General features: G+C 41.3%; 1 protein-coding gene and 1 long non-coding RNA gene across 2 annotated transcripts; both read left to right on the top strand.

Moving 5' to 3' along the window:
- The first annotated feature begins 40,971 nt into the window (after positions 1 to 40,971).
- LOC121488981 lies at positions 40,972 to 129,253 on the top strand. Its single transcript, XR_005987225.1, has 2 exons — positions 40,972 to 41,077; positions 129,053 to 129,253. It is a non-coding gene; the product is annotated as an uncharacterized LOC121488981 (long non-coding RNA).
- LOC121488980 (glyceraldehyde-3-phosphate dehydrogenase-like) lies at positions 105,783 to 106,142 on the top strand. Its single transcript, XM_041751354.1, has one exon. It carries the CDS (start codon positions 105,783 to 105,785, stop codon positions 106,098 to 106,100), a length of 318 nt encoding a protein of 105 aa, XP_041607288.1. The 3' UTR covers positions 106,101 to 106,142.
- Positions 129,254 to 144,179: the final 14,926 nt, after the last annotated feature.

Raw genomic sequence — 144,179 nt, 5'->3', positions numbered from 1 at the left:
CTCAAAAACACATATAGTGTGACCTCTGAATGTGGAGATCACATCCTGGAGTTGGAGGAGAGACATACATCTGGAAACACACTTAAGATTTACCAGAGTGGTATGAACTGGAGGTGATGAGAGCAGAGGGCCTGGGGTGGTAATATTTGGTCTAGGCAGCTGGGAAATGCTCCCATGTTGAAAGGACACTAAGGCTGGGATTTGTAGGAGGATCTGGCTTTTACCAGGTGTGGAAGGAGGAGCATAATAGGTTGAGAGAATACCCAGTAAATGAGAAGATACAAAGTACCATGAGTTTGGGTGACATGAGTGGGGAGGCAGGAAGAGCTGAAAGATGAAGTTGGCAAGGCATTGCCTTGGGGCCATATTGTCAGAGGTCTTGTCCTAGGAGATAGGATTTAGACCTGGTCTTTCAAGTCTCGGGGAGACACTGAACATGCTATCCAGGGAAGTACCAGGAGCACAGTACTTCAGACAGCCTGTGGTAACAAAGGGGTGGGGGCTCTGACTCAGGGCTGGGGCTGGGAATAAGAAATTTCTTTAGGAAGATACTTAACTTGTGATTAAATGTCAGTGTTGTGTAGTGGGAAAAGGATGAGCTCTGCCCCCTGACATCTTGAGTCTGAATCCTGGCTCTGCCAATTACTCTTCCCCTATTTTTTTTTTTAAGATTTTATTTATTCATGAGAGAGAGAGAGAGAGAGAGAGAGAGAGAGAGAGAGAGAGAGAGACAAAGACACAGGGAGAGGGAGAAGCAGGCCCCACGCAGGGAGTCCGAAGTGGACCTGATCCCGGAACTCCAGGATCACGCCTTGGGCCGAAGACAGGTGCCAAATCGCCGAGCCACCCAGGGATCCCTCTCTTCCCATATTCTTAATGCAGGTTATATCGTCTCTCTGCACCTTCGTTTCTTTATCTATAAAATGGGGACACTAGGACTTACTAGAGCAGAGCCGCTCAAACTGGAATACGAACACCCATAAGCTTATGACAATGCAGATCCTGACTTACTTGGCCTGGAGCGGGGCCTGAGATTCTGCAGCTTTAATTAGCTCCCAGACAATGGTGATGCTGCTGGTTCACAGACCACACTCTGAGTGATAAGGCCCTTAATGGTTGTTTTGAAGATGATATGAATCAACACAAGTAATAAACACCAAGTTTTCTAAAGACATGTACTGGGTACCTAAGCTCCCTTTCTGGACAGATAGATACCCACAAAGTAGATTAGTATGGCTTCGTTCTGGAGAGGGAACCCAAGCCACCCACAATGAGAGGCCTTATGATTCAGCCATGGGAAAAATAACCCCACGGTTGACAAAAGTATGACTACAGCTCTTCCAGGTCCCACATACAGGTGGAAGACAGGACTTAGCCTTTCTTTCCTGAGGACATGGAATATCCAGGTGCAAAGAGCTTCAGGAAGAGGTAGGTGGATGGTCGAAGACCCTTTCAAACCGTAGGATCTGGGCTCCACAGGTCCAGGACAACCTTGAACAGCTTCTACCCTTTTGTTTTTGCAGGAATTTTAGCTCCAGGTACCATTGGGTTTGGGATAGGCTACCCGTTGGCTTTGTCTTAGAATAGGGAAAAAGGAATAGGGAGCATAGTGAAAAAGCATGGGCTTGACTTCAGAGAAATTGGAAAAACGGGCATATGAGACTGGATAACAAAGAACAAATCAGTCAAACTTCGTTAAGTACTTGAGTTTTCTTTGCAAAAGTGAGATTCTAGCCAGAAAAAAGACCCTCAAGTCTCTCACACCCCCTCTGCCAGTCATCCCCATTCTTGTGTTCATTTGCTCTTGTTTCTGCTGTGGAGAGTAAGCTCCCTGTGGGGAAGCAAAGAGTGATTCTCCAGTAAAGAACTTCCAGCAAAAGGACATATCAAGAATTACTTTAAGCCATTATATATGAGAAGGAAAGATGTTTTAAGCAGAAATTCCACAATGTGTACACCTGATTCTTTGTGAAAAGCCATAGCTGCTGAAAAGAAAAGGAAACATTCTACTAAGAAATAAAGTGTGATTGGTTCTAGAGATCCAGGCCACAGGTCATTTCTCTACAGCATTTCTGATTATGTGTAAGAAAAAGGAAAATAGGAATGACCTGGGCTTGCAGTTTGGCTTATTTTCTGACACCTGACTAGAAAACCACGGGCACTTAACCATGTTACCTAGCCTTACTGTTAATGTCTGCACAACACAGATTAAATAAAAGACTCACTGTGAACATTACTAATGCTCCTTTATGCTGGTGAATTCTAGGCACTCCAAAAATGTTTGTTGAATGAATGAATGAATGAATGGATAGATGGATGGATGGATGGATGGATGGATGGATGGGTGACTGGGTGAATAGATGAAACTTCCTAAGGAGTACTTTGCTTAGGTAAAGCCCTGTGTATCTTTAAAGGTGAATTTTATCTTATTTTTCATTTTTATTTTTGAAAGGCTAATTTAAATTTCTACTTCTGCCAAGAAGCCCCTTGCATTTTTCCCTGCCCACCTTGCCAGATCTGGCATGAACTCCATTTTCACACTGTATCCATAGCGATAACAGCAACTCTTCATTCAGTATGTATGGCAGCCTCTGTGCCAGGGGCTTTGAATACGTTATTTCAGTGCTCACAAAAAAGTGAGAAAGTCATCCTGTATTATGGGCAAAGAAACAGGCCTCAAGGAATTAATGTCTCTTACTCAAGGTCAGCCGTCGGTGGGTTCAGTGCCCCCAGATTCAGGTCTGGATGATTCCCAGACTCAAGAAAACCTTGACACTTTTGCATGGAGGTGCAGAGGCCACACGTGTGCTGTGTTTTGGGGGGCAGGTGTTTTGTCATCCCCACCTGCCCCATCTCTCCTTGCTCAATTTCCTCTGAGAAATCTCTTGAGTGCATGGGAGGTGATCTTTGGGTCTGTAGATGCAGATTATGCTTGCGATGTGGGGAAGGCAAAGTTTTTCCATGTTTGCCTCTGGAAGAACCCACACTTCCTTGTGCTCTGTGCAGTGAGACATAGAGCCCAGGCGGGTGACAGGGTTCCAATTTGTCCTTTTGGGGAGTTTCCCTAATGTGAGTTTCTCCCTCTTGCCATTCTCCCACGATATAAGTGGCACACTTGAAAGAGAGGGGGCTGACCAAAGAGGAATTTAAAGAGGGCTTGGAAAACCTCAACTCCTTCTCTCCTGGTTAAAACTTGGTTACTAGAGTGTGGAAAAATCTGACTTTCCCCGTAAAAAGAAAAAAAACCAGAGAGCTGGCTAAGGCTCCCATGCTTGCTTTTTTTAATGAGAAATCTTCCTTGCTCCTCTTTTACTCATTGTATTATTACCATGCTTCGATTTATTTCCTCTCTCTTCTGCAGAATTTTACCACTGGCATCACCATTTCACTGGTGTTTTTTCTGCCCTTGGCCACATCTCTCTCAAAACCACTCTATAACCTATAACCCTGACTCAATATTCAGCCTTTTCTTCTTGAAACTCCCTCCTCCCTTTACTTCCATGATCCTTCTGGTTCTCCCTCTGCTTCTCTGCTCTGAGGCCAGCCTCCCTCCTCTAAGGGATGGGGCTTCTCCAGAACCACAGCCTCAGAGCCCCAGTCACCTTTCTCTCCTAGGCTCATCTCATATGGGCCCAGGGCACTTCGCCAATGCATCAGTTCCCCCAGACATCTTCCCAGCTGCTTGCCTGAGTGCTAGCCCCATCTCTGCAGGTGCTTTCACCTGGCTGGATGCCATTGGTTGGCACACCCATCTCAGTGGCACTGAGTCCACTGCCAGTCTTCACTCCTCACATCTTTTCTGTCTGTATCCCTTTAGTTCCGTGGTACCACTACTTCTCAAAGCCTGTTGCCTAATTAAAAATGTCTCAAATATTTAAGTCATCTCTTGAGGTCAGGTGTCTGAAAGTGTGTGTGCTTGTTGGAGGGAGAGAGGAAGACAGTGTCCCGCCCTCAAGGAGCTCACAGTCTAGCGGGGGCAGCAGACATGCCTGCTGTAGGGCCTGCCTGGGTGGTGGGTCTGAGCAGGTTGGGAACGGTGGGGTGCGGAGGGGTAAGGAGGGCAAACAATCATCCTGTCCAGGCAGGGCCTCTCTGAGGACAAGGGCATGCTGCCTTTGGACGGGGGCCTCCCAGCTGTTGTAAGGCCACGTTTTCAGTATTGGTCAAGGCTCTATGGGGTTTGAAACGCCCTCTCCCACACAGAGGTTTGCATGACCATGGAGGGCAGGACTCTGTGATTTGGCTCACTAAGACGGAGCCAGTCTCACTTCTGAATTTTTTTTCTTCTTCATAGACATCGCCTGCTCTGGGGTATTTTGTTTGTTTGTTTGTTTTGTTTTGTTTGTTTTTGTTTGTTTTTGACTATAATGCTACTCTGACCTCAGGTGGAGCTGTCTGGGGTCAACTTGACCACTTCTTGTCATCTAATGCACTTTTGAATCAGACATTTTCTGTGAGGGTAACTTTCTCATGTTTCTCAGTGTATTAAATCCAGAAGATGAGTCTGTTTCCTTAAAAAAAAAATCGGCTTCTTTTCTGAGAGAGGCCTTTAAGAGCGCTTGAAGGCCTGGAGTCCCATTTTACAGATAAGAACACTGAGGTCCACAGATATGCATTCTTTACTTACATGTGGCCAGGGACTGGACCGAAGCTGAGGCTCAGGAGGAGGTCCCCTCAGCTACTCATCTACATCACCTTCTAGGGATGGGCAGGGCACTAAGTGCCATATGCAGATGCATGGGTGCCTGGCCCTGTGTCACTCCCTGGGTGAGGGTGGGATGGCTGACAGGATGGGGCCTCCTGCCCTGGCCTGCTAGGTGGGGAGTTGAGAGAGCCTAGGGTGGTGTGTGTTAAGGTCTGAGAGAAAATCAGCGCGGATGATGTGTGTCCAGAGGAGGGAATCGCTTCTCCTCCCATGGGGGAAGCTTCCGGACTGTTAACAGGCCCCATTTATTGAACCCTTACCATGAAGCCAGCATAAGTCAAGCAAGGAATGTGTATGATCCTCATACCATCCCTGTGAAATATGGGCTGCTTTTGCTTTACAGAAGAGGAAACTGAGGCACAGAGTAGAACCTTAGAGTCAGCTGCAGGGCTGGGGTTCAAACCTAACACTCATCCCTCCTCTGGTGGACACTGCCCTCTGGGAAAGGGCTACACCTCCAGTCTTCATTTCCAACCCCTCCTTCTCCAGAAGGTCCTCACTCAGCCTCTTGGGTCACCTCTTCCATCCTGTCCTCTGCCCAGGTGGCTGGCTACTCTGTCTCCTTTCCCCTCTGCTGCCTCTGCTTGCAGACCAGTGGGACTTTGTTTGGGCCAAGAGTCTGAGACCTTTCTTGGGCACTCAGGCCTCTTGGTTTCTTGGAGGTAGTTCGTCCTGCAGGACCACTGCTTTCTGGAGCCCCACCTGTGACTTTGGTCATGCTACTCTAGTGGGGTGGGGTGCCGAGTCAGGCCTTAGGCGGGCGTGGTACGTACCACTTGACACGATACTGTCACCCCTGCCATACAGAGGTGTGTGCTCCCATCTCCCCCACCTCCCTTCTTGTTTCACCATTGGGACCACGTTCCTCCCAGGCGATCCTGTTCTCTTTTCCCTGAGGTACTGGTCTGGGGCAGGTCTTTGGTCCCTGGGTAGGCAGTGGGGGGTTGGGGAGGGGGAGGATAAGGAATCTGTTGGTGGCTCTCACTGGAGAATTTTATCTGAGAAATAGACAGTTGTGGGCCATTGCCATGCATGGCAACCTGGGGATCTCCCTTCTGCTGCCCATGTGCGAATATGCAGGCAGGAATCAACGCAGCTCCTCTGCCCAGAGGGGCCTCGGAGCAGACCCGCCAGTCTAGCAGGAGAGACATGGAGATGCTGAGACTGCTCTTCCAGTTTCTGTTCTCTGTTCTGTGATAGTCTCCTTTCTGCTTAAAAGGAAGCTCTCTTTCACTAGTGCTAGTCTGGCTGGATTTCGGGTTTCTCGTTCTATCACTGCATTAACCCTTCCCAAGGTGCCCTGTGACCTGGCCTCGTGGTCTGCCCGGGCACACAGTGGCATCCTCTATGTGCTCTGGGCTTGAGGTGGGATGTTCCCTGCTGGGGATCCTAAGGCATCTGTAGGTCCTCAGTGGGGCTTTTTGATTGGTGGCTGCCAGGGCTTCCCTGTGAGAGGGCTCCTCTGCCTGCGGATACCCAGTTTCATCAGGGAAGCGTCACCAGCCGATGGTTGCTTGGCCTGACCACTACTTGTCACCAAGAGCAGGCCACAGTGTCTCTGATGGGGTCTTCTTATTTCCCCTTCATTCTAGAAAGGTAAGGCCCGTGTACCAGACTCCTGTCGCGGGGTGCTGTCAGAAGGTCTTCCATTTGGTTGGCTGGACAGTGCTTTCCCAGAGTTTGTGTTGCTGAGCAAGAAGAGGGCTGGTTTGGGCCTTAGCCAGGCAGAGAGGGCTGCCAGAACACAGCTTGTCGGAGGGCCAGGGGGCCAGGCCAAGAAGACCCTGTTTTGTGTCATTTGGAAATGAAGATGGGGATGGTTTCCAGAAGCAGGTGCTTTGCATTTTTCATAAGACCCACTCTTGGGGCTCTGCCCCTGACTCAGGGATGCCTGGGGAAAGGCCCCTGGAACCCAGGCTGGGGAAGGGTTGACATAGGAGACTGAGCGGGTAGCAGAGGTGGCGGCACACCAGGCTCCTGGTTGTCAGATCCGGTTGAGGGGGAGGATAGCAGGACGACGACCCTGGGAAAGATGATCAAGGCAGCCAGGACAGTGAATTGGGAAGAAGTTCTGAGTGGAAGACATCCCTAGGAAGGACTGGAAACCAACATCACTGTCCCAGTGAGGAGGGCAGAACCCTGAAGCTCCTTGGAGGCTCTGATGGAGCAGATCAGAGGGAATTCCTAAGGGGGAATTGGAAAGTTGGAGACCATGTGAGAGAGAGAGAGAGAGAGAGAGAGAGAGGGAGAGGGAGCATGAGTGCAGCATGTGGGGTTGGGTGGGCAAGGGGGAGGCTCGGTGAACTCTCTAGTTCTACTTTCAGGATTCTGAAATATACTTAAGTCCAACTAATGCCTTCATTTGATGATTCTGAATAAAAAGAAAAAAAAAACCTAGCAAAAACATTAAGAACCCTTAAGGTCTATGATTCCTGCTCTGATAAGCATCCTTGAACGTTGGGCAGAAACCACCACCCGTGCTGGAATTGTGTGTATGAATTTACTTCCTAAGCCCTGTTTTCAGAGCTCAGGGCAAATTCCTTATAGGTTTCTGCATAAACCATGTTGCTCCTGTTTCAACAGTGCTTCAGTGAGCTGGTTCCAATAAAACCTGCGCCACCCAAGCTTCGTGTTGTCTTCTCCGTGGTGCAAAGGGACAATTGCTGATTGTAAATAGTTTTGTACCCCAGGAAAAGCAAAAGAGTCGAGGCCAGCTATGCAAACTTCTTTCCCTATTAAATCTAAATTCTCTTTCTCTTTGCTGAAAATATTCTAATCAGCCAAAACTGTCACACTAGAAGATACACCTTTATATGGCTCATAGCAAATAGCAAAGACATTTATGGAAGGAATGGTCATTCCTATGACCCCTGTCCTTCATGGCAACTTCTGTCCCCTGCTAATTCAAAGGTGGCGGTGTAGGTCCCTGGCTTAGGTTAGCCCCTCCGAGATGGATCCATTTGCCATAGACCCTCCTGCTCCTGCATCTTCACAATTAGACTGTGAGCTGCTCAAGGGCAGAGACTGTTGGTAAGACCACTCTCCATCCTTGCACGTGGTCCATATGGGGTATGCAGTAAGTGTTGGCGGAATGAAAATGCTTTGCGAATTCCACAAGTGTTGGATTTGAAGCTCTGACTTCTTGCTTCAAAGTATACACATTTTTAAACGAAGTTTGATTACAAAAAACAGCATTAGGCCTTGACCTTGCCATATGGTGTTGTCATGTTCTGCCCCCAGAGGTATTTCTGAGAATGGGGGAATGGAGGGCCACTGAGGTCCCCACAGGGCAGTTTTCTTGTTCTGAGTATTGAATTGCAGGGGAACTTGGAGACCATCGAGAACTCCCCCACCTCCCATCCTTCTAATTTACGTGAGAGGAAAAAGGACCTATGGCTTCTGTGATTTTTTTTTCTCAGCTAGTCTGACAATAATGCAACTCCCAGCATAGCCGGAGTATTTGCACCCTAATCTGTACATATTGTGCAAAGGAATATCCAGGCTGGGGACTTCTTTGCTTCTCAAAGTCAACCATGGACACCCATGATTTCATCCCCTTTCTTCCTTCAGAGGGTGATAAGAGGCATGGGATCTTGGCACCAGCAGTAGTTGAGTCCATCCAGATATAAAAACAATTCTGAGAGATTTATATGGTGGGGTGCTTGGGGAAAGGTAGCCTGAGTTATTTTCTAGAAAGGCAGCTGCAGGTGCCTGACTCAAGAGGACCAAGAATCTGAGGGCTGGACCTCCTCCCCCAGGGCTCAACATGGGACACTTCAGCCCATTCAGGCTCGATACGAGGACCAACACATCATCAAAGTCAAGTTCATTAGAAAAGACACAAAAGGCCCCACTCTCAAGATACTTTGCCTTGGAAAGAGCAGCTCATGAACAGAAGACTAGGGGCTGCTGTGGCTCCCTGGGGGTTAGGGACTCATCCAAAGGTATCTTCTTCCAGGTCATTTCATTTGGCTGGACCTCTTCCCTCAGTGCTCAACATGCGCATCAGCCCATCCAGGCCTGATATGAAGACCAACGTATCATCAGAGTCAAGTTCATTAGGAAAATGTTAACATTTAGATATGTAAGAAATTATACGACAGACTCCATTCTGATTGCTAAAATTCTGTGCCCTGGGTTGTAAACATATACATGGGTTTGGAAAAAGACTGAGAAGAAGGGAATGTCAAGAGCAAGGACCCAAAGCCTTCTAGAAAAGGCGGCTATAGTCTAGGCTGTGGCCCTGGCAGGAAATGCCATGATGCCCAATGCTGAGGATTTCATGGGGCAATGAAGCCTGGGGTGGGATGTGTGGATGTATGCCAAGGAAAATAAGAGCAATGAACAGGATCAATATCATTCTTTGTTTAGTTCCTGGCATCTCATAAAGGCAGAGGAAAAGGGAGTTGTTGGAGAAGGAAGGGGAAGATATTCACCCAACAACAGAACATGCAACTGCATAGGCAGGATTCTAGGTCATTGTTGGTTGGAGAAGGAAACTCAAAGGATTGGTGGTGAGGATGCAGGTTTGTGGGTGATAACCCAGCCTCCTCTGGACTCTCAGGGTCACGGATGGCCTCTGTTATGGAAGGGATCGTCTGGGTGCAGAAAAGGGGTTGGGATCTGAAAGATGAGGTCCTCTGCCCGGCGGGAAGCCAGGGGTGCTAAGCCTGGTCCCCAGGCTGCCGTGCCTACAGCTGTCCTGGGGCTGGGGTGGCACCTTCTCTTCCTCCAGCTCATGCCTGCCTCTCCCTGCCCGCTCCCCTCCCACCAGAGCTGCGGGGACCCCAGCTCAGCTGCCGTTCACGCCAGCAAATCATAAATGGTGGGAAGAGAGGCAGGTGGGGAGGTTCAGGGAACAAAGCCATGAGAGGGATGCGGGTCGAGCCCTCCCACGCCCAGCCTGGCCCCTCTGACACTTTGCTGGGAGCCCAGCTCCCTACACTGGAGAGCAGCAGGAAGCCTCCCAGCCTCTGTGGGGGATGTGGAAGGGGTAGAAGGGTCTCTCCAATCAATTGAGACTCTCTATTCCTTAAAAGAAGTCAGGTTGACATGCTTCATTTCCTTGAGCATCACAGCTGAGTCCTGCTCATTTTGGAGTAAAACAGAGTGGGGCCACTCCCAGTTTGGGAAGGGGTCAGGACAGAGGAACAGAGCACCTGTCTCCTCCTGGAACAGCTTAGCTGTTTTGGGCCTGTAGGTCCTCTTGCTCACACTTTCTAAGACCCAGAAAGCCTGGGTTGGGAAGGGCCATGCCCTGGTTGCTTTAGGGGACCTTGTAGTTTAGCTGTGAGTGCACATGTGACCCACGGTGTCTGTTTCCATGGGGTATTGTAGCTTCTGGTATGTGTAAGCTGGACGAAGTGAGCCGCGTGCTTGAAGGGAGTAGGTGCAACTGGTTGGATTTGGGGGAAGATGAGGTGAGGCTCTCAAAATCTGAGGGATGTGTATAACCCTGGGCTGTGTGGGGCTGGTGGCTGGGAGCCACCGGGGAGCTTGTCATGAGGAGCACTGGCAGGTGACAGCGTGGGCATATTTTCGGGGATGTCAGAGCCGACAGGTAAGTAGGAACGGGCAGGAGGGCCGGGGGCTGGGGGTAGAGGGCTCTGTCTAGCAGCACCTGCTCTCATCCACAGGCTGTCATGCCTGCATTTCTCAGACTCTCTTTTTCAGACCATTGCCAATCCCCTCCCTGTCCCTCATCAACCCATTTAAATATGGCTTGAATGGTGGTCATGTTCATGGTTCCTATTCTACAACCTGGAGTGGCTAGAACATCTGTTCTCTGGTAGATGTGACAACTTTGCCTTCCAGATGAATCTCACCAGGAAGTTTTCAAGTTCTATAATGGACAAGGCTGCGTATTAATTAGTACTACCACCCCAGGCATATTTAGCTGAATTTACATCATTATAATTTACCCCATTTAGCTTTCCAGTTATCCCGGGTTCTTTTGTTTTTCCCTTTTATCATTTTTGAGGATGTCTTTAAGCAAATCACTTTACTTTGAAGATGGGCAAATTAGTCAGTAGTTAGCAACCTTAGTTACAAACTTAGGAGTGGAACTTCGTCAATATATATTATCCAACTGTTTCATAAGCATCTAGGAATGCAATTATTTTTGTGGAAACAAATTTATCTTACTTTCTTCTTGACTATCAGTTCTCAGCATTGTTGGGAGTGCTTAGAAAATGCCTGTTATGAGATGAGTGAGAAAATGATCTCTCGTCTTTATTCTGTCCCTTTCTCTGTAAATTTTGGCAAGCCATTTAAGTGGTCTAAGCTTTAGTTCTTTATTTGAAAATGAGATGGTAACCAGACTTTCTACCTTGATATGTAGATTTGGGTTGGAGAATTATGCACACATATATACACATACACAACAAAGCTGCTGTGCTCGAGATGCCTGGCATATTTTCCTCCATAACTGATGCCAAGGGAAAGAACGGGGATTCCTTAATACTGGTGGATTATGGTGTGTGACCCCCTTGCTTATGAGTATACATACACTCATCTTTTCCTAGGATGTGCACTATTGGCCCTTCTGTATTTGGCTCCTGCCACAGTCTTGCCTTTGGCTGCCTGGACTTTTGCCTTCAGCATCAAGACCAGGATAATTCAAGATGCACTCCAAACACAGGCATTTCACCTGATCTTTAAGAGTGCCCATGGTTTGTCCCATGTCTGCCCCCTGCCCCCAGCATCATTTCCCCCAGGCCTCTCAGAGCTCCTGACCTCTGGCCCACTGTGGGCATCCTAAGTCTGCCATGTTTTCTTCTCAGGTATCACTCCTGCCAATTCCTTCTACCTAGAACACTGTTCCTCTCTCTTCCCATTTCACCTAGGCAATTCTTACTCATCTTTCAGATTCTAGCTCCATTGTTCATGGAGAAGCCTTACAGCTAGATTAGGGCTTTAAGCTCTCCCAGGGCTATGAACTGCTCCTTTAAAAACACCTACCACAGAGAAGTATTAGTTACTTGTCATCTCCATGGGCTGTCCTTCTGCTCACTATTATATTCCTAATGTCCAGCCCACAATAGGTGCACAATAAGTATTTGTTGAAAGAATGAATAAGTGGGTTTAGTATTTGAAACTAGTGTTTGTGTCTATAGAGATGATGCATCTGGACTTGTTGTTCTGATTCTCAACAAACACCCTTAGCAAAACTCTAGAGACAAAGGCAGCCATGGTTTCTGCCTGTTGAGCAGAGTCTGTTAGTAACTCAATGGCTGGGGAAGAGGCTGAGCCTTTTTCTTTTCCATGATAGGCCCCCAGCAGAGCCATAGAGGGGTCAGTTTGCCTTCTGGGCCCTCAGCCCCTCTAGGTCCTCACCCCCTCAAGTGCCCTGGACCCTCAGATATTCTTTCATATCCTGGCAGGTTCCTTGCCTGCATCTTTGTTCTTTTCTTTCTCCAGCAATCTTTTCCAGCCCTGGCTGCAGGGCTTCCAGGGGCCTCCCCCTTACTGAGCTCCTCTTTGAAGGATCTGTGTCCTCCCCTGGACTATAATTTCTGTCCTGCCCTGGACCTTGGCCGCAACTGTTGCCTTCAACTGCCATCAGAATGTTCTATCCTTAAAATTCTCAGGGGTTGGTGCCTGGGCTCTATAGCTGGGTAGACTACAAGATCTTGGGCACAAGGTCCCGGCTTTCACCTTCTGAGTTGGCTCAGCCTTCAGTATGCAGTAACCACACAGCAAAGCATGGTGATTCGATTTTCTCATCAAATCCTTACTCAACTTTTCAAGGCAGTCATGGCTGCCTGCCTGACCCCTTTGGCATGGTGTCACAACCTCACTGGACTCTCCCCGCTTTAGATGAGAAGAACCGTCCGGTTCATCAGTAGACCCAGCTGAGGGAAACTAGGGGCCAAAGTCCTTCCTGCCACCTCACTCAGCCCAGGCCCCAAGGCAACTCAGGCCTTTGGCTGCAGCTGCTCATGGTGGCAACTGCCCCAAAGCCACTCTGGCTTTAAGCCTATAACTACTTCTGCTTCTCTGCCCTAAGGCTAGGGCTAGGCCTTGATGGGGAGGGCAGACCATGCTCATGGCTCAAAGAGACAGTGCAAAAGTGTCACAGTGGCTTCCCCTTGGTCACAAATGTGTTTATCTTTAAGAAGTATGAACTAGTGCCCCTTACCCCCTCCTCCTGAAATCACTTAGGCTTAACCAGCTCTCTTCTGGGCTTGTGTCGTAACTGGGAAAGTTGGGGCTTCCTTTATTTGGTTGTGTCTTTAATAAAACTCTGATGGTTAATACCTGGGAGCTAAGGGCCCATCCAGTACAAGCTGGATTAAGGCTTTAGCTCTAGGTGCTTCTGGGACTGGGCATAGTTTGCTCTTCTCTCATTCATTTATCCATTCATTTGTTCATTTAATATATGTTGAACACCTACATGACAGGCATTAGGTAGGGGCTGAGGCTGGGGATGCTCAAAGTGTCAGGCAAACAGAAATGGATGCTCACCCTTAAGAGAACGTCCAGTCTAATGGGCCTCCTGTGTGAAGGGGACACTTGGCCACAGGGAGGTATGTGAGCTAATGGTGTGTAAGCTGAGCATGGAGACAAAAGCCAAGGTGCCATGAGAACTTGCATACCAGGCTTAGAATCCCCTAGAGAAGTCTTGGGGAGCCACAAAATGTTTTCAGCAGAGGAGAGGCATGGCACATTTGGGGCTTTTTGAAAAGGACATGAGAAGCTGTGTGGAACACCACTTAGAAGAAGGGAAGTAGAGATTGGTCAGGAAGCCCATTGGGTGGCTAGGATTGGAGGGGCTTGGGGAGAAGTGATTGAAATGTGACCCACGTGGAGGGGGGTGGCAGACCATGGCCATAGATTGAGGAATCCGGAATGCAGACACTGGAGGAGGGACACAAATGTAAGTAGGTTTGGGGAATATTGAGTTGAGGTGCCTTTGAAGGGAGGAGATGTTTGGGTAGGGACCTCCTGGGAGAGGTGTGGCCTGTAGATAGCCATTGGTGAATGATCTGCTTTATGGAGTTACTCCCTAGGAGTGATGGAGCTCACCAGGGGGAAAGACCACAAAAGAAAGGGCACCTTGAGGGGCAGATCTCACAAAGGAGGCTAAAGAGGAATAGCCAGAGAAGTAGGGAAGAAGTCGGGGAGTTGTGGCATCACTAGAACCTTGAGAGAGTATCTCTGTTTCCCGCCATAACCATTTGCCTTCATGACAAACATATCTCCTTCCTCCTGAATGTGAGATGTAGGAAACAGAGTGGGAAACTAGTGTGAATGCCCTCTGGGAAAGGTATTCAGGCACTCAAAGTCTGGACAGGAGGGTCAAGGAAGGCCCTGGTAAACTCCATTAGAGTTGGTGGCAGGGACAGGTATATCTGAGAATCGAGAACTGGTGCGAAGAAGCTCATGGAAGTTCAAGCCTGGGTGGGAGCATTTTCTCTGTCTACAGGTCCATGGGCTGTGAGTTTAAGGACATTATAAAGAAAAGGAACAAGAAGACCAAGGTACAGGAGATGAGTCTCCTTGGATGTTATGGGGATTAAGAAGCCTGATTTGGGGGAGGTGGTCAGAAGTGAGAGAAAGGCCAGCTCTGACCACTGGCCTCCAAGAAGTCCAGCTTCCATGGCCCATTGGGTCTTGAGAGAGGAAGAAGTGTTTTTTTTCTTCCCCCCTAGCTTAGGTATGTTTCTTAGGCAAGAAGCAGAAGGAGTTTGTCACTGTCAAAAGTAAGAGAACAGTTAGAGGGGAGGAGAAGGAGAGCCAGTGAGGCTCTGGAGGTCCCTGAGGAGATCAGGTCAAGGATAAGGACTGTTATTCCAAAATTATGCAGACTCCAAGAAAATCTCTAAAGTCCATCCAGACTTTTTAGAGCTGCTCAGAGCACATAGGCCATACATAGGGCCTAGAGTAAGGGGGAATGGGGAGGCAGGCTGAGAGAAGCTGGGAGGGTCAATGAGGGCAACAAGTTAAGACAACCTCAGCAGATAGATGGGCTTTATCAGATCCCCTCCACCACTCTCTGGGCCAGGATGCCACAGCTAGGGCAGGCGGGCTCCTTCACTCCCTGCCAAGGCACTGGGTCTGGCTGCTGTTTTGTGCCCGTCTTTTCCAGACAGCCCCCAACCGGAGTCCCTGATGGTAAAGCTCTACTGCATAGAGTCAGGGGCCATCCTACCAAGGTGCAGGCTTGAGGTCATGGGGAGAACGTGGAGGGTGGGTGCAGGGCAGAAAGTGCACTTTCAGACCCCCTTAAATGTGATGTATGGCTTCAACCTGCCTTCCAAGGAAAGACATAGGCTTTCAGGGGGAAGCAGGACACTCAGTGTGGGTACCAGAGGTGGCCACCATGACACTGAAGGGATAATTTTGTAATGGTTCTCCCAAGGATGGGGGGTGGACAGCATTGTACCTCCAGGCCTCGATTAACCCATTTATAAAGTGGGGATAATAGAATAGTCTTTATTCCAGAAGATTGTTGAGGGTTCTAGGAGTTAAATTTTGTATAGAATGCTTAGAACAGCCAGACACATCACAAATGCTGATAAATACAATCACGATTTCATGAGGCATTGTCAATTTACATGAGACTCTTGGACTTTGTGGGCACAAACTCCATCTCCTATTGATATGATTATATTCTGCTCAAAAATTAGGCATTCTAATTTAATGATTAAATAGTAAGGATGATAAGATTCAAGTTTAGGATTACATATTGGGATCAGTTTGAAGTTTTCCATGAATGCTTATTAGAGTGGAAAGGGTAGAGAATTAAGTGTCAGGAGACCATAAATGTTTGTTCTAGCATCTTCCATATATGCTAGACTTCAGCAACCATCATGATGGCACTTGAATTAACAGAGCTAATTATTCTGTTGGGGAGACAGACACAAGTCTAAAAAATAATTACAAATTATGATTAATGCTATGAAGGAGAAAAATCCCAATGGGAATAAGAGGATGGAGGGTACCCAACTTTAGGTTATGAAAACCTTCTCTGATAAGTTGACATGAAACCAATGATTGGCCACTCAAAAGTGGTTATGGAGGTGTTTGGGAAGTGAGGAGAGCATTCTGGATTAGAAGGTGATTTCCTTTCCCGGTTAGGTGATCTCAGGCAACTCTGTGAGCACTTATTTCTACATTTGTAAAATAAGGATAAGCCTGCCTATCCAACTGACCACAACAGAGCTGACAAAATGAAAGTAATCTGTTAACCACAGACAGATGTACAGACAAGGAATCCATGAGGAAAGAACTCACCGATAATTTCCTTTCGCCTTTTCTATTCCTTACATTTGGTTCCTGTGTATAACATGACTGTAATACAGAGAGGTTTCTCTAGGAAGGACAGTGTCTAAAGGTCATGTTGAGAAGACATGACCTTGATGTTATGAATAGCAGTGCAAGGAGAGAGGGGTGTGGAAGGGAGGCAAAGGTGATTCTCTGGACAGGAGATGGCTGAACTGAGATGTTGGGAGAGTCTAGGTTTTTCATAAAGCTGAAAATCTGGAGAAAATTTTAGTGGAGTATGGTGGTACATATTTCTGTGTTCCAGTAGATACAAACCTTCTGGTACTGTCCTGGAGGAAGGTCATAGTTAATGTTACTTAATCTTCATCAAGCTGCCATTAAGTTACAGAAACAGAGAGGCAGAGGTGCTTCTCCTGGATACTTAGAAATGTGACTTCCATTCACTGATCTACCACAGGGTAGATCATCACCAAATGTTTGATGCATTGAAGGATAGTCCAAAATGGGAAGTATCAGAGGAGAGCACCTCTAGGCTGGCATGGAATTTCTGGGATATAAAGGAGTCCATGAGAGCTGGATCAATACTTTCTATGGATTTGCAAAAATATTTTATTTCACATGCACAGTGAAGCAGGACAAGTGCTACAAATGAATAAATCCAGGAAGCGCTCTGCTCTGGGAAGAAAAATCTCCCTGATTTGGACAATGAGGCATCAACCATTGCCATGTTTCCCCCTTCAATCTGAAACCCATGGACTATGCCACAAGGCTCATTATGTCATAGTGTGACTGCAGACATTGGTGACCAGCCAGCTGCTCTGTCTATAGCTTCTGAATGGAATTTTCTGATTGTTACTATATTGGTGGTTTCGAGAAAATTTAAGGAGGAACATCAACCAGTTGAGCAGGACATAGCAAGCTCACATCCTGATAAAGACATTTTCTAAGCCACACTTTTCATCTTGAAAGAACAGAAGTGCTCAAGCAGACATTCTAGTGGAAGGGCTGTCAGATGGTCTTCAGGTGAGGGGGTGAGATAGGAATCCTCTGGGAAGGAAAGAGGTAGGGACAAAAGGGTCTGTTTCATCCAGGAGGGGAAAGTCAAATGGAGAAGGGAAAGACTCTTCTGATGCCATGATGTTCAGGTTTTCTATGGCCTGTTTGGGGCTATTCTCTGCTGAGTTTGGACCCCATGTTCAAGAGCACTTCCAAAAATGGTCCCTGGGAAACACCTTCTCAAGCTAGGAGAGACTGACTTTTGAAATCATAAATGCTAATTTTTATGAATGGCCTTGTATAGGTAAAAAGGAGAGATAAAGGAAGGCATTTTGGAATAGAAAAGCATAGAAGGGGCCAAAAGAAACTCAGGGCTTTGAACAAGAGGGGGAATTGGGTCAAGACAGATCAAGAGTCTTGATGAGCAGATTCCTAACATCTCAAGGAAATAAGCCAAACTCGTTCAGTGTTAGCAGAAATGACAGACTGGCAGTGGTAATCAGGAGGAGGTTTAGGTATGAGCTTCTCTCTACTTCCTGCAGGGGTGAGGAGAAGCCAGGAGGTCAGCTCAGAGCTGCTTGGGCTTCTAGAGGAGTGTGTGCAGGGACAAGGGGCCCAGATGCGAAGGGTTTGACCATTTCCTGTCTTCCATGTGTCTCTTTTTCCACTAACAGCCACCTGTCGGCAGTTTATGGTCAAGCTCCAGATTCAGCAGGAATTAAGGCAACTCACCGCATCTCATGGAGAGAAGACTTCACGCTGCCAGGTGAAGACTTCACGCTCCCCGAGTGGATCCCTACATTTGACACAGTTCCGATCAAAATAGCACTGGGAGTTTATTGAATTTGGAATAATATTTCTAATATTTATTTGGAAGAATTTATTTTGGAAGAACAAGTGAAACTCCACCCACACACAAAATAAGTAGCAAGTAAAAGCTTGTATCATTAGAGTTTGAAACATATTGCAAATCTGAAATAGTTTGAACAGTATGAAGCTGGTGGCCAAATAGGTCAGTGACAAAGAATAAAAAGTTCAGATACAGGGCAGCCCGGGTGGCTCAAGGGGTTTAGCGCCGCCTTTGGCCCAGGGCCTGATCCTGGAGACCCGGGACCCAGTCCCACGTCAGACTCCTTGCATGGCGCCTGCTTCTCCCTCTGCCTGTGTCTCTGCTTCTCTTTCTCCTCTCTGTGTATTCTCAGAAATAAATAAAATTAAAAAAAAAAAAAAAAAGCTCAGATACGGGTTTCTCTTTGCCTTATCTGCTTTTTAGAGGAGTGGTATTTCCATTTAGATCTTTGAGTAATATAGATGCATCGCAGTTTGGGGAAAAGCAAAGTAAGTGTCCCATTCATTGCCATCATGGTGCAAAGACTGGAACGAGGGTGTCACTGGCCGCAAGATCCCCATTGATTTGTGTCATGTCACATCATGTTAAGCTGCTTAGCCATTTTCCTTTTGGTATTTCATGCTTTTTATAGCCAGAACCCTGAGATCTGCCAGAGTTCTGTACATGTTGGTTTGGTGCTCTTGATTTTCTTTAAAGATATGAAGACAAAGGTGAAGGAGGGCGGTGTAAAGCCTCTGACATCCAGCAGTGCCTGGGGAGCTGATGCGGTATCTCCAAATGTACTTGCAGCTACTGCAAATGCTTTTCCTGCTGAAATTCATCCACTCGCTCTCTACCCCATCACCAACATGGTTACCCTCTAGATTATAAATGCAGGCTTGTATCCTTGAGCATCTCTAGTGGTGATTTCACTGAATAAATGTGGCATTCCAAATCAGTAAAATGTAAGTCATGCAATAGCTGACCCAGAAATCACTGAATTATCATTTTTCACTGAGTAATGATCAAGTGCCTGCTTGGGGGCAGGCCCAGGCATTGTTCTGGGTGCTGAAAGCCAGCGTGTGAACAAATAAGTCTCTGCTGTCCCACGGAGCAATGAGTTTCTAGGGAAGGAGAGACTCAATGAACTAAGAACCAATCAGGTTCTTATAGGTGGCTGGTAAAATGAAGAAAAGTAAATCTAGTTGGAGAGACAAACTGCTGGATGGTCAATGAAGGCTTCTTGGATAAGGTAGTATTTGGGAAGAGGCCTGAAGACTCATGAAGGTCCATACCACGGAGCTCTCTGGGGGAGAATGTTTCAGGAAGTGGGTGCAGCAAATACAAAGGAGTGGCAGGTGGATTGGCTACCTGAAGTGGATCAGTGTTTACACCTCTTCCTCTATACAGTGGTTATTGCCAGTATAATCATGCAACAACCAGAAATCATTTTGATTCCCTCTTTCATTTTAAAGTGATTTAAAGAACATTTTCAATATTAAATTTCAGTAATATATTGCACAATGACCTTAATTGTGTATATTTACCCTTAACATCCCCCCCCCCAAAAAGAACCCCTACATCTTACAGAATCACTATGTTCACTGTTTAAACTTTAAACACAAATAAGCCCTCAGATGGAATGACGCTGGAAGTCAAATTTTGTTCTTTGTGTAATCATTGTACTATGATTGGGTCTTTTGAGTATACACTTAAACTCAAACTCAGGGAAATGTGGTGCTGGGGAGTGGAGACACAAACTATACTCAAAGCAATTTCTAATTAATTCTGAACCCTTATCAACTAAACTGCAAAATGCCTGTCAGTGAATCTGTGTTTACATAGATCTAACCTTTATCTTTATGCCTACGTGAGTGTGTGAGCATGTGTGCCCTCCTCCCAGCTCCTCAACTCTCCAAAATGTGCTCAGTCACAGCATTTGCAACTTATGGAGTGTGCAGATTGTCCATGGTCACATCTATGGCTGAAATTAGGTTAGGTCAGGTAACTCCACTGGCAGGTTCTTTGAACCTGTGTTTCTATTGCTCAGATTGGAAGAATGAAAAATTAGTATTCATTGAGCTCAGCCCTCTGAGTCTTTTGTGTTTCTGAGTCTCCCACAGAATTTTACTGTCAGGGAGTCTATTTCCATATCACATCCTCTAACTTCTTACCTTGTCCTGGCTTACCTGGCTTACCTCCCTTACCTGGCTTACCCGGGCTATCTGTGTTCCTGTTTGCTGGGAGTTTTAGTACTCTACTGGAACAGCCAGATGAACAGAGGTTGGGGGTGAAAGTACCACTCTGGCCACCTTAAGGACATCCATTGTGCAGTAGAGAGGCAGCCATCTAATGTTTTGTTTGGGTGGATCCCAGCCCTGATTGGGTAGTCCTGCAGGGGATGGGATTAAGTTGTTTCTACCTTTTTTTTTTTATTTTTTTAAGAAGATAAGGCAGCATTATTTCATATGGTTGTAAAATGCCAGCTTTGGTCATTTTCATTTAAGTTTGCTGAAATTTCTACATGCCACTCAATTTACCAAAAGACTACCTCTTGGTCATATTGTATGTGTGTCTGCGTGTTCAGCTTTTACTTTCTTGGGAATTTAGTAGAACAAGAGTGAGTGTTTTTGCCATTTAAAAAGATTTTATTTATTCAACAGAGAGATGGAGCCAGAGAGCACAGACAGGAGGAATGGCAGAGGGAGAAGGAGAAGCAGGCTCTTCTGAGCAGGGAGCCAATATGAGACTTGATCCCAGGACTCCGGGATCATGACCTGATCTGAAAGCAGGCGCTCAACTGACTGAGCCACCCACGTGCCCCTTTTGCCATTTTTTAAAAGAAGTTCTGGGTACCTAATCAAATCATTTTCTTGAGCCATAATTTATGTGAGTGCCTCTGCTGGGGAGAAGCCAGAAGGGGTGAGGTTGAGAGGGACTTTATATCTCTTCATGGCTTTGCTGGTGACAGAGGAGATGCCCCCCCCCCCCCCAGGAATGTTACTTCTTTGTTTGCTCCCAGGCTGGGTAGTCAATGCCTTTAATGGAGGGGTTTCCCCACAACATGACTGATAGGGGTATCCTTAGGGATGCTGTGATTGCTCTATTTCTAAAATGTCGAATTGTTGTTGGCTTTAAGATGAAGGGCTTATGTATAGGGGTCTGCTTACTTAGAAGCTGAATGTTGCATGATTTGAGATAAGCCAAATGGGCTGATAGAACTTGCCTCAACCTCTAGATGGATCCTGGAGTTACCAGGTATAATGAGTATACTGGGAAAATAGCCCCAGGTTTCTTGGCTCTCTGACCACAGGGTTTGAAGGAAACTCAGGCTAAAAAAAAAATTTTTTTTTTCTCAGAAAAATATGTTTACAAACGTGCGCTCTGAAAAAGGAGACTTTGGTAGCCAGTGGAGGCCACTCTTTCCGTGCCTCAGTTGGCCTGCAGCATGAAGTAGGCCTGAGGTGAAGAGCTTCACTTCCGCCCAGCCAGGACCCCCTTGGCTTCTCTGTCCATTGTGGGGAAGGCAGTGTTGTTTAGTGTTCTTTATTTTTCACTCACAGCCTCTTGTCCATTGGGTGACAGGAAAAACACCAACTTGGGTTTTGTGTTATTTACATTTTAAGATCCTAATTAAGCTCCATCTGGTGCTGTTTATGTAAAGGGAAGAGGCCTCTGATAAGCACAGCTGGGGAGCAGATTTTCCAGTGCTGCTGTGCCTGTTGTTTTGCTCACTTTCTCCCAGCACAGAGGACCCTCTACAAATGATCAGAAAAGTGTAAGAAGTCTGAAGACAAAAATGTATCTTCGGAATTTCACCAAGTCTTCGGATTTGAATGGAGATAGATGAATGGCATGAGACGGAACTTGACACCCCAGAAGATTCTGGAGAGTCTAGAACTCACTGCCTCTCCTTTAAATGCCCCCTGTCCTTCCCTTTCAGCTCCATGCCAAAGTTCATTTGTGACCCAGCTGAAGAGAAGAAAGGAAAATTGAAGTATCTGTGATCAGAATGCTGGGTCTTTAGATTACGGAGGAACCTGAGAAGACATTCCACCCAATATCCTACTTTTTACAGAAAAATCTGGGGTTTATTTACTCCCATGACACAGCTGTATCTTCTTCTTCTTCTTCTTTTTTTTTTTAAAGAGAGAGAAGGAGAGAGAGATCATGTAGGAGCAGGGTGAGGGGCAGAGAAAGAGAGAGAGGAAGCAGACACCCTGCTGAGCAGGAAGCTCCATGTGGGGCTCAATCCCAGGACCCTGAGATCATGACCCGAGCCCAAGGCATGTGCCTAACTGAACCACCCAGGTGCCCCACAGTTGTGTCTTCTAAGTGACCAACACTGGTCTACAGATAACGTGTCAGAAATGCATGTTGTTGCAAAGGGCTATGGTTTTTAATGGCCAGAGACATGTGGGGCAACGATCAGAATTCTCTGGCTCTTTAGTATCCTATATATTTTTAAAAAACATGGATTGGGTTAAAAATTAGAAATAAACCAGAGTCCTTATTTACCCTGTGGGTGAGTTCTCCTCCGTGGGCCTGGAGGCTGAGTCTGTGCCATAACCATATTTTCTGCTCATCTCAGGGTCCATGGAACTGCATTCCATGGCACAGGAGGTCATATATCCATAGAAGTCCAGGCAGCCATTCAGATAACTGTGACACTTGATGGGATGTGGTCATGAGTGTTCCCTGCAGAAGAGGATACTTATCTGATGTGGAAGGAGGGCACCATTGGAAAGGTCATTTGATGATGAAGCTGAATATCCCTTTCCAGTCATAAGAGACTTATAAAATGCTTAGGAGGAGCCTCTTTTATGAGGAATGCAGGAGTTCCAGAGGCAGGGTCACCTGCCAGTCATAAATAGGAGGGTGAGTGGGAAATAGTGGGTGAAAATGGAAGTTGGTGGTGGGGAGAGGGGGCATAGGAAGGATATAATACGGTATACTTGGGAAGTGTGGAAGGACAGCAGGTGCTATGGTCAGGAGGCTTCTGAGGGGGGATACTGGAAATAATTAAGAGCCTAGGGATTCTTGGAGCAGGTGTAGTTACAATTTTAAGTGCTATGAGCCTCTGTTTGCGTATCAAACCCATCATCTTCAAAGTGCCTGTATAACACGTTCACTCCTTGCCTCACTTCCTGACCTGGCCCAATACTATCTCCAAAGGGAACTCTTCTTATTTCTGGTTGAGGTATGAAGGCAATAGGTACTTCACTCTGGAACACAGGCTTTTTTGTGTGTGAGGTTTTCTTTTTTTTTTTTTAAATTCATGAGAGACACACAGAAAGGTAGAGACCTAGGCAGAGGGAGAAGCAGACTTGTGTTTTGAAGCTAAAATGTTATCAATCCAAACTGGATTGTTATAAATTTAGAAGATCAATTGTAATCTGCATGACATTTAAAAAATAACTAAATATCTAAAATAAATATATAAGTATATATTCAAAAATATGAAGTAGAGAATCAAAAAAGTTCACAATAACAAAAATCAAGGAAGCTCCAAAGAATATGATACTGGAGTAGACAAATATAAGGTATGTAGAAATCAAAGAGAAAAATGGCAGAAATCCTTATCGGTAATTACATGTAATGGGGAAAACTCTCCAAAATGCAGTGACTGACAGAATGGAGGGGAAAACCAAGATCTAACCTTATCCTATCTACATAAAACGTGCTTCATGTGTAATGTTGAAAAAGATGAAAATGAAAGTATGAAAAAAAGTTATTTTATAAGTAGTAACAAAAGAGGCATGGAGTCTATATTTAAAAAAACTGGAGTTTAAGTCAAAAACTCTTAAAATAGACAAGGGCATTATATATCGATAAAGGTGAATTTAACAAATACATATAATTTGAAAGCATATATCAAAAATATTCCCCAAATGGGTGCACCCGGCTGGCTCAGTGGGAGGAGCATGGGACTCTTGATCTCAGGGTCATGAGTTTGAGTCCCACGTTGGGTGTAGAGGTTACTTAAAAATAAATAAAAATTTATAGAGTGAGGTGTGTGTGTGTGTGTGGTGATCACTTCAGGTTAACAAAAACCCGTACAAAACTTCATACATGTCACTTTAAGTAAGAACTACAGTGGCTGCCACCTGACTCTTTCCTGTTTGAGTGAAGGGTGAGAAATGTACCAGTCAGGTGTGGGTGGGTAAGCTAAGGCAAGGTGGCTGCTTTGTAAGCATGCACTTCCAGAGTGTGTTGGGGCAAAGAAAACATTTCTGTGGACCATAAGTGGGTCCTGTTGAAATCAGATGTGAGGTTATCTAAGCACTCGTTTGAAAGGACTCACTGCATGACATTTGGAACTCTTCGGAGAGAGGTTGAAAGGAATGCTAACTTCTGGGGGACAACAGAAGGAGGAAGTGGGCATCTGGAAAAGCCAAGCATATGAACCCATAAAAGAAAGTGAGAGAACCCTGCCGATGGTCCAGAGATGGATTCTAAAGGATCACAGAAGTGTCCCACCAGAGTATGAATCAGGTCAAAACATCAGCCATGCCCAGAACAAAAGGCCAGCTTCTCACAGTGCCAGGTCAGTAACAACTTTCCTTATTTCTCCCTTCGTTTCTTCTAACCAATACTGGAGGGGTCAGTATTGCATGTATTTCCCGGGAAGAGAGAAGGAGCAGAACACACACCATTGTCCTGTCTATGGTTTCTGCCTCTCTGCAGGCAGGGTGGCTAGGGGTAACAGCAGACAGGTGTTAATATGGATGAAGACTGAAATGTAAGGTATTATGGAACAACATTTTAACTTCTGGAATGGGACTGTTTATGACAAACTGACCATATGACTCTGTGTTACTTAAGAGTGACCACAAAAGCATGCCTGGGTGGCTCAGTGGTTGAGTGTCTGCCTTTGGCTCAGGTTGTCATCCCGGGGTCCTGGGACTGAGTCCCGCAATAGGCTCCCTGTGGGGACCCTTCTCCCTCTGCCTGTGTCTCTGCCTCTCTCTCTCGGCATCTCCCATGAATAAATAAATAGTCTCTTAAAAAAAAAAAAAGAGTGACCACAAAAGTCATGGGACAACTGACTTTTCTTCATGGGATAGTGAAAAATGACACCTAATGAGAAGACTAGTATAAGAATTTAATAGAGTTCTTTTGTGATGGCATCCAACATCAGATCTTGACAAATGAACTTACACATTTTGATGACTTCTCAGTCTAAATCTTGCTGTGAGCTTAGAAATACCATTACAAAGTTCATTAAAGAAGAAAGAAAAATTGTAGTAATGAATAAAGAGGTGAAGCTTACCCTGCTAGAGGGTATGTAAACAACCTAAATATTTACAGAAACTGACAGTACTGTTGCAATAATTGATCCAAGGATGGATCAAGAAACCAATACGGATAGTGCAAGAACAGATAACAGCTTATATGACAATTAAGGATATACAGACAATAGCACAAACCAGAAACATCTTTTGGCATTGTAAAGTGCCAAGATGAATGGTTAACTATTTTGACAAACATAAATTTGGATCATTCAGAAAATAGACTCCAAATGATTAAATAGTTAAATATAAGTAATGAAACTAAAAAAGTATTACACAAACAAGTAATGATTTTTTTCCCCCCTGGATCACTTAATATGAAGCAATGATAGCAGATATAAAGGAAAGGGATGCTAAAATGGACTTTGTTGAAATACTTTTGTCAAACACACTACAGTCAAAATTAAGAATATGGTGATACTTAGGTTTCTGCCAGTATGATGAATGAGGCACCTAGACAGGCTCTGTTGCTGAAAACAGCTAGAAATATTGGAACAAATATATTTTTTAAAATTCCCAAATGCATACATGATGACACAAAATATAAAGAATATAAAGCAAAAATAAAATGACCATGGTATCTTTGAAAAATAAGTAGAACTCATTATCTGGCTTTTGATTTAGGTGTTGGCTTAGGTCACCACTTGCATGGTTTCCAATGTCATGGGTAGGACTCATGTGCCCAACATCTATGCAAGTTGGAGTTTTGAGTAGGAGATACCATCCATAGAGCTGGGATTCTAAAGAAATGTATCATTTTAAGGGCAAAACTCACCTCCCACATCTGCAGGGGAGTGCAACAACATAACTATTTGACATAAAACTTGGAGTTTTATGAGGAGATGGGAATATTTCCTGAGAAATTGTAACAGACTAGACCTTTTGCCTATTTGCTGCCTCCTAAACCTGCCACCTGAGAAGCCTACAAAAATCTCAGTTTGAGAATTTAGCTTAAGTAAGTCTGGCAATTTCCATAAATGCCTGGCAGAAGCAAACACTGGTTCCATCTGGAAGAATTTATTCTAATTCTCAATTAAATTCTGGGAAAAAAAAATCAATGCACAGTAAACAAAATTGCAAAGTCACAAGGAAACGAACTACCTTGAGTGAAAGCCAGCAGACACACCAAAACATCAGATTCTTAAAGATTTCAGATTGAAATTATCAGATATAGAAAAAAATCTGTTAAATAAACTTCAAAATATAAAAGGGCAACCTAAAACTGAATACAGAACAAAAAGATTCATAAAAGAATAAAATATTCTAGAATTAAAAATAATTGAAATTTGAAACTCAAGGGTTAGATATTTCTTCTTTTAGTCAAAATTGAATGAAATGTACCAGATTTTTATACTTTTGCCTTAAACAACTAGAAAACCAGGCAAAACACATGAAACAACAATTTTTAGACATTGAATAATAGGCAGACAGGGACTTCCAGCACTCAACAAGGTTTGGAATAATTTGATTCCCACCACGTGGAGTGAAAAGCACTCATGATACATGAGACATCAGATAAATCCTCAAAAGGGATCCTTAATAATGGATATAAATTAATGTTAGACTAAATGCTACCCTGAACCTACTCTAACAAAGCGTGAAAATAAGTTTTGAAAAGATACAATTGATTCCAAGCAACCTAACTGTAAACCAGAATACAACCCACATTTTTTATTATTTTTATAACTATTCATTTATTTTAGAGCAAGAGTAGAGAGGGGAGGCTTGGGAGAGTCAGAAGGAGAGAGAGAATCTCAATCAGACTCTGCAATGAGTGCATGGAGCCCAACATGGGCCTTGATCCCATGACCCTGAGATCATGACCTGAGCCAAAATCAAGAGTCTTGTCGTTTACCAACTGAGCCGACCCCATGTGTCCCATACTATCCACATAATTTAAAGGGGGAAAAAAATCCAGGAACCCAACAATTTAAATTTTCTAATGTCTGGCAACCTATATATTTTTTAAAAACATGGATTGGGTTAAAAATTAGAAATAAACCAGAGTCCTTATTTACCCTGTGGGTGAGTTCTCCTCCGTGGGCCTGGAGGCTGAGTCTGTGCCATAACCATATTTTCTGCTCATCTCAGGGTCCATGGAACTGCATTCCATGGCACAGGAGGTCATATATCCATAGAAGTCCAGGCAGCCATTCAGATAACTGTGACACTTGATGGGATGTGGTCATGAGTGTTCCCTGCAGAAGAGGATACTTATCTGATGTGGAAGGAGGGCACCATTGGAAAGGTCATTTGATGATGAAGCTGAATATCCCTTTCCAGTCATAAGAGACTTATAAAATGCTTAGGAGGAGCCTCTTTTATGAGGAATGCAGGAGTTCCAGAGGCAGGGTCACCTGCCAGTCATAAATAGGAGGGTGAGTGGGAAATAGTGGGTGAAAATGGAAGTTGGTGGTGGGGAGAGGGGGCATAGGAAGGATATAATACGGTATACTTGGGAAGTGTGGAAGGACAGCAGGTGCTATGGTCAGGAGGCTTCTGAGGGGGGATACTGGAAATAATTAAGAGCCTAGGGATTCTTGGAGCAGGTGTAGTTACAATTTTAAGTGCTATGAGCCTCTGTTTGCGTATCAAACCCATCATCTTCAAAGTGCCTGTATAACACGTTCACTCCTTGCCTCACTTCCTGACCTGGCCCAATACTATCTCCAAAGGGAACTCTTCTTATTTCTGGTTGAGGTATGAAGGCAATAGGTACTTCACTCTGGAACACAGGCTTTTTTGTGTGTGAGGTTTTCTTTTTTTTTTTTTAAATTCATGAGAGACACACAGAAAGGTAGAGACCTAGGCAGAGGGAGAAGCAGACTTGTGTTTTGAAGCTAAAATGTTATCAATCCAAACTGGATTGTTATAAATTTAGAAGATCAATTGTAATCTGCATGACATTTAAAAAATAACTAAATATCTAAAATAAATATATAAGTATATATTAAAAAATATGAAGTAGAGAATCAAAAAAGTTCACAATAACAAAAATCAAGGAAGCTCCAAAGAATATGATACTGGAGTAGACAAATATAAGGTATGTAGAAATCAAAGAGAAAAATGGCAGAAATCCTTATCGGTAATTACATGTAATGGGGAAAACTCTCCAAAATGCAGTGACTGACAGAATGGAGGGGAAAACCAAGATCTAACCTTATCCTATCTACATAAAACGTGCTTCATGTGTAATGTTGAAAAAGATGAAAATGAAAGTATGAAAAAAAGTTATTTTATAAGTAGTAACAAAAGAGGCATGGAGTCTATATTTAAAAAAACTGGAGTTTAAGTCAAAAACTCTTAAAATAGACAAGGGCATTATATATCGATAAAGGTGAATTTAACAAATACATATAATTTGAAAGCATATATCAAAAATATTCCCCAAATGGGTGCACCCGGCTGGCTCAGTGGGAGGAGCATGGGACTCTTGATCTCAGGGTCATGAGTTTGAGTCCCACGTTGGGTGTAGAGGTTACTTAAAAATAAATAAAAATTTATAGAGTGAGGTGTGTGTGTGTGTGTGGTGATCACTTCAGGTTAACAAAAACCCGTACAAAACTTCATACATGTCACTTTAAGTAAGAACTACAGTGGCTGCCACCTGACTCTTTCCTGTTTGAGTGAAGGGTGAGAAATGTACCAGTCAGGTGTGGGTGGGTAAGCTAAGGCAAGGTGGCTGCTTTGTAAGCATGCACTTCCAGAGTGTGTTGGGGCAAAGAAAACATTTCTGTGGACCATAAGTGGGTCCTGTTGAAATCAGATGTGAGGTTATCTAAGCACTCGTTTGAAAGGACTCACTGCATGACATTTGGAACTCTTCGGAGAGAGGTTGAAAGGAATGCTAACTTCTGGGGGACAACAGAAGGAGGAAGTGGGCATCTGGAAAAGCCAAGCATATGAACCCATAAAAGAAAGTGAGAGAACCCTGCCGATGGTCCAGAGATGGATTCTAAAGGATCACAGAAGTGTCCCACCAGAGTATGAATCAGGTCAAAACATCAGCCATGCCCAGAACAAAAGGCCAGCTTCTCACAGTGCCAGGTCAGTAACAACTTTCCTTATTTCTCCCTTCGTTTCTTCTAACCAATACTGGAGGGGTCAGTATTGCATGTATTTCCCGGGAAGAGAGAAGGAGCAGAACACACACCATTGTCCTGTCTATGGTTTCTGCCTCTCTGCAGGCAGGGTGGCTAGGGGTAACAGCAGACAGGTGTTAATATGGATGAAGACTGAAATGTAAGGTATTATGGAACAACATTTTAACTTCTGGAATGGGACTGTTTATGACAAACTGACCATATGACTCTGTGTTACTTAAGAGTGACCACAAAAGCATGCCTGGGTGGCTCAGTGGTTGAGTGTCTGCCTTTGGCTCAGGTTGTCATCCCGGGGTCCTGGGACTGAGTCCCGCAATAGGCTCCCTGTGGGGACCCTTCTCCCTCTGCCTGTGTCTCTGCCTCTCTCTCTCGGCATCTCCCATGAATAAATAGTGTCTTAAAAAAAAAAAAGAGTGACCACAAAAGTCATGGGACAACTGACTTTTCTTCATGGGATAGTGAAAAATGACACCTAATGAGAAGACTAGTATAAGAATTTAATAGAGTTCTTTTGTGATGGCATCCAACATCAGATCTTGACAAATGAACTTACACATTTTGATGACTTCTCAGTCTAAATCTTGCTGTGAGCTTAGAAATACCATTACAAAGTTCATTAAAGAAGAAAGAAAAATTGTAGTAATGAATAAAGAGGTGAAGCTTACCCTGCTAGAGGGTATGTAAACAACCTAAATATTTACAGAAACTGACAGTACTGTTGCAATAATTGATCCAAGGATGGATCAAGAAACCAATACGGATAGTGCAAGAACAGATAACAGCTTATATGACAATTAAGGATATACAGACAATAGCACAAACCAGAAACATCTTTTGGCATTGTAAAGTGCCAAGATGAATGGTTAACTATTTTGACAAACATAAATTTGGATCATTCAGAAAATAGACTCCAAATGATTAAATAGTTAAATATAAGTAATGAAACTAAAAAAGTATTACACAAACAAGTAATGATTTTTTTCCCCCCTGGATCACTTAATATGAAGCAATGATAGCAGATATAAAGGAAAGGGATGCTAAAATGGACTTTGTTGAAATACTTTTGTCAAACACACTACAGTCAAAATTAAGAATATGGTGATACTTAGGTTTCTGCCAGTATGATGAATGAGGCACCTAGACAGGCTCTGTTGCTGAAAACAGCTAGAAATATTGGAACAAATATATTTTTTAAAATTCCCAAATGCATACATGATGACAAAAAATATAAAGAATATAAAGCAAAAATAAAACGACCATGGTATCTTTGAAAAATAAGTAGAACTCATTATCTGGCTTTTGATTTAGGTGTTGGCTTAGGTCACCACTTGCATGGTTTCCAATGTCATGGGTAGGACTCATGTGCCCAACATCTATGCAAGTTGGAGTTTTGAGTAGGAGATACCATCCATAGAGCTGGGATTCTAAAGAAATGTATCATTTTAAGGGCAAAACTCACCTCCCACATCTGCAGGGGAGTGCAACAACATAACTATTTGACATAAAACTTGGAGTTTTATGAGGAGATGGGAATATTTCCTGAGAAATTGTAACAGACTAGACCTTTTGCCTATTTGCTGCCTCCTAAACCTGCCACCTGAGAAGCCTACAAAAATCTCAGTTTGAGAATTTAGCTTAAGTAAGTCTGGCAATTTCCATAAATGCCTGGCAGAAGCAAACACTGGTTCCATCTGGAAGAATTTATTCTAATTCTCAATTAAATTCTGGGAAAAAAAAATCAATGCACAGTAAACAAAATTGCAAAGTCACAAGGAAACGAACTACCTTGAGTGAAAGCCAGCAGACACACCAAAACATCAGATTCTTAAAGATTTCAGATTGAAATTATCAGATATAGAAAAAAATCTGTTAAATAAACTTCAAAATATAAAAGGGCAACCTAAAACTGAATACAGAACAAAAAGATTCATAAAAGAATAAAATATTCTAGAATTAAAAATAATTGAAATTTGAAACTCAAGGGTTAGATATTTCTTCTTTTAGTCAAAATTGAATGAAATGTACCAGATTTTTATACTTTTGCCTTAAACAACTAGAAAACCAGGCAAAACACATGAAACAACAATTTTTAGACATTGAATAATAGGCAGACAGGGACTTCCAGCACTCAACAAGGTTTGGAATAATTTGATTCCCACCACGTGGAGTGAAAAGCACTCATGATACATGAGACATCAGATAAATCCTCAAAAGGGATCCTTAATAATGGATATAAATTAATGTTAGACTAAATGCTACCCTGAACCTACTCTAACAAAGCGTGAAAATAAGTTTTGAAAAGATACAATTGATTCCAAGCAACCTAACTGTAAACCAGAATACAACCCACATTTTTTATTATTTTTATAACTATTCATTTATTTTAGAGCAAGAGTAGAGAGGGGAGGCTTGGGAGAGTCAGAAGGAGAGAGAGAATCTCAATCAGACTCTGCAATGAGTGCATGGAGCCCAACATGGGCCTTGATCCCATGACCCTGAGATCATGACCTGAGCCAAAATCAAGAGTCTGTCGCTTAACCGACTGAGCCGCCCAGGTGTCCCCATACAATCCACAGTATTTAAAGGGGAAAAAAAATCCAGGAACCAACAATTTAAATTTTCTAATGTCTGGCATCCCCTCAAATTTAATGTGCATGTAAGAAACTAGAAAATATGCACCACAGCTAAGATAAAAGTCATTGAGTAGAAACACATCCCCAAATGACAGAGATGACAGAAATAGCAAAGGTCACCGAAAAAAGTGATGACACTCCATGAGTTCAAGAAGGTAGAGGAAAACATCAGCATGGTGAGGGGAGAAATGGGAGATAGAAAAAAAGACTCATATGAAACTTTAAGGAATGAGAAATCTCTGAAAGGAAAAATGATACACTAGGTGGGATTAATAAAAGATTAGATACTGTGAAAGAAAAGAACAGTGAACCTGAATACATGGCGTTAGAAACTATTCAAACTGAAATGCATGGAGAAAAAAATAAAAGATACTCTCTACTTAAAAAGGGAACAGAGAATTAATGATATGTGGGAAGATGCCAACTGGTTTCAAATAAGTAGAACTAAAATCCCAGAAAAAGAGCCAAGATGATGGGAAAACTATATATATATATATAAAAAAAGGTAAAAAGATATCTCTCATTTTTAATTACTTAAAAGAATAATTATTTTTTAAAAAATAATAATCCATTGATAGGCTTACAGTATATGTTTAAAGAGGTGACAGCCATCGCAGAAAGGATAGGAGAGGCAGAAAGGATAGGAGAGGCAGAAAGGATACTGTTGTACATGCATGATAAGTTATGTGTTATATCATTATTTAAAGATGATCAATGCTAAGCTAGAGATAGATGTTGTAAACCCTACAGCAACCCCCCAAAAAAGTAAAATCAAGGAGGCAAAGCAGAGACAAATGGCATAAAAATAGCAAAAGGAGAGAATAAAAGTAGAAACAAAATGCAGTCAGAATAAATAGGAAACAAATATCAAGATGACAGATTTAATAATAATTTATAATTATTTAATTATAATTATTTAAATATATTTAATAATAATTGATAACTATATGAGGTGAAATGATGTAAACACTCCAATCAAAAGGATAGTCATGGAATAGCAAAAACAATGCCTGATTATATGCCGTCTGTGAGAAACACACTTTAAATATGATACAGCTAGTTTAAAAGGAAAAGGATAGAATAAGATATCCTGTACCAACACTAATCAAACTACTAGGATTGGTATATTAATATCAGACAAAGTAAAATTCAGAACAAGGAATATTACCAATGATAAAAAGGCCCATTTTCATATTAATTAAGCAGTCGTCTCATCAGGATGATCTAACATCCCAAATGTGCATGCTCATAAGAACAGAGCTTCAAAATACATTACAAATGTAATGTACAAATGTATCGTATTGTACATTACAAAATATATTAGAACTGAAAGAATAAATAGACAAATCCATGATTATGGTTGGAGAGTTTAACACTAATATTTCAGGAATTGAATGAACAAATAGACAAGACATCAATAAGGATATGGAAGACTTGAAAAATACCATCAACCAATGTGCTCCAACTGACACTTATAGATTGCCAAAACCAGAAAGACACACATTCATTTCAAGTGTAGGAGGAACATTCACCAAGATGTACCACAATACTGACCAAAACACCTCAATAAAGTTAAGGTATTAAAATCATACAAAGTGCATTTTCTGCCTGTAGAGCATGAAACTATGAATAAGAAATGGAAAGATATCTGAAAAAATTTCTTCAAATATTTGGAAAGTAAACAAAATTGCTCTAACTAAACCATGGGTCAAGGACAAAGTCACAAGGGAAATTTGAATTTGCTTTGAATGCAATTAAAAAAAACAGAACATATCAAAAGTTGAGATATGTAGCTAAAACAACATTTGGAAAGAAATGTGTAGCATTGCCTACTTACTGCTGTGGGCTGAATTGTGTCTTCTCCCCACTTTCCCTTCCAGTTCATATGTTGAAGTCCTAATTTCCTGTACCTCAGAATTTGATCATATTTGAGACAGTATCTTTAAAGAGGTAATTAAGTTAAAATGAAGCTCTTAGAGTCGGCCTTAATCCAATAGGCTTGGCGTCCTTGTAAGAAGATATTAAGACACAGAACACGGGGAGAAGATGGCTATCTGCAAGCCAAGGAGAGAGGCCTCACAAAGAACCAACCCTGCTTACACCATGATCTTGGTCTTCCAGCCTTCAGAATTGTGGGAAATAAATTTTAATTGCTTATGTTACCCACCTTTATGGTGCTTTGTTTTGGCAGCCCTAGCAGAACTAACATACTTATATTAAAAGACAATGAGGGATCCCTGGGTGGCCCAGCGGTTTAGTGCCTGTCTTTGGCCCAGGGTGCGATCCTGGAGACCCGGGATCGAATCCCACGTCAGGCTCCCGGTGCATGGAGCCTGCTTCTCCCTCTGCCTGTGTCTCTGCCTCTCTCTCTCTCTCTCTCTGTAACTATCATAAATAAATAAATAAAAAATAAATAAAACTTAAAAAAAAAAAAAAGACAATGAAAGGTCCCAAGTCAAAGATCTAAGTATCCACCTTAAGAAAATAAAAATAGAAGAACAAATGAAACCCAAAGCAAGCAGGAAAAAAGAGATATTATAGGCAGAAATGTATAAAGTAGAAAAGTCAATAAACCCCAAATCTGGCTTTTTGAAAAGATAAATAAAACTGATAAATCTAAAAACCAATAAAACCAAAAGCTAGTTCTTTGAAAAGAATAATAAAACTGATATAACACCAGTCAGGGAGACCAAGAAGCAAAATTAAAAACTCAGGTTAATGTCTAGAATGATAAAACATTGAGATCCTACAAAGAGTACAAGGATACACAATACCTTGAACAACTTTATGCCAAAATATTCAACAACTTAGATGAAATAAATTCTTAAGGAGACACAAGCTACCAGAGCTCTCTGAAGAAGAAATAAATAACCTGAACAGCTTTATATCTATTAAATAATTGTTGATTTATGGTGAAAAATCTTCTTACACAGAAAATTCTTGGCCCAGAGGGGTTTCTCGCTTTACTTCAGTAAACAATTCTACACCAACTCTTAAGCAAATAAAAGAGGAGGGTACAACCCCTCATTCACTTTATGAGGTCAGCATGACCTCGAGACCAAACAATATAAATCCATCACAAGAAAAATAAACTGCAGGGGCACATGGGTGGCTCAGTAGTTGAGAGTCTGCTTTTGGCTCAGGTCATGATCCGGGGGTCCTGGGATCGAATTCTGAATAAGGGTCCCTTCTCAACAGGGAACCTGCTTCTCTCTGTGGCTACATCTCTGCCTCTCTCTCTGTGTCTCTCATGAATAAATAAATAAACTCTAAAGAAAAAAGTAAATTACAGATTGATTCGCCTCATGGACATACATGCAAATGTCCTTAGTAAATTTTGCAAATTGAATTTAGCGTTATATAAACAGAATGAGACATCATTACCAAGTGGAGTTCATGCCAGGAATATGTGGTTAGTTTAATACTCAAAAACACATTGTATTTCATCCTATTAACCAAGTACAAAAAAAAAGTCTCTCAATAGATACTGAAAAAAAAGATACAGTTTAACATATATTCATGATAAAAATTCTTAGGAAACTAGTAATAGAAGAGAATTTTCTCTTTATGATAAAGGACATCTATTATAAAATCTTTTCAGCTAGCATCACACTTAATGGTGAAAGAGTGAATGCTTTCTTTCTAAGAGTGGTAAGTAGATAAGGCTATTCATTCTTACCATCACTTTTATTCAATATTATTCTGGAGGTCCTAGCCAGTATAGACTAGGCAAAGCAAGGAAATAAAAGTCACACAGACTGAGAATAAAAAAATAAGATTGTTCTTATTCACAGAGAACATAACTGTTTATGTTGAATATCCTGGGGAGTTTATAGACATATTACTAGAAATAATAAGTGAGTTTATCAAGATCTCTGGAAACAAAAAAAATCCATTGTACTTCTACACACACTAGCTAAGCATAATCAGAAACAGAAATTTAAAAAATTATCGTTTAAAATATTATCAATATATAAAGCACTTAGAGATAATTTAAAAAATATATATACAATACCTATACACTAAAAAGATGAAATATTACTGAGAGAAATTAAAGGAAAACTAAATAAATGTAAAAATGGTGTTCATAGATTGAAAAACCTACTACTATTAGATAATCAATCTTCCAAAATTTGGTCTATTTGTATGTTCTTTGCAATCTCAAAGTCCCTGAAAGCTTTTTCAAAATTAGATGTTGATAAATAAATTCTAAAATTCATGTGGAAATACAAACCACATCAAATAGACAAAACAGTTTTGAAAAAGAACAAATGGGGGAAAATTTCACAATTTGGTTTAAAGATTGGCTATAAATCTATAGTAGTCAAGACAGTGTGCTATTGGCATAAGGATAGACATATAGAATAATAAAACAATAGAGAAATAGACCCACTCATTTGGTTAATTTTTTACAAAGTTGCCAAGGTAATTTAATGAGGGATAGGACCAATTTTTCAACAACTCATATTTGAACCATTGGATATCCAAATTAAAAAAAAGTGAACCTTTCCTCTTATTGTGCACCAAATTAACCCACAGAGGAAAGTAAATCTAGATATAAGAAGAGCAAAGGTGACAAAGTATGTAGAAGAAAACACAGCAGAAGATTTTTTTTTTTGTGATCTTGGAGTAGTCAAAGAATTCATAGTTTGGACATAAAACCATAAAAGAAAAAAATGATAAGTCACACTTCATCAAAATTAAAGAGTTTTGTTCCTAAATAGACACTGTTAAGAAAATACAAAGGCGATCAATAAACTGGACATGCCAACAGATACCTGATGATGTACTTGTATCCAGAATAAATCAAGAACATTTACAGCTCAGTAATAAGGAAAAGTCAACACGATTAAAAAATGGACACAAGTTTGAATACACATTTCACCAAGCAAGATGTGCAATTGGAAAATAACCCCATGAAAAGATGCTGAACATTATTAGTATTAGGGAAATGCAAAATCAAACCATAATGAAATGGGTGCCTGGCTGGCTCAGTAGGTGGAAGAACATGTGGCTCTTGATCTCAAGTTGTAAGTTCAAGCCCCACATTGGGTATAGAGATTATTTAAAAATAAAATTGAAAGAAAAACATGGTGAAATGAAATACCACTACGCATTCATTAAAAAGGCTAGATTAAAATGACTGACCATGGCAAGTGTTGGGAAGGATATGTAGCAACAGGAACTCTTATACATGATTGTGGGGATGCCAAATGTTGCAGACACTGAGAAAACAGTTTATTTATCCAATGGAAATGGAGGCGTGTATTCACACAAAGATTGTAGTCGAATGTTCAGAGCAGCTGTTTTCATAATAGCTAAGAACTACCAGCAACCCAAATGCTCATTAATGAGTGAATAAATAACACTACAAAGGTAGGAGGAAGCATGGATACACACACTACAACAGAGATGAATTTCAAAACCATTAGGGTAAGTAAAAGAATATGGAAACAAAATAATATATATAGTATGCGAAATTTTCCCTGTATGTGAAATTCTATCAAAGGCCACATGATAGTGATGGAAAGCAGACCAGCAGTTTCAAAGCATCAAAGGGCAGAGTAGAGGATTAACTGTAAAGGGCCACAAAGGAACTTTTTGGTGGTGATGGATGTATTCTGTAATTCTCATGACTACAGTTTTTTCAAAACTCACCAAAATACAATTGGTGAATCTTACTGTATGTAAACTGCACCTCATTAATGTTGATTACATATTCACGTATAGATTAGACTGAGATCTTCCAGTACAAGTCTCATTCAAGTTTCAGAAGAAGAGAGAAAAATCAGGACAGCAATATTTGACGTGGTTAACAATTTTCAAGAACTTTGAAAGACAGCAGTACACAGACATGAGAAGCCAGATAAATTCTGAACAAAAGAAAACACACCCACATCTAGAAATATCTTAGAAAAATTATATATATAAAAAAAGAAAAATTCTATATTACCTAAGACAGAAGCATGTGAGGATGTGTCAAATATCTTGAATGAGAAACTTATACTACTACTTAATAGAAGCAATAAAAAATTATAATTTTGTGGACTATGGGAAAGCAATGGACAAGCTAGAATTATATACCCAGCAGAAAGTCTTTGATAAAAACAGGTGGCAAATGAGAGATGTTTCATACCAACATAAACACAAACTTTCCTTTCCTAATAGACTTTTCCTAAATTAGTAAAATATGAAGAACATAACATAAGCAGATAGAAAGTTGACCCCAGATGGAAGATTTGAAATATAAGAACAAATTAAGAGTATGAAAATATGTGCTTAATTTAAGCAATCTTTGACTAGGTAAGAAAATAATAAAACCCTGTGAGACTAGAACAAGAGAAAACGAGAACACTCCACAGTAATGGGAGTGCGTGTGTGAGCCAGGAGGAATAAACAAGAATGTTCATGACAGAAGTATGTGTAATAACAAAAGCTGAAAATAACTCTAACGTCATCAGTAATAGGATAGATAAGTGTGGATAGTCCTACAATGGCATATTTTATAGCATGAATTATTGCTATGTTCAGCAACCTGGTTGAACTCCAAGGAAGTAATATTGAGGTACAAAAAGAACCCCAAAGTGAGTGATAGAAGATGTGATACAGAAATACTGTATCATTCATGTCATTAAAATTTAAAAACCTGCAAAATGAAACTGCATGCATACATATAAACAGTGTGGTAAAATTATACAGAGCAATAAAATTCAGCATAACGGCTATATTGGTGAGGAAGGTTTGGACAGTACCTCAAAAGCATCGAAAGGGATTTCAGAGACCATTTCATTATTCATTTTTTGAAACCAGGATGTGAGTCCACATGTATTTATTAGTTTAGGGTTCTTTGTATCTTACACGTATTCTTTGTATCTTACACAGACACACATAAATATATATCTTACATATATGTATCATATATATACATGATACAAATGTTACAATGCATTACAGTACAATATGTTAATTTCAAATTTAAAAGCACCAGAGAATCTGGAACATTCCAGATGTCCTTTCCAAAGTCCCCAGTTACCAGATGGGGTGTGCTGTGGTTTAAGGGTGATGAAAAGATGATGTGATTAGAGGCCACTTCAGTACAGGGATGGGGGAAGGGCTGAGGGAGGGTAGGGAGATGGTAGGGAGGGGCCTCTTGGATTAAGTTCTATTTCAGTCTAACCCTTATAAGGATAAGGGACTAGCTTCCATCCTACAATGGAGCTAAAGTCTAAAATACAATTAGTATAACGGACCATCTCTTTTTTTTTTTTTTCTAACTTTTTTATGATAGTCACACAGAGAGGGAGAGAAAGAGGCAGAGACACAGGCTCCATGCACCGGGAGCCCGACGTGTGATTCGATCCCAAGTCTCCAAGATCGCGCCCTAGGCCAAAGGCAGGCTCCAAACCGCTGCGCCACCCAAGGATCCCTACAATAGACCATCTTAAAAGCCAAGAATAGGGCAGTCCGGGTGGCTCAGCGGTTTGGCGCCTACCTTCGGCCCAGGGCGTCATCCTGGAGACCTAGGATTGAGTCCCGCATCGGGCTCCCTGCACAGAGCCTGTTTCTCCCTCTGCCTGTGTCTCTGCCTCTCTCTCTCTCTCTCTCTCTCTCGCATGAATAAATAAAATCTTAAAAAAAAAAAAAAGCCAAGAACATTGAACTCAGAGCATTCTCATATCAGAAATGAGTACATAGAGGTCCTAAAAACCCCTTGTCTCTCTTTAGGGTTAAGTCTGCAAAAACACGGGTAAGGACCAAACTGTTCTATGAAAGAACAGTGCTTTGCAATCTAGTTATTAATCTTTTCTTTCTGGGTCACTCCCTTTTTACCCTGACACATACTTGAATAAATTATTTTTATTATTATTAAATTAAAATTTAATACCTAAAAATGAAAATACTAAGATACCATTGGCCACTAGGACCAGAATCACCCAGTAAGGGGTGAGAATCCCCTCCACATAGACGCTGTGATGTTCCCTTTCACAAGCTTTTTGAAATCTCCTCTGTGATCAAACTGTTCATTTTCCTTCCTTATGCACTTTTAGAGGTACTGAGAGATGCCTTGAGCTATGCAGACCATTTCTTCTGAATGAAACTTTCTTTTTGGCCTAGCAATCTTCATTAAATATTAGGCTAGCTGAAGACTTCAGGTAATTTTTTCCTAAATTCTTTATTTTTTTTTATCTAGAAAATCATCATCCATGTAAGTTTTATTTTTATTTAATTCTATTCGACATATGCTATATTGAATTATATGATTGTAATCCACTAATTCCCTCCCTTAAAATAAAAAAACTCTGTTGTATCTTAACTTTGTTGATGCAAATCTTTGTCAAATGTATTTTGCACATTCATTCCTGCCTTCTTAAATAGAATATAACATAACTTGCAATTTTCTTGATAATGCAAAGTCACTGTGATGGATATCAGGTCTGGTGCTAAAACAGTGATTCTAGAGCTTTTACCCTTCTACAAACATCTCCATTGCTGTGAATTTTCAGCCTGCCATTGCAGGGGTTTTTCTTTTCTTTTTCCCTGATATTTTAAGCTGTTAGCTAATATATAATGGCTTTCCTGCCTCTTTATAGTTTCCTGCATTTTGTGTGTGTTGATCAGGAAGCAAGGCAACCTGTTAGAATTGCATGTAAACTAAGAGTAAATGGGTTATGAGGGAGGGCCTGCTTGTTCTCATCTAAATTTAATGGAAATTCTATTAGATTTTCTCTGAGATCTTTTACAGGGAACATTTTCTAGGCTTCTTCTGAATAAAGTAAATGAACATCTAAGGAAAGTGAAACTTTGCATAGAGACTAAGGAACCTTTGGAGCCAAACTGTGTCTTTAAATCCTGTGACTTTGGACATATCACTTACTCTTCGCCTCACTTTGCTCACCTCTAAAGTGGGCGTGATAATAATACGACTGTGTAGGATATTTATGAAGATAAGTCAAGCTAATCTTGTTCAAGTCAAGTTCATCAAGCATGGAGAACATTTTGGGAGTTAAAATTCTGTGAATTAATCATTTAGAATTCAGAAACAAGGTCTGTTACCTTTGCAGGACAGCCTATGAAAATCTTCCTGCCTGATACTGTTGCTGAATTATAGCACCTGTATTCTGGCCAGAGTGTGTCCTTGAGGTTGCAGTTTGCAGCCTTGTAGACATTTCTGTATCACAGGGGTCACAGAACCACTAATCCCTTCCAGAAGCCGGTGGAAGGGAAGATTCAGAATTACACTGGGCTTCACACCGGACATGAACACAGAGGCTTTGCAGCAAACAGCCCGGGTGAGGACTGGGCCCTGGGGTTGGGCACATACTGTTTGCTTTTGTAAATCATTGTTTCCTTGCTCATCCCACCTATGCGGGACAGAGAGAGCTACCCTCTGGGGCGGGTAAGGCTGAGGTTGGGCCTGCAAGCTGCTGACGGTCTGTTAGGGAAGGCAGACACAAATATAAAATAACATAAAATAGCATCTGATGTAAAGAATAAATAGAAGACTTGATCAGAGCTGTGGGCAGGGAGCACAGAGGAGAATCCAACTCTTTGTGGGCCACCTGGAGGAGGCAGTAGTTACACTGGGTTTTGAAATGTAGAAGTTAAGATGGGCGGGTGGAATAAAATCCAGAACAATATTTGGGAGGTAAAGCTGTTAGTGCTCGGCGCATGCTGACGGCAGCAGAGGGGAAAGCAAATCCCAGGTTGTCATGAGATTTTGGGGTTAATGGGGAGAGAGAGGAACTGCTCCACCTACTCCCCCTCCCCACACTCCCCGGCAATGTGTGGCTTCTACAAGGTAGTGGATGGGACGGGTCAGCACACGGTAGGATCTCAACAAATATTGGTTTCTTTTCTCCTTGGAGGCATAAGTTCTAAATTTATTAGTGTTTGGAAATAAAATGAAGACATCAGGTTTATGAAATGGCTAGGTTTTCTGTTGAAATTCTGGTGGATTGCTGCTGAGCTGCCTTTGGCTAATAAAGCAGGACCTTGCCAAAGTCCTTCTCAGCAGCAACTTTACTGGGCTAAACCATTTTTTTTTAAGTGGCCACACTGGCTGCCTGACAAGTCGATTGGCATAAGGGCACTGGGGGAAACTGTAAGGAGTAAACACTGTATCTGATGGAGCAGCTTCTTTTGCCTTTTGGGTAAAAGTTGCAAGCAGAGGCTTCCGTCCAGGGCAACCCTCTCTCTCGCCCTCAGGGTTCCTTTGGCTGTGGATTATCAGCAGCAGGGGGTTCTTGGCTACAATGTTAGGGCCCCAACTCCTCTGATAGCCCTGGCCTCCCTCCCCACCCTCATCACCATTTTTCTGGGGCCAGAAAACTGCTCTGTGTTTGCTGCTTCCTTCAGATCCCAGCACCGAGGACTGCCTTTGACACTGTCCAGATACCTACCAGGGGGGAGGTCAGAGTTACCGCTTATCCCTCCTCCAGCGGCATTTGAACCCCAGAATCCTGGGGACCCAGGGCCCAGAATTGCCCGCAGGCAGGGCCCTCTGGGTCGTGATCCCAAGCCCGCCCACAGCTAACAGGGCTGCCTGCCCAGCCGGGAGAGATTTCCTAATTCAGACAAGCTGGCTGGTTCACATTCGCAGGTGCGAGGCTGGGGGGTGCGCTGGCGGCCCTTTGGCACTGACACTGCCTCTAAGGAGAGGGGTGGGTGGGGGCAGGAGGGGGAAACTCAATCACAGTGCAGGAGGTGGGAGGAGGCTTTTAGCCAAAGTGCCAGTCATGGGCGGGGGGGGTGGGGGTGGTGGGGGTGGGGGGGTGGCAGCTGATAGCATCGCCCGCGGGGTCTGGTTACAGCCCCCTGCCTCCCCGGAGCGCTAATGAGAAGCCGGCAGTGGATACCAGAGAAGGTGGTCCCAGTGAGCTGGGGGCTGGGGGGTGGCTGGGACACAGGGGAGGGAAGGGACAGTAGGACTCCAGAAAAAAGCCTTCTGTAGTTTTGCCTCAAATCATTCCTTTTGACAGAGACTGACTGGCTTTCTCCACGGGAATCTGGTAATGCCCGAGGAAAGAACCACTTTGAAAAGAACACGAGGTTCTATTTCTTCCAGGACAGATCCTGCCCATTTCTGGGGCGTCCTCCCCTTCTCGAATATACCAGTCGTTGCTTGCATTTAGCTTGCCATTGCTAGAAAATGTGTGGAACCTCCTTTTTGCTTTGATCAACGGCTGGTTACTGAGGGCATCTGATGGCCAAGCTCTGGCCACAGACAGCCTGCCGAAACCTGGGGCAGAGCCCTCTCCCCCTGGTGGCAAAGGACAGGGGGCTGTGGGGTTCTGGGTGCATCTGTTGAATTCTCTCTTCATTGATATGGAATTAAAGCAAAATGCCTCTTACTGTCCACAATGTCAACTATCCCACCAAAAAAGAAGCTTTTTTTCTTCTTTTTTATTTTATTTTATTTTTTTTTGCAATGGAGTGGTTTTCCCAGGCCTAGTGCTAATTAAATGCTTTGTATGCATGATCTCATTGATCCTCACAGTAATCCTACCGGATGGGCATTGCTATTCATCGCCCATTTTGCAGACAAGGAAACTGAGGTCTAGAGAGGTTAATTCACACCCATAAAGTAGTGGCATAGCAGAGATGTGAGCTTAAGCCTTCTGACTCCCAAGCCTCTTGATGCAAAAGTGTCATCGACTTCGTATTTGGTATCTGTCACCACTTGTGACAACACCGCCGCACTGCCTTTTCTTCATTCACCCATCTTACTGAAGTAGTTCTGCCATCTGCCAGTACTGGGGATGGAAACTGGGGATGGAAGAAGTCTCTGTGCCTGAGGAATGTAAGCTACTGTCAGGGAGCCGAGCCCAGCACTACCACCATGGAAAACCCCAGTGCTGTAGGAACACGGATGAAAGAATGCTGACTACCCAGGTTGATGAGTCAGGGTGTCTCCAAGGAACCTTCCAGAGAGGTACAGCATGGCCTAAGGCCCTGCAGGGGGTTGGGAGGTGGTCTTTGGTTGGGGAGGGATCTGGGGCGGGCTACATGGAGCCAAATCAGGAAGGCTCCCCTACCCCTTGCCAGGATGGGCGTTAGACTTTAGCAAGTGTTCTTTGGGGTTTTAGGTGGGGAGGTGATTGGATCACATAGGTATGTGCAGCTTACCTCACTGGATGGGCCCTTCTATTTCCGGATATTTGTGTGATCACTCCTTTCTCCAACCTTCATCTGTTTCCAGGTGATTTTTCTTCCTGGTTTCTAAGTTGGCAGTTTCCTCCAAGGATAGAAAGGAAATGCCCCAGTGGGTCTGTGCATGGGTGTATGCTCTGCTGAGGAACCAGAGAGCCTGGACAGCCATCAAGCTGACTGTGGCTCATGGGGCTGATGAAGCACAGAGGCTTCTGAAGAGTTCTGGATGAGGTCTCCTTGGCCACACCTGAACTATGTTTCATTATCCATGCAGGGAGGGGTCCCCCCTGCCCACCATTTTAAAAAATGCCACACGCTGAGAAAATTTAGTTCAGGCCAGGGAAGAACTTGGAGATGAAATCTCAAGGCTTTGCCTAAGGATTTGTCCACATGGTTTCTACTAGACAAACCATTGTAGTTATGCATGAAAACCATCTGTAGAGCCTTGGAAATTCCCTGCTCCATGTGCCCCATTAAGCCGAGGAGGCACCAAGGCTGCCCTGGTCAGAAATGAAAATTGTAAAACATCATGTGCAATTTCAACAGTTGTTATTTTGAATGATTTGTGCTGTTCCTTCAACTGACCTCCCCAACCCTCGTGGCTACTTGGACTTTGAGTCAGTTGGAACTAGTTCTTCTCAACCCTGACATGATTGGCACATGGGCTGGATAATTCTTTACTGCAGGGGCTGCCATGTGGATTGTAGGACATTTCACAGCATCCCTGGCCTCTCTGCACTAACCACTAGTAGCAGCACCCTGGCTGTGGCAATGAAAAATACTTCTAGACCATTGCCAATGATCCTCTGGGGATGAAGTCACCCTAACTAGGGAACCACTTTCACCTATATTCTGAACCCGGCCACTTGACTTCTCAGTTGCATGGTCTTTGGCAATTTGCCAAAACTCCAAGAGCCCCAGTTTACCTGCTTGGAAACTGGTGATCTCTGTGTCTGCCTTTTGGGGTTTCTGTGGGTTAATGTTCAAATGCTGACCACTTCACTTGGTTCTCAGAAAACCCGAGTCTGTCTTTCCCATCTTCCAACCCATGGTGCAGGATCCTTTTCATTATGTGTATCGGGCTTACGAGGCCCATCTACAATGAAATGGCCAAATGGAGCTACAGAAAAGTGTGAAGTGGTGGACTTCCTCTCGGCCAGCAAATCATTTTCTGGGTGTATCTGCTCTTTGTACTTTCATAGTTGAGCACCCCATTTGGGACAGGCAGCTCTAAGCTGCCCATTGGCTCTGGTGAGGGACCAGGCTCTGCTCTAAGTTGATTTGCACTCTCCAAGTTCTTGTCATCTCACTCTTCCTTGTCTACTTTCTACAGATTCAGTGCTAGAGGTTTTTTTTTTTTAATCTTTTCTGGAACTTTGCTCCTATGTCCTTTGTTTTGCACCCCCCTGGCTTGCACAGGGCACAAACGGTTAAGGGCATTCAGCTTGGCTGCCTCGCCGAGTCCCTGTAGACTACCTTGGAGGGACTGAATGAAATTGATAGTACTAACGTTACATTGCTCAAATCCCCAAAGAAAGAGTAGCTGGGCAGCGAGAAGGAATGACTGCAGAGAAAACAGCTGTCAAGGGCAGCTATTGGTTTATCTTTCATGGAAAGAGAGACATAATGAATTCTAAATTAACCAGAGTCAGAGTATTTTCTGGGTTTGGTGGGGCTGCTGCAGCCCAGGCTGGCACTTTAGAAGTTCTCACTGCTGTCTCACTTGCACGGAGTCCTGGGACAATCTGTGGGCCTGGCCATGTTTGGGAAGGGTGTTTGCATAGTTCGCAGAAGAAGGCCACATAAAGGCCTGGGAGTCTGCATCACGGTGATGCTAGCACGGCAGCTCACCTCACGGCTGAAGGGTGGGCCGCACGTAGACAGGGTCTATGTGCAGGTGAGGCCCATCAATGGGGATCCATTGCTCAGGATCTGGCCTCAGAGGACCCAGAGGACCTCTGCTGGCTCCTTCACCATGGCTCTTTCTCCTCCTCCCTGTGTGTGCCTCTGTTTCTCCAAGAACAGGCATCTGCAGGGGCTCTGCAAGGGAGGCCATGAATTTGAGGAGGGGTTGGACTTTGTTGGCAAACTGACCCTTACTTGAAACTTGGATCATTTATCTTTTAAGTATGAGACCCTCAGCAAGTTAATTCATCTCTTGGATAGATAGTTGTTTTTGATGTCCTGGGTACCAAAGCCTCCATTTTATCTGGCTTCTGCCTGCATCCTCAAGTACTCCCCTCTCTCCCTCCTCCAGATGTGCTGGTCTTCATTCTTCCTGGGACATATTAAGCTTCTTCTTGCTCCAGTGTCTTACACTTATGAGCCTCTCTGCCTGGAGCAGTCTGCCTTGGATCTGCTCCTATGTTTGACTCTTTTAATTGGGCTTCTGCCTGCTACCTCTTCAGGGTGTCCTCCTTGATGATAAGGGTTTAATGTATTCCAATGCTCTCACCCAACCCCTCCCCCACCTTCACTTTGTTGCATCAATCTACTGAATTTTCTATATCTCTTACCACTTTAGGAAATATCTTGCTTATCTGTTGATTTGACTTCTCCCCCACCTAGACTTTGGGCCCTGCATGAGTTGGAATCTTGTCTGTCTTGCCCATCTGTTTGGCTCCAATGCCATTGTTGAAGAAAGGAACAAAGGGAAGAATAAATGAAGAATGAATGCTGTAGCTGGCTGCCATGCCTTGGCTTGTTGAGTGGTCCCCTCCATAGGCACCAATCTTCCATAGGAAGCATAGGAGGGAAGCAAGGAGGGTAGCATCACAGTTGAGTAGTGGGTGTGGGCTAGACACTGGGTGAGGAGGCATGGCAATAATTGGTGTGGGATAGGGAGAGAAGTGTGTGTATTTCTCAGCTGCCTGGATCCAAGAGGCTTAGTATCCTGCTATACTAGAGTTCAAGTCTGTTCTCTGACTTGAGGGATGGAAAGGGCCAAGGGGAGAAGAGAGTCAAAGGCCACAGTGACGCTTTCCCTGAGTAGAACTGCCAGATGTAACAAATGAAAATGCAGGGAATCCAGACAAATTTGAATTTCAGATAAGCAACAAGTAATTTATTTTATTATAAGTATGTCCCAAATATTGTGTACTCATGCTGAAAACCATTCATTGTGTATCTGAAATTCTAATTTGACAGACGTCCTGTGTTTTACTGGCCATTTTATTGAGGAGTCTCACAAAACGTGTCCTTTTGCTCAAGTGCACTGAAATAGGCTGTTCCTCTGGACCACCTCAAGGGCATTTTCTGGTCATAGCCATGGGGCACTCCTTGGCTCCAGTGGCAGGCCCTGACATGGAGCCCTCCAAAATAGCTAGCTGTGAGGTGAACACCTTGCCTTCTAGGAGCTGTGAATACTGCAGCTTTCCTTCTGGGATTGCCCTTTCAGAGAGTTATGTCAATCCTCCTTCCCCTGGAGCATGTGACCATGACATTCTTGTCTTTGTGATGCTATGTGGCGTCTGCTGCCATGTCTCCTCTTGAAGCCCTGGTTCTCATGTTCATCAGGTGTTCTTCTTGCCCCTCTCCTCAGGATGGACCTCATATATTTGACTCAAGGTTTGTGTTTCATATTTAGACATTTCTGAAGGGAAGTGGGGAAAAGAATAAGTCTTGGGTTGGTTGCCTTCATCTCTGCTCTGAGCCTGGGCCTTTGCATTCCTGTCCTGCTCTCTACTCCCTTCACCAAACCACTTTTGCACTCACAAGTTTTCCTGTGGTTAGTCCTCCATGGCTGTTGGCTTTCATGGAGAGAGCCATGCTGGCCAGTGCTGTAAACTAGAGTTAGTCTGGCTGAGAAGGAAAAAATTATTGTCTGATTGTGGTGTGGTTCTTTGCCCAGTTTCAGGTGTGGTAGAAACATTAGCAGGTCCCCCTCTGGCAGGCAGAGTCATTTTCAAAGGCCAGTGCTTGCTGCCTTGGCAGACCCAGTACACTTTAGGAGAGAGCTTGAGACCTTAAGTCTGGGTGGCTGGTCCTTCTGTGTCTCAGGAAGTCATATTACCTCCCAGCCTTGGGGTCACAGGCTTTGGGTTTGGTTGGCCTGGAGTCCACATCTTAGTCCTGCAAACTCTTGATGATGAAAGCAGTTCCTCCTCAGGCAACCTAGTTTATACTATATGCTCTAAGAACTAAGATCTCATCTAATGGAAAATAACCTTAATTTTTTATTCCTCTGAACAACTGCCATGACTAGGACCAGCTATGTAATTTGTGGGGGGCAGTGCAAATGAAAATATGGGACCCATGTTAAAAAAGTATTAAGGGTGCTTTGGAAGTCGGTTGAGCTTCCAACTCTTTTTTTTTAAAGATTTTATTTATTTTTCTGGGAGAGAGAGAGAGAGAGTGGATGAATGAGTGGGGGAGGGGCAGAAGGAAAATCAGACTCCCTGCTGAGACGGGAGCCCCACATGGGGCTCGATCCCAGGACCTCAAGATTATGACTTGAGTTGAAGACAGCCACTCGACTGAGTGACCCAGGCACCCTGAGCCTCTGACTTTTGTTCTTAGCTCAGGATCCTGGGTTCAAGCCCTGTGTTGGGCTCTGCATGGGGCATGGAGCCTATTTAAAAAAAAAAAAAGTATTAATGATTTCAAGACAGTAACAGCAAAGCATGAAGCCAACCATGGAGCCTTCTGCGTGCAATGCCCAGAGTGCCTGAATGTGTCACTTGCCTGTGGAGTTTGCTGTAGTCATGACCCCTTAGAGTGTTTCAAGGTCGTATGCCTTTTTATGCTCCTGAACACTGTGAGTCTCTTTCTTTTCTTTTTTTTTTTTTTTTTAAGATTTTATTTATTTATTGATAGAGACAGAGAGAGAGAGAGAGGCAGAGACACAGGCAAAGGGAGAAGCAGGCATCATACAGAGAGCCTGACATGGGACTCGATCCAGGGTCTCTAGGATCACGCCCCGGGCCAAAGGCAGGCGCTAAACCGCTGCGCCACCCGGGGTTCCCCAGTCTCTTTATTTTCATACATTTTTTTTTAAGTGTCTACTCATTCATTCATGAGAGACACAGAGAAAGAGGCAGTGAAAGAAGGAGGGCCCCCGCAGGGAGCCTGATGCAGGAATCAATCTTGGGACTCCGGGATCCTGCCCTGAGCTGAAGGCAGACCCAATTGCTGAGCCACCCAGGCGTCCTGAGTCTCTTTATTTTCAAATGTAATAGTCTTTCCTAGTTTGACTGCTTGGGAGGCATGGGTCCCTTTCCCATGGATTGGTGCTGGGCTAATATTCACTCAAAAGGGAAAAGATAAGTTTGATGTGTTATGAACAGAGGTATGAGATCCCAGGCTTCTCCCTGCTGGTTGCTCCTTCACTTTTCTTTCTGCATGCAGATGTTCAGTATTAACAAGGAGAGCCCTGGTTCAACATTTTATGTCTATGTTCTTTGTTTTCATAGCAGGAGCCATTTACGTTGGTTAAATGGCACCATCATTCTCTTGTCATTTTCCTTGCACGATAAGTAGGGACAGCTCAGGCTTTGTATTGTTGATGCAAAGAAATGACTCCTGCAATGTTTGGGTGCTCTGGAATTGTTCACTTATTGCCCTCCTGTCATCCGGTCCCAGATCCCTAATCACAGTGAAACAAGACATTGGATCTTATTAGGGACCAGGAACTGAGCATCAGCACAAGGTTGAGGAGCAGAGTGATGTTGCCTGACAGCTCTGTGTGCGTCCATGTGTACACACATGGTAAGAATGCTGCATGCCACCAGTTTGTTCTTGTTCAGACTTAATATCTTCAGGGTGATGCCAGATACTTGCTTGTGTGCATGAGAGAGTGGCCCTCTCTCCTCTGGTGATGTTAATCCTTATGTGAGGGCTCCAGGACCAGTCATGGAGGAAGCGAAGTGGGCTGTCAAGAACTTCTACAGGCAAGGAGGTCTAGACCCCTAGGATAATGGGAATGGATGGCAACCAGAGTTCACCCTGCCTTTGGTTCTTAACATGTCTCAAAACCACTTGGAGAAGGTTTTCAAGAAACAGGTGCCAAGGCCCCAGCCCCGGAAATGCTAGATTCAAGAATTATCTAGAATAACAATTGGCTTGAGAATTTGACAATATTTTCAAGAGATTCTGACTCATATACTTAATTAAGAACTGCTGGGCTAGTGCACCCCCTCCAGTTTAGTTAGAAGGGAGCTAAGAGCTGGCATCATACCCTCCCAAATTCAGAGGTTGATTTTAGTTAAGGATAAAAATAACATTCAAGATTTGAGGATTTTTAAAATAATAAAACCCTATCAATGCAAATGGTAATGGTCCCAAACTTCGGGCTCATTTAATCATTTTCCAGCAGAGTTGGTAAGAGAATTAACTAATATCATACATTTAGTCAAAGTGAGAAACAGGACTAGAACCAGAGTTACCTGAATCCTGAAGCAGTATTTCTTTCCAGTATGTTCTCTTGTCTTGTTTTGCTTAAAGCTAGGCCAGTGTGGTCAATGGATTGAATTGATTAACTCCAGTGATATCAATGCTATCTATCTCAATGAGCAGATTCATGCTTATACCTCCCAAGATAATGTTTACTTTGTTTAGGAGTTTAGATTTATCTTCATTTTTCCTTATTGTGGAGGGTCATGATTCAGCACTCCCTGGGCTCAGATGGTCCATTTTCTGGGGGATAGGTGGCACAGTTCTCCAAAATGCAGTGGGTGAGATTCTGTCCCTACTTCGAGCATTGGCTGCCTTTCTTGGTTAAGCCCTAGGGGACATGGCAGCCCATCTTCCTGGTAATGTCATTATGGTTATAATTACTACCACTCTGTGTAGCCCAAGTATGTGTGATTTCCTAAGTAAAAGTAGCATTTTCTGAGTCCTTGAAAATACTCCCTGTTTTAGCCAACTTTGCACACTAATACCATTTTGTATATCTTTAATTAAACACTGTAAAGGTCCTTTGCCTTGAAGGACAAATCAGGTTGAAGGCCCTATTATGAGCACACCCACCTTTGGAGAAAAACAATCCAAGCCCTAAATAAATGTATATTGGTGCTTAAGAATAATTAGCCTCCGTGGTATATCCACCAACGAGCACCCTCACCCAATTACTTCTTCACTGCATGCGGAGTGCCTGATGCATCACGGCTCCTGGCTTTGCAAGAGCTGAAATCACACCCTCCTTAGCACAGAGATCGATTTTATTTTTTTTATTTTATTTTTTTAAAAATTTATTTATTGTGAGAGACAGAGAGAGAAAGAGAGAGAGAGAGAGAGAGAGGCAGAGACACGGGCAGAGGGAAGAGCAGGCTCCTTGCAGGGAGTCCGATGCGGGACTCGATTCCAGATCCTGGGATCATGACCTGGGCCGAAGGCAGGCGCCCAACCGCTAAGCCACCCAGGGGTCCTGAGATCGATTTTAGTATAGGATCAAAATAAACATCCATAATTTGAGGATTTTCTAAAGAAATGAAATCCTACCAAGGCAGCTGGAGATGGACACAGGTTTTGAGTTCATATAATCATTTCCCAGCAGTGACAAATAGCTGTAGGTGGCAAGTCAGCAGAATTTTTCAAGGCATTGTGATAAGGCTCGAAGTGTCTACAAACCCACCCAGTGGTCCTGGCTTGGTAGCACCTGCCAGGACAGAAGATAGAAACTCCCCCTCCTGCCCCCCCACCCATTCCTCAGCCCATGGCCTCCACCATCCAAGGGGCCCTTCTATGTCAGGCCCTGTATGAGGTGCTTGCAGTGTTTTATTTCCTTTAATAGCTTAGAAACCTGTAGCATTTGTCAAAAAAAAAAGTGCTAGATAACAGAATATGGCTGCATCAGTGTGAACTCCAAAAGGAGCAAGAAAACAGTTCACTGATTTCCTTGCTGTTGCTCAGTCTGTAGCATCTTTAGAAAGGAACAGCACAGAACAGCATACACATGGATGTTTGTGTCAGGAGCAGCTATGTCTTAAAGGGACAGTCGTTTCGCCCCCTCTTCCGCATATATCTCTGAACAATTTATGAAGTCCCCATCCTTTGGATACATAGGGCTTGGGAAAAAGTTTAATTGCTGTTTGTAAAGGAGCTAAAATATTTTTCAACCAGGCTGGACTGACTACTTTCAATTACAGATTATTTGAAAGGAGAGACAAAAGGAGGGAAAATGTTTTGTCATCGGACTAAAATACCCCTGTTTGCATTTTAGTATATTTCCCCATAATTATTTCCTCTATTATATGTATTCGTTATCTATCTGCTCCACAACAGACTGTCCTAATTTAGTGTCTTAAAACAGGCACTAACAACTGCCATAATTTGAGGATTTTTTAAAAAATAAAATCCTATCAAGGCAGCTGGAAATGGACACAGGTTTTGAGTTCATGTAATCATTTCCCAGCAGTGACAAACGAGCTCAAGGTGCAAGTCAGCAGAATAATTTTTCATAAGAGTTTCTGCCAGTGGAGCCTCCCAGAGTGGTTTCGTGAGGGAGAGCCGGGAGGCTCGGGTGACTCTCTCTTGATGCCACCACCAAGCTGTTGGCTGGGACTGCAGCCATTTCAAGGCTCAGCAGGGGAAGGACCTGCTTCTGAGCTCAGGCATCTCATAGGCAGAGGGAGAAGCAGGCTCCTCGAGGGGAGCCCGATGTGGAACTCGATCCCAGTACTCCGGGACCACGCCCTGAACTGAAGGCAACTTCTCAACCACTGAGCCACCCAGGTGCCCCTCTTTTTCTTTCTTTTAAAGACTTTATTTATTTATTCATAGAGACAGAGAGAGAGAGAGGCAGAGACTCAGGCAGAGGGAGAAGCAGGCTCCATGGAAGGAGCCTGACGTGGGACTCATCCTGGGACTCCAGGATCACGCCCTGGGCTGCAGGCGGCGCTAAACCGCTGAGCTACCTGGGCTGTCCTTCTTTTAAGATAATGAAAAACTTTTTCATAGCTGCAGACTATAGCATAAAGTGGATTTTCATAATTTCACCCAATACATTCCTCTACATACATACGTGCATTTTTATGTTGTTTTCTAAAGTCTATTACCAGATGTGATGCTGGATGCACAGTTTGGTCACCATCCTTTGCATTATTTCATTTGGGATGGATCTCTACACATGTGACAACAGGGTCAAGCATACAGATATCTTTTAGGATTTTAAAATACCTATTGCCATTTCCCTTCTGCAAAGGGTTGAATCAGTTTACAGTCTCACCTGCCGTGTAGCAGATCCCTGTAGCAGTTAAAAATCATGTTCTAAGTCTTGCAGTGAAATATACACAATGTGCAACGACTCCTTTAGCCCCGAAGAAGGGCGCTGGGTGCTCCTTCAGTATCCTGGGTCTCATGGGCAGATACTGACCTGATTAACACAAAAGGTCACATTTTTCACTCAAATTATAATAAGCAGGTAGGCTTGGCTAAATAGAATTATGGCAATTATACGATATAGTGTTACATCTATGTACAGATCAAAAATGTATTCTTCATTTCAGTGGAAAGTTTTATTTTATTATTATTATTATTATTATTATTGAAGATTTTGTTTTTAAGTTTTTAAGCCCTACACCTAACGTAGGGCTCAGACATACCACCCCAAGATCAAGAGTCGCATGCTCCACCAACTGAACCAACCAGGCACCCCTCAGTGGAAAACATTAAAAAAAATTATCGCCAAGGTAGTCAAAGTCGAAATTATTTTTTCAAATATTTCCTTGCCAAAATGTAATCCTATTATGAAAAGGGTTATTTGAATTGCTTAGTTCTTAAAAATAATTGTATGATAATGACAGCATCATTAGAACTTAGTTCTTTTTGCTAATGTCACAGCTTTATTGACTTGTAATTCACATATTATACAATTCATTTTTTTTAGCACATTCACAGAGCTTTGGACACATGATAACATGACATGTTCATGACCCTCAACAGAAGCCCAGTACCCATTTGCAGCATGACTTAATTCTTTTATTTTAAAAAGAAATCCTCACAAATACCTCCTTTTTATGGGTGCCTGAAACAATTTTTGAGTCTCTTTTCAAATATGGGGAGACAGTGACTTGCCCAACACTCCAAAAATGCTGTTTTCAGATGCAGGAGCAAAAGTCAACCCTCTGAAGCTGATGCCATCATTCTTGGTTTAAAGCGACAAGCCCTTTAGTTCCATTTTGCTCCTCCTGGGGAGTTAAAGACTTTTTTTTTCTTTAAATCTCTCTTAGGGTGTGTGTTTCAAATACGTGGCACATATTCTGGCAAACGTCTTGATGAAATCTTTAATAGAAAGTTAGGCCACATGCTGAAAAAGAGTTGTAGGCAATCAGCGATATATGCCTGGCATCTCTTTACTGGCCATAATTCAAATATATTTTTAACAATCGTTTTCTCTTAAAGAGACAATGCTGGTGACTTCATTTCTAGGTCAATAAAATCACTGCCTACTGGCATCAATAGCAAAATCATGAAAAAAGAAACCATTTTGCCCACAAACAGAATGGAATGTTAGTTTGTGACCCAGGGCCTCCAGGGTGTAATTCACTTCCTCCAAACGCAGAGGACACCAATTTCCTCCCCAGGAGGTCAGTAGCGAGGTGTAGGGTTACCACCGAGTCTAGATTCCAAGAGAAGTTTGAAATGTAATTGCCCTGCTGGTTTTGTTTAGCTACAAGATTACTGTTAGACTAGGGCAGTAATGAGGAAATAATAGCTGGTATGGGCCTGAGTTGACCCATGCAGAGAAGGATGAACTTTTTTTTTCTTTAATACAGGACGATGGTCATTATAGATTGCCCTTTCTTCCAAATCCATTTGGCATTGGTGGTCAACTGAATGAGACAAGGATTCTTAGGTCAGTCCATTTTCCTGAATCATAAGACATAAATCAGAGCCAAGTATGAAAACTTCAGACTTGTCTGTGACTCTGTACCTCTGTAAATGGGGATGAGAGCTTCCCCTCTGGCCCTTGGGCGGATGCCTGCTTATTTGTATTCAGTGACTGAATTGGGGTCCTGGTGACATAAGCTGTGCAGACTTGGAAGCAGTAAATAATTCTAATGAGAAGCCTGCTATATACAGCCCAAAGCTATAGATATTTCCATAGCGTAAGCCAACAAGCGAAGAGGGAGAGACCCTTTATGGCCAGCTGAGGACACCCACACACATCTTGCAGAAGACTGAGACATTGCCTGTCTGTGTTTCCTTCTAGAGGAGAGAAAGCAGAAACCTCCCTTATACCAATTCTTCATCTGGATGTGAACCCACGTTGAAACACTTGAAAATTTTGATAAAAATATCTTCTCTCGCCTCAAAATAGAAATGCAAATTTTGAAAGCCTGACAGTTTTTTAAAATGAGTTCTGGAAAAACAGCTCTTGTCAAAGCAAAATGTCTCTGTTCAAAAGCATCTAGAAGTGCTGCAGAATTTTACCTCCCTCTAAAAGGTTGCAAGATTCTCTCTTTTTAAACTTTTAGACTTTTGTTCATGGTTACTGATCCAATCTAAGGTGAAACTGCTAAATTTCTGGGAAGACTTGGTGACATTTCAAAGTATTCTTATTGCTGTCTCTACACAAGAAAACCTGTGTGCTCATGTTCCTTTGTTTAATGTCTCATTCAGATTTTAAAAATAAATGTTAAAAAATCAGCATCTAGCATTTTCTGAATAATGGAGATATTTCAGTCTTATGAAATCTGCATATTGTATCATAGAAATTATTTTGATTAGGAAACAGCCCTTTTGGTGAATGCAGTTTGATAGTACTAACTCTGCTCAGTTCAAAATGGCATTTTGAAGAGCAAAGGATAACATTTAAAAAATGTTAGACTATAATAGTGTTTTCTTCTGTTACTAATTTTTATACTGTTAAGGAAACACTGTTAAATGTGTTTTCCTGCTGTCCTAAAGTTTTTTTCTCAAAACTTTGGTATTTTGGAAGAATGGCCATTTGTGATGTCTTCAAGGATCTTCTGAGCAATCTTTTGAGGGTTCAGCAAAGATATTTAGACCAGTAGGTTTAGTCTTGCTCTTTATCTTTTATTTGATAACAAAATAGATGGGAAAAACACACCTTCCCACAGTATGTGTGCTGCCCTGTTGGGTGCTGGAAAGATTTAGGAGCATTGTTACTATTTCCCTGGTACTTCCTCCTCGGGGCTGTGATATTAACAGAGGTGTGCAGTTTAGTTGTGACCAGCTGCCAAGTGGCCAAGGACTGAGAAAACAGAGGGATATCTGAGAAATATTTGGCATAGCCCAATTTTTTAAACTAGCCCAAGATGGCAGAACAAAGTCTAGCAAGATGGAGTTGGAGGTCCCCACAGCAGCTCTTCAAACCTCTCTCCAAGCAAAGGTTGAGCTTGACTCTGATCTTGGAATGCTGCATATCATTTGTCAGTGTCTTTCTGTGACCACTGAACTCAGCTCACCCCCTCAGCTTGGCTCTTGCCTCTCAGTCCAGATGTGATGTGTTGGCTACTCTCTATGTGAACTCTTGGGGGTGGGCCTGCTTTTTTTTTCTGGCTTTATGGGCTGCATGCTGCAATACATGCCTAATTTACTGACATGGGAAAATCAAACATGATCAGGAAGGCACTCCTCTTTGGTTAGATTTACCTAGTAACAGTCAAGCCCACTGGTTTAGTTTAAGCTGACAGGCTTGACGTAGAGAAACTGGGTATAATAAGAGAAGCAAGGAAAAAGGGTTATTGATCTGTCAAGAATGGGGAAGTTCAGCAGGCAAGCTTGGGTTGCTTTAAAGGCAGTTAGGGGACACCTGGGTGGCTTAGTTGGTTAAGCATCTGACTCCTGATTTTGGCTCAGGTCATGATCAGAGTCATGGGATGTAGCCCCACATTGGGCTGTGTACTCAATGTGGAGTCTGCTTCAGATTCTCTCTCCTTCTTCCTCCCACTCTCTCTTTTTCTTTCTCTCAAATAAAGTCTTAAAAAATAAAGGGCAGTTAGGCATTTTGGGATGTAGTATTTATTATTTTTTAGTTTGGAGGTGGAAAAAGAGTTGGTGATCTGTACAATAAGTTAATTTTTGGCATTTTGGGGTTTTTAAAAGACAGCTTCTCTATGCTGTCCATCTAATTCTCAGCCTGAGTGTTTCAAATAGTGTGGAAAGACTGCTACAGGTTAAATTGAGTCCTCCCAAAATACGTTGGGGTCCTCACCCTTTGTACCTTTGAATGTGACCTCATCTGGAGATAAGATCTTTACAGAGGTAATCATGTGAAGATTAGGTCTGTAGGGGGGCCCTCATCCAATATGACTGGTGTTCTCATGTAAATGGGAAATTTGGACACAGAGACAGAGCACAGGAGGAAGGCGACGTGCAGTGACGGGGAAGGTAGCCATCTATATGCCAGGGAGAGAGGCCTCAGAAGGAACCAACTCTGAAGACACCTTGAATTTAGACTTCCAGCTTCCAGAACCATAAGAAATAAATGTCTGTGGTTTAAGCCACCCAGTCTGTGGTACTTTTATATGGCAGCCCAAGACAATCAATATGAAGACCTGTGAAGAATTTTGATTATAGCACCTAAAGAAGATCAGAGAATTTTGAAAACTCTGGTCTAAACGAATTAAGGTCTTTAAAAAGAAGGAGGTGAATAGATATAAGAAGTTTGAAAACACGGCTTGTTTTTTAAATAAGAGATATAATCTGTTGGGTAGATCAATGAGTCAAGACCAGCCCAAACAAAACTCCCACTTTGTATAAAGAGAATGACTAAGGTCATAGTGACTAATCCCTTCTCCTGGGACAGGCATTATAAGAACTGCTCCATCTGCACCAGTGGATTTGCTGAGCCTGGGGCCATGTAAGCAAGTTCTCTCTTACTTTCTTTCTGGTTCCTGGGTTTTATGCTTCTTCACAGTCCATTGGAAACCAACAGTTGCAAAGGCGTTTTGGAGAATGCACACTGGGGTATAGGGCTACCTTTTCATGGACTAAAGATGCAGCAAAGAGATCAGGAATCATAAAGAAAATCCACACAGCCTAGCTTTTATTCTTCAACAAACATTTCTGGAGTGCTTGTTCTGTTCCAGGGAATGGCCCAGATCTGGGGGCCAATGCATGGTTGACTAAAAAACACACAGTCCCGGCTCACATGGCACTTGGACTCATTATTTCAGAAGCAAGCTTGGACCTGAGCAGCACCATTGGGGAGGAAGTTCAGATTCAAGAGGCAGGAAGAGACAGTGTTTTAGTAATCTCAGTGGTGGCAGGCTGGGGAGCAAGGAATAGAGAAAGTTTGGAGGGCTGGCAAAGACAAAAGGCCCCCAGCCCATCTTTGAGTCAGCTTAGGCTCTTCTGAATCCACACACTGTTGTGGTTAGCTTCCCCCTGTAGGAAACTGGCCTCATCTTTAGTCAATTACGAGTTCTAGAAGAAAGGGATGGGCTTTGAGTAGCCATGACTGTGTTGCCATTGCTGAGTCTTCCAGTGTGTCAGAAGGAAATGTGTGAGCCCGAAGACTGGAGCAAAAGCAAGGGTCTTTTTTTGTTATATTTCACTTGAAAAGTAAAATTTACTCGTATGTTTCTAGACTGTTCTCTCCTCCTGCCTTAAAGAGAAATGAATTTTTTTAGCAGTTTTTACATGAAAATGAATTTTTGAAAGTGTTTTATTTTTCTTCTTCCAAGCAGCTTTTTATCTTGAAAAAAAGACAAGCCCTTAAAAATGTGTTGCGATATGTACACTCTTAGGTGTGAAAATGGTCTTGAAGAGTCTTGTAGATACCTGTAAACTTCATGAAATCCTGGTGTGTGGTTTGAGTCTTTCTCTCAATGCCCCCACGTCCCCGTCTGCTACCTACACATTGGTGCTTTCTAGCAATACACTGTGCTTGTAAGCATCTGGTTGACCTAGCTCTTCAAGACTCCTGTTAAATTAAACAAAGAAGGTCATTAGATGGAGGTGGCTCTAATACCATGATGACCTATGTAAGCAAACCAAAATCTGAGCCTGTAAATACCTGAATGTTACGAAATCTAAACGCTAAGGACGATCAGTCACAAACAGCCAATTAGGCTTCAAACTCTAGCCAATCAAATATTTTCCTTTGTTTCTATTCTTTATATATTAAAGATTTTATTTATTTATTTGTTTGTTTGTATATTTATTTATATGTGAGAAAGAGACTGAGAGATTGAAAAGGAGAGAAAGCATGAGCTGGGGTAGGAGCAGAGGGAGAGAATCCAAGTGGACTCCCCACTGAGCATGGAGCCTGACACAGGGTTTGATCTCATGAGCCTGAGATCTTGACCTTGAGATCATGACCTGAGCTGAAACCAAGAGCCGAATCTCAATCCACTGAGCCACCCAGGTGCTCCTATTTCCATACTTTATGTCTTTTCTCTAGCTCTTGTTTGGGGAGTGCTCCTAACTACTGGCTTGGTGCTGCCTGATTGGAATGAATTTTTGCTCAAACTCTTAAATTTTTAAAAATATGCCCAAGTTTATCTTTTATCACCTCTCATCTAAACTTTCTATCTGGGAATTAGAGAATGACAGAGTTGTCATACCTGATGAAAACTCCAACAGAAGAAGAGCTACTTTTTCCATAGTGCAGCAGCTTTACACTACCCATTCGGTATATTAATATGATCTACAAAGGCAAAGGAAGCCAGGGAACTCTTAAACCAGAGAAAGGAGACTGATTTGACTTCTCATTCATTTGATAGCTGCAGAGGGCTTGTACATTTGCCCAGTTTTGGGCTTGGTGTGGAGATAAGTAAGACTCTATTCCTGTCCTGAGACCTTAACCATTTAATAGGGCAGAGAAAATCCAAGCCTTTATAATACATGCAGCACAGTGTTGTAGAGCCTCTCTCCAGATGCCAGAGGGACCTGTGTGAGGGGAGTAATAGATGAGGCAGGATCCAGAAAGGAACTGGTGTTGGAGTGTAGTGGGGCAAGCCAATAGTTGGTGGCCAGTTGAGAAAGGAGTCTCAAAAGAGGGGAGAGCAGAAAAAAATGTTTGAAGACATGGAGAGTATGGCATGCCCACCAAAGTAGCAGGGGTGGAGAGAATGTGGCTGGCAGGTAGGGTATGATGGAGGTACGGGCAGGAATGGCAGCAGGAAGGGTAAACAGGGCTCAGATCAAGAAGAACCTTATGTGAAGCTGGACTTCATCATACAGTTGATGAGCCACATGGGGCGGGGGTGGCGACAACCAGGGGGTCAGGTTTGTGATTTAGGAAGAGCAGGCTGATAGCAGATTGGAAATGGATTGGAGCCCGGTAAGCCTGGGAGCAGGGCAGTAGGAATAAGGCTGTAAACATCCTGGCGATTCATGTGTGAGCAGTGTGACCTCTGGTATGTCTGTCTGTTACTATGATGTCAGGATCATTCACCCTGTCACACTGAGAACATTGACAGAAATGCACTCCACTTACTTAAAGATTGACTGGACCAATTGTTCGATAAGCGTACTAGTGGCTTTCCTGTGTATCTTAACTGTGACACTCAATCTAGTCATGGAGATCCTGTCTGGCACTGAGGACACAGCAGTGAATGAAAGGGACTCAATTCACTCCCCTGGAGGAGCTTGCATCCTTGTGAGGGTGGGGGAAGAATGTAAGTAATTCCACCTGAGATTCTAGGTACTGATGCAGGTGCTGGCCAAAAATACACCCGAACACCTGCACCCCGATGTTTCTATCAGCAATGTCCACAATAGCCAAACTGTGGAAGGAGCCTCGGTGTCCATCGAAAGATGACTGGATAAAGAAGATGTGGTCTATGTGTACAATGGAATATTACTCAGCCATTAGAAATGACAAATACCCATCATTTGCTTCAACGTGGATGGAACTGGAGGGTATTATGCTGAGTCAATCCAAGAGGGACAAACATATGGTCTCATTCATTTGGGGAATATAAACAATAGTGAAAGGGAATATAGGGGAAAGGAGAAAAAATGAGTGGGAAATATTAGAAAGGGAGACAGAATATGAAAGACTCCTAACTCTGGGAAATGAACTAAGGGTGGTGGAAGGGGAGGTGGGTGGGGGGTGGGGGAGACTGGGTGACGGGCACAGAGGTGGGCACTTGACGGGATGAGCATTGGGTGTTATTCTATATGTTGACAAATTGAACACCAATAAAAAATAAATTTATAAAAAAAATACACCTGAGTGGAGACTAGGGAGTGCTGGGGTGAAGCTTGCAACTTCAGTAGGCACCAGTACAGCTTCAGTGAGAAGCTATTTTAACAAATGTGATTCCTGTGACCTTCACTTTGAGGGCTAAGTTGTCTAAAGGGAGGCTACCCGTGATCCAATCGTGCTTGAAGAGGTTCTTAGGACCCCCATGGTGCCAAGGGATTGCATATAATGTCTCTGGAGTGGGCAGCGAGGTTGACTAGACAAGACTCTAGCTCTGGTGACCATGCTGGAAAGAGGTTCTAGTAAACACTTTCTGTTTCTCAGCTTGGGGCTGCTTGAAGTTTTCAAACAACTCCCCACTCCCTCCTCCCCTTGGGCCAGCCCCCAATTTATTTACTTCAAAAAAATGTTCAGCTCCGCTGTAGCATCTGTTTTCCAGTGAGGCCCCTGTATCTTGCTCAATTTCCCAGCTGGTTTGACTTATCAGGACACAAGCAGGTCACCTGACTGGCCCAAGGCCACACAGTGAGCAAAGGGTTCAGCCAAACATAAACCCAACCTTATTATTATTATTATTTTTAAGTTACACAGTTCCTGGAAGCTCCATCATTGTGGCAGATGGGATGCTAATCACATCACTGACAACTTTAGCACAAAGAGATCAGTGCAGGCTCTGCATCTGCCTTAAGGAGCCTGTATGAATTGGTTTCCCAAGTGGAGAAGACAAAGCAGGGAAATGCTCCCCCTCGCTGCCTCCCCACCCCTGATTAAGAGGCCATCTTGCACATGACTTGAAGGCTGCCTCAATCAGATGCCATAGTTCCAGGGCAGCAGCATTTTGAGTTGGCATCTTCTTCAAAGACCATACCTCAGGGGCTTAGCCTTGCCTGGTTAAATTATCCTTTTTTTCCCCAGCCTACTTCTCCATGGCCCTCCCCCCACCCCCTTCCTGCAAGCAATTTCAAGTTCCTAAGCAAAGTACTGAGTGTGATGGAATTTCTGGGTGCAAATTGCATGCAGTTATGGGTGAGATTGTAGCAATAATTGCAGTGAGGTTGAGGGTGACCCAAATGTAGAAACTTTGAAAAGTAACTTTTGGGCACTCTCATTTGTGACTCTCCTTTATGTTTACATTAACCTTTGGGTTACATTTTTCAGGAATAAGCATTCATCTTTAATTTTCTAAATCTTTGCTTTTTGTGCCTTGTTCAAATGAAGATCAATGCAAACACTTGGTGTTGCTTTTATAGAAGTTTCCTTGGATCTCTCCTTGATAGGCTTTTCCATTCTCCTCCCCAACCATTGGCACCCCTTTGTGACTCAGGCCCCATGGGAACTGAAGCAAAGGTCTTTAGCTCTCTGGGCCTCGGTGTTCCTATCTATCACTTAGGCACAATTACATATACTTTATGGGATTCATGATGATGAAGTTTAATAAGATCTTGTAGTATAGTGTGTGTTTTTTTTCCAATATCACCAAGCAATTCTCTGACACAGCTGGGTATCTTACAATTCAACTCAGTTTTGATGCTCTCTACCTGGAGATAGCATCAGATCCCATGGGTTAAGGGCTCAGGCCCTACAAGACTGACCTCTCTCTTCAGATGCCAATCCCAAGTCCAAGTTTTCACCTGGGCTTCTCACCTATAAATAGGAACTATAGATAGGAGCTTCCCATAATCTCCTCCTTGAGTTTGATTAATTTGCTAGAGAGGCTCACAAAACTCAGAGAAACATCTTACTAGGTTAACAGTTTATGGTAAAAGAACATAACTCAGAAACAACCAAATGGAAGAGGGCAGGATATGGGGGAAAGAGTGCAGAGCTTTCCTGCTCTTCCTGAGCATGCCACTCTCTCAGGACTTCCATGCATTCCTCAACCTGAGAGCTCACAGAAGCCTGTCCTTTTTTTCTTTTTCTTTTTTTTTTTTTTTTTAATGAGGACTTCATTACAAAGGCTCAATTGTTTAAGCCATTGACCAGTTGTGACTGAACCCAATCTTTGGCCCTCCACCCCCAAAGTTGGGAAATGGGGCTGAAAGTTTCAACCTTCTAATCACAGAGTTGCTTCCCCTGGCAACCAGCTCCCATTTTTGGGTTACCAAGGAACTTTACCAAAAATCATCTCATTAACATAAATTTCCACAGTTTTAGAAGCTCTGTGCTAAGAATAGGGATGGAGAGCAAATATATATTTCTTATTATAAGCCACAGTATCACATGCATACATAGTAACTCCAGACAAATCCCCCTCACCTCACGGAGCTCATTTCTTGGTTTTATCAATTTTCTTGTCTTTTTAGGTGCCCCCAACATTTTCATTCCAGACCACTCCCTCCCAGGCTCTCTTCTCCACCCTTCCTGTCTAAGCATCATCACTCACCAACATATTTTCTTTCCTTTTTATTATAAAAAAATTTGAATACATAGAAGTGGAATGGTTATGAGAATATTACAGTGGACACCTATAGACCTATCAACTAGAATTTTTGGCATTTTTACTTATTTCCTTCATCTTCTTTCTTTCTTCTTTTTAAAAGATTTTATTTATTCATGACAGACACAGAGAGAGAGAGACAGAGGCAGAGACACAGGCAGAGGGAGAAGCAGGCTCCATGCAGGGAGCCCGATGTGGGACTCGATCCTGGGTCTCCAGGATCACACCCTGGGCTGAAAGTGGCGCTAAACCACTGGGCCACTGGGGCTGCCCTTATTTATTTCTTTTGCTGAGGTATTTTAGAACATTTTCAAATTTTGTTCATTTTGTGCATATGCATCACTAAAAAATGAAGATATTTTATGAAATATTCACAATAATATTGTCACACCTTGAAAAACCAAAGCCAAATAATTTGTTAGTGTCATCTAATACCTACTCCATATTTGGTGTCTTTTTTTAAAAAGAGGGTTTTATTTATTTATTTGAGAGAGAGCACGAGACATAAAGAGAGAGAGCACAAGCAGGGGTAGGGTGGGGAAGGGCAGAGGCAGAGGGAGAAGCAGGCTCCCTACTGAGTACGGAGCCTGAAGCAGGGCTTGATCCCAGGACCCTGAGATTATGACTTGAACTGAAGGCAGACGCTTAACTGACTGAGCCACCCAGGTGACCCTTGATGTCTTTTTTATGTTTAGTGTGTTAGAAGCAGAATCCCAAGAAGGTCTGCATGCTGTGTTTGTCCCCCTGGGTCACTCATTCTGCTTTCTCTAGTTCATTCTGCTGGGACAAGTCCTGGTCGCTGGGTTCATAGTCTTTTCTTCTAGACTCTGCCTGGGAAACGATCTGAAGGCAGCATCAAGGACTAAAGACAATCCCCATTTTGGCAGGGTATTTTGATTGCTCCTCATTGCATTTTCTTTCTTTTTTTAAAGCAATAATCGCCCCTCGGATAAACCTCATTGACTACGATATTGCCACTGAGCAAAGCTATCTTCTTCTTTTTTTAAAAAGTTAATTTATTTTTAAGTAACCTCCACAGCCAATGTGGGGCTTGAACTCATGACCCAAGATTAAGAGTCACATGCTCTTCCAACTGAACCAACTAGGCGCCAACCCGCCCCCCCTCCTGCCCCTTCAATGTTGCATCCTCTTAAGTCTACAGCCCTGCAATAAAGTTTATTTGTTAAACTTTATTCTTTTGGGAAGATAATATCTTGTTAAAGATGCTCTCTGAAGATTGGTATGAGGAAAACTAAATGGCACATGTAGAATGCTTAACATCAATACTGAAAACCTCAAAAAGTTTATGGATTCTTAATTGACAATGATAACATTTACAATCCTTACATCTCAGAAAGCAAGTCTTAGGGTCAGCCAATCTAGGTTGGAAATCTGGGTTTTCTACTTGTTATTCGTCACATTGTAACAGGAGCACCTCTAAATCTTCCTTTCACCAAGTGTAAATTGAGAATAACATTGCCTGGCACTTTGAGGAAAAGTGATATTGTTGACAAGACACATATTATATTGCTGGAGCCCAAATAAGACTTCAGTAAACAGGATTATATATACTGCATATGTAAAATATAAATATTATATCATTCATTACGACCCATCTTCTTTTTTAGCCTTTCTCTACCTCTTATCCTCCATCTATTTTTTTAAAGATTTTATTTATTTATTCATGAGAGACACACAGAGAGAGGCAGAGACATATGCAGAGGGAGAAGCAGCCTCCTTGCACTGAGCCTGATGCGGAACTCTATCCCAGGACCCCAGGATCACACCCTGAGATGAAGGCAGACACTTAACCACTGAGTCATCCAGGCATCCCATCTTGCCTTCCATCTTTATCTCTCTCTATTTTTCAATGTCTACCACATGGGAATAAGAATCTATATCCATTTCATGTGTACATGTTTTAGCAGAAAGAATATTTATTTAGGATGTTATCTCTGGACTTAACTTTTAGTAGCAAACTTAGCCTTAGGTGATTCTTTCTACTGACTTGAGCACATTTATTCATTTGTAATAGGAATTCAATTTGTCATAGGAACAATTTTATCTGTTGGGAGAACCTGATAAGGTCAGTGTAACACTCACATAGGTTCTACATGGCTGAGAGGGCTTTGAGAATAGTAAAAGTGCCTATAGACAGACTGAGTCCAAAGTACATTGAATGGATTTTTTTTTTTAAAGTAAATGAATGCAAATTCCAATGGTACGATTACGTTCATTGACCATTTATAGGTATTGTCTTTTTAAAAAATCATGTTAATCTTCTTGGGTTTAGCTGCTTTTCTTTGCCATTGACTCATTCCAGCAGGATTTCCTATATTTGGAAGACCAAGAACCACAAAATTCTAAAGGTAGGCTGGATCTGGGAAGTCATATTCTAAGTGGGAAGCAATGGTACCCTCCAAGTACATTACCAAGCCACCCAAACTGCAGAGATCAGGGACATAAAGGCTCAAGTGCCAAATTAAGCTGTTTGCATCATATGGTTTAACAAACTGGTTTCAAACACGCAGTGAGAAGCAAAGGGAAAGATGAAATAGAGAAGTAACACGCCCATGGTGAGTACAAACAGGGTTAAAAGGATCACACTCCCTGAATCGTGTATTAGGCAATGCTCACAGTTTCTCTCTCTCTCTGTCTCTCTGTTTCTCTGATACATCAGCCTCCTCTCTCTCTCTCTCTCTCTTTTTTTTTTTTTAGGGAGAGAGAGAGAGAGAGAGAGAAAATGGGAGAGGGAGAGGGAAAGGTGTGTTTTAGGCAGAGCATAGGTACAAACAAGATGGGTGTTCTCAATGAGTGGCCAATTTAAGGCCTGGTGAATTTTGAGTGCTTCAAATATCCTTACTGTAATTTTAAGTATTCCATTCTTCTCACCTACCACCAGTAGGCACCAGTATGCCCCACTTTCTTTATCTGTGTTTAACATGTCTCACTAGCTACTTGCATCTCTACTTTATCTCCTTTATCCTTGTTGGTCTGTTTCTCTTCTTTTCTTCTCTCTCTTTTTTTTTTAAGATTTTATTTATTTATTTGAGAGAGAGGGAAGAAGCAGGGGGAGCATCAGGCAGAGGGAGAAGAAGAAGCAGACTCCCTACTGAGCAGGGAGCCTGACATGGGGGTTGATCCCAGGACCCTAAGATCATGACCCGAGGGGAAGACAAATGCTTAACTGACTGAGCCACCCAGGTGCCACAGTTCCTCTTATTTTTTAGAGTCAAATTGAACATCCTTAAATAATACAGCAAACATATATGGCATCATGCACTGCAGTTCTTGCGTGAAACAGAACTGGATTGAACACCTAAGCTGAGGATGGGAGAGGCAGGACTGAACATAGCCCCTCTCACTCTTTTAGTGCAGCACACCCTCCACTGTTCTGGAATGTTCTTCTTGTGCTCAGATTGAGATGGGGAGGCTTGAGGGAGGAAATGGAGACCAGTCTCTGCCATTAGAAACACACAAGCAACTCAGCACCATGCTGGGTCTTTCTGAATAAACTTGGAGACGAAAGGGATATTCATGCGTGGCAACCTTTTGCGGGTCACATGATGCAGTGGGAAAAAGGCAGATAGACCTGGGTTGAAACCCCAGCGTTCCCATTTGGCTGAGTAACGTGACCCTGGAAGAATTGCTTAACCTCCCAGAGCCTCCTTCCCCTGGTTTGTGAAATAAGGAGAGGAGAGTTGTCAGGAGAACGTACAAGAAGAAGCATGTAAAGTGTTAATTGTCCAGACTGGCCTTCAGCGGAGACTCAAATAAATGTGATTCTGTTGTTTTTCTACACTCTTCTCACATCTTCATTCTAGGCTTCATATGGTCCCCAAGCTGATGGCCTCAGGATACCTACCAGACTCCTGCTGCATTTTTTTTCTTTTTTAAGATTTTATTTATTCATGAAAGACACAGAGTGAGAGGCAGAGACATAGGCAGAGGGAGAAGCAGGCTCCCTCCAAGGAGCCTGATGCAGGACTCGATCCCAGGACTTCAGGATCATGACCTGAGCCAAAGGCAGATGCTCAGCCACTGAGCCACCTAGGTGCCCCCCCCCCCCCCGCTGTATTTACTTGGGTGGTAACAGGCAATGGTGCTGGGTTGGAGGCACACCCCCCACCCCGGCAGTGAAGGGGCTTGCCTCTTTTGTGTGGGCACCATTGACCTCTTCCAGTGGGGTCTGCATGAGGGATGCTTCTTTCTAGACCAAGAGGGGCTTCAAAGGAGGGCAGAAGAAATAGTGCATTGAGCTGCCATCCACAGCTGCCAAGGGCAGAGCTAAGGACAGCAGGCCTCCTCGTTCCTTTAGAAGCACTCTGGCCCCTGGGGTAAAGTTTCCTGTAAGTGTGGGTGTTAAAGTGGTTTGTGTTGGTGTTGTTTTTGATACGTGCAACTCCTCCCAGAGGCTAAGACACGAAAAGCCCTGCCAGAAAATCATCACGGAGGAATAAATCATATCCTAACCGCATCCTGAGGCCCAGAGTCCTTCTACCCACTCTCGCCCCCCAACGCCTCTCCTCTGCTCTCCAGCTCCAAACTTGTAGAGGTTTCAGCAAAGAGGCGCGAGGCAGAAAAATGTTCCAAAGCTGTCTTGGCTCAGCAGGGCCCGCCCATGCTGGGATGGGGAGACTTCCAAGCTAAACAGGCTGCCTTATCATTCCCGACTTTCTTGGCGTGAACAGCCTGTTTCCAGCTCCGAAATCTACTTTGTGCAGATAATGGACAATCAGTCACAGAGTAAACACAGGAGGAGTGTGCAGGTGCTCTGGTGCTTTGTCCAAGCCAACCAGATATTCTTCTCTGGGACTTGCTCTTTGCTCCCTTGGACACCCTGAGCTGAGCTGAAATGTCACTCTTTCTTGACCTTTTCGATGACATAAAGCAGTCTCTCGTGGGAGATTTCCCAAAATGAGCTGTAGATTTCACTTGAAAACTATTAATCTATTTGTGTCAATATCTTCTTTTTTTTTTTTTTTGTCACTCCCCCCAATCTGGATTAGGCCAAGAAACACCAGTCAAAATAAACATGTAAATCTTGACCTTTAAAAAGTAACTACTACAGCAGAGCTATAAAAGTTACTGTGGGGAACCTGGGCTGCACAGCTTGTGAGCAAGTCCTGGTGCTCTGGCTTGGCATGGGGTGTGGTAAATGCTGCCCCCCGGCTCCCCCGCCCTGCCCCTCAGTGCTCCAAACCAAGGCCAAAGCAGGGAGGTGCCAGTGCTATTTCTATTGCTCCTGGTCAAGACGTCCCACATGCTGGGGACACTTGAGGATATGTGGACGGCATGTTCCCTCTCTTTTTGGCCAAGTGTGCTGTGGATGCGTGGGTCAGTTTGGAGAAGCCTGAGTACTTCTAAAATGCCTGACAGATCGAGGGAGGCAGTGAAGTGGATGCACTTGAGTTTAGAAGCACAGACTTCAACAGAAAGCCACTTGGAAATTCAGTCTCCTGTGTCATTAGTCTAAAAGGGTTTCACCTGGTTGTTGTCGAACAAGCCTGGGCCTGAGTACTGAACTGGCTGACCAGAGCAAGGGGAAGAGTACATGAGCCACCCCCCCACCCCGCCCTTACTATTGAACCTTAGAATTCCTGGGGCAGAAAGGAGCCCCTCATTCTTCCTGCCCACCTTCCCGAGTCCGGGAGTAGTGGCAGGCCATCACTCTTTAGTTTCAGAGTTTTAGACTCATCTGATGTTTCTAAGATAGGCCAGTGCAAGGCAACGTGGCCCTCTAGAGTATCCTGCTGTTTGAGATCGTCCAGTCTTTCCCCTGCTGGTGATAAAAGGGGGGTGGCCCTAAAAGGTCCTCGAATTGAAGGTTGAGTATGGGAATGCACACAGCATGGTGGGCTGCATAAAGAATTCAGTGTCGGGATCCCTGGGTGGCGCAGCGGTTTAGCACCTGCCTTTGGCCCAGGGCGCGATCCTGGAGACCCGGGATCGAATCCCACGTCGGGCTCCCGGTGCATGGAGCCTGCTTCTCCCTCTGCCTGTGTCTCTGCCTCTCTCTTTCTCTCTCTCTCTGTGACTATCATAAATAAATAAAAATAAAAAAAAAAGTTTAAGAATTCAGTGTTGTGCATACCGTGTGCTCTTCAGAGCACTGTAGTTATCAGATCTTATTCTTGATCTGATCTGATCCTAATTAATAAAACCTTATGTTATCATAAGTAACTGTGGCTTATAAAACACTTCGGATTACTTTCTTCAGGATAAATTCATGAGGCAGGTGGAATTAGACCTCCACAGGTGAATTAACCTGGTCCCAGTGAATTTATGTGACCTACCCGAAGTAATAGGCCAGTTGGCAGCAACACCCAACAGCAGCTTTAACCTCTTGCCTCCAAATCCAGGGCTTCTGCCCGCAGGCTGAGAGTTCAGCGGGCTAGGTGCCACCGCTCACGTGCTGGAGAGAACACTGAGCAAGGGTGAAATCACTTTGCCCGCACAAAGTCCTTTGTGACAGTCTCAGAAGCCATGTTTTCTGACTCCTAGTCTAGTGCTGCTGCCAGGCCCCCAGGAGACCATGAGGAGGGGAATAAGGGAGGATGAGAGAGAGTTTGTGATCACAGGAAAAGAAATCTGATCCTAGAGGCAATTGCAAATTTGCAGCATGTATATGTCATCATAAGGCATAAAATAAAATAGTGGCTCAAAACGTCTCTACTACTCATCTGTTTCATTTATGAAATCTATTGCCCAACTCTCCTTCTATACTGTCGCAGTTTTTCTATGTGGAATGTGTCTACAGTGTGAAAGTAGTAATTTTGTATTCAAGACGTGATGGGTAATTATATACAGGAGTTGCACTTGAATTTCCTATCTACTGACGGAAATTATAGAGTCAGTCACAGCCTTTCAATGAAACACGTTTGTTTTCCTTTCCAATTAGAGTTTTATGAGTAAGATTCAAGGGTCATTCTAGACTGACAGAGAAAACGGTGACTCTGGAACTAGTTCTGTCACATGCAGGCGGACTTGCATCCCTCACTGTCAGTGTGCATTCAGATGGAAAAGCATATCCGTAGGAGATGCAGCCACTCAGGGTGACCAGATCTGCTTGGTGGGTGCTGTGTGGTAGGTGTGCTTGGACTTCATCCACATGGGCTTGCCCAATGTACTACCATGGGGCAACCCATGTCTAAGGCATAGACCCCATCTTCCCAGGCCAGATCTAGAGTGCCTGCTCTGGAGTTCCTCTGACACATATTGTATTGTGCGGCCTCCTGACACTTCTACCAAAGCCTTGCATGTCTATTTTCATCATGATTTATACTGTGAGGCTCTAACATGGTGCCTGGCATCCTGCAGGGACTGATGTGAAGCTATTGAACAAATGCACAGAGGAATGACAAAGGAACCCTAAATGTGGCTTATAGTGATGCTCTGTGTGTCCCCATAGATCAGACATTTCCATGTCCACTCAAAATTCAGCCTGGCCTGAAGGACTGCTATGTTTAATTCCCTTAGCAAAATGAAATAGCTCTTTGCTCGTGATAGATTTGCTCTTGGACCAAAGCTAAATGTTCTGAGCTTGCCTGATAAAGTTTGGGGGCAGGTGTCTGGAAGCACCCTCATACATTCAGCCTAAACTTCTCCTAAGGCTGCCAAGATATACCTGTTGGCACCTGACTTTGTGGTGTGGAGTTAGGCCACCTGCCCAAAGGACATGGTTCCCTTGGCTGGACTCTCCAGAAACTCTTGTCCTCTGGCCCCTCATACGTCATGCTCTCCACCCGGAATGCCCTTTCTTGGCCTGGGAAGCTCCTACACATATTTAGTGACCCTGAGTAATGCCACCTCTTCTTTCTTCTCCAAACTTTAAAACTCCCTCCCTCCCTTCCCACCTTTTACTGGTATCTCTTATAGCATTTTGTTTGTGTAATAATTATTATATTGATCACTATTAATTGGAATTGCTAAAAATCTTTGGATCTCTTTAAGGGCAGGGCCTGGATTCTATTAATCTTGATCTTAATCAAGATATTAATCTTCTAAAGAGACAGAAAATGCCTGGTGCAAATTAAATATAAACAAACACTTTGGTACACAATTGAATGAGAGAAAGGTAGAAGTAGAATGACTAATGTGTACTTCCTGATTTATGAAGAAAGATGATGGGGTTTACCCACAATTTCTTAGCATGATCTATGGAGTAACAAGTTTCTGGAATATCAGCAACCCAGCTCAGTTGCTGGCAAATACTGGGAGCTTGGTAAGGTTTTATTGGCTGAATGAGATAAATGCATGAACAAACGGTCCAAGATTGTCTTACAAATCTGTAGGTTGACCATTGGCTTCCTTCAATTATTCATTTAGCTTATTATTTAGCTGTCTTTTTTATATGCCTTCCCTTATGCATTTATTTTCCCTATCTCTGTATAATCTCTAAGCACTGGGGACACTAATTATTAAGATATCGTGAAAAGTAATCCAGGAAAGTTAAGAAACTTTGTGAAATATGTTATACCAAGCAAAGATTCACTGGTTATTTTTAAATCTGACTTTCCTTCCTTGGGTTTCTAGCATCCGAGATCATTAAAAATAGATAGCACTGTAGACCATTTTAAACACCTGTCTTACATTATTTCCACCATTAATTTTGCTTGTTCCTCCTGTGGTTCTTTGAGGTTGAAGGGAGAAACCTCAAGGTCACTTTCAATATCAGACAGTTTCCCTGCTCAGGCCCCACATTCCTAATAGGTGAGTTTATTCTCGCATTCTGCACCTTCTTGTGAAAAGATGGTCTGCAGGATCATACACTCAAAACATGGGGCTTTTCAAATTTGAAGGTCTGCAATTAGCATATTGCAAGTATCATTTGGATTTAAAATGTGAAGAGAATATTCGACTAAATGATCTCTCTATCCGGTGATGAGATCAAATTCAAGACGCCTGTTGATGTTAGCATTTCCGCATGGACTTGATGGCAGAACAAGCCTCTCCTTTGAGCCTAATACTCTCTCCCTTTGGTAATCCATCTGGGACCCGACTAAAAATCGGTCCTTCCCCAGCACCAATGCAGCTCAGACCACATTCCCCATTTCCTACTTCCTCACCCACTTTGATTTACTTCTTCCTGGCATTTATACTCACGTCTGTTTTCTTTTCTTGATTTTAAGTTTCCTTGGGACAAGGCCTTCCTTATTCGTCTTCTACTCCCTACTGCAAAGCCTACCATGATGTGTAAGAAATGTCTACTGAGTGGGCACAGACTTTTTCAAAAGGATAACAGACCACCCCCCTACCCCTCTCCACAAAAGTATCAAAGACCGAAGCATCAGAGCATGTTGACATTTTTATTCTGCTTGAATCTTGTCAACACCGATGGCTGAAGGCTTTCTCTTTTCTTCCTTCAACTTTCCTTTTTTTCTGGTCTGAGCACTCGATGTACGCTTGTTAAAATAATGAAAATGTTGACTGGCTGCGTCATTGATCGAATCTCAGGGAGTGAGGAAACAAGCCTCAGAGGGCCAGGCTCTGCTTTCAAAGGCACCAGCTCCAGGCTGCTGGTGCTAGGCCCCTAGTGCAAGGCTGGCTGAGTGCTTGACAAGACGCTGAAACAGTGTCTGAAATCAATACCCATCGCACAGAATGTGGAGGAGGACAGGAGGCTTGCAGGGCTGCTTCTGACATTTCAAGAGTGTCATGCCTGTCCCCAGGGCTGGTCTGGCCTCATGCAAGTCCAGTGTGGTGTTGGGGGGTGTGGGAGAGCCTGAGCTGTTCTCTTCAGAAATCCTGGAGCCTGTGGGAGGACATGACACTGTTGGCTTGTGTTTTGTTCTAGCAAGACCTGTTTAGATTCATTGTAAGATTGATTTGTAGGTCTGATGTCACAAAAAGAGTGATTCATCTTGCTGCTGGGCAAGAGAAATAAAGCAAAGTAGGATGCTCTTGGTACATCCCTGGGGCTGATGGCACAGCGTCCATGCTCCTGAGCATTACAGCCTTTCTCCAATGTTCTCACATGAAAGTTTTTTTATTGGAGTTAAAATAGGTGTGTCCTCATTAAACAAGATATATGTAAGGACTATGAATACATATGAGGTAGGGAGCTATTGTTGGCACTTCTCACTGGCCAGTTAGCATCCAGTATCCCTTGTGGGTTTGGGGTTCCCCCTTTCTTCCTGACCCCATTTCCCAGCAACTCCCAGCATCCCTAGTTGTTTATTTGATGTGTCCTGGGGCTGACAGTTCTCCTAGAATATGGTAACAGGCCATTCTAACTGGTCTTTCTGCTTTGAGACTCTCCTGTGCTTTTAGAGTGCTTGTTCTGACACAGATAGAACCATCTTCATTCCCAGTTCTGCTCTCCAATGCCTTTCTTTATCATCTGCAGAGTATTTCCAAAAACATTCGAATTGGGTCATTGCATTTTTGCCTCAACTCACATTCTAAGCCCTGTCTCTGGCTTCTCTTTTCCACAGAATTCTTTTCTAGGATGTAGGACTGGGTGTCCCATTCCAGATGTCATTGTACTATTAACTTACTCACAGGGCAAGCTCCTCTCCATCTGTCAAGATGCTGCTCAAATGCCATTTCATTTCTATAACTCTTCATGCTTCCTTGACATGAAGGATTACTCATTCCACCCCTTTTTGCTCTAATAATGGTTTACACACCCTTATAGTAATGTTTATCATTCATAGTGCCATTTATATATTATTCATTATATAATACACATTATATAATATAGAATATAATTAAAACATTGTATTTATTTATATATTAATAAATATAAATTAATTCAACATAATTATAAGTATAAAATATATTTATAAATGTGGTATATTTATATGTTTATTTATCAAATGATAGTGTAGTTTTACTATTAATATTTATTTTCATAAAGTCATCTATCATAAGCTGGGAAGGAAGGAACTCTACCTTAATTTATGTTTGAATTTCTTGTGCCCACCTGTGCCTGCTAGTTGTCTAAGAGGGGCTTGGGTTGAATCTTCAAATTTGAGGCACATGTGTTCCTTGGGTTTGACCATTCAAGAATATGACATAGTAACATATTGATACTTATCAGCTATTGCTATTGCTTTGGGGATTGGGTATAGATAGCGAGACATCTTGGAGTCAGATCCCATTGGATCCTGGAATTAAAGTTAAGGGGAAGATAGGTTTATTAAGGATTTTTTTTTTAGGGATGCCTGGGTGGCTCAGTGGTTGAGCCTCTGCCTTTGACTCAGGGCGTGATCCAGGAGTCCGAATCAAGTCCCACATCGGGTTCCCTGTGGAGAGCCTGCTTCTCCCTCTGCCTGTGTCTCAGCCTCTGTGTGTGTGTGTGTGAGAGAGGCCGAGACACAGGCAGAGGGAGAAGCAGGTTCCACGAGGTGAGCCCAAAGTGGGACTCAATCCCAGGACCGTCGAATCACACCCTGAGCCAAAGGCAGATTCTCAACCACTGAGCTACCCAGGCATCCCAAGATAGACTTATTTATGGAGAAGTCAAGTTTTGTGAGTTGTATTTTTATTACCTGGGACCAGCCTGGAACTAATTTATCTAGTACTGAAAGCAGCATGACCCTCCTGTGGTCATATGTTTTCATAGAACTGGTCTAATTCATAGCTTAAAAGCAAGAGAAACTCACATGCACATCCATATGTGCTGAAGTATAATTCCTGATGGAAAGGTGCATAGGGTTTGAGTCTGAGGGTTTGGATTCCAGTCCTGGCTCCATTAAGGGGTATGACCTTGTTACTTACTCTCTGCTTTAACTTTCTCATCTATAACATGGGAATAATAAAAAATTGCCATGGGAGATAAGATCACAATATGACACATCATAGAACATCAAAAGATTTATGTAGAAGGCTTGGTTTGATGCCTGGTGCAGCCTGAAAAAATGAGCTCGTTAGCATGATTATTTTTATTTGATGCTTTCTGCATTGGGTTGGCTCTTCTAGACTTGGTTTTGACTTATTTTTCATACATTTGGTAAGTGTTACTATTTGGTGGAAGGGAATGTGTGATTTTGAATGTCTAAAATTGCCATTCTTTAAGATAACGCACATCCTACAAGCCAAATGATTTTAGGACATCAAATATCAGGAGAAAAAAAAAAAAGGTCAGCGAGCAACTTAGAGACCGAAGCTTGCCAAATTTGAAGAACTTAGGACTAGAATTTTATTTCTTATGAGAGTATTGTTTGATATCTTTTGTATTTTCTTAAAGCACAAACAGGAGAAGTGATTAGTGTCCTAATTCTTTGACTTTTTCTTTACTCCTATAATTATTCAGTAGGCAACAGGAGGTGAAAACAAATTATAGTCTTAGTTCTCATACGATGTTGGAAAAACCGACTGAAGAAACATATTTGAATTGATTATTTAAACGATTTTGAATATGTACCATATAAACTACTGCCTTCCTGTATAATGTCCCAAATTTCATACTTTTCATAAGTTTGTGAGATGGCTCTTATTACTTGATTTTAGAGATAAGGAAATTAAGGCCCGAATAGGTTACAAAATGGTCATTTTAAAAAAGAAACTTTTTCTATTGGATTAATATTAATTTGGTCTTTTTTCCCTGGTTTTACTGATTTCAGGTGAAAGAGACGAGGGCAGTTTGAGTCACTGACATGATAGATGAGTTCTCTTATTTGAACATCATGGATTTTTACAGCCTGTTTCCTCAGGAGAAACATTCCTTCGAATCTTGCTTTTTGTTTAAAACAGAAATCATCATGTTAAATGCTTCTGATTTGGCTGCAGAGCAAGCAGCAACATGCCCTTCAAAAATACCAAGGAAGGAGAAACCTGACTGCCTGGCAAATTGCCTCCACTTTTCATTCAAAATAGACCTTTGACTGAGGCTATGCCAAAGTCTGTTCTGTGTTCCACGTTTAGTGGGGTTTAGAGATGATCTCTTTGGAATAATACGAACAGCACCATTTGCTTAAATATTAATTTGACACTATTCTACGTTTTGTCATTAGTAAAGCATTTGAAAAGATAGTAAGAAGCATCTTTTGTGTGTGGTTCTCAAACAGGGGTCAGTTTAGCATCCCAGGGGAGTAGGAATATTTTTGGTTTTCCCACCTAGGGGTTGCTGCTGGGGTCTAGTGGGTAGAGGTCAGGGGTGCTGCTAAACATCGTATAGAGGACAGGCCAGCATCCCCCACCCTCTCAACAGAGATTTTTCTGGCCCAGAATGTCAGTAGTGCCAGGAAACCCTAGGCGAAATTAATCTGCCTCAAAATCTCTCCTACATTTCTAATCTGAACCTATTTAAAAATATTTCTCCCTTTCAGCACCAGCAGAGTTAACGTGGTGCTGAATTCTGTGGCTTTGTCTCAACTCCTGTGAGGATGATCAATACCTGGGATTCTTTACCTGCTGTCAGTTATGGACTTTCCCTCAGCCTCTGGCACCTGAGCTCTTGTTGCCAGGGAATGCTCATGGGAGAGCTTGAACCCTCTCCCACCTCTCTGAAATGTGCCTTTAATTAGATAGAAGGAAATCATCTAATCAAATAAATTTAACACCAGGCCAATGAAGAGATTAAGGAGAAAGAAATAGATGATCTTGCTGGTAAGGAGTAGAAATATTACTTGAATATTTTCGAGGAAATAATTTATTTATGAGGTGGATAGATTCCTCTCTCAAATAATTTAAAACTATGACTATTACATTCCTAAGATTAAGAATCCCCCATTTACCTGCCAAACATTCTAGGTGTTTCCCCTGGCATTCCATCCAGATGCTTTTGTGGTTATTTTGGGTCACATTTCAATCCAACTTCCCAAACCTTGTCTGTATGCGTGCATTAATTAACAAATTATTTTTTTAAACTGTGTTTTTTATGCTCTCTATATTTTAGCACTCTATTAGCCCTTGAGCATTGCAAATGTGAACAGAATATGGTTCTTGTGCTTGAGAAACTGATGAAGTCTAGTGGAAGAGAAAGATTTTGAAGTAAATATTTACAATTAATGGGATCAGTGCTATTTAAAGAGAAATGCGAAGCACTCTGGGAACACACGCAGAACAGATTCTGTTTAGGGAACTGAGAAAAATTTTATGCCCTAGGTGACAAATGAGTTGGGTGTTGAAGAATAAGGAGAACATTTTCAGGCAGAGGAGTGAAGAGGCAAGACGATATGAAAGAGTGGGTTTGCAGTACCATGGCAGGAATGTGATGTGAATGGGGATGGATGGCAGGAGTTGGAGGTGGATTTCATCCTCCAAAATATGGTAATCTCCTTGGGGGAAGGAATTCTTCCTTTTCTTTTTTGTATCCCCAATGCCTATAACAGCACCAGGCATATAGCATCTCACCAACATCAACATTGACACTGGATAGCAACAAGGGATTGTAGATGGTATGCTTGGAGACTCCAAGCAGAGAAATGATGATTAGTGTTAGAGGTACTAGGGGAGGATAGATAAGAATGGAAGTAGGAAGTCTGCTCGTAAGGAAACTCTGATATGTGCAAGTAGGGATAAGGGTCATGGAGGAAAGAATGAAGGGAAGAGGAGGGATTCTAGTGGAACTTGATAGGAAAATCTAATAGAACTTGGTAAATAAAAGAAATTGAAATGCGATGTAAGGGCTAGTTGGAGGTGTCATCATTCATAGCATACACAGACTATACCAAGGGACATCAAACATTCATAATATCATATTTGAGACAGCACCTTTAGAGCCATGGAGAGGGAGTGCTGTGGTTGAGAGATACCAGTGCATCTGTCCACTGTTAATGAATCTGTACACAGAACCACATTCTTACATTTGTTCCTTATGAGCGGTTAAGTGATCATCAATACATTACTAAAAAAGCATGAGAGAGTTTTGATATCTCTGCTCCCAGAAGGAAGGCTGTGGGCATTGACTGTGTTAATAGAAAGGAGGATGGATTAATGGGGGTGGTTAATCTAAGGCTCTACCTATTGTTAGCAGGAGTTTAGCTCAGTCTCTGACATCATTGTCTCCACGAGTCCTGCCCTGCTCCCCATCAAGAAGAGTCTGAGTTTTATGGGGTGGGTGAATGACACTCAGTGATCAAAGCAGGGACATTACACAACTGGGTTGCTTGTTCCTAACATTCAGTTTGTGGTTACTAGAGTTTTCTATGAGCAGTCTAGGCTGGTCTAGTTAATGTTTAACTACTACTTCACTCTAAGAAAGGATTTAAGCCACTTTTGGAATATAATAATAGCAATAATAGCAGTTTAAATGGCGATAATGGGAGAATAAAATGAAGGCAGGAGTAAGTCAACACACAAAGCGCGTATCTCAAAGATTCATCATTGAATACCATAAATGTTGGGGCCCATTTCCAAGATTCCTGGGCTTAGGATGATACTAGTTGTGTCTCTGACCTGGAGCCTGTACCTACTTATGCTTTTGGGACAATTCATCCTTTGTCTGCTGATACATGGTCTGGAGGTTGGGATTTGCAGAATTCTGCTAGGTTATCATTTCCTAATGGCTTCATGTTGGAGGATATATTGAAGGACAGTAACAGCTAAGAAAGCATAGACACAAAGTCTTCTGGGTCAGTCAACCTAGTTCTGGATCAGAAGCAAACTGTCTCGGTATTCCGTATGGCACTGTAGGCAGGAACCAGTTGCTATTTATGGAGAGGCAGTCTTACCCAATCATTAGGAACGTAAGCTATAAGTTAAAGTAAGACAGGTTGAATCCCAGCTCTGCTATGTTCATTATTTGCTGGGTCACTTTACATAAGACATCTAATTTCACCGGGTCAAGAATAGACAGGCTTTCCATGTTATTCCTTAACGCAGATTTCCAGAAGAGTGCTGTTTAGAGTGAAAACCCTTAAGATGGCTAGTTTTAACACAAATTAATGCCAGAAAGTATATATACCCATCCAGACACCCATCATGCAAAAGTTAGATTATCGATACTGCCCAGAAATGATTAAATGTCATCTAATAAGCCTGCCATAGGTAATGGAGACATGATAAGAGGCTTCATCAATCAGTTTTACCTTAGAAATGTTAACTCTTGGCCTGATGTAAGACTAATCATTCTCAGAAAACTTAGGTAAAAGGATTAACTGGAGAAAGAAATGAATTAGGGATGGGAGTAAAGAGGAAGGCAAAATAGTTGAGGACCCCGAGCCTCCCCTTCCTACTTCTTGGCACACAGGAAGGCAGATGCAAGTGGAAGGTGAGGAATTGCTTTTTATTCAGTCTGAGGAAATTATTTCCTTTTGAGCATTTTCTGAGAAGGAAAAACAATGAATGTAGCTTCAACCTCTTTTTACTATGAGTGTTAGTGACCCTGGGCTAATACTTTAAAAATATGCTAGACCATTATATTTTATTCCTCATCAATGATGGTGTACAAAGAGCAGCTCATTTTCCCAAAACATTATTTTTTTAGGGTGCACTTAGACCTAGGAGATTAGTACTCACTTTTGAGTTTTCAGAACAGATTTTCTCGAGTCTTCATTGAAAGCTAGGGTTTGTTGAAAGAGAAAATGATTATCTAAATCCCATTCATATACCATGTGAATGGACAAGACAGTGAAAGAGGAGCAAATACAAAGTTTAAAGATATGTCCTGTTAGATGAAAATGGTAGAAAGCTGTTCTACATGGAAGTGAGGAGCCAAACCAAAGGCAGCAAGAATTAGGGGTTAAATGCTCATGGTGCCATTCAAAGGGACCCAGGGACTCTGTACCTGGAGGAAGGTGGGGCAAATAGGGAAGTAAGACTGAGGAGGGAGGTCAAGGTAAAGGATCGAGGGGAAAGAGGGCAGTGATGTTCTACCTCCGTGCCCTTCTTCCTTGTGGATTTCTGGGGGACTATCTAGCAGAATGCCAGACTAAGATGAGGATGTGAGAGTTGATGAGTACAAATGGGTTTGCATAAGGAAGGTAGAGAGAATTTGAGCTAGTCCCCATGACCTGTGTGTGATCTCTCAGAGATCCTTATCTGAGATCCTCTGGGGCAAGGGGCCAGTAAGGTGGCGGAGAACTAAAATTCCGTGTCTTCAATAAATATAAATAGTATGAGTTCCAAACAAGTGTTGGTGCCATAACCTAGATCATCTGAACTGACTTCTTTCTAGGCTATTATAAGGATTAGCTTAGACACTGTGTGTTTATGTGTCAGGATCACTTTGGATCCAGTACAGCTCTAGAATAGAGCAAATAGTCAATAAATGGCATCTAACCTTATAGTTACTAATGGAAGATGGGCATTGGTTTGCAGGTAGTGATTGATTTTTTTTTAAATTTTTATTTATTTATAATAGTCACATAGAGAGAGAGAGAGGCAGAAACACAGGCAGAGGGAGAAGCAGGCTCCGTGCACCGGGAGCCCGATGTGGGATTCGATCCCAGGTCTCCAGGATCGCGCCCTGGGCCAAAGGCAGGCGCCAAACCGCTGCGCCACCCAGGGATCCCCAGTAGTGATTGATTTTGAAAGTACCAGTGTAGTTACTCTGGAGGTTTCATCCAAAAAAGTCTGAAAGATATTAAGAGTTATTAGGTTAAGAGTAATTCTGGCTCATTTGGCCACTGGTGAATAAGAGGTAGGGGTGTGAGAGAGGGTCTGTATGGGATAAAGGTAGTGATGTCTTCATGAGTGCAGCCACAAGGGTAAACATGGCATCATATCCAGAGACAGGCCAGACTAGCATAACTCATGGGCCTAACACACCCTGGACTGGCCTCAGCTTATCATATCATTGCATGTTGGGGATTGGCGGGATCACACTTTGGGAAAAAGACTGGGGCCGGGGGGATGGACAGATGAAGTTAGTTCACTTGCAAGGAGGGATTTGTGGGTCAAAAGAGCATGTTAGATAGAGTGAGGATAAGATTGTTTTTGAGGGGAGAGAACATGTTTACTCAGTCTTGTGACCCCTAAAAGCTCACACAGTCTCTGTACATATTAGGTACCCATTGGGCCCTCAATTCATGATCAGAATGGCTGTCGACAATGGCAAATGGGCCCCAACCAGTGGAGCAGGACAGAAGGTGGTTCGGTGATCTGAGCTGTGGTGTCTGTTAAAACCTTATGGAATGGGGCATAACCAGAGGATTTCAACTTTAAAACAAGAGTCAGGAGACCAAATACAGGCTTTGTATTTTCTTGTATTTTCTTTGTCACTATGTGATGTGCCATGTATGTGCTGCATGAATAAGGAACTTGAAGAATGTTGGGGACTTTCCACCAACATTCAGCATAATCTACAATGGTTTTCTTGCAAAAGGGTCCAGTTCTGCAGAATAAAGTTCTGACATCTGACCCTCTGAGCTAACAGATGTGATTTTAAAACAAACTTAGAGATTTCAGAGTCTCACTGAGAATGAAGAAAGCCTCTAAAGTGAAAGACTCATTCCTAGCGCATGAGTCCTCTCACCGTCTGTTTGATGCACTCTGGCCCTGGAGGTGGGGGGTAGGTCCACAACAAATGTTAGCTGAATCTCAATTATTTAATAGATAATTCTGTTGTCCCTGGTGTGTGCCAGGTACAATCATACTCCCTTCAGCAAGGCGTTTGGGTCCAGTGGAGGAGAAAGGCAAAGAAACAGATAAAGTTTATGTGACATGGTACATGTTATGACAGAGAAAATAAACAGGATTTTGATGACAGCAGAGGTCCTCTTCCGTATCAGACACCATCATAGGATGGCTTGTGGCTGAATGCCACCTGCACGCATCTCTTATTTGAGTGTCCCAGTGTCGGCCAGCTCAGCATGAAAAAACAATTATTTTTAATCTATGGCTGGCATTGCAAATTAGTTTTGTGTTCCTGTGAAAATCTGAATTACTGAATTTTATCAAAAATTCAGAAGTTCCAGGAACCCTGGGCCCAATTTCCACATGGTAAATGAGTTGGGAGCTGAACTATAGAGGCTCCATTCAGATGGGGCCCATTCTTGGCCAGCCCCTCCACAGTGTGGCTACTGTTGGCGGCCACTGACAATCAGGATTCCAGTGCTCTTTCCTTGTGGTAAAGTTACAGAAGAGTTGAAATATTTCCTTTACCCATCTCCATCTAAACTGGAACAATGAGAGATACATTGAGAGGGTACTACATTGCAGGCAAGAAAAGGAGAGAGCAAATTTCTTTGCACGCTCCTAGGTGGGGAAACCAACTGTGTCTATGCAAAGAGATGTTATGGAAGACATTCTTGGGAAATAATCACATCAAGAACCATGGGCTGAACCAAAACTAAAATTACTAGAATTTGAACAGGTTTTGCATTTGAACAAAAATAAGGATGCTGTAAAATTCAGTAAGAATGGAAAAATTTCCTGGGCAATGAAGTTTTTAAAGGGGGCAAGTTTATACCAGAGGTATGGTGGAAATCTTGCATCAGGAACAAATGTAAACATGGATAACTAGAAATATTGGCACTAGAGTGTTGAATGTTTGAGAACCAGGACCAACTTCATAGGCACAGCTCCATGCTTAGAGTTGAATGTTCTATGGCTTGTGTCTTAAGATTCTGCATAACTTCATCTTTGAACCTGTGATTGGTAAATGAAGCCTGGTGCACCAATGAAGGATGCATCAGGTTTCAAGCCTCAACTCATATGCAGTCCTATCTTCAGGGCCTCACTGCCTCTGTTGCTGGGAAGGATATTTGGTCACTTACTTCCCCACCTCTTGGTGCCCCAGACCTTGTCTGGCACCCCTCCTATCCCTACCTCACTATTGCCACCAGCTACCTCTAGTAGGAACCTAGGCACAGATGTAGGGAAGGTCAGGGTTGGATATGCATGTCTTATGGCATCTTGGATCAGGGCATGGTGGTAGCTATCTCCACCCTGAGCTGGCAGTGCCAAGGTGGTTTGGTGGGTGACTTGGCAAGAGTTAGGCTCTTATCTACCCCCCAGCCTGGGTACCTGGTATGTTGTGGCTTAGAGATTGAAATAGCCCTGATGATTGCCCATTTTCCAAGAGTTGGAATGGTAGGGTCCTGGTAAGAGAAGGTACATGGCTCAGCTTCCTCCTTCATGGTGGGGGAATGGTGTGCTAGTCCAGCAGCTTACGGGAGGAAGATCTTGGCAATTGGTCGAACATACACACGGAGTCATGAGGAGGAAGAGTCTATTTTGATTCCCCCACTTTACCTTGTTGAAGTCAAGGTGAGGGAGAGAGTTCCACCTTGGGATTGTGGGGCTGGATGAACACATGACACTGGGCAGATGAGACAGACAGCAGTTTATTAATCACATATACTCATAGCTCTAGGCAAGAAGAAATCACATGCCACCCAGGGCCACTCAGAGGTTGTATGTAGGAACAGAATGAACAAGCAGAGGCTCAGGGAGGTAGGCTTCAGAGTAACAAAAAGTAGAGATAACCCCTGGTTACCGCTGGAGAATGGGATCGGCTTATTTGAACATTTTGGCGGGCTGGCTGGAAATGAGATCTGCTACTTAGGAATAAACAGGCACTGTGCCTGGCCCCATTATAAATTCTTTGTTTGGGCAGGAGACCTTATTTGCAGGGTTGGAGGGGAGAGGAACCTGTGGTCAGGCCATCTGAGGCCCTCCTGGCTTCAGATGTCAAGGCAGCATATGGCACAGAGTCTTGATTTGAAGTCTCACGCACCACAGGGTCTGTACTCACTGCATGAGTATCCCTGTGTTGAAGAAATGCAACACTAAATAACATAGAAAACATCTTGAAGAATAGAAGGAATCTGGGGGTGGGGAAGAGACACAGAGAGACTGGGGAAGAAGGAAAGCCTTTATATTTTAATGGCTTCAATACTACTTTTTTTCTGCTTTATGAGTGAAGGGGCTGGTGTTTGTATTTTGCACTAGACTCCACAAATTATGCAGCCTGTCTGGCTGAGAATTTAAAGGATAGGTTGTATAAATTGGTTTACCTGGGAAACACATGTCAACTTATTATGTTATGTGTTTGACCCGGCCAGTATTGAGCTTGGGGCCGTAACACCTAGGATGAATCTTGAAATGAACCATGAGACCTTCGGTCATGGTCTCCAGTGATGCATTTACTGTCTATGAAACCCCAGAAGCCAGATAATCCGCGATGTCCCCTGTAGTACAGTGATGCTATACTGCTCTTCTCAACAATTATTCCAATTCTCTGTATGATCATTAACATGTAAATATGAGTCGTAAAGCACTGAAATGGTTCCTTGATTATGGCTTTTTCAGCTATTAATTCTTGCTGTGGACCATCTGAACATAAACCTGCTCTTTTTTTTTTTCCAGGATCTGATAACCTGGTCCAGTGAGTCTTAACCTGGTTGCCCGTGCATTTGTTTAAAGTCCTCGTGTTGCCTTCACTGATTATTGACTTTTATTATTTAAAAGCTAAGAAAAAAAAAACAACTAATTGAACACATTGTGAAATATTTTCCCTCTTGCTAAGAAAATATGTTAGTTGCTGGCTGGGGGCTTGTATTCAGGGAAATCCTGAAGCGGCTGAGCAGGCTTTGTTTGGCTGTGTATACTGTGTCCTATACTTGCATTATGAAGCTTCTTGATTTTACTAGTACGGAGAACTGTGTTGCTTTCTACTTACAAGTTGGAAGTGTTCCTCATATTAATTAAAGAGGGGAAGAAGTTAGAGATGTCTAAATAAAGTCTTAATGATTCATTGTTATGGGGGAGAATATTAATCAGATTTATTAAATTTCCCTCCAGCCCCTTTTAATAAAAATAATTTTATTGCTTTCGAGTACAAAGAACATTTCTAATCAACTGCTAAAAAAAAAAAAAAGTTGGTACTGCCAAAGAGAAGTCCTACTGGGGCTAGTTAAGGAATAAAAGAGGTTTATTTATAATTAAAATTGTTCCTCAGAGGCAAACTAACATGTGTGTTCTTAACCAAATTTCTCTATGCATGTATATGTGTGTGCATGCGTGCAGGTTGAATAACTACTATATTTGCTTACAGTATTGAATTGCAGTGGGAATCTTCTACTTGATAAGCAGAGGCAAAATCCACCCTAGCTTAGGAGCACATTTTCTAAAGTATGGGTGTCAGATCATAGAGTGTTCCCAGTAAATATCACTCCTCTTCCCCATTGGAGTTTTGAACCAACTGAGAAATAAGCTAAAGGAAGAAGGTAGGTGGAAAACAAAATATTACCCTTATTGGGGTATTATTTCAAAGCGGTGACTATGAAATGTGGCTTGAGAATGAGAGCCAAATGGACCTCTCACTTGCAAACCTCTGATGCTGGTAAAGCTCAACATTACAGGCACGGGTAGTTGTAGATGGGGCTGTCCTTTCCATATTGGGAAGTCAATGCTGAAGTTATCAAGGAAAGTGAAAGTTCTGGAAAGTGGGAATACAGTTCTGTTGAGATGTAGAGAGGGGAAGGGATAGGTGAGGAGGAAGTAGATAGAGCACAGGATCTAAAGCCAGATGAGCCAAGGATAGGATCCTAGCTCTATTATTTACTGACGAGTGAACTGCACTTACTCTTTCTGGGCATCTTCCTCCTTTTAAAAAGTAATGACTACTTTGCATGATGATTGTGAAGATTGGCCTGGTATCTAAAGACGTCTACTGAGAGCCAGGACTAAAGAAGGCACTCAAGAAGTGGTGATGAGGGGCCCTTGGGTGCTCAGTGGTTGACTGTCTGCCTTTGGCTGAGGTTGTGATCCTGGGGTCCTGGGATCAAGTCCTGCATGAGCCTGCTTCTCCCTCTGCCTGTGTCTCTGCCTCTCTCTCTGTGTCTTTCATGAATGAATGAATAAATAAATAAAATCTTCGGGGGGAAAAAAAGAAGTGATAGTGATTGTTTTAGGATTGGAGGGTGTGATAAAAATAGAGTATTCAGAATTGAAGTGACGAGGGTCTACCAGGGAAATGTGACTTATAGGATTAGTGGAAAGAAGCAATGAATTCATGTCCTTGTGTCCCTGTGTTTGAACAATTTCACAGGTGTTATCAACAAGGAGAGGATCTATTTGTCAGCTATTAGGAATGTGTAGAGTGGGAAGGAAGAGGAGGTGGGCGGGAGGAGACTTTCAGATCTTTCCTTAGGGAAGCATCATTATTAAAGTCATTTGATAAATGTCCGATGGGCCAAGATCTATGATAAGACTAGTGTGATAAATAATGTACAAATGCTTCTTTCCATAGGTTTGTTAGTTCACTGTCCTGTCCATGAGTTACGTACTTTGATTAACCAGAATGGGTAAACATGACATGCACATAGCGATTTGATGTAATGTCTTTCATATCTTCCATGCAGAAGGAGAAGAATGCTAGGCCAAAACCTTTTGCCAAACAGACTCTAGGATATTGTTTTAGTGACATTGTATGTTAGGACTCAGTTTCTGTCTCTACTTATAACAGAGATCTCTGTTTAGCATCCACATAAATTAGAAGTCTCATGGGGATAGGCGTCTCGTGGGGATAGACCAATGTTTTGTGGTATATTCCAATGTTACCTCTGGGTGTACTGGAGCAAGAAACTTCCAGTGTAATTGTGGGGTCTGTGGTGTCCTCAGTAAATCCATTTATGACAATTGCATAGAATAGATTAAGAATAGCATGAGAAATATTTAAGGGATGTTTTAATGGAGGGAAGCACTCCTATATTTATAAATAAAACCTCAGGGGAGTTAACAGTTTTTCAAAATTCTTATACTTTTTAAAAAACAATTCAGAACATTTAGAGACATTGATTTCTCTAGTTCCCTTCTCTCTCTCAAAATGGATTTAACTTTCTCCCATCCATCAGAAATGTCAATATTCTGCCCAGAAAAGGGGACAAATAGTTTATATTATTCCCTGAAGGATCTATTTCTGATCACTCAGAAATAAAAGTAGAAATAGTGTTTTAAAGAAATTTCTTAGATTAACCTCACACTAGGGCTTTGGCGTTTTGCCATGATGGCTGAGTGAGAGATGAGTCATATTGAAAACATAGAAATTCAGGTTCTGGAAATCTCAGTGTAGTGATCCCTTCTAGTGATTCCAGATTATGCTGGGAGACTCTGAGACAATCTTGCCTCATCAGGCCAAGACCTTGAGCATTCTTGTGTCAATTCCTTCCTTATTTGCTAGCATAGGGACTCAGTGATACTGTCACTAAAATAGCATGGGAGAACAGGCTTGAGTCATTCTGTGGAGTAAAATTTACTCATTTGTTATTCTCTATGGCTTGGAAAGGGAAGAAAAGTATGAGATATTCTCCTTATGTATTGAGAATATACATGTATACTTACTTTGTTTTTAGATTTTTTATTATAGAAAATTTCATTTGTATATAAAAATAAGGAAGATAACTTTCTCCTCCAAAGCCACCAGGTACCTATCACCAAGGTTTACCAGTGATTAACTCTTCGGTAATCTTGTTTTATGTACCCTCACCTACCCATTCCTCCTTTACCCCATCTGGATTATTTTAAAGAAAATCTTAGGCTTCACATATTTTTATCTCAGCGTGTATTTCCAAAAGAAAAAGGCTTTAAAATATGCAACCACATGCCATTAGCTGCTAACAAAATTTACAGCAACTTCTTAGTATTAACAATTATCTGTTAGCATTCATACTTTCCTGTATATGTGCATGTGTGTATATGTGTATCTATTATCTATCCATCTTTCTATCATATATCTATCTATCTATCTATCTATCTATCTATCTATCTATCTATCTATATGTTTTAGTAGGCTCCACGACCAACATGGAGCTTGAATTCACCACTCTGAGCCGACTGAGCCAGCCCGGCACACCTTCCTTGTGTATTTGATGTATCATGTATTATAATGGGCTTTTTAGAATAAGGATATACATGATTTTTATAGTATCATTGTTAATATGTTCGTTAAGTATGTTTTAATCTATTGAAAACGCCATTTTTTACTTTTAATCTTTTTTAGGCTTTATTAGGTATGATTAATTGCAAATTGTATTATAATACAATACAAGCTGTACATACATTTTGAAAGATGTTTATAGCTATGAAATATCATCGCCACAATCAAGATTATGAACATATCCATCACTAGCCAAAGTTTCCTAGAGCCTTTGGCAATCCCCTTCCCTGCATATCCTCTTCTGCTATCCTAGGAAGGTCACTGATCTGCCTCAGTCTCAATAGATGCGCTAGCATTCTCTATAATTTTATATAAATGAAATCAAACCGTATGTACTTTTTGTTTTGTTGAGATAAAATTCACATAACATCAAACGAACCGGGATCCCTGGGTGGCGCAGCGGTTTGGCGCCTGCCTTTGGCCCAGGGCGCGATCCTGGAGACCTGGGATCGAATCCCACGTCGGGCTCCCGGTGCATGGAGCCTGCTTCTCCCTCTGCCTATGTCTCTGCCTTCCTCTCTCTCCATGACTATCATAAATAAATAAAAAAAAATTAAAAAAAAAAACATCAAACGAACCATTTTAAAGTGGACAATTCAACGGGATTTAGTACATTCAGTGTTGTGCAACCAAAATGTGTATCTAGCTCTAAAACATTTTGATTGCTGCTCCCCACCCCTGACTCCACACTTCCCTTTCCCTTCTTTTCCCAGACCCCGGTAACCATTAATCTGCTTTCTCTCTCATGGATTTACCTGTGCTTAGTATTTCATATAAAATGAGTCATATGCTATGTGGCATTTTGTGTATGCTTCTTTCACTTAGAATATTGTTTTCAAGGTATATCCATGTTGCAGCTGGTAGAAGTAATACATTCCCTTTTGTGTTTGGATAATATTCCACTGTAGATTTGGATTATTCCAAATCCACATGTAATATTCCATGTGTGGATTGGTTTATTCATTCATCTGTTGATGCACATTTGGATGGTTTCTACCTTTTGGCTCTTCTGATAGTTCTGCTATGGAATATTCATGGACATGGTTTTGTTTGAATACCTGTTTTCAATATTTTGGGGCATATATTTTAGAGTACAATTGCTGGGTCATATTGTAATTCTGTGTTTAGTGGTTTTCCATAGTGGCTGCATCATTTTACATTCCCATCAGCAATGTAGGAGTATTCCAATTTCTCCACAACCTCTAATAACACCTGCTATTTTCCACTAAAAAATTATAGCCATCCTAGTGGTGTGAATTGGTATTTATTTCATTGTGGTCTTGATTTGCATTTCCCCGATGAGTAATGATGTAAAGCCACAATGACATAATGCTGTGACCTTAACAATACATTTTCATATATTGTTGGCATTTGTATATCTTCAGAGAAATGTCTGTTCAAATCCTTTGCCCATTTTCTGATGGGTTGTATGTCTTTGTTGTTGAGTTGTAGTGTTCTATCTATATTCTGGATTATAGACCCATATCAGATACATGGCTTGCAAATATTTTCCCTTATTCTGTAGGTTGTCTTTTCACTTCCTTAATAGTGTTCTTTGATGAACAAAAGTTTTTAGTTTTTTTATTTTTTGATTTTTTTAGAAGATTTTATTTATTTATTCATGAGAGACACACACAGAGAGAGAGAGACGTAGAGACACAACACAGGCAGAGGGAGAAGCAGGCTCCATGCAGGGAGCCCGATGTGGGACTCAATCCCGGGACTCCAGGATCATGCCCTGGGCCGAAGGCAGGTGCTAAACCACTGAGCCACCTGGGCTGCCCAAAAGTTTTTAATTTAGATCAAACATAATTTATCTATTTTTCCTTTTATTGCTTGGTACTTTTCATTGCCTAGTCCAAGGTCATGAAGGTTTACCTCTATTTTCTCTTAAGAATGTTATAATTTTATCTCTTACATCTGTGTCTTTGATCCGTTTCAAGTTTACTTTTATATGTGGAATGAGGTAGGAGTTTGACTTCATTCTTTTGCGTATGAGTATCCAGTTGTCCCATCCCTATTTGTTGAAAAGACTGTCTATTCCCCATTGAATGCTCTTGGCACACTTGACAAAAATCAATTGAACATAGATGCATGGGTTTATTTCTGGACGCTCAATGCTATTCTATCTATTTCTCTATCTTTATACCATTACTATTTTAATTATTGTGTCTTTAGCATAAAATTCGAGGTCAGGAAATGTGAATCTTCAAATTCTTTTCCTTTTTCAAGCTAGTTGTTGTGACTAATTGGGTTCACTTGGAACACCAGGTGAATTTTACTGTTATTTTTTAAATTTCTGCACAAAATTTGACTGGAATTTTGATAGTATGCCTTGAATCTGTGTACTCTCCTTGTCTTGTTTCTTCCCCTCAGCATGATTATATTGAGATTCATCCAAGCTGTATAAAGTTCTTTATTATTGTTAAGTGGTATTCTATTGTATGGATATACTACAATTTGTTTATCCATTCATCTGTTCATAGCCATTTGGTTTATTTCTGGTTTTTGGCTATTAAAAATGTAGCTGCTGTGAACATTTATTTACAAGTCTTTATATAGACATATAGTTTTACTTTGGGGGGGGAATACCTATGAGTGAAATGGCTCAGTCTTACAGTAGGTTTATATTTAAACTATTTTTCAAAGTGGTTGTAATATTTTATGTTCCTACCAGCAGTATATAGAATGAAAGTTCCAGTTGCTTCATATTCTTGCAAACACTTTGTACGTTCAGTAATTTTAAGCTGACATGTTCTAAATGCCATAATATTGTGGCTTTAATTTGCATTTATCTAATAATTAGTGGTGTTAAGCATCTTTGCACATGCTTATCACCTGTATATCTTCTTTGGTGAAAGGACTATTCAAATTTTCCATACATTTAAAATTTTTTTCCTTATAACTACATTTTGAGAGTTCTTTGTACATTCTGGATATGCCTTTGATCAGCTATGTGATTCGCAAATGTATTCTCCCACTCTGTGGCTTATTTTTACTTTTTTAGTGGTATCTTTTGAAGAGTAGAGGTTCTGAATTTTTATGGGGCCCAATTTTTTTTAAATCATGCTTTTGATATATCTGAGAAATCTTTGCCTGGCCTAAGATTACATATGCTTTCTCCTATCTTTTAAATGGTTTATATTTTTAGATTTTATATTGAGATCTGTGAATCATCCTAAGTTCATTTTTCTTTGTGAATAAAGCGCAGATTGAAAGTCTTTTCCTCTCTTTTTACGTGTAAATATCCAATTGTTAATGTGTCATTTCTTGAAAAGACTACCGTTTCTCCAGTGAATTGTCTTTGTACTTTTGTTGAAAATCAGTTATCCATGTTAGTGTGAAGTTAGCCTGCATTTTCTACTATGTTTCACCCAACTATTTGTCTATCTTTAGCCAGTATTAAACATATGATGCCTTTTTAGTAAGGATTTAAATCACATTGGGATAGTGTTTCAGCTATGTTTTCCTTTTTCCAAGCTGTTTTGGCTGTTCTAGGTTGTTTGTCTAATAAATTTCCTGTGAATTGGCCTTATATACATTTTAGAGTCAGCTTGTCATTTCTTTATAAAAATATTCTTGATATATTTCTCCATTTACTCACATCTTTTCTAAATTCTTTTAGTAGTGTTTTGGGGTTTTCAGTATAGAAGTTTTTTATATATGTTTTGTTAAACTTATCTCTAAGTGTTTCATATATACTCATGTTGTAAAAATGGTAATATTAAAAATATTTTAAATATCTAATTACTTGTTGCCATATGGAGAAATGCAACTGGCGATTTTTATATATTGACCCTGTATCCTACAAATTTACTAAACTCACTTATTAGTTTTAGATGCTCTTTTGTCGATTACATAGGATTTTATTCATACAGAATCATGTTATCTTTAAATGAAGGCAGTTTTATATTTTCCATTCCAGTTTTGATGTCATTTATGTATCATGTATGTATGAATTTATTTATTTATATACCCTTATTACATAGGCTATAATCTCTACTGTATCATTAAATAGAAGTGATGAGAGTGGGCATACTTACCTTATTTCAGGTATTAGGCTAAAATATTCAGCCTTGCAGAGCCTGTTCCATGCATCATAAAATAAGTAGTAACATCTCTTGCATTCATTAGAAGCCAATATTCCCCAACTGCATTATAACAACCAAAAGTGTATTCAGAAATGGCTGGATGACGCTTGCTGGGAAAATAGTTCCTGGTTGAGAACCATTGATATGGGGCTCTTTCGGCTATTTATTTATTTATTATTTAATTTTGAAGTGAGCTTATATAGTTTGTTTTTCAAAGCTTTCTTTTTTTCATTTTCATGTGAGTTGTTGAATTTATTGTTATATAATTATTCATAATATTTTCTTATCATCCTTTTGTTATCTTTATGATTTGTATTTATATCAGCCCTCTCATTCATGAGTTTGGTAATTTATGTCTTGTTTCTTATTCCTAAACACTCTGGGTAGAGCTCTGGTTCTTGACTGGTGGAACTGTTGCCACAGATCCAACGTGGGTACTAGAAGTGCTCATTTCTATTGAGTTGGTTATTATTTCTATGCTAGAGTTAAGAAATACGTTTTTAAAGATAAAATGATACATTTATTCTAATATTTCAATTTAAATTTAGAAATGGAACTTTTTAACTTAGTTTCATCAACTTACATCTGCATCTCTTTTCTCCATGTCAAAAACCTTGATTCTCAATAGCACTAAAATTGTAGATTTAGGGCAGTCCCCGTGGCGCAGCGGTTTAGCACTGCCTGCAGCCTGGGATGTGATCCTGGAGACCCAGGATCGAGTCCCACGTGGGGCTCCCTGCATGGGGCCTGCTTCTCCCTCTGCCTGTGTCTCTGCCTCTCTCTCTCTCTCTCTCTCTCTCTCTCTGTGTATCTCTATGAATAAATAAAAATAAAATCTTAAAAAAAATGAAATTGTAGATTTATTCCACAATATATGCAAAGGAATCTCAGAATAGTGGTATCACTATTATCAACACTGAAATTGCTGTGTTTCAATGTCAGTTGAATAGCTCTTTGCATGGTTATGTCCTCAACTAAATACACAGTTTGATACATTTATTTCATTTTGTTTTCAATATCCAGGAAATAGTTTTTGAATTTAATTTGATTTTATAATGATATAAAATTTTGTTATGATTTCAATATCCAATCAGTAAATATTCTGAGAACTGTGGCTTTTATCTTTATTTTTTACATTCCTCCTTCTCCCATTGGTAATATTTAGCAATTTTTATGTTACTGTTCCAGCAGTGAATGAATATATGTACACATATATTTATGTATACACACACATGTATATGAAAAAATATATATTCCTCATTCTTAGATACGTGATAGACACACACTACCCATACTTTTTCCCACTTTGCATATTTTACTTTCTACTAGATTTATTACATCCTGGAATTAATCCATGTAATATATGGAAATACATCTCATTCCCTTTGATGGTTTCATATTACTTCATTGTTTTGATTTATCATAATTTTTCAGCCAGTTCCCTATTGATGCACATTTGGGATTGTGAGTCTTTGGTTATTAAATTTGTGCTTCAATGAATATGCTTGCACATGCATCATTATATATATATTTGACAGTGTATTTTTGGGATAGATTCCAGAAATAGTACCTCAGGATACGAGAGTAAATTTATATATAGTTTCATTTGATGTTAATCAAATTCCTCTTCATAGGTATCACAGTATTTTTAAACTTTCTTAGCAATATATGATTAGGACTGTTTTCCCATCTCTTTCATCCAAAATAAAAATTTGTGGTCAAACTTTTGGATAGTCACCAATTTTATCTCAGTGAAATCTTAGTATTCCTTACTTTGAGTAAGGCATCAGCCAGAGTCCAATTTAAAAATCAGAACCACTAGGAAAGATTTATAATAAACCACAATTTGACGTATCTGACCTTATGCAATTGTGAGAGCTGGTTAGGCAATTTATATGTGGCTGCTGCTTCTGTGTGTGATGCTGGAGCCTGGAGTCAGCAGGTCAGGGAGTTTAGAAAATAAAGAACGTGTAGTAGGGAAGCAAAGATAAGCAGGAACCTGGGAGGCTGAGCCAGAATCTATGAGGGTTGATTCGAAGCTGAATTAGTTCTTCTAAGCCTCTGACTTCAGTGGTGAGTTAGCTGTAAGAAGAACTACTTCCCTTTGATACAGAGCTAAAAGGCACTTGGTCCAGGAGAACGAGAAGCTGAAGGTGGGGATCTGGTAGGAGTAGGAATGGCTGCAGGCTCTCTGTAAACCTCCCACAAGGTAAGTAAGCATATAGACAATATATGCGAGCAGCAGCCCTGCCTGGTGCCGTACCCTAACCTTCTGGGTACAGAAGGAACATGGCTCCTGCTTGTCTTCCCTCCTGCAAGTCCCAGGAACCCTCGTGTCTCTTCTGGTGCACAATGACCTGGAGCTACATAGTGAAGGGAATCTTGGGACACCTTGCTCAGCCTTATCTAAATTAGCATAAGACACATCCACCACAAGCAAGGTTGAGGAACTTTCTGTGCAGGACAGGACCTCTTGCCTTTTTTTTTTTTTTTAAATCCATGTACTGTCTCTTACTGTCTCTCTTATCTCTAATCCATTTCATAAAACTAAAGCTATTGGTTTTTTCTTGCCAACTTTAGAAGCCCTTAATATATTTGGGATAATAATGCTTTATTCATCTGTAATATAAGCTGCAATGCCTACTTTTTCAAATGCATTGCACAAGGGAAACCAAGAAGCCAACTTCTTTGCGTCTCCAATAAAAAGAACAACCAAAACTGAATTCAATCACCATTCATCACCTTGATTATTAAATAAGCACTAAGCTTTCTTCTATGAAGAAGACAAATGACTAGCTTGTTTTTATAAAGAGTTGATTATGGATTGAACAGCAATTTGTGTGTTTCTAACATCAGGTTGGGATGGGGATAGACTGTGAATGTTGATTGGTCCTTTCAAATAGTTCAAGAATGAAGACTGCATGCCACTAGAAGGCCAAAAGACTGATGTGGGCGAAGTAAGAGTGTCATTTTAATGTTATGACAGAAATAACAGAAAATAATAATAATTTGCTAAAAATTTCTGTCTCCCAACATCTATCTCATTCAACAGAGTCTTGTAGAAATCCCTCTGCGTGAATTGTTTTGGCTTCAATTCATTCTTCATAATGGCTGTGTAATCCTCTATGACACAAGTACTGTGATTAATTCAGCTGTTTTCTTATGGATGGTCCTTGACTTTGTTTCAATTCCTTTGCCACTATGTGTGTGTTTAGTTGGGTAAACACATTGGTGCCTTGCTTTTTCTAAAAGAGACAACCTGGACTGGGATAAGTAGTTAAAAGAGAAAAAGGTTTTTTTGTTGTTATTGTTTGTTTGTTTAGTCTAATAGACTTTTCTTGGTTACTTTTCCAAAAAGTCTCATGAGGTATATTTCAGCCTGCAGAGTATGAGAGCATGGTCCCTTCCATTTTGTCACCAGCAGTAAACATTAACTTTGTAAAAATAAAATTTGCCAATCTGATGATTATAACTGTTATTTTACTGTTACTTTAATTAGCATATTCTTGATCTTTAAAGAGTTTGTGCATCTTTTTATATAATCACATTTGGATTCACCCTTCTGTGATTTGCTGTTCTTTTGCCAAGTTTTCTACTTGTTTTTTTTTTTTTTGCTTGTCAGTTCATAAAGCTTTTTATATTATATAGACATTACTTTATCTGTCATTTGCATTGAAATATTTTTTCCTATCTCTTTCATTTGGATATTGATATATATTTATGATAGACTAGTGTTTTCAACTTCTCATAGATTCAAAAACATTTATAACTTCTTGTTTTTAGGTTTCTTGCCTTGGTTGACATGTTCTACTCATCCGTAAATTGTCCAGGCAGCCTCCTGGGTTTCCTTCTAAGATTGTTAGTTGATGTAATTGTAGCTGCGCTTCCTGTTTTTGTGTTTAGCCTTTAATCCATTAGAAATTTATAGTTTGTATATGGTGTGAGATCCGGAGGCTTTCCTTCTAATAAATAACTAGCTACTCCAATACTATTTATTAAGTAAACCTTTCTACTTTTTTCAAAAAGGATTTTATTTATCTATTTTGACAGAAAGAGAGAGAGAACATGCAGGGGAAGTGGCAGAGGGAAAGGGGAGAAGCAGACTCTCTGCTGAGCAGGGAGCCCTAAGTGGGACTCCATCCAAGGACCTCGAGGTCACGACCTGAACTGAAGGCAGATGCTTAACAAACTGAGCCACCCAAGTGCCCTTAAACCTTTCTACTTCTATTCGATTTTTATAATAGCAATACAAGATAGGGCTACCGCTTTTCCATTTTATTAGTGAGAAGGCTGATAGATTAAGTAGGTTTTCCAAAGTCACCCAAATAATTAATAAGCAATGCAGCCGTGATTGGAGCCAGAGTCAGCCTCCAGATCTGGTGCTGGTAATACCTCTACTGTAAGTATTTTCCAGGCCACCACACTGCCTCTCACTTAAAGAACAAAGAATGCAAAAGTTAAGAAAAAAATCTGTGCATAAATCAGTCTGGGAAATTCTGGTTGAAACCAAAGCAAATAGGTTTCTTTTCTGTATGAATGTTCAGAATCTTTAAGGCCAACCTGTCATCACTCCCCACCCCACACATTGGGGTCCCATGCATCACTCTTTTGTAGATATTAATTGTTCTTCTGGAAAAAAGGGTCACAGACTTGGAAATATTTGGAAATACAGCTCTTGTGGCTTATGTAGATATTTGTGCAGGGCAGGGCAAAGGCAGAGATGTACTCATCAGCCAGAAGTTGGTTTAGTGCACACCATAGTTCATAGAAAATTGCTTTTACAGTTTTCTTTTACACATGAGTACAAGCCTTTCCCCCAAACCATGCAGTATCAATACTTACCCCCCTTTTAGAAATTCCTTGTGATACACAGGAAAGCAGGCCTGGGACTCACATGTGAGAAAGCCATCAAAGTATAATTGAGGAGAGACTGGTGGCACACACTCAGGAAGGGAGAAATGTACACACAAATTTGAAAAGATGCAACACAGACATTTGAAAACAAAAGTGGTCACGTCACAGTATTTGTTCAGAAGAAAACAGACTGACATTGAAGATCAGGAATAATTATGCAGATAATTTATCATGTAGACTTCTGAGAATGGAAGGAACTGTTAATAATTATGCCAGGATAACAAGGAGAGCTAGAATCACCCTATATAAAAGGGTCAGGCTGTTCGAGTTTAACATTCAAAATACATGATGTGAAGTTCTGTGGATGGTGGAAGTTCTGATTTCCTGGTTACTGTGAATCTAGGCAGGTATTGCACAGTCCATTTTCCACAATTTTAGCTTCACTGTGTAAAATAGTTCATTGAGAATGGAAAATAAAGCCTCTGACTTAGGTTCGATTATTGGCTTCATTTTACAAGGGCTTAGAAAGGTCAAATAACTTGCTTTAGCAACACAGTTTCTAAGTGGTAGCACTACTTTTAGAACCAGATAATCACACTCTAGAGTCATTGATATTAACTACCATACAATACTCAAGAGTTCCATTAACACTCTTTCTTCATAATTATTATGTAATTAAAATTATATATTTTTATTTGTATTGCAAATAAAATATGTATGCATATTTGAATGCATGCACACATATTAATATATAAGTTGATGTATACAAAATAATTGAACTAATACTTTGTGGTTAGGTAAAGGAATTTTCAAGACTAATTTTGTTATATAAAATTTTCCCTCATGTATTGACATTACAACCTAATACCTTAAAAGATTGTATATTTTGCATTGAATAATCACATAAAGTCTCAAGAATTATATTAAGGATTTTGATTTTTGGTTTTAGGTACAATGAGTAGCCACTGAAGTGACTTAAGTTGGTAGCAACATAATCAAATTCATGTTTTAAAGAACCCTTCTATAGTGAGAGTAGGATGGGTGAGGCTGGAGAATAGAGAGATAAGACAGCTGCTAGTGAAGAGATCTAGGTAAGTGAGTTAACTTGGACTTAAGGATGATGGTGTAGGAAGAGTGTACTCAGAAGTGCCTCTGAAAAAGCTCAGTGGATGTGTCTTATTGATCATTGGTCTGGAGCTCAGGGGAGAGGAGATAAGTTCAGGAGTCACTGAAATTTAGATGGTAATTGCTGGTCAGTGGGCAAAAGTGGGGACAGAATATACAGAAAAAAAATACAAGGAACTCTAACCTTTGATGCTGTTTAGAGGAGTTTACCCTGTGGAGGAGAAAACAAATGAGCGAGAGAGAAAAACTGAAGAGATAAGAATGCCAAAGGAAGATAAACTTTCAAGAAGGGGGGATTGTCAACATTACTTCATGCTACTGAGGAGAATTGGGGCACCTGGCTGGCTCAGTTGGTTAGATGTCTGACTCTTGGTTTTGGCTCAGGTCATGATCTCAGAGTCTTGAGATTGAGGCCTGCTGGGATTGGAGTCTGCTTGAGATTCTCTCTCTCCCTCTCCCCTGCTCATGCTCTCTCTCTCTCTGAAATAAACAAATACATCTTTTTTTTTTTTTAAAGGAGAATTAAATGATCCTGTTGGGATTTAGCAGCATGAGGTGATTTATGATCTCAGCAAGCATCATTTTGGTGGGAATGTGGGGCTGGAATCCAGATTGGGAGGTAGGATCAAGAATGAGTAAGATACTCTATCAAATTGAGAGAACAATGCTGGACAACAATGTAAATTAGTGTAAGTGAGGAAGAGATGCTTGAGAGCAGGAGGCAGAGGGAGGAGTAGGGTGGGAGAGGATAGCAGTGAGCACACAACAGGAATGTGATGGACTCCAGAACAGGAATTGCCAAAGAATGGACTGTGGCCTCTCCCTAAGCTGGTCTGGTTTTGTTCTTTCTCTTTCGGAGGGGAATGCCCCTTCCTCCAGCAATGGCTCTGAACATGAGCTGCCAATCAAAAGTCTAAATAGTAGTCATGACTTGTGATCCAGCTTACTTGTTAACCAGCCCCCATACTCTACATGTCATCACTGATCTTTTTCCAGACTGCATTTGTCCACTCATGGTTTATCTTGCTCCCTTATAAACGAAGACTGTCATGATTTCTCAGGCTCTGTCTAAGTCTGGAATCTTTCAAAACTTTTAGTTTTTGCTCTTAAAACTCCTCTGTCCTTCAGTTTACTGTGTCACAAATCCTAGCCAAACACTCATCCTGGCCAATTTTTGTAAACCAGGCATCTCCTTTAGGGGGCTTCTCATGCCTTAGTCTAAGGATCACGTGGGACAACACAAACTTTTGCTCGTTTCTTTGGGAAGAAAGTATGGATTCTCGGGTATCCTAAAGCTCTGTTTTGAAAATACTTCCATGGATCTTAAGGGACTTTAGCATTGGGAATAATAATGGTAGAGTGGAGGCAAGGCTACCATTTATAAATATAAGAAGGTCAAAAACTGGATCTTTAAGGGTGCCCTGAAAGTGAGTTTTTTCTTATGAATATGAATATGGTTTCTTAAGACAATTGTACTTCTCTACTGTCACCACATACATATTTATGCCCTAAAAGTAGCTCTAAATCCTGAGATTAGGATTAAAAAATAATTCACTCATCAAAGACAACTTTGAAAGTCTCTGGACTAAATTTTCCTCTTATGCATTCATAAATCTTTCCAATCACAGTTTCTCAAAAAGTCTAGCTTTAAGCTTTTTAAGGAGCAAGGCCAAACATGTCCTGACCTCATATATAACCCATTTATTTGCTTACTGATTAATTTACTTATTCCATGTCTCCTTTTGATTTGTTCTAGAGAAGCATTAACTTGTTCAATAAATCACAGCACATTGTGCAACATGGCACTTAAAGTGCCCATTTGATAGGTATACACCATAGTAAATTGTGCCTGCAATTTGGTATGTCCTTGTGGCTTTAATTGGGAGCTCGTGTTCAAAACAATTGGAAGTTTTTGTTTTGTTTTTGCTTTGCTCATAGTTTCTTCATATGGTGAGTTTCTACAGACATACAGCCACATAAGTCTGTTACTATAATTGAATTTCAGCTACTCTAGGGTATGTCTTAAAACTGCACCCATCCCCAGACCCTTCAATATAAATTTTCAGGTATACGCTAGTCTTTACATTAATACATAGTTTTGATCCCACTTTTGATGTATTTTAAGAATATGTATAGCAGTTTTCATCTGACATGGTAATTTTTTAAAAAAATGAAAATTTATTTATTTATTTATTCATTCATTTATCCATTCTACATGTATTTTTTTCTCCTATAGGCTTTTTTAAAAGTTTTTTTTCTAAATTTCAGTTAGTTAACACATGTTTGTAATATTAGTTTCAGGTGTACAATTTAGTGATTCAACACTTTGATACAAGAGATGGTGTCCATCATACCAAATGCACTCCTTATTCTCCATCATCTATTTAACCCATCCCCCTACCCACCTCCCCTCTGGTAACCATCAGTTTTTGTTCTTTGCAGTTTAAGAGAGTTAAGATTCTGTTTCTTGATTTGACTCTCTCTTTTTCTTTATGCTTGTTTGTTTTGTTTCTTAAATTCCACATATGAGTGAAATAAAATAGAATCCCTCTGTGATACAGCAATTGAGCTACTAGGTATTTACCCAAAGAATCCAAAAATACTAATTCAAAGGGATACTTGAATGCTGATATTTATAGCAGCATTATCTACAATAGCCTAATTATGGAAACAGCCCAAATGTCCATCAGCAGATGAATAAAAAAAAATATGTGGGGTGTATATATATATATATATATATATATATATATATATATATATATAATGGGATTATATATATATAATGGGATTATATATATAATGGAATATATATGTGTATATATATGTACACACACACATATATAATGGAATATTATTCAGCCATAAAAAAGAATGAAATCTTGCCATTTGCAATGATGTGGATGGAGCTAAAAAAAGATGAAAGTTTATTTTTCCTTTTGTATATTGATTGATCGACCTATCAATCACACTTGCCCAAGTTGCAAGTAAGAGTTGAGTAGGATGCAATCAAACATAGAAGGCAAGGCAAAATTAGATGTACACATTCATTATTAAAAAGCCAATGAAAATAATGTTTCAGGGACTAGTGTATAACAGAGATATTATATGCTTGTGAGTAAGACATTCACATAAATTCATAAATTCCTGGGGGTGGGGGAAGGCAAAAATGAAAATTGTGTTGTGTTATATAACTCTTAGTACCAAAAGGAGGATTGCATTTATACAAAAGGGTGAAATTTCTCTTGATGTTGACTTTCAGGTAGAATTTATTATGTGATTCTTATATGCAAGACAGTTGATAATAGATGGAATTTTTAAATGTAGTTTTCTAAATATTCAATTATTTTTTGTTTTAACATATGCATCTATTTAAAAATCCAGGTGGTGGTGGTAGTAGTGGTAGGGATTGGGGGAAAGGTAATGGTCAACATTAACTCTACTCAGAGAAAATATTGTTGTAGAAATCTAAGGAAATAACAGGAAATTCATGGCATTTCTGGAGGCAGCTTGTGTTCTAGGAGATGCTAGTTCCATGACAAGCCCATTGACAGGCATTTAACATTTTGGGGAACTGTACATGTGCATTCTAGAATATGCAATGTAGGGGAACCTCAGTGGCTCAGTCAATTAAGCATCTGACTTCAGCTCAGGTCATGATTCCAGGGTCCTGGGATTGAGCCCCGTGTGGGGCTCCCTATTCAGCGGGAAGCCAGCTTTTCCCTCTCCCTCTGCCATTCCCTCCACTTGTGCTTTCTGGCTCTCTCTGTCAAATAAACACATAAATAAAATCTTTTAAAAATAGAATATGCAATGTTACAACATTTTTGTCCCTTTAGTGCCCACACTTCTTGGTCCCACCGCTTCAAAGAATGAAGAGGTAGAACAGATGACAAGTGGTGAGCAGCAAAGCCAAGTTCATTGAGTGATTGTAGAAAGGTCTTGGAGACGGGACCTGAAAGAGTGGCCATTTTGGAGTTCAAATCTAGGGGTTTTATAAGTTCTTTTGTAGAACTATCTTGAGCATCCTGAGTGTGGGTCCCCCTGTGGACTGGCTGCTCAGGTGTACCCAGCAGGGCTTTCATCATGCACCTGCCTACCTATTGGGTTATTGTTCGTGTGTTGATGGTCATTAGGGCTGACATTTGGAGATAGCTGCCTCCACTTGTGATAGTGGAGGAACAATTAACCATAAAATTGTTTTGTTTCAGGATGTTTTGCAAAAGTCACTCCTGTAGAGACTGCTAGACAGGATGCTATTGTGGTCTGGTCTAGGCTATAAAACTGGATGCTAGTGCGATTTTGTCTTCACTGTCCTGGCTCCCTGTTTTCTTCTTGGGGACCCTGAATACCTAAGTGTCCAATTAACTCCAAACAACATGGACCTTAAGTTAACTGGATAATCCTAGAACAGAGAAATTTGATCCATTTTGCTTAATCTACCGTTTTCCAAACTCTCTTGTTGATGAAACATTCTTTAAAAGTATTATGGAAAAGATAACAGACTGAGTGGGAGAGAATATTAGCAAATCATATATCTGAAGGTCTGGTGTCTATAGTCTATAAGGCACTTGCACAACTCAAAAATAAAAGACAAATAGCCTGATTAAAAATGGGTAAAGGATATGATAGATATTTTTTCCAAAGAAAATACAAAGATGCCAATAACGCATGAAACTATGCTCAGCATCATTAGCCATCAGAGAAGTAGAAATAAAGCCACACAGAAATACCACTTCATGGCCACTAAGGGGGTTATAATAAAAAAGACAGACGCTAACAAGTGTTGGAAAGGATGCGGAGAAATTTGAACCCTCATACCTTCTTGGTGGGAATGCGAAATGCAAAATGATGCAGCCTTTTTGGAAGAAAAGTCTGGCAATTCCTCAAAAGGTTAACCTTAGAGTTACTATTTGACTCAGCAATTCCACTCCTAAGTATATATCCAAGAGAAATGGAAACATATATAAAAATTTGTACACAGTGTTCATAGACCTCTGCATTATTCATAATAGACATAAAAAGGAACATCCCAAATGTTTGTCAACTGGTGAATGGAAAAAAAATGTGGTGTATCCATACAATAGAATATTATTGAGCCATGAAGATAAATGAAATATTGATACCTGCTGCATCATAGATGAACTTTGAAAACAGGCTTAATGAAAGAAGCTGGTCACAAAAGTCAGATTATCACATAATTTCATTTATACAAAATGTCCAGAATATTCAGATGTATAGAAACAGAAAGCAGAATAGTGGTTGCTGGGTATTGGGGGAGGGGATCATTAGAATGACAGTGAATAGGTATGGGATTTTCTTTTGGGGTGATAGAAATATTCCAAAATGTGTTGTTGTGGTGGTGGTGGCACAATTCCAATGTACTAGAAAACATTGAATTGAACATCTTTAACATGTGCACTCTTTGGTTTGTGAATTCTCAGTGACATTATTTATTTATTTTGGGAACAGCTCATGGTCATCTTTGATCCAGTGGGCCACATAGCAAGGGTGAAACATCAACACACCTGAGACAATGGGGAGACCTGCATTGTTTCTAGACACCATCTTGCCATGGACTTGGTTTTACACTGAGCAGGTCATATCTCTCTTCTATGCCTCCTTTGTCCAACAAATGTGTAAAATCAGAAGGTTGGAACAGATGACCTCAAGGTTTTTGTGTTTTTTTTTCTCTTTTTCCCAGTAGTCTTCACTGCTAATTTTGTAGCTCGCAGTGTACTGGATATTTTCTATCTTCTGCCTTGATTTCCCGGTGGATCACTGAAGTGAGCTAGAGATAGAAACAGACGTTGTCTCAGCAAAATGTATTTGGCGTGCCTTGCTGTATGCTTTGTCATCCCTGGCACTCAAATGGTTTTATGTAACTATGTGCTGTCTTTTTCATTATACCAAAATAGACCCCATATCATTGTGTCACAGAAGAAAACCCTGCTTCATGCCTGAGCTTCACTGCAAGCTTGTATTGGGCTCCCAAGATGCTCCGATCAATGTCTCTAGCTTCTGCATTTTGCAAATAGGGGAAGAGTCACAAATTTCCTCCCTCTTGGCCCTTGGAAGGCTGCCTTGCTCTGGAAGTTCCAGTCCAAGGCATTTCATGATTCATCCCTGGTCTTTTATCCCACACAGAAAAGGGCTACTTTGCTCTAGACTGTTGTTCCATTTGCTCATACCCATTTCCTGCCAATGTAACTATTTCCCCCAAAGAAAATAAAAGATGTTCTGAGTCGTTCATTAATTTCTGCATGTGGAATGAATTCAGAATTGATGTGTGGAGCCCAGCAGGAACGAGGTGATGACCAAAATGGGAAAGGATGACCCAAAAAGCAATCTCTTGCAATGAACAATTAATTATTAAAAATGGGAGCCCAAGTACATTATATTACTAAATCAATCAGCCTGAGCTTACAGGCTTAATAAAATTAGTGAGTTTAAAGCCAATTTATTAGAAATAGGTTACTGTTTTCCATTTGAAGCCTATACCATTTGCTAGGGAGAATAAAGATTTGGATAATCATATCTTCCCCGGATTATAAATATACAACCATTAGTAAATTATTTATGGAATATTTACACATATGCATGTCTGTATCTTTTCTTTTAATTTCTAAAAGCACAGAACAATTGCCTGTGCTCATTGCTGAGTGTATTAGATGTTCATTCTTATTTTTTAGAAAACAAGCAAATAAACATATTTATAAATAAAATGTGTCTTTCTTAAAGATTTGAAGACAGGATGCCCTGAATGAATAAATAATGGCTAAATGGTTATTTTGCACTTGGCTAATAAAGAGAATGATATTCTTTAAGAGAAAAAGGAGAAACATTAGTTCGTGCGAATCTGAAAACTATATACATGGCTCAACAAAAAGTTTGTACCTGGGGCAGCCTGGGTGGCTCAGCGGTTTAGCGCCACCTTCAGTCCAGGGCGTGATCCTGGGGATCCCGGATCGATTCCCAGGTCGGGCTCCCTGCATGGAGCCTGCTTCTCCCTCTGCCTGTGTCTCTGCCTCTCTCTCTCTCTCTCTCTCTCGCCCTGTGTCTCTCATGAATAAATAAATAAAATCTTATAAAAGAAAAAGTTTGCGCTCTGTTACGTCCCGTTCGACAGACAGCCGCGTCCTCTGGTTGCAGCGCCAGCGCGTCCCGAGACACATGGTGAAGGTCGGAGTGAAGGATTTGGCGTATTGGGCGCCTGGTCTCCAGGCTGCTTTTAACTCTGGCAAAGTGGATATTGTCGCCATCAATGACCCTTCATGATCTCAACTACATTGGTGTACATGTTCCTGTATGATTCTACCACGGCAAATTCCACGGCCAGTCAAGGCTGAGAACGGGAAACTTGTCATCAACGGGATCAATCTGGAGAAGATCTGCCAACATCTATTTTCTGGAGCTGAGATGTTTGGCATGGGTCTTCAACAATGGAGAAGGCTGGCGGCCTAGAACTGTGGGCAAGGTCATCCCTGAGCTGAACGGGAAGCTCACTGGCATGGCCTTCCGTGTCCCCACCCCCAATGTGTCAGTTGTGGATCTGACCTGCCGCCTGGAGAAAGCTGCCAAATATGATGACATCAAGAAGGTAGTGAAGCAGGCATCGGAGGGCCCCCTCAAGGGCATCCTGGGCTACACTGAAGACCAGGTTGTCTCCTGTGACTTCAACAGTGACACCCACTCTTCCACCTTTGACGCTGGGGCTGGTATTGCCCTTAATGACCATTTTGTCAAGCTCATTTCCTGGTATGACAATGAATTCGGTTACAGCAACCGGGTGGTGGACCTCATGGTCCACATGGCCTCCAAGGAATAAGAGCCTCCTGGACCACCAGCCCCAGCAAGAACAAGAGGAAGAGAGAGGCCCTCAGCTGCTGGGGAGTCCCTGCCCCAACTTAATCCCCCAACACACTGAGAATCTCCTGACCTCCAATTTACATCCTAGACCCTGAGGAAGGGGAGGGGCTTGGGGAGCCCTACCTTGTCATGTACCATCAATAAAATATACTGTACCCAGCCAAAAAAAAAAAAAAAAAAAAAAAAAAAAAGAAAAAGTTTTCACCTGAAAAGTGTTTGAAGTTAAAATAGTTCTGATTCACGCGGGTAATTTTTTCTCTTCACTTTGCAGCTCTCAATGTCTTTTTTCCCTCTTCTCCCAGTTTCTTTTCTAACTTAGTACCTTTGTGGAATCTCCTTCCTCCTTTTAGTCCTTTTAATCCACGTAGAAGACCAAAAGTAATTGTCAGAACAAGAATTGTCCAGTAGCAAAATAGCAGAGTTTATATGCAAATAACCAAATGAATATGCCTCCTCCACACGAAAACAATAAAACTGCCAATGTCTATGATTTCTGGAAATTACTTCTATTTTTTCTTGAACTGGAGCTTTGCTCTTCTACAAGGAGCCAAGGTCAAAAGCTTTCCTATTCTAAAATCATACAGGAGTGAGTTTGGAAATCTTATACAACACGCACACACACATACACACACACAGGTTATTTTCAGGCTTACCTTTTATGTGTTCACAAATGCAGTATTTAAAGAGGACAGCATTTGGAACAATGTAGATATGTTTGAGACCTCCTCTAGAGGCTGCAAGTATGAAGATGTTGAACAGTCCTCACTAGAAAAGGTGAGCTCCATGAAGGCAGGGATTTTTTTTGTGTGTGTGTCTGTTTTGGTCATGGCAATGTTTTCTGTGCTTAGAGTAGGGCTTGACACATAGAAGGCGCTCAATAAATATTTCTAAAATGGAAAGGGCAGTTAGCCGCATGGGTCCAAAGAGAAAATCCTAAGGTATTTATTTTAAAGTCTCTTGGCAATGAGTTCTATTGGTTCCCTTTAACGCAAAATCCTTGCTTTTAGGAAGTGACTTTTTGAACAGGTAATAAAATTTCCACTAAAAATTAGGAAATGTTTCATCCACATTGATTTCCTATGTCAAGCTTTAAAGTCCAGGTGTTTTATTTATTTATTTTTAGAGTAATATTTGGGAAAAAAAGGAAGACAATCCTGTAAAAATGTCAATTCATTTTGACATTTGATGGCAGATGAGCTAAATTGACTATAGGTTCTACACATCCCAATAAACAACGTTGTCAAAATTTACAAGGTATTCTAAAATATACATAAAAATCAAAGGACCTATATAGTCAAAACAATTAAAAAAATAACACTGTTGAAGGACTTATATTACTTCATTTCAAAACTTATTATAAAGTTATAGGAATCAAGACTGTAGTATTGGCATAAGGATAGACAGGTCCATGGAACACAATAGAAAGCCCAGAAATAGACTTCCACATTCAATTGATATTCATTTAATGAATACTGCTCAGTAATAAAAAAGAAATAGATTATCGATAAGCCAGTCAACACAGATGAATCTCAAAAGCAATATGTGAAGAAGACATAAGCAATACATACAGTTCGGTTCCATTTATTTTATTTTATTATTTTATTTTATTTTATTTTATTTTATTTTTTAAAGATTTATTTATTTATTTATTTATTTATTTATTTATTTATTTATTGAGAGAGACAGAGAGAGAGAGAGAGGCAGAGACACAGGCAGAGGGAGAAGCAGGCTCCATGCAGGAAGCCTGACGCGGAACTCGATTCCGGGTCCCCAGGATCACACCCCGGGCTGCAGGCGGTGCTTAACTGCTGCGCCACCGGGGCTGCCCCATTTATGAGATTTTAGAACAAAAAAACTGTACTATGAAGAAAGACACATGAACAGTGTTTAACTATAGGTGATAAAATTGGGGGAATGATAGAAATATCTTATATCTTATGTTGATTACCCAAGTATAGGAATTTATCAAAACAAACTAAGTTATACCTTATGTACAACCCCCCCCCATCATTTTGAGAAGTACCCACACTTTATGTCATAGAAGGTAGATGTTCTTTTTGTGTAAAAGAAGATAAGTGAGTATGCAAACAATCATAATCTATTAAGAATAATTTTGTGGGCTCTCTAAAAATCATAATTATTGGAAAATATTGAAAGGAGATTTTAATCTTATTTATTTAAAAAATATTTTATTTATTTACTCATGAGAGACAGAGTCAGAGAGAGGCAGAGACATAGGCAGAGGGAGAAGCAGGCTCTCTGCCCGGAGCCTGATGCGGGACTTGATCCCAGGACCCCAGGATCATGACCTGAGCTTAAGGCAGACACTCAACCACTGAGCCACCCAAGTGCCCCTGAAAGGAGATTCTAAAACAGAGAATGACATAAGAAAACCTATCATCGGCCACTCTTAAAAACATATTGTCAGTTTCATAATCTACTCCTAAATGAGTCAGGTCAAACTTTTAAAGATAAGATATCGAAGAAAAAATCAAACGTCCCAGCAGCTAAGTAACTCTGTGTAAGGATGCACTTATGTTACTGGTTTGTATGCTGCCTCCTAAGGCTGTGGAATTTCCTTCGGCAGACAAGGAAGTACTGGTTGGGATAAAGAAAGACTAACTAAAGCCTATAGGAGACTGCCTTCTCTACCAAAATCATACTAAATAATTTATTTTTCAGTAAGACTATGAGAAAGAAAGTTCTTTAGCAAACTCTAATGCTTATTAGCTAAGGTAGTTAAAATCATCTGGAATTTCCCCCTGTCCTAATTTAAATATTTTCTTGTGCATCGACATCACTCACACATTTTTCTAAGTTTTGTTTATATTTGATCCTGTGATTTTGACTAATTCTGGGGAAAAAGTGAAATTCTATATTTAGAACTTTGACTCTAAAAAAAAAAAACACCTTTGAATCTGAGGGATACCTGGGTGGCTCAGTTGGTTAAGCATCTGCCTTTGGCTTGAGTCATGATCCCAGGGTTCCAATCCAGTCCCCCATTGAGCTCCCTGCTAAGTGGGGAGTCTGCTTCTCCCTCTGCCCTTCCCTGTCCTTGTGTGTGCACATGCACTCTCTCTGTCTCTCTCAAATAAATACATTTTTTCTAAAGGACTTTGTTTTTTTTTTTTAAATTTTTTATTTATTTATGATAGTCACAGAGAGAGAGAGAGAGGCAGAGACAAAGGCAGAGGGAGAAGCAGGCTCCATGCACCAGGAGCCCGACGTGGGACTCGATCCCGGGTCTCCAGGATCGTGCCCTGGGCCAAAGGCAGGTGCCAAACTGCTACGCCACCCAGGGTTCCCTTTCTAAAGGACTTTGAATCTGAGGTTGGATTCCCCAGAAGTGGCTTGAGGCTTCATGTTCAGGAGGTGCTCACAGGGAAATCTCAAAGGCATGGGGCAGGGTGGTGGGAGGAGAATGCAAGCAAGAAGGCAGTCGTGTGCAGGGTCCACTCCATGAGTGGTAAATTCGGCCTGGCCCTTCGGGAGAAATATGGACAGTAAGCTTCATCTCACGGTGATCCAGGACTCCAGTGAGGCCTGAAGGCTGGTGGCCTTGTAGACTGCTGCTCCTGGCCACCACTCCCAGGTACTCAGGCTCTCCATCCACAGGAGTGGAGTGGGTTCCTCTGAGAAAGAGTGGGAGCTGCTATTGCTGGAAGCAAAACCACACTGGAGTGGTGCCTCAATATGGTAGAGAGACCTGAAGCACCAACTTTATTTTGGAACACCAATATTATTACCTGTTAAACACTAAAGCATTCTCTAAATGTTTTGCCACCCTTTTGTTTACCGTGATATATTTGGATTTGTTTCCTTCTTGTATCTCTTGTGCTCTCTTTACTATGTTTGTGCCCACTTTGTGCTTCTTTTTTCCCCCTCTGTCTGGTTTCTTTTGAATTGTTTGGATGTTCTTTCTTCTTTTCTCCCCTTCGTACTGGTTTGAAAATCATGCTTTCTCTTCTGTTCTCTCAGTGGTTGCCCTTGGATCTTTGCCATTCACATTTTACTGATGAGATACCAAGTTACTGGTGTTTCTATCATTTCTCTAAACACATAGAAGCCTTAGGCTCCTTCAGTTCTTATTATCCCCTTACAGTTTCTCTGTCATTTTTGTACACTGTTCTTTTTTTGTTTTAACCCTCCCTTTGGCTGCTGCTGCTAATTGTGTAGTCAATGCTTATCTAGATTCAGCAACATGACGACTCACTGCTGCCATGTGCAAATGGCTCCATCTTTCTGGATTCAGTTTTCACAATCCTGAGGTACATCCCTTAGGAGCTGATTTCTTTCTTCTCTCAACGAATATTCATTGTATGTTTCCTCTGTGAGAGGAGTATTCTAGGCAACAAAGATTAAGCTGGGGAGGACACAGAGAAACCTCCTGCCCTCATGTGACTGTTGTGAGAATGGTGGTAAACTCTGAGCATCCGTCTGCTATGACTGCATTGTCTTCTCATTCTGAAATGGTAGTTGAGGATATAGCCTCTAGATTGATCACATTTTCCCTCAGCATCCTGGGGGTTACCGTGGTAGAATCAATTCCTCTCCCTTCTTCAGGGGTCTTCTGTCTCTCTTCTCCAGCTAATTTTGATTGTCTTTGTTTTGTGTTTTCTGATTTCACTACTATATATCTATGCCTAGAATTATTTTTATTTACTTTCCTCTGAACTTGAAATGTTTTTCTGGTGTAAGGATTCATGTTTTTCTCTAACTCTGGAGAACTCAAGAATTTTCTTTCCAAGGGTTGTTTCTCTCCATTCTTTCTATTCTTACCTTCTGGTGCCCCTATTAGGCACAGGCTTGTTTAATTAATTAATTAATTAATTAATTTTAAGAGATGTGAGGAGGAGCTGAGGGAGAGAGAGAAAGAGAATCTTAAGCAGGCTCCATGCCCAGGTCAAATCCCAAGAAAAGACTCTTTTCTTTTGAGTGATTAAATGTTCTTTGAGTGATTAAATGACTATGTGTTTCAAGAAACAAATGAGAAATTGGTAATCAATTCAGTGCAAACTACCATGCCAAAGGCCAGACAAAGAAAGGGACTGTGACATTAGTAATGACAAAGGCATTTTCTTGCAGTTAATCCTCCTGGAAGATCATCAGGTTAAGACAACAAAAAGCAAAACATGCGCAGCGATGTTCCAACTCCAGTGTGCTCCTGAACCATTGGGCGCACTGTGTAGATTTATAAGAAATAGCAGCCTGGACAACCAGCTAAATACTAAAGGCATGTAACAGTCTCTTCCAGAAGGGGAGAACCCTCCATCATGAGTCGTTGGATAGATGTTTATGGCTGGGAAATACTGTAACCCTGTAATTTGGCTCCTGAAGGCCACATTCTTCTTTGGGACAGAAGCCACAGGTCAATTATTGCAGTTGGTGAGCTTTTCTTTTGGGTGTGAATCAGGACCAATTTTGCATGAGGGAAGGGTTTCCCTTCTGGCACTGGCTCACTACAATTGTGGAATCCTATCATGGGATTATTGCACACAGTATTTTCCAGGGAGCTCCCAGGGAATCCTGTGAGGTTACCACTTATGGGACACTCTACCCTGGTTACCATTTCCCACAGTGGCACCCAGCTTCTAGTCTCCATGACGCTCTCTGTGAATTTCTCTTCCTTCTCCAAGATTTTGGGTTCTAGAATCACAAAACATCCCTTAAGAAACCCATAGCTGTGGTTATATATTCATCCTTGGGATTAAGGAACCCTCTGGCCTGAGTTACCTTACCTATATGTATCTCTTTATACCTATAGGAATACATGCCCCTTCCCTCCTTCCTTCCTTTTCCTTATAATTATTGATAAACCTGTTATATGAAAGGCATTCTTCAATGTTGTGTTATACTCACATTTGGGGCAGCTTTTACACTTTCTCTGATATGCTTCTCATGATAGGCCTGGGGGAAGGAGGAAGAATGATATCTCTGGAAAGTGATACTCTTGGAGAGAATATGAAGTTGAGAGACATATGAGGATTCAAACCTTTTCCCACATGTGCCACTTATACATTATGGAAAATAATTCCAGTGCTTTGAGGCTTCATGTTCACATGTGTAAATCAGCAATAATAACCTTTCTTTCATAGCATTGCTTTGAAAATTGGAGATACTTCAAAAAAATGCCTTGCACATTGCTAATACATACAATTGCTTGATGCATTCTTGTTATCATTACCCTTTTCACTATTAGTCTGAATTTGGACATACAGAAACCGAGCCTTGAGGTGGGAAGTGACTTGGCAGAGAAAACAAAGGTAACAAGTGGGAGAGCCAGCATCATCTCTATGGCCTTTGGACTACCATTATCATTAATCATCCTTCCTAACATGGAATGTGCTGTGCTGCCATCTCCTCCAAGGGTAGAGGTAGGTGGAGAGAGCCAAAATCCCCACTGTGTCCTTTGCTCAAAATGGCTTCAAGAAAAAAAGACTCATGTGTTTGAGTAGAAAGGGAATTCGTTATTTGGGTTTGTGTCTCCTTTTTTGGGTTTTTGTGACTTAAGATGAGTGAAACATTTTTTTTAGTCTTTAGAGAAAACACAGGGAAGTGTGGCAGTTTTGTGCAAGGCAAGAGAACCCATGGAAGGTACTGGAAAACACAGAAGACCCCTACTGCAGGATTATCATCCTCAGGGAGGTGGGCCATGGCCCAAGCTGTCTAAATGTGGAGGTTGTGAAGGGTGCTGATTTATTTATATTCTCTACTACATCCTCTTGTTCACTTGCTTGAGATGTATCACAGAGTTTTTCCTGAGAGTTTAGTATAATACCAACAGAGTGGTATTCAAGGGAACTGACTGTATGTCTTTTCTCTCCTTAGCAGAAGTCAGATAAATAACAAAGATGATTTATTGAAGGCTTTCTACTTCAATGATACAAGACAGAAGGTAACTCCAAAGCAGAGACAGAAACTTTATATTGTATGGTTTGTAATTGTTCCTATGAAATATTCTGTTCAGAGGGGTGGGCAGTAGTTTCCAATACTAACGACACCTACTCTGTACTAGTACCATTTCTACCTACAGTATATCTCCTTTACATATTGTTGTAGGAGGCAAATAAATGTCTTGTGTATTTGAAAATGCTAGAATTACCCACGTCAGTGCTCTGTTGTCAAAAAATCCCCTGGCATGTTATTTTAGTACCAGAAACACTGACAAACTGCTTTGAGAATTGTCTCTTTCATTCCTTTCTGTACTTTGAAAGTTCACCCAATTGCAGTTTCTGAGTTAGGTCATTAGAAGTTTTATTTTCTTCCACTTATTTCCCTTCTCACCCACCTTCCATACATCCAACACACTTTCTGGTAACTTCCTTTGACTTTAAGAGGCAACAGCCCGGAAACTTTTGTTATGTAAACAGTATTGAGAGCAGGAACTCCATGCAGTTTCAAAAGGCATTTTTTTTTTCTTTTTTCTTTTTCTCAGAATGATTTAGAACTGTCTAGAAAAAAAATGTCATGGGGGTATACTTGGGATTTTGAATGAATCACTTCTTTTGTGCTTGTACCCTGAAGAAAGACTTGGTTTAGTGAAAAAAGAACTATGGGACATGCAAGAATAATACATCCTCATAGTTATACTGTCACACTGGCTTCAGTACTAAGTTGTACAGATGGGACATTTAGAATAATATTAAAATTTATTCTGATACCAAATGATATGAAATGGGTCTTTGAGGACTTTTTCTGGAATTCTTGGTCACTAACAAACTGCATTCTTAGAAAGACATACTTACCTGTTCAATCATTCCTTACATTTCCTTGAATGACCTGAACAGTAAGGTTGATTAAATAGTCCCATAAAAATTAGTCAAGAAAACACACAAAAAATCATTTATTAGTGTGACTATCTCTTTCATCATGTGGTGAAGTCCCTCTGAGCTTCTTGGTAGCTCAGAGGGATAGGCATTGTCTCCATTTTATGGATGAAGAAAATGATTCACAGAGAATAAAGTAAAAATCCCAGGATTTATTACTTTGTAAGTGACAGGGTATTAAAGCAATCTCTATATCTTATTTTAGAGATCAAGCTTAGGACAACCACACAAGTGTACCACTTCCTCAGACAAAGATTTTTTTTCTGACAATAAATAGCAAAGTAAAATTCTCACTTGTCCTGGGTATTAAAAAAGACAAATGTCCCAGTTTAAATAGTCAGCAGGAAGATTTCCCTCTTACTTAGCCTTTTGTTTGATTCAGGCCTTTAATTGATTGGGTGAGGCCCACCCCCATTAGGGAGGGCAATCTGCTTTACTCAGTCCACTGATCCAAATACTATTCTCATCCAGAAACACTCTCACAGGGATCCCTGGGTGGCGCAGCGGTTTGGCGCCTGCCTTTGGCCCAGGGCGCGATCCTGGAGACCCGGGATCGAATCCCACGTCGGGCTCCCGGTGCATGGAGCCTGCTTCTTCCTCCACCTGTGTCTCTGCCTCTCTCTCTCTCTGTGTGACTATCATAAATAAATAAAAAAATTAAAAAAAAAAAAAAAAAGAAACACTCTCACAGCAGACACACCCAGAATAATGTTTTACAAATATCTAGGTACCTGATGACCCAGTCAAATTGACATACAAAATTAGCCATGAGAAGTGGATGTTATAGACTGAATATTTGTGTCTCCCCCAAATTCATATGTTGAAGTCCTAATCCTCAAAGTGATGGTATTGGGGATGGATGGGGTATTTGTGAAGTAATTAGGTTTAGATAATGTCATGAGGGTAGGACTCCTATGGTGGAATTATTGCACTTATAAGAAAAGGTACAAGGATTCTCTCTCTGTGTAGGATATGTAAGTACACAGTGAGAAGAGGGCCCTCACCAGAACTGCACTGAGCTGGCACTCTGATCTTGAACTTCTCGCCTCCAAAAGTGCAAGACAACAAATCTCTGTTGTTTAGGCCACCTAGTTTGTGATGTTTTGCCATTGTAGCCTGAACTGATTAAGACACTATCTGTAACAATTAGGAATACACCGAGCCACAAGGTATAGAAAAATCAGACAATGAGTCAAATTAGCAAATGGGTCAATGTTTCTCATATTGTAAGAAATCTAGAGCGAGGTGACAGCCTAAGGCTCAGGAATGGCACAGCCTCTCCTCTGCCAAAACTTCTTGCATTTACCTGAGGGACATGATCATCCTGACCTGCCAGTGATGCTGGGGATTTGAATATTTTGCTTTATAATTTCTAGAAAAGGAGAATTTGAATAATGTCTTAAATGAGGTGACATGTAATGCCTGCCACATTGTAAATGAAAAAATTGGAACAAGAAGGTCTAAACAAAATCTAAATTATCTAGGTCAAAATAAAAAAATATTTTTATTCCCTTCCTTCTTATTCCACTTAAATAAGAGTGTCAGATAATCATGAGGTAAAAACCATTTGAAAGATAGGTCCTTTCTAGCAGATACAAAAATTAATTAATAAATATTTAATGAACACTTGGTGTCTTTCTGTACCAAATCCAATGCTTCACACGAAGCACTGAGAGCCATTATCTATGGCCATTTGTCTTGAATGAACAAAGCTCCTTTATCCCAGCACAATATTTGTCAGAATGTAAATCATATTCAACTGGATTCAAAGGGCAACTATGTCTACTCTAGACTAGACCTTAAAAAATGATTCTTTCATGCCAGAGCCTCTGGTTTACCTTCTAAATCCAGCCCTTTCCAACCCAGTTCCTCTATCTCTCTCCCTAATTATCATCAGTGAGAGACAGTCTTAATTCTGTCCTCCTCTGAGATGGGCTGACCTTTATCTCCATATCCCTATCACTTTGCCCCAGCTCTTCCTAATTCAGGTTGAACCACACGCAGAATGGATTGCTCATCAATAGTGGGCCCCAGACTTCTGTTTCCACTTCTCCAACAGGCTCATGGGGCTTCTGCTTCTCTTCCAGCTGCTCGCCTAGTCCATCCTCACAAGGACTCTGTCTGTCCTCTTCTATTCAGTGAATCCTGGGACTTTCCCCGATCCACTTGCACTCTAGCTCCTAGGTTCTTTCTAGTCAGCTAACTCCCTGGCTCCTTCTTTCCAAATTTGCTCCACAGGTCTATCAATTTGGGGAAAAGTTCATGAGGTGGTGATGGTCACAAGGATGCTTTTGGAAGATTGCCATGCAGTGTTTGCTTTTCAACATAATGACAAGTTCTAAAGGTGAAGTACAAGGATAGACACCCCTATTTTGTGTTGGCTAGTAACTATTGATTAGAGACCAAACATTTGCCAATAAGCAATTTTGTACTCTGGCTCCTTGGAGTGTCAGACCATGATTTCAGATAGTGAAACTGTCCAATTTGTGCCAGTATCAAACAAATTTCAGATAGTGAAACTTCAAATAGATCCACGAGGCAGAACAGAACAGAAGTGCTCAAGGGGAGGCATGTATATTAGGGTAGTTTGGGTGGTTATACATTAGCTCCAAGTTATAGCAGCAGTGCTTGAACTAACTCCTACCTTCTACCTACCACACATGACCAGAAGTCAGTTCCATCATTAGCTAATTAATTCAGAATCACTTATGTAAATAAACTGATTCCAGATGATTAGACTGTCTACCCAGAAGCCCATTTGTTAATGTATGAGGCTGTTACCAAACATCAATGCTTAGCTAATCCTCTCTTCAATCACTTTGATGAGGACAAGATACTTGCACTTTCTAGATAAAGGTTTTTAACTGGGGTGCATGAACTTTGTGGAGCTATATGCACAACTGTGATGCTGCCCAGTGTCTGCCACATTGCCAGTGTTCCCAATAGATATTTTCCAAAGAGATGAATGTGTGAATCAATGAAAGCTCATTTTGTCGGAGACAATGGGGCAGCATCACTTCAGGAAATACCTACATTCATGCCCTTTTATAGACCTATCACTTTTCTGAGTTCTGAAGCCTATTCCACACACTGGTAATTGAACTCTAAGAGGTAAATCCCATTTAAACCGGCAGAGCCTGCTTTTTGTGCAGTGCCAGAAGCTGTGTATATATATAATATAGACATATGTGTGTGTATATATATACATACATATATACATATATATATATATATATATATAAATATAGACATGTGTAAAATCTCTTAAATGAGGAGAGGTGGAATTATGTCTTAGGGCATCTGCCTGTACTATTTCTTGGGCTACTATGCACTAGTTCTTTCAATGACACATTTGGTTCAGTTGACCACTCTGTCTCCCATGACTCTTTTGAAAGCAATGAATGAGGGAAAGCAGAGGAAAAATCGCACATGCAGTCCGATGACTGGGCCATGAGCCCTGACCACAACAAGTTCTGGTCATGGTTTTTAGGAGAGCACAGCCTCCAGTCCCCTCAGGCTTATTAAGGATGAATAATAGTAATAATAAGGTTAGCATGAATATGAAACCATTTCATATCAAAGCATGTTATAAACTGCAAAATGTTACCTTGTTCTAAAGAACTAATATTATGGCTTTTATTATTAGCAGCAGAAAATTTTCCATAGACAGAAGTGAATGGCTGAGGAAGGGCTTCTGGCCAGCCACCGGAGAGAGGAAGGTGACTAGCTTGTGGCACGAGCTCCCTTGTGACCCATCGCCAGGCTGAGACTCCTCAGTGGTGGTCCTGTACCCTAGCAGCCACAGAATCAAGCCCCAGGCAGGCCCTGTGTAGTGGGACCAGTAGCAGCTCAGCAGAAGTTCATGTCCATAATTTTCCTATGATGCCCACTTCACCTTCCGTGGCCCTTTTGCTATATTTATTGCTGTTATGCTACTCCAAGGCCATTTCAGTTTAATAAACATTTACTGAAGACAGAGAGAAAGCCAGAAATATTTATGACCTAAGCACTACTGCTATGTAGCTTCTGTTCCTAGGAGGAGATCTGTCCATGTCTTCATATCTTCTAGGATAGAAAATTATCCTTTTCCAGAGGTCTGAGAGATATCATATATAATATCCTTTTATAAAAAATACAGTTTTAAATTCTGTCTGTAATTCTCACAATTAATAAATATTGAATGTCAACTGTGTGCTTGGTATAGTGCTATATTTATTTTCGTGTAAGTATGACATGAAAGTCTATTTCTCCAAATTGTTAACAGTTGTTGACTAAATCTGTGTGCCTGTGTGAATTGTTAACCACTTCTCTTGGTTATAAAGTGACTCTTCTGTTCACTTTCTCCATCTGTCCAATTTGTGCCAGTATCAAACAATTTTCAGTACTATTTTTCTGTACTATGCACCGCTATCTGATAAGATTGTTTCTTCTTTGTTATACATTTTCAAAATTATATGTACTCTGTAAGTTTTTCTTCCTGGTGCCATTTAGAGCAATTTTTCAAGTAAAGAAGTGATGTTGGGATTTAGATTCAATTTACACGAAAGGTAAATGATTTGGGAAAATTGGTCCTCTTATACCATGTTGTCTCCCATCTGAGTCCAGATGCTCTTTTTCACTGACCCAAGTCTTCATTTTTGTCTTTTATTAAAGTATTGTGGAGTTATTCATGTAGACCACACATATTTTTCAGGTGAATGAGTTTTCTTTCCCTCGTTAAAACTTCAGCTGCACAACGAGAATTGGAGTGTGCGTGCTTGCCTGTGTGTGTGTGTGTGTGTGTGTGTGTATTTATCTTCTTCCAGGTTACCTGTAAAATTTTATTTGTTACAACAGTTTCTTAGCTTATTCTCTTTGATTATCTAACTATAAAATCATACTGCCCTGCTTTTTTTAATCACTTATTTTTCAATCATCTAATTGTTCATGCTATCTCATTTTTGCTTTCAGTGAACAGAATTTTTACAATGCTAATAATAGTGGAATCAGACAAATTTATTTTACCATGGATATAGCTTTTAGATGGAAATGGATGGCCTTTATTATGGTAAAACAGTTTTCCTCTATTCCTGTATTTTAGTATTTTATCAAAAGAATGTCATTAATTTTTAACATTTTCTCTACTTATGCTAGGAACATTAACCCACTTATGCTAGATATTATGTATATTTAGATCATATTTTTCTTCTTTAATCTACTTGAGTCAAGTGCTGTATGAATAGATGTCCTTATCTATTTATAGCACTTCTCCCTGAAAAGAGTGCATCTTAGTAAAATATTTTCTCAAACCAGTTCACCCTTGAAATAAAAATGTCCCTAGTCCAGAGTGTGTGTCCCTAGGCCAGCTTCTAATCTGGACTGCCATATTGAAAGCAAATTTGTAGTTTTCAACCCTAGCCAGAGTAAGGGCTCCTTTTGGGAAGCATGTGTGTAGACCGAAGGTCTACCTCAGTGGTCTGAGCTGTTCCAGGAACAGCCCTCTATTCCCAAAACTTGCTTTTGTGATACTGGTTTTAAGTTGTTCAATTTGGGCCTCTGAGGGAGGCCATTACTGTTGTTTTTCCCTCTACTCTTGGAAGAAATTAGCCCAGAGAACAAAGAGACTGATGACTCCTCAGCTTTTCTGTAAATAGTTGCCTGAGTGATCTATCCCAAATGGTATGATTTTCCAAACTGGGCTCCATGGCATCTTGTAGAGGGGTTTGCTGCAAGTATTAACAAATAATTAAAGGGTCTGGGTATTTGTCTTCTCTCTCCTTCTCTTTCTCCACTGTCTCCAGTCCCTGGCCCTTTTGATTAATCTTCACATTCTCTTTTGTCTATTTCCTTGTTGTTGGACACTTGCCTGTCAAGATGGCAGGATTGGTGGCCACAAGACCTCATAAACTCCAAATGCTGAAAGCTACAGAATTTCACAAATTCCCGTTGGCACTCTTGAAACAGTTTTGTGGTGTGCTTTCAACCATGGCTGAATTTCAGAATCACCTGGGGATCCTCTCAAAGATGTTGATGCATGGGCCCACAATGCCCCAGTTATTTTTTTTTTTTTAAAGATTTTATTTATTTATTCATGAGACAGAGAGAGAGAGAGAGAGAGAGAGAGAGAGAGAGAGAGAGAGAGAGAGAGAGAGAGAGAGAGAGAGAGATTGGCAGAGACACAGGCTGAGGGAAAAGCAGCTTCCATGCAGGGAGCCTGATGTGGGACTCCATCCCGGGATTCCAGGATCACGCCCTGGGCTGAAGGCAGGTGCTAAACTGCTGAGCCACCCAGGGATCCCCCACTATACCCCAGTTAAATGTGTTGTGTCTGCCACTCCCTCCAGGGCTGATTACATATAATGAGGCCTCACCCAAGGCCTTTGGTGCTTGCTTGGTGGCCACATGGGAGCTGTCTTTCCAGATATAACTGACACTTCTTGCTTCCCTTCTCAGGATAACTAACTTCTTCAGGTACTTCCTTTCAGTTTTACAAGTGTTATATTTGTTTGGTTTGTTGTCTTGGGGAGCAAAGGGCTGAGTCAGCCATTCTTCTCAGCTCCTGGCACACTATTACCATGGTTAATGGTCATTCCTGCTTCCTCCTCACACTTTCCTGCTCTGTTCCTTAGTTTTCACCTAACATTCCCTTTCTGTTCCTACTTACATTTGGTTATCATGTCTCCTTAGGGTCCTCCTGGCTGTGATAATGTCTCAGATTTTCCTGTTTTTGATGACTGTGACACTGTTGAACACTACCAGTCAGGTATTTTGTAGGCTGTCCCTCAATTGGAATTCATCTGATATTTTCCTCATGGTTAGATCCAAGTTATGGGTTTTATGGAGGGAGACCATAAAGGTAAAGTCATTTTCATCTCATGATGTAAAAGGTAAAATGTGCCATCAACATGACTCATCACTGTTGATGTTGACTTTGATGACGTGGCCTAGGACATGTTTCTCAGCTTTCTCACTGTAAAGTTATTCTTTTTCCTCCCTTTGCATGCAGTCTGCTTTGGAAGGATGTTCTGACCAGAGCCCACTGTTAGAGTGGGAGGTTGTATTCTAACCCCTTGAGGTGGAGCGTCTACAGAAACTATTTGGAATTCTTTTCAGGAGAGATATTTCTTCTCCTCACTTCTGTTTATTTACTTAATCATTTATTCATATCAGCTCATGAATATTTATTTTATACTTGGATTTATATCCAATATGACTTTATTTTGTTGCTCAAATTAAATTGTTAAAGCTTGCCTCTGAGAATGCGTTCAGTTGGCTTTTGTGTTCTTTTGACATTCAACACCTCTCTTTCTTTTTTTCAAAAGATTTTATTGATTTATTCATGAAAGACAGACAGAGGCAGAGACATAGGCAGAGGGAGAAGCAGGCTCCCTGTGGGGAGCCCAATGTGGGACTCAATCCCAGGACCCTAGGATCACGACCTGAGCCAAAGGCAGACACTCAACCACTGAGCCACTTGGGTGCCCCTCTTTTACCCTTCCTTAGCTCTCTCTCTTTTAAGTATTTCCTGCCTTTCTGGCACTACAAGATGCTCCAGATTCATCTTGAGCATTTTCTGCCTCAGTTCTAGAATCAGTATATGTTGGTTAGCCAAGGCAAACAGCAAACATGGCTTCTGATTAGGTGTTCACATCACATTGGTAACTAGCTGAGGCCGAACAGAGGCTTTCCTATGTGGCTGACCCCTAGTGAAGATATGTTCTGGTAGGGGCTCCAGGTACACAGCAAACAGCAGCTGAGTCAGAGAAGCTTTGAACAATTTCCTCCAGTGATTGTGAAATTGATGAAATAGAATAATTGATGGTTGCCACTGAATAATTTACCGATCAAATCATTCAGAAAGGCACTAAGATGTGAAATGAGAAAACAAGGGAGAAATGAGTGTAGACCAGGGAAGGATCAATAAGAACCAGCAATATTGAACACTGCCATTCAGGGCTGGGTATGTTGAAGGAAGACGAGTGTCTGCTGGCCTTGCTTCTGACTTCAGAAGGTAGAATGTGCTAGACTGCCCGGCTTGCTGCCTGCCATACAGCACTGCTGGAGATCCTGATCCCCTTGCAGTGGACTCTGAGTTTGTCTTTTTCTCACTTGTCCATCCTTTCTGCGGGAATGCCTAACTTACTGCCTAGAGTGTGGAGCAGCTCTTGGTATTAGGATTCTTCCATAGACTCCACAAGATTCTTGTTGCAAATTGGAGAACACTTTGCCATTCATGAAGGATTTTTCCTGTAATCTTGTTTAATCTGTTCAACTGCTGTTTTTACAAAAAATATTTTATTTATTTATTTTAGAGAGAGAGAGAGAGCAGGAGGAGGAACAAATGGGGAGGGAGAAAATCTCCAGAAGACCCTGTGTTGAGCATAGAGCCCAATGTGGGGCTTGATCCTAGGACCCTTGATCCTAGGACCCTAGTGGAAACCAAGAGTCAGATGCTTAACCTACTGAGCCATCCAAGCATCCCTGTACAACTGCTTTTAAGGTCTGTATCATTATATGTGCTTCATAGGTGAGGACCAGTGCGCAAGAAGAGTAAACTGTCCTGTTCAGAGTCACAACAACAATTCAAACTTATGACTGTGAATTACCTTCTTTCCACTCTTCTCTGGTTGCCTTTGCCTCATATGCCACAGGGAAAGAAAAATCCGATCCAAAGTCAAAGAGCTGGCTGTCTGTGATAACAACTCCATTAATTTTTGTCAATTCTGCCTTCTTTACCCCATCTATTATCCTACGTAGACATCTGTGAAATATCACTTGGGAATCACAGACATTTCCCTTGTAGTATAACTTCAAGATTAAATGGCCATTTTGAACGTTCATTTTTCTAATCTTGTTTAGTGCCTGTGCCATGAACACTTTTGCCTCTCTCCAGGCTTTCGTAGTAACTTATCTTAATTAACTGTGAAGAAACCAGAGTGACCAGGCAAAGAGAAATGATGTCAGCTCTAGAATCCATTCAGACATAATGAGATGGAACAGAATTTTCTGGAAAGGTCTTACAGATAGTCTCCGAGCCTTGTTTGGAGAATCTCGAGAGAATTGTACCTAGGAAATAGCCAAGCCTAGTTTTCCAATTCTCATGGTTGAGATTCCAGATGATTCTTGTACAATGACAATAATACACTAATTCTGTATATTAATGAAGAACTCACAAAGTGCTTGAATCAGGATTTACACGTGTCCAGCTTTCTTCCAATTCTTATGGCACATGCTGAGGAATAAGACTTTTCTAGCATTCTTGTCATTTTGCCTAAATAGATGGGCCATGAGCAAGGGCATCAGATTTCTTTGCTCAGTGGTATTTACCTTCAATTGATCTTCTTTGTTGTAGCAATATTTGCACATTATCATATTCCATAAGAATTTGGAATTTGTATACTACAATGACCATCTAGCTGGATTTTAAACAAATTGGTTTGGGACCAATAGCTTTGAGATATTAATATTGACAAGCCAAAGAATAATCTAATGAGAGACATCATAAAAAGAGATATTGTTCTAAGTTAACTGAATGCATTATGAAAATTTTAGGCCATAATTTGTTCAGTTTCACAACATTAGCACTGAAAAGAAAAACTCTTGGTCTTTGTTATTATACATGTTCAGAATTCTTCTAAGCAGAGTTTCAGTGATGGTTAGAGGTCAGGTCCATCATGGGCGATTTTTTCTTTGAGGGATTCCCTGGATAATTGGCTCTTGTTATCAGCTCGATGTCTTTAGCTTTTGCTCTGAAAAATGACAGCTTAGCAAAGAAGAGGTTGCTCATAATCATTCCCATTCCTTATTTGAAACATTGTAGATGAAGCAGCAGTTCTGCAGATTATGCCTCCCGCCCCCCACTGCTGGTCAGCTGTTATTTGTCTGCTAACATCCCCCCACATTAAGAAGTTTGAGTGGGAAATAGGATTATTGCTTGTTTTATTTTAGGATAAGAGATTCGATCTCTCAGATGGCTCAAAGTCTCTAAATTTCTGTAAAGCACTGTTTTAGTGAAAACTACAATTGGAGAACTTCAAATCAAAAGAATGAATTATTACAATAACATGGAAATAGCCTCTCTCTAATTTTTTTGTTTTTAATTGGCTTTTGGTAACAATTTTTTTTTATAATTTTAGAAGGAAGTCTAAATACATTTGTCATATATCAAAATATCAAATACTGTAAGAGAATATAAAAGTGAAAAGATAATTGGAAAGACCACTTTATCAGTCTAGGCTAGCTTATGTAATAGTAATAACCCAAGTTCTAATGGCATATAAAGAAAAGATGTGTTTTTTTTCTCATGTTACACATCCACCACGAGTTGGCTGTGGGCTCTGCTCCACTCTTGCTCAGGCACTGGGAGTGCAAGAGATGCAGATGACAGCAACTACATTGGAGAGGGAAAAGCAGGGTACATGAAGCCTTGGGTTTTAAAGCTTCCACCTGGAAATTACATAGGTTGAAATGTACTTTGGACATTTCATTGTCTAAAGAAAGTCACAGGATCATACCTAACTTCAAGGAGGATGGGACAGTGCATTGATACCTGTACAGTTTTTGTTGGATAGCACTAATGACCATTGTATTGATTTTCATATTTAAAGCTTTTTTTTTCTCTCCATTCATAGATTTGTCTATTCTTAAACCCACCCAACACTGCTTCAATTACCAGGACTTTTTGGTATTCTCTGACACCTGATGGAGCAAGGCCCTTTTTATCATTTGAAAATGTTGGGGAGATACTTGCATATTGATAACAATTCAAATAATTTTCTCAGGTGAGATAAAAATAATTTTTGGAGAATTATGATTGAGATTGTCCCAAATCAATCATTTATAGAGAATTGATTTTTTTTTTTTAAATTAAGTCTTCAGAAACATGAGGTTTCTGCAAGTTTCTAGTTCTCATTTAGGTATGGAGGTGAATTTCTTTTTTTTTTTCTGATAATAAAACTATATATTTTTTAAACATAGGACACTTAAATAAAAAAATTAAGCCCACTAACTGCAAAATTGATGGGGAAAGCATCCTAAAAAATACCATTAAAAAATACCATAAATACTGTAGGGTGTGTACAAGAGAAGTAACTAATACCAAAACATTCCCTGTCTCTCTCTCTCTTTTAACCTTTTTAAAAAAATTATTTATTTATTTATTTATTTATTTATTTATTTATTTATTTTAAATTTAAATTCAATTTGCCAACATATGATATAACACCCAGTGCTCATACCATCAAGTGCCCTCCTTAGTGCCCATCACTCAGTTACCTCATTTCCTCAGGCACTTGCCCTTCCTCAATCCTTTGTTTATTTTCCAGTTAGGAGTCTCTCATAGCTTGTCTCCTGGAGGTGAATTTCTAATATCTATAACTATAAATTTCTCTGTAATTTAGTTCTGTGGGTGTTTGTATTAACATTTTATTCTAAATATTTCTCAATTACTTTTTTTTTTTTACCATGAATTATTTTGTTAGTTGTGACTATGTTACTAAATGTATAGGATCTTTTTTAGCTTTTGGTTTGTTATTTTTATTTTTATTGAATAAAATCAGTGACATAGTATGTATAATGTCTCTTCTTTGGAATTTATTGAGACCTCCTTTTCTGACTTATTACATGTTCTATTTATGTTACTACTCTCAAAAAAGATGTACTTTTTGTTTCTTTGCTATTATTAATTGTATTTTTCAGCTCTTTAAAATTTCTTATTTTTCTTCCACTTGCTTTGAAATGGATGAGTTAAAATCTTCAACTATATTTGGTAATCTAACTACGTACCCCTATATTTCTGTGAGTTACTGACTTTTGTATTTTGAGACTATTTTCTTAAGAGCATACCTGAAAAAGCAAATTTTAAAGCAAATATCATATGAAGGTTTCTTCCTATTAAATATTTCTTGATAACTTTTGTTGGTCTTAAAATTTATTTTTTTCATATATTACGATTGGAATCTCAGCTTTTTCCCTTAGATTTGTACAGTGTATGTTTTGATAGTCTTTTTATTTTTGAACCTGTGTGTTTTTTGTTTGTGGTGTGTCTGTGTGTGTGTCTCTCTTTCTTTTACTGTGTAAAACCAGTATTTTATTTATTTTTATTTTGTTTTGTTTTATTTTATTTTTTGTATATTTTTTATTGCAGTTCTATTTGCCAACATATAGTATAACATCCAGTGCTCATCCAGTCAAGTGGTGTGTCTCTTATAGACAATATTTTGATCTTGTTTTCTTTCTTTCTTTTTTTTTAAGATTTTATTTACTTATTTGAGAGAGAGAGAGAGAGAGAGAGAGAGAGAAAGAAACAGAGGGAGAGTGAGAAAGAGAAGCAGACTCCCACTGAGCAGGAAGCTAAACCCCAGGACCCTGATCATGACCTGAGCCCAGGACAGGTACTTAACCAACTGAGGCACCCAGGTGCTCCATGACCTTGTTTTTGTTAGCCAACTCGGTAGTCTTCATCCTGAGTGACTTTATTTTGGTAGAAAGATGATTTTACCATCAGGTGTAAAACCAGGTGTTCTGGTTCTTATAGACCATTCACCTGGGGAAATCCAATAGGCAGAAACCAGGAATTTGAGGGCAGAACGACCCCTGATAATAGTGTGAAAGGTCCAGGTGCCATATAAGACAGTTATTCTTTTTTCTTGAGGGGCCTTAAAATCTACTTTTGAGGTCAAGTTTCCATTTTACAGGCAGCAACAATACAGGGAATATAATTCAGGGCTAAATTGGTACGACACACTTCATTTGTTGTAGAATTTAGGGGAAAAGTGAATTAATGACTTCTTAGGGACATTGAAAACGTTCATTGATCTTGATGGGTGGGGAAGGTTTAGTTGGGTGCAAGAGCTGGGAAGGTTGACATTGACACTGTCTTGTAAAATTAGTAGGTATCTATATGACAGTCACCATGAATAGAAGTCTTGATAACTAACTACCCTGCTGAAGGGCAGGCACGGAATCCCCACAGATTTCTGGTTTTCTGTACTTTGTACCCTACTTTGGTGTTGCATGTACTGCCATCCACACTAAATCTAAAGTGGGTCTGTGTCTCAGGACTGTAGCTGGCACTGGGTAGCTAGCTTAATGACAGATACAAAGTGTGGAACTGGGAGGAATTTATATGCCTGTAAACAGGATGGTGCTTAATCCCTTGAAAAGTAATACAATGCAAGATTTTACAGTCTTTAGGTGATTTTCTTTTCCAGGAAAGCCTAACATGAATTATGCAGCGTATACCCCCAGGACTGGCATCGGCAGACCAAAAAAAAAAAAAAGAGTACCATTTATCCCTTTCTCCCACCTCACAAAGAACAAACTAATCTTGCCTCAGATTTCCCACAGCATTCTCTCTCTACTTTCTAGGAAGAGGGAGTAAAACAAATGATTGACGTGTGTGTGTGTGAGAGAGAGAGAGAGAGAGAGAGAAGGTATTTGCTAAGAGTTCTACAGTACAATATGGGGAAGTCAAATTTCTTCTGAGGTCTCACTGATTCCTGTGTGAAACATTTGGCCTAACATTCCCCAGGCCCTGCTCCCTCTGGTGATCATGTAAGGGGATATTCTGGAACCACGGACTCTGCAAATGGAGAATTGCTCCCATATCCCCAGACTGCTCCTGCATATCTTTCATGACTCAGCTCAAGTATTGTGATTTCAAAAGAAGTACTCACCCCAACCCAGACTCTGCCCAGTAGCCCTTCACTCCGTTCCTTTAGCTGCATTTAAAGCACTGAGCTATTTGTTCATTGTTGGTTGAATTGTCTGTGTAGATTTTGAACTTCTTGTTGGGGTCTAGTTTGGTTATTTCTGGATGCCCAACTCTAAGACCTATGCTTGGCCATCACAATCTCTCCACAGAGGCTTGGGAGTGCCTGGATGAATGGATGGATGGCATTCAAACATAGCCTCTGATACATTTTGTGTCCATATTTTGTTTGTAGCCACATACATGAACCAGACAGTTATTGTTACTCCATGTGAATGAATAAAGTAAATGTGGTATCTATATGCAATGGAATATTACTCAGTCATAAAAAGAATGGAATCTTGCCATTTGCAACAACATGGATGGAACTAGAGGTTATAATACTAGTCAGAGAAAGACAAATACCCTATGATTTCACTCACATGTGGAATTTAAGAAACAAAACAAATGAGCAAATAAACAAAGAGCCCAACCAAAAAAGCCACTCTTAAGTATAGAGAACAAACTGCTGGTTATCAGAGGGGAGATGTATGGGTGGATGAGTGGCATAGGTGAAGGGGATTAAGGAGGTCGCCTGTCGGAATGAGCACTGAGTAATGTATAGAAATGGTGAATTGCTATATTGTATACCTGAAACTAACTTTGTTACTCTGTAAAGTCTAAGTCAGTCTTTGAAATAATTCCACAAGGGAAAAATAGTATTCCAACCTGTCAACAGGACATTATAACCAAATGATCTTGTCTTCTCAATTCAGTCATAATATTCTCAGCCCCAGTCCCATGGCAAGGATGAATCCAACTTTAGTGATGCTTTGGCATCTGTGCTTGCGCTAGTCATGGCCTGAGGTCACTACCAGAAGACCGCAGTGGCATAGTCTGCCATATGGGTCTCTGGAAGAGCTAAGCAGCCCTCTGGCTTTCAGAACTTAGGCCAGCAGCCACATGGGGTGCTGCAGATCTTTCCCTTCAGGCATGGAACCCGCTCTCCCTCTTGCCTGTTAGAGATTTGGGTGGATCCAGATGCAAATTCTGAGGATATTGTCACTCCTCTTCCTCACACAGGATATTACAGAATTCACTGGGCCAGAATAGTGAGACTGAATTCTCTGAATGTTTGAATAGCCTCTCAAACTTTTCACTTCACTGCGATCAGAGAAAATTTCACTGCCCAGATAGAGGCAGGGGTCCACCCCTCCTGGACGTTTCTTTCCTTTTCTCCCTACCTTGGAGAAAATATCAGGTGGAAACTGAAATGCCCCTGGCTTCCCTGCCCTAACTAAACTGAACGCTGCCTTCAATATCAATGGTTTGGCACACTTGCAATATCTCTGCCAGCAAATTACCCCGATGCTCCTGTTGTGCCACCCTTGAGAAATTCTTCTTTTGCTTTCCTAGGAATGGATGTTGGTGAAACGGAAATATGGAGGCCTTCGAAATGCTCCTTCCCTGGGACAAAAGCTGTAACAAACTGCTCTCTGTGGGGTTCCATTCAGAAAAATGGATGCACAGCATTGTCATTGTCATTAGCAGAGTTGTAATCCGTCTATTCACATACTGACAAAGGCAATAAAAGTAATATTTCTTTATGTAACCATCCAGGGGAATAGAATGGATTATTTATGTTGTATTTTAGGAGGTGGTAGAAGGAGGACATAAGTTGAAGCTGAATTAACATAATTTTCATGTTTGGGTAGAGACAAAAAGATGTTTGAATGGATTACGGCTTTGGATAAGAAATGGAGATCATATGTTGATTTGAAGATCTCTAGGGCTCTCCAGTCTTAGAGTTTTAGTTTTTTTTCTCAACTAGCATAGAATCATGAGCAGATCCAGCTGTATTTTATGCTACAGAATTAACCTTTCAAAAAGGATAATGTGTCACTAGCTGACTTATGTAGCTGTGCAAGGGGATGATGATGATGCATTGTAATTGTCGAGTGCCTCGCCACACATGGGGATGATGGTGACGACGATGGTGATCCTGATGAAGAAGATGATTTATCAGCCGGAATTCAGGCTCAGCGGTATTCACCCCAAATCAGTCCAGTGGGGAAATAAAGGTTCTGTTGTCACATAAATCACAGCAAAGCAGTCGTCTGAGTCTCAGCAAGGGAGACATGGGTGTGGAATTCCAAGTGTGGTTTGGATCCAGAAACAGCTTCAAAGGACCGAATATTGAAAGCATGCAGGGATATCTCTGGCACAGGACACTCTAAGTGTTGCACAAGGACCCAGGGGCAAGGAAGCTGAGGAAAAGCGAGGCTTGGCTGGCTTTTCGTACAATCCCATACCTCACTTTAATCACATAGATGCACCATCCTGCTCTAATACACCATACCCCACACAGTCCCTATGCATACCCCCTTCCCGTTTCACATGTACCCAGAGCTCCGTGCCCACACTTCCCTCCTATGTCCACACACCTACACTTGCCACCCCACCAAGCACAATGCCCTTTATAATTTACACATATCACCTACATACTCCCATATATAGCTTCTCTAATCCATCCAAGTTCACAGCACAGCTTCACAGCCCTCATTCACATACCCTCCACATCCTCACCCATACCCACTCCCTCTTATGTGCCCTCTGCATATATCTTATGCTCATAGTCATTCTCCCTCCCCCCACATACATGAATGTACACACAGACATACAGATACACCCAGACACACCCACATTCATAGTCATCCACACATACCAATGGTTGTGCAATAAAGAGAGGGACAGAGTTAGGGGAACAAGTTAATCTGTGTGTAGTATTACACCTAATCTATCTTTCTCTTCCCCTGTTTTTGCCTCTTTCTCCTTCTTCCTTCCTACCCAGACTATTCTTTGTAGAGGAATTATTTTTATTTTTTCAAGTACGTCATTTGCTTTGCCTAACATGGAGTATATTGCTCAAATTACCATTTACCTACTTTTTGATTAACTCAGATGAAGAAATCTCCTCTTAAGAAAAATTGATTTGGGGGATAATTTTGTACTTATCCAGCTTTTTTTCACTACCAGGCCGTCCAACCATGTTAGAATCTTGAAATCCATTAAGATGAGATTGGATGTTCGGGTGGAGGATGGAATGACTATAGTAAGTAGTATCCTGTAGCCTGCCCAGTGCTTTTTCCTTGGTGCCGATCTCTTGTAGATAGAAAGGCAAAGTCAGCCCTGAACATGCTGGAACTAATGGTCCATGTGCCAGAAGAAGCCCACAGGTGCACCCAGAGCCAAGCTATTGGCTTCTCATTTTCTCTTAGTTGAAAAACTGTTGGTTCAAAGACACTGATTCTATCTCCTTGTGAGGCATAAGGCACATACATTTTGCAACTTCTCTTTAGCAGCTCAGCAAAATGAGATGACATTTAAAAACCCTGTGGCATCTCTTCTGTCATATACAAAAGGTCTTTGATTTTTGCACAGCCATAAAATGTTTAGTTGCTTGTCTTCTTATGCCATCCAGATCTGAAGCTTTCTGGGAACAGAAGGGCCTCCTGCTTCTTGCAGATTTTACAACAGGGGCTGATTATAGTGCAAGCCCATGGAACTGTAGTGGATTTCACACCCCGAATGGAACTTATACTTCTAGAAGACAGAAAAGGCTTGGAAATAAAGCCATTCACTGAAAAAATAAATGTCCGATTTATTTTCAGAGGGTATTTCCAAAGAGGAGTGTTTTCACTGAATCATGGCCTCACTACTTCACATTGGGAACAGAAATAACTGGCCCAGCATGGCTAGACACACAGGCCAACAGAGATGGAAGGAGGAGAGGATAAGCAGGCTACATGTAGCTTTGGGAAAGGCAAATGGACAAAGTTCAAGTGTACAGACTTAATTCTTGTGGCTTATTTCCTTTTAATTTTGTGCTATCATCCCAGTTTTTTGATGAAGCTGGAGAAGCTAATGGATATAATTTAAGAGTGGGTATATCTGGCATAAGATGCCACTTCACTTGTAGTGTAGTGAAACTGTATGCGAGAGCCTGGGTTTGAGCCTCCCTAACAATACTTCTGATACCACTAGAGTTGTGGTAAGAATTGAATAAGATTAGGTAGGTAGAATCAACTAAGATTAAGTAAGATTAAAAAGGCTATAAAATATAATTGTGAGGAGTTGCTAATTATATTTAATTTATTAATAACTGCCCTTGGAATATAGAATTTTTTTTCCAGAAATTTTATGAAGTGGGCAATAGTTTATGGACAATGAAACTCAGTCTTCTTCAAGATGGGGAGAAGTAAATTTGCCTTTAAAACTTCTCCAGGAGGAGATCCAATCCCAGTAGGTGACTGGAAAATCAGAAATTAATTGATTTCCAGGCAACCAGGGACTCTGTGTTAGAGTTATAAACAGGGGTCTTCTTGAGTGCAGATGTTTGTTTTCTAAAAAATGGAATGATACCATATACATGTTTCTTAAACCTGTTTTACTCACTGAATAATATACATCATAAATAACCATGGAGGTCAACACATACAGAACTCTCTTTGGAGTAAAAGCTTCTATCCTCTAGATGCTGAGAATTTCTGCCAGTGACAGCAATCTCTCCTGGGCACTACTTTGGCATCAGAGAACTGCCTCACTCAAGGTAATGCTTCCTCCTGGTGACTGCCTGCAGCCAATGATTGACTGATGTGGGAATACAAGGGCCAAACTTTCTCAACTGGGGATAATTCTGAACAGCTTTCTCAGCTCCAGAACACCCTCATAGCATTGGCTAAGGCCTCAGTGGAAGCCTTTGTGGGTCAGCTTGTCTTTCTGCCCAGTCTTACCTTTTCCCACCTCCGAAGTAGGGTATCTCCTGAGACCTCTCACCAAAAACCTTCTTCATGCAACGCCCCCTCCCTGAGTCTGTTTCAACCTGACCTATGTGAGGGAGATGGGGAAATAAGACTGTAGAAAGATATTATATAGATTTTTATGATTTTAGTGCATAAAAAAAAAAAAAAAAAGCCTCATGGATATCTCTACTCCCCCAGGGATTTATGGGAGTAGAGAAGCCCTCAGAGTGAGTAAAATGAGAGGCAAGAGAAATAAAAAGAGAAAATGAGAGTGGCCTCCTCTCCTCTCCAGGTCAAGCCAGGAGTCAGATGCTTCATGAGCTTTAACTCACTAATTCTCCCCGCCACCTTATGAGAAGTGTCCACCATGTTCTCAGGCCCTTCTCCTTCACCATCCAGAAGCTGGGGGCATGCCTGGTCTCTCAGGCAGTTGAAAACCTCACGAGTATCTCCATAGATTTTGTTTGAGTGGTGGTGATGGTTTCTCCCAACTCAGTCACTTCCAGCTCTGTTATTGTCATTTACTTTTTTTCTCTCCAGCTCTTTTTCTCTCTCTATCCTTTTTTTTTGTACTTGGATTATAATCATTACTCCTCATTTCTCATGCTAACATGAGGTCTCTTGGGAGTGGCAAACGCTTACTAGAAGTTTGAGGACTATGCAGCGGGAGGTATGTATGAAGAGGTGGCACAGGGCAAATGAAACATCTTCAAATTTGACCTTTGATTTGATCAGGAATCGTCACTGGGGCTGTCTCTTTGCAGACCCATGCTCAGGGCTCTGGCGACCTTACCTGGCTTTGCCTGAAGGAGGAGGTAGCCCTTCATCCAGGGCATATGATTTGGATTGGCTTGAACAGAATTCCAGGTCAATTGAATCACCTCCCCATTGCTGGCCATTTTGTGCAGGACCTATGTGCTTATGCTTCCCTAGTGGGCCTGCCACTGCCTCTCACACAACTTTGGGGTACCTCTCACTGACCCTCCCTCCCTCTTTTCTCTCCTTTATTGAAACTCCTCTCCCTAATCTAGGGTTAATGAGGAATGCTAGCATTCCTCACACATTGTTGGGCATAGAAACCTGGGTCTTCCCAAATCTACTCAGGCATCCTCTTTATCAACTCCAAATGATTGATCATCATCAGACTGAGCATTTTTCTAAATACTCCAGAGGGTTATTCTACCAGCCACACAAAGTAGAAATGACTACACTTCAGGTATTTGTTAAAATTTATTTTAATTAATTTATTTACTTATTTATTTTTAAAAAGACTTTATTTGAGAGAGAGAAAGGGAGAGAGAGAGAGAGAGCACAAGATGTTGGGGGGTTGGGGGTGGGGAGCAGGAGAGGGAGAAGCAGGCTCCCTGATGAGCGGGGAGCCGGATGCGGGGCTCCACCCCAGGACCCTGGGGTCATGACTTGAGCCAAAGGCAGACACTTAACTGACTGAGCCACCAGGGGGTCTCCTTAAATTAATTAATTAATTAATTAATTAACAGCATCCTTTTTTGGGTTAGTTTTTTGTACAGTCATATATGAGTAGCCTATTTTAGAAAACAAACAAAAAACCCCCAGAGACTCAATGAACCTAAACAACTTTCCCAGCCAATTATAATACTCATTATTACTAAAGATAGAACTGGAACTGAAAGTCAAGGCTATGGGCGCCAAGTCCCATTATTTTCCCATTTGCTGCGTGGTCTGTTGAAAGACATCAACTTTGGGCCAGCTGATGTTCACGGATAGTGCTCATTAGGCTCCATGGAGCAAACAGTGCTGCTGATAGAACCCTGCCCTTGGCAGATGGACACTTGGGGATGTTAGAATGGGCTTTAGGGGCTTCCTGGTTTCTCTAAGAGACTTGATGAGAACAAGCCTTCAGCGTGTGCAAAATATCAGTCACCTTGCACGTGGCTGGTCCCCTGCCTCCCTCTCCTTGAGTCTGAAGCATGTAAGTTAAGGCAGTGATGCTCAGGGGGACAGCACTATGCGTTATATCCTAATGGCCTACTGACATTCATTGCTAAACTTTGTCACAAGGAAACACTCACTGCAAAGAAATATATCTAAGGAATGTTGAGCCCGAACCCCATTTGCAAAAGGAACCTGAGAAAGGAACAAAATGAAAAGCAAACAATCTTTCCAGTATTTTCAAGACTCTGATATTTGGTGCGCGTGGTAAAAGAAAAAAGAAAAAAAATTAGATTGAAGTACTTGGGACACATAACGAGAGCATGTGAGCCAGGATGAAATTCCAGCTGCTTTTATTAAAAGATTTTGTAGAAACCCACAGGGACATTATTGAAACCATTTTAATTTTAGTTCTCCTCAAATGGCCTCTCCTCTCACCATTCACTGATTAGTACATTTTGTGAGTTGTGGCAATGATTTCCCCTCATTGATCCAGTACATAAGGGGATGCCACCCACAAGGGACAGGACAAGGGATGTATTGTTCCTCTAGTGAGTGACACAGTAGAGCATCTGAGAACTCACCCTTACTAAATACTCTTTGATGAAGACAACCAGTCATATTGAGACACATATGTTTTTAAGACCCTAACATAATGAGAATGTTATTTTCTATTTTGTGTATTTACACATACAATTTTAACTGATTTTTCTCCTCCTTCTAAAATTTAAATTCTCTTACATATTCTGTGATATTTAAGCATTTTTATTAATGCAGGGTTTTTCCTTTGGGTGACCTGTGAAAATTGGAGATATCCATAATGGAAAAGGAAGAGGTTGTGTTGTGGAATCAGATAGGCATAGGCATAGGCTATCCTGCAATTGCTGTTTAGTCACTTCACCAGCTTGAACCTTTGTTTTCTCAATTTTGAGATGAGGATACTAGTATCTATCTGATAGGATTGTTCTGAGGATTAAAATACAGGGCTTATGTAAAGGGCCTGGGATCCTGCCTGGTATACAATAGGTGAAGAAATGATTATTCTTCTTCCTTCGTTGCTACGTAGAAGCACTCATAATAACTATTTGTGATGCTTGATTCTGCAACATGATGTGTTAAGAACATCAGAACAATCAGATGAGACTTTGATGAAATTAATGTATCACCTCATTTATTTGTTCAATAAATGTTCATTAACTCCAGATACAGTAAACGGAGTGAGCCAAAGTAAAATATAATTGACTTGCCATGGTAATTTCTTTAGTCCTGGGATTTAAGTGCCCTCGATTTTAAGTAAATAAACTCTAGTGTTTTCTGAATATCCAGGACTATCTTAGAGAATCAACAGATTCAAACAAACAAACAAAACAAAACAAAACAAAACAAAAAACAGATTCAAACATAGAGGAAGAACAAGTTAACATAAAATTTGGTTGTCAACTGATAGATTTAACTTCTACCTTTGGTGAACATGTATCTATGTATAATGCAAAGTGCCACCTTAGTAGGGAAGATTTGCTGGCTTACCTTTGAAATTACATTGATAAGAGTAAGAGTGATGTCTGTTCTGGTTTTTCCCATTTACGGGTGATTTATATCTATTGACTTGATGTAATTTTTAATAAAACCTTTCTCTACTTTCAAAAGTATTCCAGGAGATGATAGATTACATGGTCTTCTCTCAGAAACAGTGGTTTTGTGGCTCCTTCGGAAGAGTTCTGGGAAGCAGTTTCCTTGACCATTTCCTCTTCTTCAGGGTCTGGGATTCCATCGTAAAAAGCTCTGGAAGAGCAGAATCAGGCTATCCAAGAGGTCGCTATGATGGATGGGAACCTACAAGGCACCTGGGGCCAGAAGGGTCAGAAAACAAATGTCCAGTTTTGCAGGATGCACCAATGTTAACGGTTCCACTGCTAACTAGTTAAAGATCAGCCTTGTGAAAAATGACTTACTATTTCCAAGCTATAATGAGGACACAAGTCTGAAAAGACAGATGAGACCATGCACTGAGTAATCCTTGATAAAGCTGGTTTGAGAAATACAACCATTTGTCTCTCCTTCATCTGGCTCTTGTTATATAAAATAGCTGTGTAATTATCTTAAGCCAGAATGGACTGAAGGGGCCAAGGGACAGAAACCTCTGAGTCTTATGTTTCTGTCATCCACAGCTGCTCATCAATAAGACAGAAGCAAATGTTCCAATGAGCACTTTCTCATGACAATGAACATTCAAGCATACCTTGAAGAAAAAAAAAAAACAAATCTGCCATTTGTGAGCACTTGTGCACTGAGTTTGGCTCACTAGTTTTAACCCTGATCATAAAAATCAAGAAGCAAGTCCTTGCTAGGAGCCTGTTGTTACCCTGAATGAGTTAACCCTGGAGCCCAGCTCATTTCCAATCATTTGATTATTTACCATTCAAATCTTCAGTGGTGGCAACACCTGGCATCTACCCTGTCTTCTGCTGAATTTGCCATGTTGCTAATCCAATCAGTTATTAACAGTCTAAACCGTAGAAGACTTTTGGGGGAGAAAGTGTGGTCTGTTGGAGAAAACTCTGGAAAAGAAATCTGGTGATATAATTTTCTAGTTCTCTGTATAACCTTGAGAGGTCACCTTGCTTCCTTTTTTTTTTTTTTAACCTTGCTTCCATATGACTTCCTTTTATCACCTATAAATAGGACTTACCTGGCTCACAGAAGTGCTGTGATCCCAAACATTAGTGGTTCCTTGTACGTACCCAGTTCCTTCCCACACACTTGGCTGGACTCCTGGACTCTCCTCTCCATCTGTTTATATATATATATATATAATATAATTTAAATGTATTTATTTTACAGAGTAGGGGATGGTGGAGAGGTTGAGGAAGAATCTTCAAGCAGACTGTGCTAAGCACAGAGCCTGATGTGGGGCTTGATCTCATGACCCTGAGATCATGACCTGAGATGAAACCAGGAGGTGAATTCTCAACTGACTGAGTCACCCAGGTGCCCCCCAAATTAATAGTATTTTGAGATGCAACACAAATGCCAGCTTTACCATGGGACAGGTCCTATTGTCCCAGGTCCTGTAAAGGAAATGATGTTAGTTTCATCTGAGGTCATTAGTGGCTTATGCCTACTATTTCATGGCCTTATCCCTGTTATCACTTTCTATGGTTTACTATTACTTTCAGGAGCATGTTGGATGTTCTGGTGGGTTGGACCTGTTCAGCTCCATTTACCGGTTGCCAGAGGCAGAAACTTGCACCTTTTCTTTGTCGATCTATCCGTTGTCTTCGGCTTTCCTCCCTAGTCTCCACCCTCAGTGCAACCAGGATAGCAGTTCCCAGTTCTTCATTTCCTCTTGGATCCTATCTGCACCTCTCCAACCCTGTGGCCCCTGGATGCTTAGTTCAGGCTCTCCTCCTCTTTCACCGCTCGCGCACTTTTCTTCCAAGAGATTTCCCCAGGCCTTCTGCCAATAGTTGTCTCCGCTACATCTGCAGTGATTGTGCTTAAAGATCTTTCTTAAGTCGATCTCTCAAGGACACTTGATAGCCTTTATTAGGGTTGGCGTCACAGGTGTGTGAACATGCGGGGGCTCGGGACTCCCTACTGGGTTTAATGCTCTGTGGTCTCCATCTTGAACTTCTTAGTAATTTTTAATTTTTTTAGATTTTATTTACTTATTTTAGAGAGAGCAAGAGAGCACGCATGTGTACATGGGCTAGGGGAGGGGGAAAACGGGAGGGGCAGTGGGTAAGGGAGAGGGACAAGCAGACTCTGTGCTGAACTTGGAGCCCTATGTGGGGCTTAATCTCATGACCCCTAGGACCTGAGCCGAAATCAAGAGCCAGACACTTAGCTGACTGAGCCATCCAGGAGCCCTCTTAATAATTTTTAAGTGAGAGGCCCTGAAATTTCATTTTGCACTGGGCTCCACAACTTATATGGCTGGTCTTGTCTTTGGTACAGAATCCAAGTCCAGTAAAGAGCCTTTATGCTTCATGTGTCTGCCTCCTGTGGGAAACAACTTGGCTAAGTTCTCTGACCTCAACTTCTTGTGCTTTTCTACTTTCTTTCCATGCATCCTCTAGCTACTATATATTGGTGTTATTTATGCAACAATAGTTCATCTCACGCCTCATGCATGCCAGAGACTATAGTAGGCTGCTGGGTATACACAGATGAGAGCACAGACTTGGTCTCAAGGAAGAGACTAATTAAATATGCTAACAACACCACTATGTGGGATGTGCAAAAAAAGAAAACTGAAGGTCTTATAAGCCATTTACACACACACACACACACACACACACACACACACTACTTCTATTTGCTTGATTTTACTGAAGTAGAATATGTATTTTACATATTATCTTGACTGGTATTTATCTTTTTGATAAATTTTGAAATTTTTCTTCTCCACATTTATGTAAGGATATTTGCTCATTGTTTGCTTTTCAAAAATCCACATTGTACATTCTTCCCTTCCTTTACTTGCTCGGGTAATTTCATGTGTAAATCTCCTAAATCAATAATGTGAACAAAGTTTGGATTATTTTAAGAATCCCCTTTTAATCAGTTCTTTTGTTTCCATCATTAGAATAGCTAGCTTAAATTTCATTTTCATGCCACTACTTTGGAAAGGGACATTGGAGAGTAGCTGTTTTCCTACTTGAGCTTTTTGCTTATTAAAATTAGACATTCGATTCCACACTTGTATTTACTCTTTCAATTAGGCAACCTTGAATAGTATTTGGAAATTCTGTTTTAAATGCTGGCTTTCCCTTACAATTTTGTTCTTGAAGCATCTGTTTAAGGAAGAAGCATGTAAGTCATAAAAGAATTCCATAAATAATATTCAAATCAAAACTGCCAGCTCAGCCTAATTTTAGAGCCACATTACAAATACTCTGCTTAATGACTTTCACTTGCATTTTTGGACTCCTGTCACTTTCCTCTTTTGGGGACAATCTGATTTTTCTGAACGCTCCCCTTCCTCCCTCCCTGGGGCTCTAGGTCACTGTTGACTCGGTGATTCCCTATGTATATATCCACCATGACCTGCCTGTACCCATAGCTAACTTAGCCTTTCTTGTTCAGCTGGGGGGCAGTTCGCAAACTGAGCCTGGCTTTTTCCAGCAGATGTGCAAAGGATGGCAGTTTTAATATACATTTTAGGAGTCAAAAGTTCTTATTTTGTTTTTAGGCCAAAGTACCTTTAGGAAAACTCAGTTTTGACTGGGTACCTAGAGATACAGCAGGTAGCAGGAGAAATCAGAAAGCAGAATCTCTGTGGGCTTGGAAACAAAACAGATGTAGGGAAATCCGGAGATGTTCTGGAATATTCTCCTACAGCTTTCTCCCCTTCTCTATCCCTGTACTTAAACACTTTAGACATATTCCACCCTGCACCGTGCCACAGATATACACCTTCTCCCACAGATGATTCGTTCCTTCACTTAAATTTCACTTTTCTTTTTTTCTTTTTCTTTTTTTAAGATTATTTACTTGTTTATTTATGAGAGACACACACAGAGAGAAGCAGAGACACAGAAGCAGGCTCCCCACAGGAAGCCCAATGTGGGACTCAATCCTGGGACTCTGGGATCATGCTCTGAGCCGAAGGCAGATGCTCAACCACTGAGCCACCCAGCCATCCCGTAAACTTCACTTTACAAAGCAATGTCGCTAAGTGAAGTCTGGGATGCTCCAGGGAAGTCAGACCACACCCTGCAATCTCTCCAAGCACCCAGCACCTTCCCTTTGTGTCACCATCACCAACTGTGTGATGGCTGATTTGAGAGGATATGGGCTTTTGTCCATCTCCCTACTGGCTCATTGCTCTTTGAAGGCAGGGTCTACCACACAGAAGAAAACATAGAAAGAGGGATGTAAGTAAGGAGTGAGTTTCATAGAAATTCTGTAATAGTAGAAATGTTCTAAATCTGTGCTGTTGTGGTAGCAACAGACTGTCTGTTGAGTATTTGAAATGTGACCAGTAAGACTGAGGAATAGAGTTTTTAATTCCATTCAATTTTAGGGATGCCTGGGTGGCTCAGTTGGTAAGTGTCTGCCTTGGGCTCAGGTCATGATCCCAGGGGTCCTGGGATCCAGCCCCACATTGGGCTCCTTGCTCAGCAGAGAGTCTGCTTCTCCCTCTCCCTCTGCCTGCAGCTCCCTCTGCTTGTGCTCTCTCTCTGTCAAATAAAGAAATAAAATATATTTTTAAAAATAATAATGATTTTAATTCATTTGAACGTAGTTGGAATTCTGGCTTCTGAGTTGGACAGCATTGCCTAGGAGCTAGGCTGGAGGGCGGGTGTATGGAACACCACCATCACTGAAGGGGTGAGTGCCCAAATGTGGAGGCGAGGGAGAGTCAAAATCATCAAGGGTGGAATTTGTGCATTTTTTATACTCAACATATACACTCATCCACACACATCCACATGGCCTTGTACCCTACTAGCTGGATTGGCCTGAAGGCAGGAGGAGGACGCTGGTAGCCTCTCAAATTGCTTCTTCTGTCCTCTCTGACACCAAGTGAATCCTTAGTGCAGTTAAACAGGGTAAGCTCATCCCCAGCCCTGTTTCAACCCCGTACGCAGTCTGGCTCACCTCTGGCACAAGAAGACCTTCATCAGAGTTTGTTGGTGCGGTCCCCTGAGTCACCAGGAAGCAGCAAATCCTCACTGGGTGAGTTGCCTGAAAGGAGAGGATATCCTCAACGTGCTATAACCTGAAAGAGGACATGTTTACCTGGTAGCATAAAAGGCCTGTTTTGGCCATACAGCATTTGTTAATCCTGGCCTCTCTCTAAACCTGACTCAGTAGGTGGTAGGTAAAGAAATGCATTTACCCTCTCCATTCCTGTAACCCGTTGACTGCACATGCCCTGACTGGAGGTTGGGTTTTGCTTTCCCAATGGGTCTGTTTTCCAATAGTACGTTGATCCACGTCCATCAAAGAGTCCCTTACCTTGGATAATGTAGGAGGTCACAACCCGGATGGCTCGGTTCTTTATTTACAAAAGCCAAATCTGAAAGGCCTGACTTAGAATGTTCCCACTTTCAAAAAGCTGTGTTAGCAGGAGAGCCTCAGAATGGTCTTCATGGAGCCAGATGCAGCTAGTACCTGCAGACCCAGAAGGAAAAGGTGGCGTGTGCTCCCAGATGAGATGCCTGGCTCCAGGCTACTTGAGTGAGAAAAAGCTTTCTGACCTTACTGAACCCAACAGAGATATTTCAACAGCCTTTTCAATTACCTGTGGACATATTTCTCTGCTGCTGCCTCAATCTGGGGGGCTTAAGTAGTTGGGACACCACAGCTGAACTGTCTCCAGGAAATCTGCCTTCTTTATGGCTGGTCTGAGTTATTTAAAGGATGTTTCATTTATTTAGTCAGAGGAAACAGAAAATTCCAGGAGATGAAGTATATATTATTTTTGGTTTAATAATATGTGGAGTAAAGTAATTGCTACATGCAGTTTTATTCCAATGGATTTCTATGCCTTTTCAAATTGCTCCAGCGGCTTGCAAAGGGGCCCTGAAATGAACCCATATATCTATGGGAATTTGGTGTACAAAAAGAATAGCATTTTGCCTTAGGAGGAAAAATACTGAATTGATATAAATATTTTGGGGACAATCTGTTATTTATCTGAAAAAAAATCCCAAAACATATGTAAATGTAATCTAGCCCATTTCCAATACAATCTAAAAAATAAACAAGCAAACAGCAGTAGCAATTCTAGAAGGAAAAAAATGGGAGATTCTTGCTTGAATCAGTTTTGGGTAGGAAAAGCTTTTCTAAGAAAAAGATAAAAATCAAATTTTATAGAGAAAAAGATAAAAAGATTTCACCACTACAAAAACTAAGAACATTTATATGATGAAAAACCATGTCAATGAAAGATAAACAAATGGCTGGGATATTTTTATCAGCAATAAAAATTACAAAGATTAATAATCAGAGTAAAGAATTTCTATAGATTAAGAAGAAAAAGACAAGCAGCTTAATGAGAAAAGGAGCAAATATTATAAGTTGAGAAAATATGAAAGCCCAAGAAACATGGGAAAAAATATTCAACTCTGCTAACACTCACACAAATGCAACTTGAAGTAATACTGCTTATTATGCCAGCAAAATATTTTAAAACAATGTACATGGCTGATGAGAATGTGGAAAATGGGCACTCTCTTGTGCCGTATGGGAATCTGTTTTGACTCATTGCTTTTTTTTTTTAAGATTTTTTATTTATGTATTCATGAGAATACACAGAGAGGAGAGAGAGAGAGAGGCAGAGACACAGGCAGAGAGAGAAGCAAGCTCCATGCAGGGAGCCCATCGTGGGCTCGATCCCCGGGCTCCAGGATCACGCCCTGGGCTGAAGGCGACACTAAACCGCTGAGCCACCTGGGCTGCCCTGACTCATTGCTTTGGACAGAAAATCCACACTATTAAAATTCTAGATGTCCTTGCCCTTTGATCTGGCAATTTACTTCTAATAATTCATCCTATAGGAATATTTGCCTGTGTATGAATAGATACAAGTATACAGTTCTTTATTGATGTGAAAAATTCAAACTAAGAAAAACGTTGTAAGTAGGAACCAGATGTATGACAACTGGCTCTGCTGGTCAATGCTGCTTCTTCCATTTTCATTTTTTTAAAAAAAGATTTTATTAATTTATTAGAGAGAGAGAGAGAGAGAGAGAGAGAGAGTGTACTCAAGCTGGGGGAGGGGCAGAGAGAGAAGCAGACTCCCTGTTGAGCAGGAAGCCTGATGCAGGCTGGATCTGGGGACTCTGGGATCATGACCTGAGCTGAAGGCGGATGCTTACCTGACTGAGCAACCCAGGTGTCCTGTTTCTTCCATTTTTATGTAGGCCTTTCCTTTTATATTATTATGAAACGGTGAGGCTAATAACATTGGGCCACTGAGAAAACTTAAGGCTCCTAATCAAAATCCCACTGGGCTCTGGGCAATCTCCTCTCCAATACTTGAAATTATGCATATCACTCCATAGTTCTACAGCTTTGTGTGTTTCTTTTAGCCTGTAGCTTTGTCTACATTGTATTTTTATTAACATGCCTTGACACATATCCCCCTCCTTTTCAACAGGTGCCCTCTTCAGGACAATCCTGTATATTTGTGTTAACTAAAATTTGTGGCTCTCTTACATTCAGAACAAATGGAAGGACCCAGTGAACTGAATGAGGGTAGCAACAAGGAGCAAAGTTCTTGAAAGCAGTTGATATTCTACTTCTGGCTGGCTTGTTTCTCTTCCCATTACCCTCTGTTCCTTGCCTTTCCCATCCCCTCCCCTTCCTCTGGGCTTGCAGAAACATCAGCAGGGGTAGAGGGGTGGTGATCTAAGGGCAGAACTGAAGAAAAGCAAATGGAGAAATGATATTTTATAATTAAGATGGTTTGTGGGTTTAGGACCACAGGAGTCAATGCTGGAAAGGGCCTTATGGATTACCCATGTTTCTTACAGAATAAGTGATCCTCCCAATAGCACATACGTAGAGTTGAGACTCAAGTATAATCAACAAAAATCACTTCCAGAAAGTTCAAATAAGATGCATGCGGTATCTCTGGAATGAATAATAAAATAAACCTCCTAACTGAAGTTTGAAATGAAGGCAGGGCATTGTGCTTCTTTGCATACTATTTATTATGCAAAATGATAAAATTAATTGATGCAAAATATTACTGTTACTTTAATTTTATAAGCTGATTTATAATTATCCAAGCATTTTGGTATAAATCCCCATTTAATATTCATGACAATTTTGTGAAGCCTGAATTATTATTCTGTTTTGCAGTTTAATTATTA

This window comes from Vulpes lagopus, chromosome 4 (assembly GCF_018345385.1).
Source record: "Vulpes lagopus strain Blue_001 chromosome 4, ASM1834538v1, whole genome shotgun sequence".
NCBI lineage: Eukaryota > Metazoa > Chordata > Mammalia > Carnivora > Canidae > Vulpes > Vulpes lagopus.
The sequence above is the reverse complement of the archived record's forward strand: the minus strand, read 5'-3'. Positions and strand labels throughout refer to the sequence as shown.

Bases quoted from the DNA above. Each gene is read 5' to 3' on its own strand.
- LOC121488980 (XM_041751354.1), top strand. From the start codon at position 105,783: ATGGCCTTCCGTGTCCCCACCCCCAATGTGTCAGTTGTGGATCTGACC.